Raw genomic sequence first — 144,179 nt, 5'->3', positions numbered from 1 at the left:
TTTTGCAAAGGGCTTCCTGTTCCCTAAATACCACCCCATCTGCTCACTAATATTCTTCCAACAGAAAGAACAACATTTACTTGGTGATTAATTTATGTTTGGTTCAAGGTTCCATGCATGTCCATTAGATGAAGCTTGTCAATTGCGTTCTGTTAATTGGTTGTCATAGATAACAATATCCATATTAATGTCTATAATTTTGGAACAGCCATTTTTGTTTGCTAGTCAGAGGAGTTTTAGAATTTATTTCCTCTCTCTTCATGCATAAAGATGAAATATGCTTATACTCTAGTAGAATCATTACCCTAAAACAACGTTATAAATTATTTTTGTCACGTTGGTGTGGAGTTACTTTTTTCTTTTATTCACTAAAACCTTTATTAAACTTATACTATAATGACGTTATTATTGTTAGTTGCTGTAAAGTCAGTTCTGACTCATGGCGACCCCATGTGTGCAGAGTAGAACTGCTCCATAGTGTTTTCACATTTTGTTGTGAAATTTCGTTTTCAGGGCTTGTGTTTTTGCTTCTCTGTTATTAGAAATTTCCTTTTCCCTGTGTGTCATTAGTATTGCCACTGCGTTTGTATCCACTAAGAAGATGATCAGTGTGTTTGTGCTCTGGAATTGTCGTTACTGCCCTTGGTGACCAAGCATGGGCTGTTTTGCAGAGCCCCAATGGATGGTATTTCTTCTTGAAACTTTAAAATCCCTCACCTCTATCTCGTTAATGTTTCCTTGTTTTCTGTGAGTCTGTTGGCCATGCATCATTGGCATTTTATGTCATGCCACTTCAATTAATGGAACAACTGACATTCTTCCTTTGCAACTTGGGACCAACTTTAAATCAAACAGCCCACCTGGGCAGTCTAGTGTGACATGTTCCCTGGGGATGAGGCTCTCTGGTGGCTGTTGTATAAACACTCAGCAAATAAATAATAATGGAGAATAATGAAATGGAGAGCTGCTGGGCTTCACTGGTGTTTAGAAGCTTTGAACAAGGGGCTGAGTGGGAGGCAACCTGATGAAGTGGAAAGAGACTAGAACAGTAGACTAGATTTTGAATTCCAGCTCCTTAATCCTTTCATGACCCAATTATTTTTTCCTTTTAATTTTTTGTTACTACTATGAGTTTTCAGTAATGGAGGGCATGCTGAATTATTGAGTGTGTCTGAATTTTTAGTAGGTAATATGTTTTTTGTTCTATGCCTTAATGCACAAATTGTACCCTTGGAGTCCAGAGGTACATATGTGTACCAAATAATATATTTTTTTTAATTCGTATTTTTCCTACTAAAAATTCAATGATTCAGTACCACCTCCTACAATACCCTATAAAAACAGTAATTTGCAGCACATGCCTGTTTTTTTATGTGTCAAATTGTTATATAGGGCCCTGCCTACTGGCAGCACATTCTGTCCATGGGACAGTAGCTTCCCAATGAACTCTAGAGGTACAAAAAGTAAATGGTAGCTCTAGACACCACCTGGAACCCATCTATTTTCTCTACCTTGGTTTCTTTTAGACACCACGTTGATTTCGCTTACCTTTTTGTTTTTCTTTAACTGCCCTCTCTCATATCTCCAAGTAGATTCCATTGTTCATGTGAGTGGATGTTCTGTGGCTTCTTGTTGTTGTTAGTTGCCGTCGTTGTCAGCTCGGATTCATGGTGGTTTATGTATAATAGAATGAAACATTGCCCGGTGCTGTGCCATCTTCATTATCATTAGTATGTCTGAATCCATCGTTTTCGCCATTGTGTCAGTCCATTTCATTAAGAGTTTCTCTCATTTTCATGAATCCTGTACTTTACCAAACGTGATGTCCTTCACTAGAAATTGGTCTTTCCTGATGACGTGTTTGAAGTAAGTGAGTCAAAGCCTCACCATCTTCGCTTTTCAGGAGCATTCTAGTTGTAACAGGAACTAGGACAGTGAAGCACAACCCAAAACAACAGGGAGAGACACTTTCTTCTGAGAAAAGGAAACAGAGGTGACATGGTTTAGAAGTGACCTTGGTTGAGCTCTACAAAGGAGGAAAGAGAAAAGTGTACACATGGGTTGGGGGCAGTGGTTAGCTGGAGAGCCGAATGTCTTCCCAACCTTGGTTCAGTGATGTCAGATCAGTAGCTTGAACAACCATGGTGGGAGTATTTACATCAATGAAATCAGTAAATGGTTCTCTCCAGAATAGGTTGTTACACTTTTATCAGCACACTACTGGGGTGAGGATGGGGGAGGCAGATTAGATTCAGTGTGATGGCTGAGAAGTAATGCAAAAAGAAAGAGGACAGGTGAGGCGCTGAAGAGTCCTACAAAGGTGCAGATGAAGTAGAAATTGGCAGGATCCTGGGATGAAATCACGTGCAGCTCTTCCCTGAGGCTGAGCCCATCCTCCCAGGCCCCCTCTGTCACATCCTGAAACGAGGGAGTGGCCTGGGGAAAGCCATGGACGCACAGCCACATCCAGCTCTGAGCATGCCACCTACATAGCAAATTACATTGAATTCTCCCCTCAAAGTTTTCCAGTTACTACTGGTAAGTCACAGGTTGAGTAGCATTTAGAAGATGGCTTTCTGGAGGAAATCAGGCCCCAAATAGAAAGTTTTATGGGAAAAAAAAAAAAATTCTTTGAAGCCAGAAGAAATGCTGACGTTCTGTTGAGAGTTTTATCTTGACCTTTTAGGAAGACTATCCATCAGAAACAGGAAGAGCTTTCTTTTGTAATGGTGAAAGCAATCTGATAAGCAGGACTTGAAGAAGAAAAAGATCAGCTGAGGACATATCACTTACAGAAAGAGCAAAAGAAAACAAAAAAGCAAGCAGTTAGAAGCTTTTTTTCTTTACAGGAATTTTGGAAGCTGGTTGCTCCAGGGGATGAACAGATATGCCTCATCTGCAACAACTCACTTGGAACATCCCTAAAATTGAATCTCCGTGAATGATCAACATATAAAATTGAATTGAAGAGCTGGACAGAGGAAGGCATTCTGTTCTCATGAAGTTGTAAGCTCTGTAAGGGTGTGGCCTATTTGCCTTGTTCATAGCTGTGTCTACAACCCTGAGTACAGTCATGACTTCAACAAAGTAGACCCTTTGTGTGAGTAAATACCTAAGGAGGTGTTCCAGGCTGGAGTTAGACACTAGTTTTCTGTGTCCCCCAACTGCAGGAGGCCTCTGCCAAATGCTTTGAGTGGTCTCTCTGAAGCTCTTTTCTCTGGACTTAGGTGAAAGATAGAGACTCTGCACACCGCTCCCCCTCAGGAGTGGGTCTCCCCACATCAACTGCTCTTGAATAACACTCTTCACAAATCCTCCCTCAATACCCACCGTTCCAACCTCTTTTTTCTCTTTGCTATGGAATGAGAGGTTTAAGGGTTGGCTTATCTTGATCATGTAATTAGAAATTTTAACATCATGGCCCCCTTTGAATCTAGTGTTTTCATGCCTCGGCTGAAAGTGAGATAGAAATAATCTCACTTAACACCCTAGTAACACCCTATTGCGTAGTAGCTTAGAATTTTTATATGCGTTTCTCTAGTTATGATAGATTAAACATTTTACGTTGATGGGCTGTGTGTGCCACATGTGCATGTGTGAAAATTACCTTTTCATATTCTCAGTCAAATTTTGTGTTTTGTGTTGTTCGATGTTCACTTATTGACTTGTAAAATCCTTTGTATATTCAAGAATGAGCTCTTTATCCTGTGTGACAGCTCCTTCCAAGAGTTGTTGTTGTTGGGTGCCATCGAGTTAGTTCCATCTCATAGCGACCTTATGTACAACAGACTGGAGCTCTGCCTGGTCCTTTGCCATCTTCACAATTGTTGCTATGTTTGAGCACATTATTGCAGCCACTGGTCAATCCATCTCATTGAAAGTCTTTTTCTTTTTCACTGTCCCTCTACATTATTAAGCATGATGTCCTTGTCCAGGGACTGGTCCCTCCTGATAACATGTCCAAAGTACTTGAGATGAAGTCTCACCATCCTCACTTCCAAGGAGCACACTGGCTGTACTTCTGCCAAGATAGACTTGTTTGTTCTTCTGTCAGTACATGGTATATTCAATATTCTTCACCAATACTATTACTTCAAAAGGCATCAATTCTTTGGTCTGCCTTACTCCTTGTCCAGCTTTTGAATGCATATGAAGCGATTGAAAATATCATGGCTTGGGTCAGGTGCATCTTAGTCCTCACAGTGTCATCTTTGCTTTTTGACACTTTTAAGAAGTCTTTTGCAGCAGATTTGCCCAATGCAATATGTTATTTGATTTCTTGACTGCTGCTTCCATGGGTATTGATTGTGGATCCAAGTAAAATGAAATCCTTGACAACTTCAATTTTTTCTCCGTTTATCATGATGTTGCTTATTGGTTCAGTGTGAGGATTTTTGTTTTCTTTATGTTGAAGCGTAATCCATACAGAAGGCTGTGGTCTTTGATCTTTATCAGTAAGTACTTCAAGTCTTCTTCACTTTCATCTGCATAACATGGGTTGTTAATGAGTCTTCCTCCAATCCTGAAGTCCCATTCTTCTTCACATAGTCCAGCTTCTCTGATTATTTACTCAGCATCCAGATTGAATAAGTACGGTGAAAGGATACAACCCTGACAGACATCTTTACTGATTTTAAACCATGCAGTATCCCCTTGTTCTGTTCAAATGACTGCCTCTTAGTCTATGCACAGGCTCCACATAAGCACAATCAAATGTTCTGGAATTCCCATTCTTCCCAATGTTATTCATAATTTGTTATGATCCATACAGTTGAGTAGCCTTTCCATAATCAATAAAACGCACCTAAACATCTTTCCGGTATTCTCTGCTTTCATCCGGGATCTATCTGACATCGTCAATGATATCCCTCATTCTACGTCCTCTTCTGAATCTGGTTTGAATTTCTGGCAGTTCCCTGTTGATGTATTACTACAATGTTCTTGAATTGTCTTCAGCAAAATTTTACTTGCATGTGATATTTTATTCATGCTCACATAATAGGTGACACATAAATATTTGTTAGATGAATGAGTGAATGCGTAGTGCAAATATTTTTCACAGGGAGATTTTCATGTATAATTCTTCAGTTGCATCAGGAAGCCAGAGCAGTAGGCCTACTGGCAATATGAAAATAAATGCAGAGATAACACTTGTGTGCACATTTAAATCAATAATCATTTCCAATAGTCATAAGACAAGTGTAGGCCCTCTGCTTACCTTTATTATCAATTTAAAAAGTTCAATTGACCTATGAGTATATAGATTTTTGATCACATGACCCACTTTTGAAAAAGCTTGGAGACTTCTTCCCTGAAGAAATGTAGACTTTTATTAGTAATAGCTAGCACTTACTGGGGTGTCCCTGGGTTAAGGTGCTCAGTAGCTAACTGAAAGGCTGGAAATTTGAGTCTACCCAGAGATGCCTCAGAAGAAAAGCCTGGTGATCTTCTGAAAAAAATCAGCTATTGATTTTGGAGCACATTTAGGGAGCACAGTTCTACCCTAACACACACGGGGTTGCCATGGGTTTGAATCAACTTGTTGGCTACCTGTGGTGGTGGTGGTGTAGCACTTACTGAATGTGTGTTGTGTGCCAGGCACAGTACTAAATGCTTTACTTATGTAACAAAGAAAATCTACTTCGTAGCTTCTCTTATCAATGAACTTCTTTCTTTTCCTGTTCTTCATTCGCCTTTATGGCCCCAGAGAAATGGGCAAGTTGAATGCCTCTTCCAGAAGGAGAATATGATATAGGGGCGGTCCCTTCCATACTAGAAAAGGAATAGAGTGTGTGTGAAGAGAATACTATTGGAAGAAGACAAATGTTTTGGTAGGTCTCTGCAGACCAAAGGTCCAAGGAAGGCCAGCATAAGGACAATGTTATATGGGGTGAGAGAGATTTGAAACAAAGACTTTGATCTCATTCTTTGTTTGAAACCCTGGGAGGAGATTGCTATATGCTGTGGCCCCATATGATCAATGGATAATGGATTAGGGTGGCGGTCAAACAGCCCAATCAACTCTCTTGAGCTGCACTTAGCTACAGTGTGGAATGAAGGCAACCCAGAAGTTCCTACAAACCTTTATTGGTAGTGAGTGATAAGGAAAGCAGCAAGGAATTTTCTGGGGCTGAGTCACGGCCCGGCCTGTGTCAGAAGAATGGGAGTCACAGCCAGGTGTCAGACACAAACTTGCTTATTGAACTGGGGCCCAAGAAGCAAGGAAGTCTTCACTGAGTCAAAGAAATAGATGACAAATGTGTCAGTTGCAGACTTGAACAGTGGGCAGCAGCAGAATCTCTCCCCAGCCTCCCACCTGTGGTTTCCAGGGTTCCGATCAACTGTAACTTCCAAAACCCCAGGCCTGGGCAAGACCAGACCAACCACTCTGCAGCAGAGACCAGTGAATTCCAGAGTAGAGCACCCAGGATTGAGCTGATCCCTGCTTTCCTGAGCCTCCCTAGAATTCCATCTTGCAGAGTAGTAGGTGGGAGGATTTGACACACTGAGTGTTTACATGAAATCTGCTGTGTTACCCAAAAGAGACTCTTAAACTGGAAGAAATTGAGATCTCTTAAATAGCTGTTTAGTTGTTTCTTTCCTCCAGTTACTCAAGGGGATCGGAGAGAAAGGGAAAAGAATGGCAGAGAGGGGAAGAGGAGGGGGTGGTGGCCGTGGAGGTTCCGAAGGAAGATGATTTCACTGGTTATAGAAATAAGAACAAACTGTTCTCAGCGCATTGAACAATAGAGCCTGTAAGCTTATTTCCAACCCTGGCACACATAGAGTACTTCATTTACCTTACAGAAAGTCCCTTAGGTGACCGTTTCACAAATAAGTGTATGAGACTTAGATTAAGTGATTTTCCTATGTCCACTTAGGTAAACCAAGTGACTAAATCTATACCCAAACTAAAATTGGAGTTTAGACTCTCAATCCCTATAGTATTTTGTTAACTATTATATTAAGTATTCCAACAGTTGTTCGTTGACTGGTGAGTCCGTTCTGACTCAATGGTGACCCGGCATGTGCAGAGCACAACTGTTGGTAGGGTTTGGGCTCTTTAACGGCCAGGATGGTGGGAGCTGAGGAAACCCAGAAATGATCTGTTCTCTTTAGAGGGAATGTTTTGAGTATGAGCTCCATGACTGATGCAGTACCATCCTGGGGGTTATGAATTGCTTCTGGAAGGGAGACGGAGCAGCAATGCTGGGGAATGCACAGCGTGTTGGCGGGGCTCCTAACCAGGGTGGAAGCGGTGCAGATGGTCCTACTGAGGATGAAGTGACTGGAGGAGAGGTGTTCAATAGGTTTACTGTGCACATTCTCAGATGAGTCGTGCCGTGACTGCTAACACCAATATGTTCACTGCTGCTGCCTCTGGGGCTTGGCGTGAGTCAGGTGATGGAATACAGATAAAGTTGGCCCTGTTTTCTGAAATCTTAGAAACTGAGTGATATACTTTTGAACTTGGTCTGTGATCAAAATCACTTTTGGGGAAAAAGAAAAGCCAGAGCGAAATCTTTAGGCCTAATATCCCAGCACTGTGGATAGGTAACAGAAAAGAACAGCTAGTTTTAACCTAACTGGCTATTAATCTTTATGAAGGTGAATGCAATCAGCTTAACCTATTTTTAAATCTGTTTTCCTTCCAGGCACATATTTTCTGTTTGCAGCCTCAGAATGCACCTTAGAAAGTCAACAAAATCCTTTAGTCTGTAGGTAATTTGCATAGGTCAGTGGCGGCAGGAAAGGTAGGCCATATCTCATGTTTGCCTACCATGAATTTTTTTGTAAAACATGTGATTCAAAGGGCATTTAAAAAGGCGTGCTCATAGAATCCTTATCTTTATCCCTATTCTCTTCACCCTGATCCCACAACTCCCGTAACCATTTTCCATGGAGTTGACTTTAAAACTGTAGGGAAATAGAACACACCAGTGGTTCCCAGAGTTGAGGAGTGGAGAGGTGGGCAGACAAAAAAAGGGGCCTGAGGAAAAGTCTTGGGCTAATGGAAATGTGCTAGATGTCTGTTATGGTTATATGGCTATGTGACCGCATGCATTTGTTAAAACTCAGAGCAATGGACGGTACAATGGGTGAATTTTAAAAAAAAAACAAATAGAATTTTACTATAGATAAAATATATCTCAATAAACCTAACTTTTGTTTTTGAAGTATGTTAGGACCCAATCCTAAGCTGATGGGAAAAGGAGAGTAAGATTTGATCAGCCATAGTGGAGATCTGAGTGACCGGTCTGAGACATCTGGGCAACAATCTAAAATGCAATAGCTAAGGAGGTGTAGCTAGATTTCCAAGAACTCTAGATCTGATGGGTTGTGGGTCCAGCAGTGGGACCTTCAGGGCAGTGATGGCACACAGGTGATCCAAAACCTAGGAGTTACTCTTAGACCTTGCATTCCTTCACCACTTCCCAGCATGCAAGCTCTGTTGCCTCTGCTTCTGATACATTCTCAGTGCACTTCCCACCCTCACTCGGGCTGCCTGACTAGTCACCAGGCCACTGTCATCTCCTATACAACAGTGTCCTACCTGCTCCCTGCTTCCATATCTCCTCCCCCACCCTGAGAGTCAATGCTACATAATGCAAACAGAGTGATTTTCTTAAAATACACGTCATATTACACCCTTGCTTAACACTCTCCAGTGTCATTGGAAATAAGCGTGCCTAAAGGCACTTCACAATCTAGGTTCTTCCTACCTATTCAACCTCCTTCTATTGCACACACCTTGCTCACACACTTTAGACTCTGGACATCTTTCTGTTCTAGCTGTATGTCAAGCTTGTCTCTACTTAGTCTCTTTGCACTGGTTTTTCCCTTTGTCTAGAATACACTTCCTTCTACTTAGATCATACATGAACCTGCAACTTCCCTAAAGAAAGTTATCTAAGTTAGCCCCACCTACTTTCCTTTCATGGAGCCCTGATGGCACAGTAGTTAAGAGCTCAGGAGCTAATCAAAAGGCTGGTGTTTTGAATGCACTGGCCACTCCATGGGAGAAAAACTATTGATCTGCTTCCGTAAAGATCACAGCTTAGGAAACGCTATAGGGCAGCTCTACTCTGTCCTATATAAAGGGTGGCTGTGAGTTGGGTGAGCAACGGGTATAGGACTCTCCTTTCACATTGTTGTTGTTGTGTGCCATGGAGTTGATTCAGACTCATAACGACCCTACATGACAGAGCAGAACTGACATTACTTAGCTTTATTCTTCACAGGTATGCCTGTACCTGATGTTGGTTGCTACTCAATAAGTAATTGGTTAAATTGTGAATGGAATAGCTCCAAAATTGGGTGGGGCTGAGTTAGCTTGTGGCAGGTTCTTAGGTCTAAAGTTGGCAGGGCTGGGTAGGAAAAGACTGACAAGATTCATTGCCTGTAATCCCAGCTGGTGCATAATTACAGATTGAGGTGAGCATCTGTGGACTGGCATCTTCAGTCTGGCTTCCAATGATGAAAACCAAGCATGTCGGCAGTGGTATCATTCGAGGGGATGCAGACTGCATGAGGTGACGCTATCAGAGGGGGTGACACCAAAATGACTATCTATAAATTTTTTGTGCAGTATTTCAGCAAAATTTTATTATTTTTTGTAACTGTATCCCTGTAGTTAGTTATAACAACAAAAACACTTTTTGTAAGCCCAGCTTACGTGTACCAACATACCTACAAAGCTAAAACTCTATGTTAATTTACTTTTTGAACCTTCTAATGAGATGGATTGACACAGTGGCTGCAATAATGGACTCAAGCACAATGATTGTGAAAATGGTGCAGGACCGGGCAGTGTTTCGTTCTGTTGTATGTAGGGTCTCTTTGAGTTGGAACTGACTCAATGGCACCTAACAAGAAAAGGGCTCCGGTCAGAGCTGTTATTATTACCCAATTACAATGATGCTTCGAATCACGTGGTTTCATCTACACGCACTACCAGCATGCACTGTTGTTTTTATTGCTAATGGTGTTTTTATGGTCACTCGTTTTGTCAAATTTTCTGGTGTTTTAGCTACAATGTTGTGGTTATTTTAGTATTATTTGTGAACCTACATCAATAACTTTTTTGAGAATGAAGTAGTAATTAAAGGAAGAGGAAGAGAAAAATTTTAAAAAGGCTTCTTCTGAGTTACTAATAATGTAACTAGTAGTGCTGTAATTCAATGTAGAAAGATTTTACAAAACAATTTTGTTGTTAGCATTCATATAATCTAAGAAATATTACATTTAAGCAATTTATAAGTATATTTAGCACATATTTTTCTATGATTAAAATTGATAATAGATGTTACCAGGATTCTGTGTGGTCTGGTATGGGAGGAACTCTGTGGAGGGAGAGAACAACACTCTGGTTTATCATATTGGATGACACCAACACTATGGCAAAAGGGTGGACTAGGGTTTGAGTCCATTGCTCTCCTGTCCGTGTGACTGGTGCTCCTTTCCCAAATGTTTCACACCTAAACGTTGTTTCTCTCAGGACTAGCGGTGCCTTGCAGAGGTGCTTCTGCCCTTTCAAATCCGTTTGCTAGTCTTCCTGCTGGTGTTCATCTCGGTTGCTAAGGCAGTTTCTATGGCAAAAGTCCATTGCTAAGTGATAACTGCAGATAGTAAATATTTCAAACAGATGAACTTGACACAGGAGCAGCTGCTGTTCAACAAGCAGAAGGCAAGAGGTACCAGGGATCAGATGAGTACCTTAGCAGTGTTTTAAAATTTTGTTATTGTGATACAATGGCTACATTTGAGTTTTTTGCCGTTGACATTTCTGGTGAAAAATATCTGAAGTCTGCCCTTAGTGTGTATGTATTTAAGAATATTCTAATACACTAGTATTCTTTTCTTTGGGCTGCCATAACAGGATACCACAAGCTGAGTGGCTTAGAAGAACGGGAAGTCCAAATCAACATGTTAGGCCATGCTCCCTCCAAAATTTCTGTCGGATTCTTCCTTGTCTCTCCCAGCTTCTGGAAGCCCCAGGCATTCGTAGGCTTCTAGATGCATCTTCACATGGCTGTCCTTCCTCTCTCTCTTTCTCTGTTTCTTGTCTTTTATAAATACACTACTTAGATTGGATTAGGAACCACCCTGCTCCAGTATCATCTCAGGTTTACTGGTAACATCTTCAAAGATCCTGTTTCCAAACAAGGTCATGTTCACAGGTACCAGGGGTTTGGACTTCAACATGTCTTTTAAGAGATTACAATTCAATCCATAACTGTACTGAAAATAACATAGAAACTATTTTATAAAATGCCAAGTTGGCAGATATTTAATGGTAAAGAAATGATTTCCAAATCAGCTACTGGAGCCCTGCTACTGATTACTTGAAAAGTGAGGTTTCCGTAAGACTTCAGAGGTGAAAAAGAACAACAAAAACATCATACACAAAAACCCAAAACCAGTGCTCAGGGAGAAAATGTGGAAAGGCCTGGCTTGGTGGTTTATTCCCCAGGCCAAAGGAACAGGAACTTTGAAGAGTTTTCAACCAACTTCATTGGTGATAATGGCCGTCATTCATTTTCCTGAGCCACAGAAGTGTCTACCACTTTTTCTCTTTAAGATGAAACTGTAATCGTCACCTGCCAAATTTATATACTCTAGGTGGTACAAGTAGTTTGTGCTCAACTAGTAACCTAAAGGTTGGTGGTTTGACCCACTCAGCAGTACCTCGGAAGAAAAGTCTTGATGATCTGCTTCTGTCAAGTCTACAGCCCAGAAAACTCTATGGAACTGGTCTACTCTGTAGCATATGAAGTCTCCATGAGTTAGAATTGACTCGACGGCAACTAACAATAACAAAATAGCCATTTATGCATTGGCCAGATAATCTTTTCTTGTACAGAAAATGAAGCTTAACTTAAATATTTGAAACCGTGGAACTGGGTAATGTTCAATACTCAGACCTTACAATAGCTTTAACTAGCTCATTCATACTAACGCTGTTGTTGTTAGGTGCCGTCAAGTCAGTTCTGACTTACAGTGACCCTATAGGACAGAGTAGAACTGCCCCATAGGGCTTCCAAGGAGTGGCTGGTGGATTTGAACTGCTGACCTTTTGGTTAGCAGCTGAGCTCTTAACCACTATGCCACCAGGGCTCCTCATACTAAGGCTGCTCTCATCTTCTCTCCAGTTTTTTTCTTTACAATATTGAGATAGGAATTGCTTCCGTTGTGTTTTACAGTCTCTTTGGGGATTTTTTTTTTTTAAAGTAACTGCTGGGCCCTCCTTTCACTCACTTATGCCCTCTTTCCAAAGAACTATAATCCCAGCTGTATGAGGATGTAAAAAGTAAATGCTTCCCCAGCCCATGGCGAAGATCATGTGTCCACCTCTCCTTTATTCCTTTCAACTCATGTATGTAGGGACATATATACAATACACCTTAATAAACCTAATTTATTTTCCAGTTGTCATCAAGTCAATTCCGACTCATGGTGACCCCACACGTGTCAGAGTAGAACTATGCTCCATAGGATTTTCAGAACTGGATTGTCAGGACTTACTTCCAAGGTGTCCCTGGGTGAACTTGAACCTCCAACCTTTCTTTTAGAAACCAAGCTTGTTGACTGTCTACACCACCCAGGAACTCTTTAACCTGATTTTTATTATGTGCAAAAAGACTGTCGTAGGTGGTGCAGTGAATAAGGACATCTGAGATGGCTTACAATGAACTTACACTCACAGGTACCACTGAGTTTTGGGAAAATTACTGCCAGAATCCAGTCATTTTTTTTTTTAAATTTTTATTGTGCTTTAAGTGAAAGTTTACAAGTCGAATCAGTCTCTCATACAAAAATTTATATACACCTTGCTATATACTCCCAATTGCTCTCCCCCTAAAGAGACAGCACACTCCTTCCCTCCACTTTCTATTTTCATGTCCATTCAGGCAGCTTCTGACCCCCTCTACCCTCTCATCTCCCTTCCAGACATGAGATGCCAACATAGTCTCTTGTGTCTACTTGATCCAAGAAGCTCACTCTTCACCAGTATCATTTTCTATCCCATAGACCAGTCCAATCCCTGTCTGAAGAGTTGGCTTTGGGAATGGTTCCTGTCTTGGGCTAACAGAAGGTCTGGGGACCATGACCTCCGGGGTCCTTCTAGTCTCAGTCAGACCATGAAGTCTGGTCTTTTTCTGAGAATTTGGGGCTGCGTCCCACTGCTCTCCTGCTCCATTAGGGGTTCTCTGTTGTGTTCCCTGTCAGGACAGCCATCGGTTGTAGCCAGGCACCATCTAGCTCTTCTTGTCTCAGGCTGCTGTAGTTTCTGGTTTATGTGGTCCTTTCTGTCTCTTGCGCTCATAATTACCTTGTGTCTTTGGTGTTCTTCATTCTCCTTTGCTCCAGGTGGGTTGAGACCAATTGATGCATCTTAGATGGCCACTTGCTAACTTTTAAGACCCCAGAAGCACTCTCCAAAGTGGGATGCAGAATGTTTTCTGAATAGATTTTATTATGCCAATTGACTTAGATGTTCCCTGAGACCATGGTCCCCAAAGCCCTGCCCCCCCTACACTGGCCTATGAAGCATTCAGTTTATTCAGGAAACTTCTTTGCTTTTAGTTTAGTCCAATTGTGCTGACCTCACCTGTACTGTGTTGTCATTCTCTTCACCTAAAATAATTATCTACTATTTAATTTAGTGAGAACCCCTCTCCCTTCCTCCCTCCCCCTTCTCGAAACCATCAAAGAATATTTTCTTCTATGTTTAAACTATTTCTCCAGTTATTATAATAGTGGTCTTGTACAATATTTGTCCTTTTGCAACTGACTAATTTCACTCAGCATAATGCTTTCCAGATTCCTCCATGTTATGAAATGTTTCACAGATTCATCACTGTTCTTTATCGATGTGTAGTATTCCATTGTGCGAATGTACCATAATTTATCCATTCATCCATTAATGGGTGTCTTGGCTGCTTCCAGCTTTTTGCTATTGTAAACAGTGTGGCAGTGAACATGGGTGTGCATATATCTGTTCGTGTAAAAAAAAAAAAAAAAAGAGGCTCTTAATTCTCTAGGATATATTCCAAGGAGTGGGATGGCTGGATCGTATGGTAGTTCTCTTTCTAATTTTTTAAGGAAGCGCCAAATCTATTTCCAAAGTGGTTGTACCATTTTACATTCCCACCAGCAGTGTAGAAGTGTTCCAGTCTCTCCACAGCCTCTCCAACATTTATCATTTTGTGCTTTTTGGATTAATGCCAGCCTTGTTGGAGTGAGATGGACTCTCACTGTAGTTTTGATTTGCGTTTCTCTAATGGCTAATGATCGTGAGCATTTCCTCATCTATCTGTTAGCTACCTGAATGTTCTCTTCAATGAAGTGTCTGTTCTTATCATTTGACCATTTTTTAAATGGGCTGTCTTTTTGTAGTTGAGTTTTTGCAGTATCATGTAGATTTTAGAGATCAGACACTGATTGGAAATGTCATAGCTAAAAACTTTTTCCCAGTCTGTAGGTAATCTTTTTACTCTTTTGGTGAAGTCTTTGGATGAGCATAGGTGTTTGATTTTTAGGAGCTCCCAGTCATCCGGTTTCTCTTCTGCATTGTTGCTAATGTTTTGTATATTGTTTGTGCCATGTATTAGGGCTCCCAGCATTGTCTCCAGTCACTTTTTAATCCTTCCAGCATTTTCACAACTTCCCAGTTTCATTGAAACTTTCCCTAGTATTACATTATGACCCGAAATGCATGGCTGTGTGTGCATGAAAGGTGTCAAACTGTATTTTGAGTAGTCTTCAGGGAAATTGGGAAGCATAGTTTTTCTCAGTCATGTTTCTGACTTTCCATTTAATCCTGGGGTTACATGAATTACAAGAGATTCATACAACAAAATACAACACAGTTATTTAGAACGAAGATGCAAACGTATTTAATGACATAAAAATATGTATGTGCTTTATTGTTGAGTGAAAAAAGTAAATTACAAAATGTATTTCAGTGTGATTCCATTTGTAAAAAGAATATATAAATAGACAGGTGCATGCACATGTTTATATGTACATATTTTAATTAATTTCACACTGTAGAAGTTGGTTCAGTTTCTTCATCTTTGGCCTTGGTGCTTGGTGCATAAATCTGAATAACAATCACGTTAACTGGTCTTCCTTGTAGGTGTATGAATATTTATCTTATCACTGACAGTGTTGTACTTCAGGATAGATCTTGAAATGTTCTTTTTGACTATGAATGCAATGCCATTCCTCTTCAAGTTGTCATTCCTGACATAGTAGACCATATGATTGTCTGACTGAAAATGGCTAATACCTGTCCATTTCAGCTCACTAATGCCGAGGATATTGACAGCATTACAAAAGATTAAAGCTTTCTTGATTTTGTTTTCTAAGACATTTCGACAGTGAACTTGTGTTCTGGTGTAATGGAGGTATAAACAGGAAAGCAGTCTGAAGGTGTGGGGAGATGCTGAGAGAGATCCAGGGTCACAGTGAATCTTCTCACATACATACATGAGCCTTCCTCTAGACCTTTCTCCTAGAGGAAATGGATAGACATTTCAAAACCTGATTTTCTTTCATAAAATGAAGATATATGCTGTTTCTTCAGTAATTACCCTTCCTTGTTTTTTTTTTTTCCTAAAGTTGACATTTTAAATTCAGAGGATACTCAGAGTTCTTTCATACTGAAACTTAGGTAGAAAAAAAATAGAGTGTGAAATGAATAAGACAAAGAAACACCTCTGGAGCACTTCCTGAAAATTTTTTTCAGAGAGAATGTCAGAAGCATTCTCAGCTGGGTCTGCGGTTGTAGAAAATACCAGAAATTATTCTAATGTTCTGCAGTAGTCCCAGATTGTAATAGAACTCTGTATGTCTGGGGAAAAACTTAATGGCTATAACATTGGTGTTAGCAGCAGTGAGGTTTATTTTTCCACAAGATGCTACTCCTGGGTTTGCATACATTTGCTTTTCCGGCAACCAATGTACTCTAAATGTCACCTTGCTTCCACTCAGCAAGGCCTGTGTTTTGACTGTTCAGGGACCTTTAGGAGCAGCCACAGATTGAACGGCTCTTGCTGTAAATGCCTTTCATGAGTAATCTCTGGTGCCCTGGATGCTCGGCTCCTTTGTATGCTGCACTGTAGAAATAAAATCGAAGCTAATGTGTGAACTAATTTTCTCATACTCTCTTCCCTCCCCGCCCCCTTTATTCCCACAATGGGACCTCAGCTCTAATTGTTTATTAAATTATCGAAGCTCGGCTTCAATGGCCCTAATTGGTCAAGAATGGAAAGTAAAAAATGTTGGCATGGTTAAAAAAATGAAAAAGGTATGTATGTGTATGGAGGCAGAGGGGGAGGTGTGCCAGGAAAGAACGTTCTTGAAAAATAGGTTCTGAAAAGAAGCTATGTATTTTTATCTTGTAAAGAGAGATTCCCTTCTTTCTTCTTTAGTTTAAAAATGGAAGAAAATTGCTCCTATTCTATAATCTTTACCCAAAAGACACTCTTAAGACTCTTGCAGAATTTTTAAAAATATAAATATATAGATTATAATCACTTTCTCTAGATCAACTACTAATTAAATTGAATTGGGCATACTCTTCCCTGGTTACATACACAAAAACCTCACAATCATACCAAAAACTGTAAACTGTATAAACTGTATCCTGCTTTGCACTAAAAAAAAATCTCTACGTCCAAAACGCTCACCTTAAAAAGGGCTCCAAGCTTCTCTGTTATTGTTTTTATTACTTCTTCACCTGCCTCCAGGAGTCTTCTGGTGGCACAGATGGTTAAGCACTCCATGACCAACTGGAAGCTTGGTGATTGGAACCCACCCAGATGTGCCTCAGAAGAAAGGCCTGGTCATCTGCTTCCAAAAGGTCACAGCCTTGAAAACCCTATGGAACAGTTCTACTCTGCACTCCTGGGGTTGCCATGAGTCAGAACTGACTGCATGGCAATTGGTTTTGCTTTGTTTGTTCACCTGCCTCCGTCCCTCCTCCAGGATAAGCGTTTGTCAAGAGTAGGGGAATTTTGCTGGGTCATAGCAGTTGGGGGTGGAGAGTTTACCACCAAAAGCAAAGGAGTTGAAACCAGGGCCTGCAAGGCTGTGCTTCAGCTGTCTCTTCATTTCTCTGTGATGCTGTCTTTCCCACAAGGCTTATGTCCTAAGAAGACCAGGATCTGGATAAACAAAGTGTGGTACATCCATACGATGGAATATTATTCAGAAATTAGAAAGAATGACCATGACTGACACATGTTACAATGGATGAACCAACATGCTATGTGAAAGAGTTAGACACAAAAGACTGCGTATTATATGATTCCATGTCTATGACATGTCCAGAAAAGACACATCTATAGAGATAAGAGGCAGACTGGTACTTGCCAGGCTGAAAGGATCTTTCAGGGTGATGAAAATGTTCTAAAATCGGATTATAATGACGGTTGCTGAAGTCTAGGAATTTACTAAAAATCATTGAGTTTTACACAGAGTGAATGAATTTTATGATATGTTAATTACTTCTCAATAAATAAATAAATTCCAAATGGAAAAAATAAGACCTGGAGCCATTCTTCTTTGCGGGGGGAGCTCCACAAGAGAAATCAGAGGATGGGCTGTCCTAACCAACTCTGCTCTGGGGTAGGGAGGGGAAACTCCAGGTTTCTGTGTTTCTTGACAGTTCTTGATGAATGACTTTTCTTTCTCTGATTGGCTTCACCCAACACTAGAAAACTAAGATAGGGCAATGCTCAAGATATAAAGATAAATTGATATGTTTGATATATTCTTGTCCTCGAGGAAGTCTGTCAGGTTGGAGAGTCAGATATGTGCAGATTCTGTGCAGAAGAATACCAAGCACTCGGGGATAGCTGCTTGGTTGGCGGGAATCCAGAAAGGCTTCTCAGAGGAGCTCGTACTTGAGCTAAGTGTGAATGAAGGACCAAGAAACTGCCAGGTGGGAGAGGCAGAAGGAGAACAGTATAGTGGATCAGTGTTTTTGTTTTTGTATACCACCTTCCCATTCCTTTCACTTCCTGGGCTTCCCCCAGCCCTCACCATTCCCCATCAAGGTTGGTTCATAATCCAAGGTCTATAATCAGAGAATCTCATGCCTCTTCCTCTGACCCAGAAGTTGACTCGGGGATAGGTATTGGGCCCATCAGAGTTCTTGCTGAATTTTATATAATGGATTCTGAGAAAAAAAGGGAAACTCTTTCTCCTTTAGTGTCAGAATACATAATTATGTTGTTTTGGGCGTGGAATCAGCCACATTTTACTCTGCATGAAGGGAGCCTGCCTCTGGAATACTGCTTATGGACAGAGAAGCAGAGGCTCGTGATAGCGTGACAGAGAGACAGAGAGAGACCTGGTGACATAATTCAAACCTGTGCACAGCCAGCCTTAAATGAAATCTTCCCTTGGACTTCTCAGTTGCATGAGGAGTAGGCATCTCCCCCATCACATACATTTTTTTTTTTTTTTTCACTTAGTTACTTGGGTTGAGTTTCTGTTTCTTGTAACCTGGAAGTCTTGACTGTTATGAATGTCTTCTCAGTTGGGAAGAACACCGGGTATGTGAGCCCTGGAGGTACAAGTGGCGTGGCCTATTTAGGGAGTGTTGAAGTATAGGGTATGAGAGGTAGCATGGCAGTCGCTTTGACTGAGGATATAGATGTGAGGGGCTTGATGTGCCTCAATCACTCTTATTCTGTTTATCCTCACTTTAGCCCCCCACTGCAAGCTCCCTTCCAGTCATGAGTCATCAGGGAGGGAGAGGATGTCATTGCTGTGGGAAGCAGTTAGGAAAAACACACAGTCCTTTCCTACCTTAAATGTGACTCTTAATACTGATAGTTCACTACCTGTCTGTCAATTTGTTGTGCTGTAGTGGCTTGCATATTGCAATGACACTGGAAGCTATGCCACTGGTATTTCAAACGCCAGCAGGATCATCCATGGTAAACAGGGTTCAGCGAAGCTTCCATACTAAGACAAAGAAGAAAGGCCTGAAGATCTACTTTGGAAAATTAGCCAGTGAAAACCCTATGGGTCACAATAGAAGATTGTCTGATATAGTGCTGGAAGATGAGCCTCCTAGATTGGAAGGCTTTCAAAATACACAGTGGCCTCTACAATGTAGTTAAGCATATGAATGATCTTGAAGATGGTGCAGGACAAGGTAACAATTTTATCTGTTGTACGTGGGGTCATCACAAGTTGAAGCTGACTTCACAACACCTAACTACAACGATAACAACAATGGATGCTGATGGTCGCAGCTTCTATACCAGAAATGGCACTATATTCTCTGAGTGATACTTAGATGCATATGTTGTTTTCACTCCATAAGTGAATCCAAAGTGGAGCTACCAGGTTTGCCTTCTTCCAAAACAAGTTGAAAGAAGTAAAATTTCCTTTTTTCTTACTGGCTTTGGAGAGGTTCATGGCAGAAGCTTATAGAAACTCAAAGGAACTTAAAGAAACATCTTTTTGCCCTTGAAATTAACCTGGAAGCTAGGAGGCATTGCATATTTCCAACAAGATTATATGGACGTCAGGAAATCCCAGAACAAGGTAGTGATAAGCTTTTCTTACATCTACATCTGTGGAAAGAGACGATGGAAAAGCTCAATATCATCAGTCAGAACAAGGCCAGGGGCCGACTGTGGAACAGACCATCAATTGCTCATATGCAAGTTCAAGCTGAAACTGAAGAAAATCAGAGCAAGTTCACGAGAGCCAAAATATGACCTTGAGTATATCCCACCTGAATTTAGAGACCATCTGAAGAATATATTTGATGCATTGAACACTAGTGACCGAAGACCAGACGAGTTGTGGAATGACATCAAGGACATCATCCATGAAGAAAGCAAGAGGTCACTGAAAAGAAAGGAAAGAAAAAAAGACCAAGATGGATGTCAGAGGAGACTCTGAAACTTGCTCTTGAGGGTCGAGCAGCTAAAGCAAAAGGAAGAATTGATGAAGTAAAAGAACTGAAGATTTCAAAGGGTGGCTCGAGAAGACAAAGTAAAGTATTATAATGACATGTGCCAAGAGCTGGAGATGGAAAACTAAAAGGGAAGAACATGCTTGACATTTCTTAAGCTGAAAGAACTGAAGAAAAAATTCAAGCCTCGAGTTAATATAGTGAAGGATTCCATGGGAAAATATTAAACGACACAGGAGGCATCAAAAGAAGATGGAAGGAATACACTGAGTCATTATACCAAAAAGAATTAGTCAATCTTCAACCATTTCAAGAGGTGGCATATGATTAGGAAGCGATGGTACTGAAGGAAGAAGTCCAAGCTGCTCTGAAGGCATTGGCGAAAAACAAGGCTCCAGGAATTGATGGAATATCAATTGAGATGTTTCAACAAACAGATGCTTTGCTGGAGGTGCTCACTCGTCTATGCCAAGAAATATGGAAGACAGCTTCCTGGCCAACTGACTGACAGAGATCCATATTTATGCCTATTCCCAAGAAAGGTGATCCAACTGAATAGAGAAATTATAGAACAATATCATTAATATCACATGCAAGCAAAATTCTGCTGAAGATCCTTCAAAAATGGCTGCAGCAGTATATCAACAGGGAACAGCTAGAAATTCAGGCTGGTTTCAGAAGAGGATGTGGAACCAGGGATATCATTGCTGATGTCAGATGGATCCTGGCTGAAAGCAGAGAATACCAGAAGGATGTTTCCCTGTGTTTTATTGACTATGTAAAGGCATTTGACTGTGTGGATCATAACAAACTATGGATAACACTGGGAAGAATGGGAATTCCAGAACACTTAATTGTGCTCATGAGGAACCTTTACATAGATCAAGAGGCAGTTGATCGGACAGAACAAGGGGATACTGATTGGTTTAAAGTCAGGAAAGGTGTGCGTCAGGGTTGTATTCTTTCACTATACCTATTTAATCTGTATGCTGAACAAATAATATGAGAAGAACTATATGAAGAACGGGGCATCAGGATTGGAGGAAGGCTCATTAACAACCTGTGTTATGCAGATAACACAACCTTGCTTGCTGAAAGTGAAGAGGACTTGAAGTACTTACTAATGAAGATCAAAGACCACAGTCTTCAGTATGGATTACACCTCAACATAAAGAAAACAAAAATCCTCACAACTGGTCCAATGAGCAACATTATGATAAATGGAGAAAAGATTGAAGTTGTCAAGGATTTCTTTTTCTTGGATCCACAATCAACAGCCATGGAAGCAGCAATCAAGAAATCAAAAGATGCATTGCATTAGGTAAATCTGCTGCAAATGACCTCTTCAAAGTGTTGAAGAGCAAAGATGTCACCCTGAAGACTAAGGTGTGCCTGACCCAAGTCATGGTATCTTCAATCACATCATATGCATATGAAAGCTGGACAATGAACAAGGAAGAGTTGACGCCTTTGAATTGTGGTGTTGGTGAAGAATATTGAATATACCACGGACTGCCAAAAGAACGAACAAATCTGTCTTGGAGGAAGTGCGGCCAGAATGCTCCTTAGAGGCAAAGATGGCAAGACTGCGTCTTACATACTTTGGACATGTTGTCAGGAGGGATCAGTCCCTGGAGAAGGACATCATGCCTGGCAGAGTACAGGGTCAGCGGAAAAAAGGAAGACCCTGAAGGAGGTGGATTGACACAGTGGCTGCAACAATGAGCTCAAGCATAACAACGATTTTAAGGATGGTGCAGGACCGGGCAATGTTTCGTTCTGTTGTGCATAGGGTTGCTATGAATCGGAACCGACTCAACGGCACCTAACAACAAACAGCTGAGGGCAGTCACCTCTTGTACAGTCAGAGGGGGTTCTTGTCTTATCTGGTTTCTGAATTTTCCTTTTTAGGGGTTCTGTGAAATGCTTTGGATTCTGGGTAGAGGTAGGCAGTTTTCAGCCAGCGTAGAATAGAGCACTATTAAACTCCACTAGGGTTCTCCAGTAGAACATCACCTTTCCTAAGGTAGACTGATGATGGCAGCTTTACTAAAGAAGAGTGAAAATTTAACCAAAAAATGGACTATCTTATTTGTCAGATCAGTTTCCAGAGATCACATTGGTGTTAACCATTGCTTTTCAAAATGTTAATGATGGACCATCTTTATTAGAATTACCAGGGTCCCCTTACTAAACCACAGATTCCTGGGCTTTACCCTAAAACTACTGGGAGTGTATCTCAGGAATACGTGCTGTACACAAGCTCTCCAGGTGATTCTCTCTTGTACATCAATACTTAAGAACCATCGGTTTGGATCCTAGTGTGGGATTATAATTCAGGATGGAGAATTCAAGAGATGTTGCTCTCTGAAAACTTCCCCTGTTCACTCACAAAGGGGGCTCTCTAGCTCTGCATTTTCTTTAGTTTAAAAGCACAGGAAGAGTAGGAAATTGAGAAGTGCCCCCCAGACTCCTGCAGAGGGATAGGCAGTGCTTATATTTTTCAGACAGAATGAAGGAATTTGACTATACAGCAAGCTCGCAGTCATTGCTAGGAGCCAGCTGCTACAGCTCTTAAAATGCACCTAGGAAGTTGGCAGCTGGAGAACCTTACAGGTAGCAAGGATATGACTATTCCCACTTCAAACCTTGGATTTGTGTACGGACAATATGTGAGCCAAAATTAGTTATCCTAAACACAAATAATTCACTTTAATTTTTTCTCCTTTTCACTCGGGACATACAAATGGAAGAAAAATCCAGGAACCAGAAAAAAAAAAAAAAAAGGCATTGTAATGTAATGTAACTCTCTATCCTCTTAAGATTAAGCAGATTCACATGATTCAAGCTCTGGAGGTGTTTTCTGTCCATCAGACAAATGAAGCCCTCTCCATCAAGGTAGCATCTAAACAACAATTTCTCTTAGCTTCTGAAACAAACACACACAAGGCCAGGAAACAAACAACTTCCCTCCTCATGAAACTGCAGCCAAGGACTGATAATAAAATTGGCAACTGAATGCCTGTCAACAGTGCTTCTTCCCCTGTGCTTTCCTGAGAATTCTTTTTTTTTTTTTTTCCATGAATGACTAATGGAAAGGCAGCTGCTGCAGCAAGTAGGATTCAAAACCCCATTAATATTGGTGACTCATCAGCCAGATTCTTTCCCTGAGACTGAAAATGTCAGGAAATTAAAAAGGCACTGTAGCATCTCTGGGAGATAAGTTCCATGTCAGCATTGTAACCATTTCTAAATATTCTTGGCCTCATTTGGAAATTGGCTTGTCACCTGGGACATGGCCTGGTTTGTATCCTGTCCGTGGGGACGGTGCAGACTATCAATCTCACTGAGCAAGCCACTCAGCCTGCCCTTGCCGGAATTGTGGGGCTCAAAGTGTTGCTGTTTGGAATTAAATGGAGTACCTCGGGCAACTAGACATGACCTGGGTACCTGGCTTAGGTTCCTTAAGAGAAGGAAGAAAGAGAGCAGCAGGCAAGGGCTGAAGATACATGGGTACCTGGTGGGGCTAAAATGACCAGCTGTAGAAGACTTAGGTAGATGAGTAGGAGACCAAGTCTTGTCTGCTTAATGGATGTTTAGAAACATCTGGATAATTGCATTTTGACTTTCAGTCCTTCACTAAAGATATCTAATCATAATATTTGTCTTCCCAGTCATTTTAAATGGACCCTACACTCTTATTTTAATTCAACTAACTCTCTCAGCCTACAGTATGGGGAGCCACATTTTGTACATAGAATAAGCAAAAAATGTATCTTCAGAAAATTAAGTTTCAAATCCTCATTGCAAAACTGAAATGATAAAAATTCTGGAAACTGCAGTGCTCCTCATATGGTTATCAGGTTTTTGGATAAAGTAAATTTTGGCTATAATTCATTTAATACGTTTACGTATTGAGTAGGCCCCTAAAGATAAGCATGTATAATCTGAATCACTAAGGGGAGTACCTGTTTAGAAGGGGAAAAGGGATATGTATGAGAACCTCTATACCAGAGCCTGGGCTGTGAAAATCAGGGAAGGTTTGTAAGCAGCATTTGAGTGATGCTTTGATGAGGAGGGGAAACCCTGGTGGCGTAGTGGTTAAGTTCCTCAGCTACTAACCAAAGGGTCGGCAGTTCAAATCAGCTAGCTGCTCCTTGGAAGCTCTATAGGGCAGTTCTACCCTGTCCTGTAGGGTCGCTATGAGTCGGAATCGACTTGACGGCACTGGGTTTTTTTTTTTTTTTTTTGATGAGGAGGTAGCTTGGGAGCAAGAGGTGATGGCGAGGAAAGTTGTTCCAGGTAGGGGGAAGGAGAAGCAGCTTAGATTTCAGAGAATGATCAGGCTGAGAAGTTTGGTATAACTGTAATGATCTCTAGGGAAAAGAATGCAGTGAGGAGAAGAAATCGGAATAGTGACATATGAAAAGGCTTGGAAGCTGAAGTGAGCAGTTTGGATGTCATTCTACAGTCAGTAAAGAGTCACTGAAAGTCTCTGATCAGGAATAAACCCCAAAACCAAACCAGTTGCCTTGGAGTTGATTCCGACTCATAGCGACCCTACAGGACAGAGTAGAATTGCTCCATAAGGTTTCCAAGGAGCAGCCAGTGGATTCAAACCACTGACCTTTTGATTAATAGCCAAGCTCTTAACCACTGTGCCACCAGGGCTCCCTCATCAGGAATGGGAGGATTTATTTGTTCATTCCAGATTGAGAGAAGATATCTTAAACATAAGAATTTCAAGGACTGGACTGATGATACTCCAAAGCCTACAGGCCATGGAAATGAGAAGCATCCATCCATGGAGTCTAAGAAGGGAAGGTAATGAGGTTCAGGAGGAATGAAGAAGAAAGCAGGGTCCTCACAACAATGCCACGGGGGAGGTTTGATTATTATCATAGTTCCCACTTTAAGTAGTGGGCCCAAGGCTACGGAGCTGGCAAATGGCAGGGCTTATGCTCCTGAGCATTATACTGCATTGCTTCTCTTGGGGTTGAAGGTTACCTTCAGGGAGTGGAGACACAAAAGCATTTTGTTTTGTACCAAGGTTTTGAGTTATATAGTCAACAGTTATGCCTGACTTAGTGGTCTACCCCAGCACTGTTAGAAAGGAAAAAGCTTAGTAATCATGGTGCTGCATCAAGGCAAGAAGAATTCAGTTTGAGGTCTGAGGATAAGATTTTAACAATAAAAGGCATTGCAGTAGCTTTATAGATAAATACGACTAAGTAGTCTACCCTTAATTGCTGTACAAATGAAAATGCAAACTATATTAGGAAACTAATATGTATTTTATCTCAGTTGGGAGAAAAAAGATGTTGAGCTTCCAGTTATATTGTTGAAGTAAGTAGAAATATTGTGTCCTGTTTTTATCCTATAGGACATGTGTTTCCAAGCCCTGCTTTTCCAGAAACCTGAGTTGTCCAGTTCTGGTCCTCCATGGCTAGACTCATTGAACGGCCTTTGACAAGTCAATAAAGGTCTCTGGGTTGCAGTTTACCCTTCTAAAAATAAGGGGTCAAGTAAGTGAGACCACTTTCAAGACCCTCTTTCCGTCTCTAGCATCCACACCTCTCTGTTTCTACCACATTTATCTCTTTACTGAATTCCTGAACTACAACGCACAATTTCTAAACTCTGTATATGCCAGGCTCTGGATTATCTTAAAATACAAATGCTGAAGATACCAGCTCTGCAGATGAAAATGGTAAATGCTCTTTGTTAGCTCTTAGGAACAAAACTCATGGGTGAAATACTTGAAAGACTCCAGAAACCTGATGAGTTTTTTCTAAAATTCTTTCTGGCTTTGATTTTTCAGGCATAGGAAAAATGTCAGCCCCTTCCTCTTCTAACCTCTCTTAGCAATTTATCTTTATTTCTTTTTGGACACTGAAGAAAAAAAAAAAAATCTCAAAATGCCACAAGTATTTGAGGCATGAAAGTGTGGCTGAATCAACAATCTCATGTCTTCCAAACCCAGGAAGCCAGAGTCTCCCATTCCCCACTTGATCCTGCTTCTGCCCGTCACGCTGTTGACTGCTCAGCCTCCATCTCTGCAAAGCTCCTTCTGTGTTTTGCTGGATCCATAGGTAAGGTGGAACTCATAGAGGACATTACAAATAGAAGAACTAAAAACCGATCTTTACAATTACATGAGTATTCACATCCTTCTGCCAAGATGTGCTTCACTGTAACTTCTAGTTTATGTGGAGTTTTGTGATTCCAACCTAAAAGCAGATGGTGTGTTTTTGATGAGGAAAATCCTGGTTTGCCTCAGGGCAACATTTTGTCCTCAGTGAGGTTTTGCTGCTTTGAAATAGCATTTCATTTGCTCTTTGGGGAATATATTACCATATCATTTGCCTGATGCTTGAAGGTGAGTGCATAAAAATGCATGGCTCTTTTTCTACCTGATGAAAGCCATGGTCCATTCAAAATGCTGTTTGGTTTCTGATAGCCGTGTCAAAAGAAGGCAGAATATGTTGCCTTAAAAACCATGTTTCCATGAAAAATCATTGTAGGTCTCCAATCTAAAATTCTCTTAACTATTTGAGTCTCACAGAGAATTTTAAGCCTGAGGAAACTTGAGAAAAGGGTTTCCATATTTTCAATGTATAGTGCTATTTGAATGGCATTTGGGATACAGAAAATGAATGTTGTTTATTCATGTTTCAGTATGGGTTCTAGAAGCTAGAAGATCGGAAATTAAACTTAGGGCCTCAAGCTCTTATGACCTTAAGTAATTAATTCAAACATTTTTGAGTTCTAATTCCTGAAATCAGAAATTAGTGTAATAATTTCTGCCATTCCCGCTTCTCAGGATGGTGGAAATAATAAAGTGACATAATTTGGGATTTTTTAAATGATTTTATGAGTTGGCTGGCAGCTGATCTTGTCTAGGGTTGCTTATGTGCCTGTGGTCAGCTGTCACAGATCTAGAATGACCTCAGCTGGGACAACTTAGCTCTGTTCCATGTGATATCACCTTCTCCAACAGCTTAGCCTTCTCAGGAAAAAGCAGAGAAGCAAGAGGAAGAGCAGAGTGTGCCAGGTCTTTTGAGGCCTTGGCTCAAAATGGTGCTCCATAACTTCCTCCGTATTCTATTAGTCAAAGCAAGTCATAAGTCAGCCGAGATTCAAGGAACAGGGAGATAGACTCCATCTCTTAATTTGAGGATCAGCAGAGTCACCTGGAAAAGGGCTCGGATACAAGGAAGGGTGAGAATTGGAGCCTATTGTGCAAGCTACCACAGAGCATAACTGAATAGTAAGACCCATTTTGCAAATGACTTATGACCCTTATCTTTCTTAGGATCCCTGTGAACATTGTAAAAATATTTCCCATGATTTGATTCCAGTTTCTTGTCTTTTTTAGATTTGGAAACTAAGCAAAAAAGCTTCTTACTCTGTGGAATTACAATGTAGTGCTTTCTGTCACTTCTAATTGAAAAGATGTAGCATTTAAAAAAAAAAACCGTGAAGTTTGAGATGACCAGGGGAATTTCTAAATTCCCATTAGGAGCCACATGGGACATAGTTCACAGTTGTAATATAAACACAGCCAAAAGGGTACACTTTACTCTTTTTCTTCTTGGGAAAACCATTATTATTTCCATTTTGTTGTTTTCAAAGTAATTGAAAATAGCCAATTTCACGTTTCCTAAAGTAAACATACTGAGTGGAAAATTTCAAATGTAGTAATTTCTTCTGCTTGATAACTTGATTTTTATTGTATGTCATTTACAGTAAATGAACTGCTTGGACTATTAAATTAGAGGATGAGAGAATATATGTATTTGTCACATGTGATTTAAATCCCAATTTTTTCAAAAAGAACAATTCATTTAAAACGAAAAGGACATAGAGTAAGTCCTTTGAAATAATTACAGAAGCATGAGAAGGAGGGAAAAGTAAAAATTAGAAAACAAAATTAAGCCAAAGGAATTACAGTAATTTAGAATTAAAACAAAACAAAACATTGCCGTGAGCCGATTCCCACTCATAGCGACCCTATAGGACATAGGGTTTCCAAGGAGCAGCTGGTGGATTCAAACTGCTCTTAACTACTGCACCACCAGGGGAAGCAAGGACATTGAGACTTTTTCTTAACTACTTTGGACATGTTATCAGGAGGGACCAGTCCCTGGAGAAGGACATCATGCTTGGTAAGGTAGAGGGTTGGCAAAAAGGAGGAAGACGCTCAACAAGATGGGCTGCAACGATGGGCTCAAACGTAGCAATGGTTGTGAGGATGGCACAGGACTGGGCAGTGTTGTGTTGTGCATGGGGTTGATATGAGTCAGTTGCAATTCGACTGCACTTAAGAACAATGGCAACAGAATTAAATTAGTCTTTAAGCTTCCATATTAGAAAGAAACAATTGACCTTTCAGGTTGGGAAAGTTCAATTTATTCTCTAAAGCAATGATCTTATCCAAGGGTTAATAGCACAATAGTGCCACAAATAATTTGCTGTTAATACTGTTAAAGTTGTTGAATTATTTCCTTTTTAAAAGTACAGATAAAATTGATTTACTTTCACCCACTTTCTTGCATGCATATACAACCAGGTTGCTGAAGTCATATGATACACATGTCAGGGCGGTAGAAAGATTGAAAGCTGCTACTCTACATGGTGGACATTCTCTTCCCATTATCATTTAATGCGTATTGGTGCTTTGGATTGATTCGAGATCTTGGGAGAATAGCATGTGCTTTCAGAATGCCATTGCTAATCGTGCAGGGATCACTTATGAGAAGACAGAGTAATTGGTCAGCAGCACCAAATAGACAATACTAAGGATATTACCACCACCTGAAATAAAACACTTTTCAAAGTAGTTTCATGCTCATTACTTCATCTGAGCCTCACAAATCTGTAAGTAGATGGTTGTTCCTGTTGCTGTGTGTCGTCAAGTCAATCCCGACTCATGGTGACTCTATAGGACAGAGTAGAACGGCCCTATGGGGTTTCCTAGGCAGAAATCTTTATGGGAGCAGATCGCTAGATCTTTTCTTTCATGGAGTAGCTGGCTGAGTTTGAACTGCCGACCTTTCTGTTAGCAGCCAAGTGCTCAATCATTGTTCCATAGGGAGGTTAAGAAGGTATTTTCTCCATTTCACAGATGAGGAATTGGGCCTAGAGAGATGGAATGCCTTACTATCCCTTCAGACCTCTTAGGAATTGAAGCCAGTCTGAATATTTTGGCTCAGGAAGTTTCTGGACTGATCTGAATGACCTGGGATTTACCCTGCTGGGAAGCGGAGCCATTCCTTGGAGGCTCTTATTGATGGTGTCAAACTAACCTTGGCCTGGGAGAGTCTTCTACATTCACTTTAAGCTCTGAGCCATAGCTTCTTCTGGTCTGCAACCATCATGGCAAAGTGGCCATGGCAAAGGCCTCATGACCCAACTGTCTCCCTGCCCAGGGCATCAAAGCATTCGCACGAATGCTACTGGAGATGTCCCAAGGAGGTAACTAAACTGGACTGGAAGAGTTAAGGTTTTTCCCCCACAAAGCATAAGGCATTATCAGAGTAACCAACTCTAGAAGCTGGCTGATAATTTAAGAAGGCATCTATCAGCTTGCTATGTATCTGGACTTCATTACTGAGATGCCATTAGCCTGGGCGAGAATAGAGGACAAAACGTTATGGTTTTCCCTTCTTGTTTTTCCTAATGATTCACTGGCCAGATAATTATTGAATTTAAAGTATTTTTAAAGCCTGAAATGAAAAACTTCATCTAAAGCAACAGAAAACAGATGGTGTTCATGTACAAGAGAACCAGCTAAGAGTTACACACAGCTGTATTTCCTTTTCTAGTGCCACAAGTGGAATTGAATTATGTCTGTGACTCATTTTTAAAAAATGACACATCCTGAACATCACGGTGTAACACCAAGCTTTTGGCGACAATGAAGCTGTTCTTTGTCCTGAAAATAATGCTGCCTTCTCCTACCTAGTCAGGATATTAATTCAATGACAGACTAGAATGCAATGTTCTTAATCGGCACCAAGATTTTCCTTAAGAACTGTGGGAAAACAATGAGAATAATGGGAGTGTTGGTAAAGCTAATCAACTATGCCTGAATGCAGTAACTGAGATTATATTAGTATCGGATCTGTTTTTGGGTAGACATATAGAGTACTGGTTTAAAGTGTAGCTTCTGGCATCAGACACATTTGAGTTTAATTTCTTAATTATTGTGTGAGATCAGAGTGTTATTTCACTTTTTCTCCTTTAAAATAGGATAATAATATTTATCTTACAGGACTGTTGTGAAGATTAGATGTGATTACATAAGTAAGCTCTTACCACAATACTAGACATGTTGTAGTCATGTAATACATGATAATAGTAATAATAATAATAAAAACAACAAGAAGCCAAATAAAGTGAAGGATATGGTGATCTTATTGGGCTTTGCTGATGATCATTTGCATAATATTTTGAAGAAGATGTTAATTGGTTAATTGAAATACAATATGCTCAGAAATAGTGTTGTACTTAAACTTAGACATTACATGATACTTGACACCAATACGTGTCTCATTTTTTGGTACCTTCTATGGTGCCTTCCCGAGCCACAGCAACTACAATTAATGATAATCAAACCAAACCAAATCCAGTGCCGTCGAGTCGATTCCGACTCATAGCGACCCTACAGGACAGAGTAGAACTGCCCCATAGAGTTTCCAAGGAGTGCCTGGCAGATTCAAACTGCTGACCCTTTGGTTAGCAGCCATAGCGCTTAACCACTACGCCACCAGGGTAATGATAGGAAATATAAATGTGACAATTACTTTTCTATCAATTATCTCTCTCTCTTTGACAAGTGACATCTAATCTACCATTGTTGCTTAAACAAAATGCACTATCTCCAAGCTTTCAGTACTCAAAAGCTAAATCTAAACAGAGGTGACTAAGCTGCTAAACAGAGGTGACTTAGAAATTTCTCAGATTTAGAATATTTTTCTAACACTTGGAAATTATTAACGCCCCAGTCTCAAGATTTTTATTTAAAGGCTGTTGTTGTTTAAGACAAGGCCATGGTAGTTCCATAGACACAAACAAACTCCCAGAGGGAACGAATCGCTGGGCTGAGGGCTTTGGCGACCATGGTCTCAGGAACATCTAGCTCAATTGGCATAACAGAGTTTATAAAGAAAATGTTCTATATTCTACTTTGGTGAGTAGCATCTGGGGTCTTAAAAGCCTGGGAGCGGCCATCTGGATTATTCCACTGGTCTCACCCCTTCGGGAGCAAAGAAGAATGAAGAAAACTAAAGACATAAGGGAAAGATTAGTCCAAAGGACTAATGGACCACATCTACCATGGCCTCCACCAGATTGAGTCCAGTACAATTAGATGGTGCCTAGCTACCACCATGGACTGCTCTGACAGGGATTACAATAGAGGGTCCTCTGGACAGAGCTGGAGAAAAATGTAGAACAAAATTCTAACTCAAAAAGGACAGACTTGCTGGCCTGACAGAGACTGGAGAAACCCTGAGGGTATGGCTCCTGATACCCTTTCAGCTCAGTAATGAGACCACTCGAGGTCCACCCTTCAGCGAAAGATTGAACAGGCCCATGGAACAAAACGAGACTAAAGGGGTGCACCAGCCCTGGGGCAGGGACTGGAAGGCAGGAGGGGACAGGAAAGCTGATAATAGGGAACCCAGTGTTGAGAAGGAAGAGCGTTGACATGTCTTGGGGTTGTTAACCAATGTCATGGAACAATGTGTGTACTAACTGTTGGATGAGAAACTAGTTTGTTCTGCAAACCTTTATCTAAAATTTAATAAATAAAATAGAATAAATAAAGATTGTTATTGTTTACGTGGAGATGGAAGGCTGGTATTTTCAATCTACTACTCCCTACCTACCAAAACTTTCTCTCCCAGTTCTTCTACCATTAGGGATTGTCTTTCTCCAGTGGTGGTAGAGGCATCTTGAGTGGCTACCAGGCAGTTAACAAAGGAAACACAGGGACTGGATGTCTTGGTCCAGCCTGTCTGATTCACTGCTCTGTAAGTGGTCAATGTCAGGTAAGGACAGTTGTTGAAATCTTACGGGAAAATCGAACACTGATATGGAAGACAAGGGCCCTGGTTTATATCTCAGGCCTTGCCTCTCATGATTTCTGAGACTCTGGCTTTGCAACTTCCCATCTTTTAACAGCAATAACTACAAGCTTCTCTCTGATGAACACTCCCCATTACAAATAATCCATGCAACATGAGCCTCACTTCTTCGTTAGTAAAATTGAGACTCTTGTCAGGAAAACCAGGGGAAGGGAACACCTGTACTGTAGGTGGAGAAAGCATGTCTTCAAACCGCTACCTTATGACAGATACAGCAAGTCAGTGGGTAGGAAACCTCATATCCCAAGACTTTGAGATTCAGCAGAATTGTCATTGGTGGGCAAGGCCAGATATGACCCTCTCAGGTCAGATGGATGGGCCAACTGAGTACACTGTCTCTACTACCTCCTTCCTTGATCCAAGGATGTTCTAGCACTTTAAACTGGGCTGTTGCTATCGACACCACCACCAATTACCACTGTTGGACTGTGTTGGCTGTTGGACTTCCTTAGCAAGTCCCTATCAACTAATAGGAAAAAACAAAGCTCCAGGAATTGACAGAATACCAACTGAGATGTTTCAACAAATGAATGCAATGCTGGAAGCACTCACCTGACTATACCAAGAAATTTGGAAGACAGGTACCTGGCCAACTGATTGGAAGAGCTCCACATTTGTGCCCATTCCAAAGACAGGTGATGAAACAGAATGCACACGAAAGCAAAATTTTGCTGAAGATCATTCAAAGTGGCTGCAGCAGTATATCCACACGGAACTACCAGAAATTCAGGCCAGATTCAGACGGGGATATGGAACCAGGGATATCGTTACTGATGTCAGATGGATCCTGGCTGAAAGCAGAGAATACCAGAAAGATGTTTACCTGTGTTTTATTGACTATGCAAAGGCATTCGACTGTATGGATCATAACCAATTATGAATAACATTGTGAAGAATGGAAATTCCAGAACACTTAATTGTGCTCATGAGGAACCTGTACATAGGCCAAGAGGCAATCATTCCAGCAGAACAAGGGGATGCTGCGAGGTTTAAAATCAAGAAAGGTATGCATCAAGGTTGTATTCTTTCACCATACTTAGTCAATCTGTACGCTCAGCAAATAATCCCAGAAGCTAGACTATAGGAAGAAGAACGTGGCATCAGGATTGGAGGAAGACTCATTAACAACCTGCGATATGCAGATGACACAACCTTGCTAGCTGAAAGTGAAGAGGACTTGAAACAGTTACTGATGAAGATCAAAGACTACAGCCTTCAGTGTGGATTACACCTCAATATAAAGAAAACAAAAATCCTCACAACTGAACCAATAAGCAACATCATGATAAATGGAGAAAATATTGAAGTTGTCAAGGATATCATTTTACTTGGATCCACAAGAAATGCCCATGGAAGCAGCAGTCAAGAAATCAAACGATGTATTGCATTGGGCAAATCTGCTGCAAAAGACCTCTTGAAAGTGTTGAAATCAAAGATGTCACTTTGAGGACTCAGGTGCACCTGACCCAAGCCAGGGTGTTTTTGCATGCATATGAGGCAATTGATCCTTAGAAGTGAGCCAAAATGCTCCTTAGAAGTGAGGGTGGCGAGACTTTGTCCTCATGTACTTTGGATATACTATCAGGAGGGACCAGTTTCTGGAGAGGGACATCATACTTGTTAAAGTAGAGGGTCAGCAAAAACAAGGAAAACCCTCAAGGAGATGGACTGACATAGTGGCTGCAACAATGGGCTCAAACATAGAAATGGTTGTGAGGATGGTGCTGCACTGGGCAGGGGTTTGTTCTGTTGTACACGGGGTCAGTATGAGTTGGAACTTACTCTATGGCACCTAACAACAACATTTGCTATCGGATTTTTAGGATAAACAAGGTGAGCTATTTATACTTCTTTAATTATCTATCCTGACAAGAAGTAAGCATGTAGTAAATGGAATCAGCTGTTATCTGGTGGCATGGAATTCATCATCATTTTATTTTAAAATTTCCCTATTTGTAACATATGTATGCCCTGGAAGATATTAATTAAATCTAACTTAATGTACTATTGTCGTTAGGTGCTGTCGAGCTGATTCCCATTCATAGTGGCCCCATGTCATAGAGTATAACTACCCCCAGAGAGTTTTTTTTGGCTTAAATGTTCCATGTATATTTTAAAAAAAAATTAGAACAATGAGAATCTCTTCCCTGATGCCTATATATTCATAAAACAAAAAACAGTGCTTCCGACAAATGTTGGAGTGGATCAACAGATCCCAAGTGTGTGAATCTACTTTCCCAAAATCTTAATTTTTTAAACACATAATGGTATCCCTATTATACACTAGCCTTATGAACTAAATGCAATGTATCACAGGTTTTTTATAGGTACTTGCTAGGCTTCAGCAGATTCAACTTTACCTGTAGCATTTCAGAATACTGGCCATACCTGATACAATTGTGTATTAGATTCTGGAATTGCTCTTTTATGTAAGTATACCCAGTGAACAATTCCAAAATCCAAAAGTTACATATAAAAGACTAGCTCCATTGACAATATCCTCTTGTGACTGGCTAGGTTGCAGTTGAGAGCAGATTCCTAATTACCTACAAGTTTTCAAGCATTGTGGCTTGAAATTTAACATTTTTGTAAACTTTCTCTTATTTTATTTTTAATGATGTTTCTTACTATTAATTAACAAGTTTCTGCTTCAATATTCAGATTTCCAGTGACCCCTACAGATAGGATACTTCAGAGTGATGAGTCGTGTTGTGTTATACAACACTGATGATATGTTAGATGTCTGGGGTAGTCTTTCTGTATTCAACTGAACATACAAATAGATGTCTTCAGCTGACATGGACTTGTGGTTCCTTCATCCCAGGAAACTCACCCTTGAGCAGATAAGCTCTTACATCTAATGTGAGAGCTCCTTCCTTTGATCAAGAGATTTGCGTTCTTTCTGTTATCCTTTCTTCCTGTACTAGAACTAAAGTGAGAAAAATCCAGCCAGGTACTGGCAAATGAATTTGAAGACCACCTCTCATTTCTGATTATAACACCCCCTGTTGGATCTGGGAAGAATATCTCTTCATGTCCATCATCTGGGTATCTATCTTACTCTGAGGCAATAAACTAGGTATACCTGACCAACATGGCTGAAGAAAATGAGACCAGTGCACAATCTAGGGGGGTCCTGGATGTTCCGAGAGAGCACAGAATCAGAATTTTAGCCCAGGGAGAAACTTAGACATAATCTGGTCTAACTTCCACAGACAGACCTGTGACTTGTCCAAGTATACAAGGTAAATTGGTGCAAGACTCAAGATCCACATCCCAGTTTCCTCAGCTACGAAACAGAGAAAATAATGACCCATCTTATCGAGGGGTTTGATGATGATATGTTCTATCTGACCCAGCACTTTCACACGAGTGGCATTTTTTTACAAATATTCCAACATAACTATTGAGTGTTCCGCATAAATTGTTGTGCCTATGTGCATAATTATGTGCATGCCTGGCTGTGAATAGCTGAACCTCAAGTTCTTTGTCTGTAAAGACAGCCAATTTTTAATAATGTCATGGGATTTGAGAGTATACAATGGCAAAATATGTATGAAAGCCATATAAATTATAAACTGATATTCAAATACTGGTGGTTATTATTATCTCTAAGTTCCTGTCTCAATGTAAATTCAAATGCCTTCAAGAAAACATGACTTGTCTGAATTTGTTTGGAATACAAAGAATTAGATTAGTCAGAGAAATAATGAACCTGAAAATACACCCCTACTGAACGGGGAAAGAGATATTGGACAGTGTATTTGGGACAAAACAATACCAGTGTGAAGCCATTCGTAGCTAACATTTTCCCCAAGCAACCCTACTAGAGTGTTTTGATATCTCTTATTCTTCATTGGCTGTCACAGCATAAACTCTGACAACTACGGGTCACCATGAAAATGTTCTTAGGAATAGTGCCAAATACCTCAATGTTAAAATAAGACGAGGAAGACAGAAATAAAGTTGAGATATAAATTATTCTAAAATTCTTTATTTTAAAATAAAATTATTCCCCATGTAAGTAGAACTAGAATGTTTGATTGCTAATTTACATACCATGAAATCCAAAATGTACTATGGTATGTTCTTTTTATACCTCTAAGTTAACAACACTGAGATAATATCTATTTAAGTTACTGTTTGGAGACTGTGCATTAAGAAAGTAGGACATGGTTTGCTTTTGCTGGTTTCTTGCTATTCCAAACCGTAGGGAGGCCTATGGGAAGTAGCCTGACAGTAGCATAGCTTCGGGAAATTGGCCAAGTCTGAAGCAACAGTCTTTGGGGTGGTGATTTCTTTCAAAAATATATTGGCTATGATAGACATTTTTAATCCCTGTTACCCAAACCGGTATTGATGGCTCCACTCATGTTCTCTGTATCAGGATGCTGATGATTAATTGTAACCACGGAGGCACCATGAATGCTTTCTGAAATGAGGATGGATATAAACAAACCAACACACCAAAGGGTATATAATATAGCTTTGTTGATGCTTACACTTGCTCTGATATTGGCTTTCCTTCCTCCAAGCCACTTTTGCTGTAATTACAGATGCGTTCCAGTGTGAAAGCATTCATTGAATTCCATGTCAGTTCAGAATGGCAAGCCAAATTATAAAGTAGCATTATGGAATCTATTGATAACCTTAAGCAGTGAATAAAATTTGTCCCCCAAAAGTAACTTCTTAGAAAGTTAAGCAGAGATTGAGCCAGCTGAAGTAAACAGCCATCTTCTGATTAATAAATGCTAAGGTAACAAAAGACTGACAGAATCAATGATCATGCTGTTTAGATTAGATTGGTGCTCAAATCCTTTACCCAGATGAACTCTATTGTCCATCCTATACCTTCCTAAAGGAATCACAGAATGAAACACAGAGGCGATGAGTCATAATCCTGAGTGGTGGTGAGCAAACTGGCTTTGAGTCACAATTCATGACGGCTTTAGCTCTGGGAATTGCAGCCTTTCTTCTTATTCAAAAATTAAATGGAAAGAAACTTTGATTCTTATTTGTAATCCTATGGAACAAAAAGTGCCTTCATATTATATTGGTTCTTTATATTCTAAATTATACTGAATGAATGATTAATTTGATATCCTATTCTCTTTCAGTCTAAGGGAAACAATTTTCTAGTAGCTCAGGCCCTGAGCTAGAAATTAGGAGTTCAGAAAGACTTGTTTATCTGATTTTTAAAATAACCGCCTTTGCTAAAAAGCCTAGGATATAAGCATTAAAGCAAAATTAGGGGTAAAAAAAAAAAAACTTAGGCCAAGAGATGACAGTAGTAATACAAAGGAGAAACCAGGGCAGTTGAAAAACAGCACTCAGATAATAATGGTGCCTCATTAGTACCCTGAGACAGTCAGGCTTTTAAATAATCGTCTAAAACAGATGCTAGGCCACTTGATTCACACTGGGGTGAGAGTTATGGAAACAAGGTCCTTTCATAAGAGGAACATTTTCAGGTCAAAAAAAAAAATACTCAGCAAAACATTTTGTAATTCTAGTTCCTTGTATTGCAAACAAACAAAAAAAGGGTGGAACATTACCACTGCTCATCTCAACTATGAGAAGATAAGCTAAACCAAATCTGTTGCCGTTGAGTTGATTCTGATCCATAGTGACCCTATAGGACCCTATAGTGCTCCATAAGGTTTTCAAGGCTGTGAATCTTTACAAAAGCAGACTGCCACATCTTTTTCCCACAGAGTTGGTGGTGAGTTCGAACTGCTGACTTTTTGGTTAGTAGCCAAGCTCTTAACCACTGTACCACCAGGACTCCTGTGGAGAAGATACATAGAGAAAAATATGATCCCTGAAGTTGCAGGATAAAAATTACCCAAAACCAAACCCGTAGCTATTGAGTCAATTCTGACTCATAAAGACCCCAAAGGACACAGTAAAACTGTCCCATAGGGTTCCCAAGGCTATATAATCTTTACAGGAGCAGACTGCTACATCTTTCTCCAGCTGAGTGGCTGGCGGGTTTGACATGTCAAACTTAGCAGCTGAGCGATTAACCATTGTGCCACCAGGACTCCTATATAAAAAATATATAAAATATAGTAGGCCTTAAATAAGTTTCACAAATGTGTAGAGAGAATGTTTGGTATCCTGTGACTGCCTGTTATCTAATTCCAAAACTACTCCAATTTCTTTCTTGGGAGTCACCTCTCCCTCACTCGTGTCTCTTGATGGGAGAATAATTGTTCCTACATCCCTCAATTTGTAGAACTAAAGGGCTTAGAAATTTCCTCTCCTTCTCCTGGTGTTTCATGGAGTAGGCTATGACCTTATGTTGACTGGTTGGGTACTTTCTCTCAGGACTTTGAATCTTCAGAGTGTGAAGCAAGGACAGAAGAAATAATCAGACTTCTTAGTGGTGGCTGCTACCAAGAAATAACCATATTGCTTTTGCTATGAGACTATTGTGTATTTCCAGATCCTAGTCCTTTGGTATTCCTTTACTGGGGCCCTAGTTCTTCTTTGCTGTTAGTTGCCGATGAGACTATCCCTACTCACGGCAACCCCACATGTGCAGAGTAGAACTGCCTCATAGGTTTTGTCAAAGTAGAAAATCTTATACTCTGTTAAGAGTGAAAGAAAAGGAATTTTATTGAGGAATAATACAGCTTGAGCTGGGCAGCACTAAGTAAAAATACAAAGCACTCCATCTTTCAAGTGGAAAAAAACCCCCAAAACCCATTGCTGTTGAGTCGATTTCAAGTCATAGCCACCCTATAGGGCAGGGTAGAATTGCCCCATAGGGTTTCCAAGGAGTGGCTGGTAGATTCAAAATGCCAACCTTTTGGTTAGCAGCTATGGCTCTTAACCACCGTACCATCAGAGCTCCTTCGATCAAGTGGAGACAGGGTTCTACATACACAGAGAACAAAGGAAAGGTAAGGGGTTAGTGACTGGTTGTAGATAAAATCAGCTTCAGCTTGAAGTCCTATTAAATGTACAGGTAGGCCAGTTGGCTAGGAAAGAGTGAGTTACCATCTAGGTGAGTGGTGTTAGCTGGTTCAGTTAAAATGTGTCATTGGTTATGTGTGATTGTAGTCATGAACACATTGTTTTCTATTTTTTTTTTTTTCCCTGGGAACCTGTTATTTACATCTGGACACATTCTTCCCAAATAGTTTTCATCCTGACCTTTGGTTTCCTGGGAACGCACGATGACCCAATTACTCTCACGCCTGATATGAGTGCATCTAATTTGAAACTTTTCCATTTACAGTTTTCAAGGTTGTGGTTCTCCTATATTCACAAATTCTGTGAGATTCTGAAATCTTTGCAATAAATTCCCTTTTGTTTACATTCAGCTCATTTGTGTGACTTGCACTGTGGAATCATAACTGTTCCACTGTGCAAATTAAATCACAGCAAAATTGCCAGGTTAAGCCTTGGTGCAATGAGCCCCAAATTTTCCATCTCTAGGGTAGAGATTTTTTTTTTAGGGTAGAGATTACTGCCTTTTGGAAGCTCATGGAGATAGGTTGTGAGTGAAAGAACTTCGAAAGGAGACGCATATGAGTATTCATGTACCTTTGATGCCTGATAGTGGTTCTTACCAGGGCCGAAATGCTCCCGGAAAATTTGACACCTCCCACAGTACTACATTGCCTAGTCACTACAGAGCTGAGACTAGAAACCTACCTTTGCACCCAGAGAAGTAAGCACACAACTGTATACAGGACAGCGTTGTGCCCTTGCTTTGATGATTAAACGGGAGCTCTTACTGATTGTTTTCCACACGTCTTTATTTAAGTATCTACATATAATAAGTAATCAGAGCAGAGCAGAATGAACTACTTTATTAGTGGCAAACAATCAAAATTACAAGGGTATATGGTCCATTCCATTTTCTGATGCTATTTTTTAAAAAAAGTTGCTGTCAAGTCAATTATGAGTCATGACAACCCCATGTGTTTCAGAACAGAACTGTGCTCCATAGATTTTTCAATAGCTGGATTTTTGGAAGCAGATCACCAGGTCTTTCTTCCAAGTTGCTTCTGAGTAGATTTGAACCACCAACCTTTCAGTTAGTAGATGAACACATGACCATTTGTGCTACTTAGGAACTCCCTAGATGCTGTAACCCCCTCAAAAGCTATGTTCTGTCATTTCTGGTATTGTCTGTTTTAAAAAGTTTCAAGGACCATTTAAAGCTTACCCTTGGTTTTCACATAAAATGTATAGCCAATATGGGATATTAATATCATTGCATTATTTTTTAAAAAAATACAAAAAAAAGAAAAAGTACAAATTGCATTTGTGTAATAATGGAACTGAAATTAAGGCAGATTCAGAAGAGGACATGAAACAAGGGATATCATTGCTGATGTCAGATGAATCTTGGCAGAAAGCAGAGAATACCAGAAAGATGTTTTCTTATGATAAGGAACAAGGAAGGCTGAAGAATTGATGCCTTTGAATTAGGGTGTTGGCGAAGAGTACTGAATATACCATGGACTGCCAGAAGAATCAGCAGATCTGTCTTGGAGGAAGTACAATCAGAATGCTCCTTAGAAGTGAGGATGGTGAGACTTTGTCTTGCTTACTTTGGACATGTTATCAGGAGGGACCAATCCCTGGAAAAAGACATCATGCTTGGTAAAGTAGAGGGTCAATGAACGAGAGCAAGACCCTCAAAGAGATGGATTGACACAGTGGCTACAACAGCAGGTTCACGCATACCTACTATTGTGAGATTGGAGCAGATTCAGACAATGTTTTCTTCTGTTATACACTGGGTCACTATGAGTCAGAGTCTTAACAACAACAGCGACAATAATGGAACATGCCCTCTGGAGCTATTGTTCACCCAGGTTATTCTGCACACTGGTATATACACCCTTTAGTGTCCATTTGTTATTTAATCAGAGTGGATATGATATTAAAACAAATGCATTGGTTTCATTTTCTACTACCGAGATTGTGTTGACTTTACAGATAAATTTTTGTAGTCTTGCTGTGTTGTACATAACTGTACATATAAATTGAAAGGGACCTGAAATAAGATATAAGAAACTTTTATAAATAAGACATATAAAACAATTTCTTAAAAAACTGGAAAAAAATTACATAGCTGCTTTAAAAAAAATCTTTAATTGTAATGTTGTTTTTAGGTGCTGTCTAGTCAGTTCTGACTATGCTGGGAATGACAAATTGATGAGGAACAGTGTCGCACTTGGAAACCCTTGTGGCGTAGTGGTTAAGAGCTGTGGCTGCTAACCAAAAAGTTGGCAGTTCAAATCCACCAGGTGCTCCTTGGAAACCTTGTGGGGCAGTTCTACTCTGTCCTATATGGTCGCTATGAGTCGGAACTGATTCAACGGCACCTAACAACAACAACGTAAGGAAGACTAGTTAATATGACTATTATTCAAATTTATGTACCAATCACTAATGCCAAAAATGAAGAAATTGAAGATTTTTACCAACTTCTGCAGTCTGAAATTAATCAAATATGCAATCAAGGTGCATTAGTAATTATTGGTGATTGGAGTTCAAAAGTTGGAAACAAAGAAGAAAACAATTCAACTGATGCCCATCTAAATAACCCACTAGTGAAGAGATTCAATTCTGAACCCATCTTTCTCTTCTACGATATTCAAGGCTTTTTTTCTTTTTTAATTTAAAAATAATTATGGGTGAATGAGAATAAAGTCTGTTTGTGTTTGGAGGAAAGAGATGAGAAGAATTAGAATGATTTCTTTTTGATCGTAAAATGAAGACAGTATAAAGAACAAAGCTGCTAGTCAACCTAGACTTTCTTCCCCAAACAATCAAGTTTTTTGTTTGTTTTCCTTCTCGTAGAATGACTGTTCATAGAATACAAAAAAAAAAAAAAAACCAACCCAGTGCCGTCGGGTCGATTCTGACTCATAGGGGACCAATGAAAGCTCCCGTTGACCAGAGTTATTTGTTGAGTAAAATTTTCTGTTAAAAAATTCAACAAAACAGTGTTACTTGCTTTATCCCCTTAGATGTGAAAATTGTTTTGCAGTATGGATGCTTCTTTGTATTTGACTGTACTAGCACTCCAAGATTCTATGTTTCAGTTTCTTGTTTGATGAAATTAATACAACTCTTTCTTCCTAAAGAAAATAGTAACAAGAGGTCAAATTACTTTAAGCTTCTCTATGGCTTCCAAGGTTTAAAAGGGATCTGATGATTTTAGAACTTAATTTTTGTGCATTACTGTTCTTTTCCCTGGGTTGGTTATCCTGCAGCATCGTGGACATTATTCATGGTTTTCTTTCAAAGCAAATGAAATAATTATTTAAGCTGTGGAAAGGAACACTGCGTTTGGTGTCAGAAGAACAGAATTTGAATCCTACCTCTGGCACTTTTCATTGTGTAAGCTTGCAAAATCCACTTAAATTCTCAGTGTTTTAATTTCCTCACCTGGAAAATGGAGAAAGACCATGCTGTTGTGTGCCATTGAGTTGACTCATAGCCACCCAATAGGACAGAGCAGAACTGCTCTATAGGGTTTTCTAGAAGGTAATCTTTAGAGAGACCATTGGTTCTGTATAATAGAACTCAAGATAATGAAAGTGTAAAGTCTGGGAACTATAAACAGAAAAGTTTCAAACTGGAGGCACTCGTATCAGATGTAAGAATGATGGAGCCAATATGCATCCCCAAGAAACAAAAGGTCAGGATATAAACCATTTTTGTTCATGGGAAGAATGTGTCAAGACGTAAACAATTTGTTCCCAGGAGAAATGTGCTCTTGGGTATAATCGTGGGTAAGTAAAGTGGCTGGTGCCACTCACCTAGATGGTAACTTACTCCCTCCTAGCCCAGTGGTCGACTTTTACATTTCAAAGGACTTCAAGCTGAAGCCAATCTTATCTGTAATCAATCATTAACCACCTATCTTTCCTTTGTTCTCCATGTCTATATACCCCTCTCTCAGCTTGAACAATAGAATGCTTTGTAGTTTTACTTAGCAATGCCCAGCTTGAACTGTATTATTCCTCAATAAAACTTTTCTTTCACTGCTAACACAGTAAGAGATTTTCTTCTTTGACAAAACTAAAATGTACAAACATTATGTGGCTTTGTCATTAAGAACAAGTTACCTTCCAAAGGTTCATTTTTCAGTTAGTTGTTTGGAACAACGAAAGACATTATTTCATAGAAAATACACTACACAGAAGAGATTCTCAAATGCATTCAGGCGGTACAGCACTTGGAAGGTATGTTGCCCTTTACAGAGCACCTTGAAATACCGATATATTTAATTCCATTGTAGGAACTAGTAACATTTTACTAATGGAAGATATGATTTAAGTATATGTATGTAATGTCAGATCACAACTAAGAGCACATGTGTCTTCAAAAACAGTTTTTCCATTTATATCATGGGTTCCTTTTATTCATCATTAATGCTTTGTCATGTGCTAGGGCTTCCTTGCTGATAAGGAGCAATAGTTGGCAAAGATTGAAGAAACATTAATGAGAAAAAAATTTAATTGAGAATATTTTCTGAGTTTATTCTACTCTCTTCCATCTCTCCGTACTCCTATGATTGAGAGAGGATTAATTTGTGAATCAACAGTGTTTTGTGGGAGCAGAGACTGGGGACCACCACCATCTTAAAAGGTAATTCTGTACCTAAGCCAAGTCACAGACACCTATCTAATCCATAATGTGGCTGGTCCATATACATACATACATAGGCACACACCCACATGCATATATGTATGTGTGTATATATATACATATGGTGTGTCATTCAGTTGATTCTGACTTATAGTGACCCTGTAGGACAGAGTAGTACTGCCCATAGGATTTCCTAGGCTGTAGTTTTTACAGGAGCAGATCACCAGGTCTTTTCTCCCATGGAATAGCTGCTGGTTTCCAACAGCTGACCTTTTAGTTAGCAGTTTAGTTAGCAGCTGAGTGCTTTAACCATGGTGCCACCAAGGCATATATATATATGTATATATATACATATATATGTGTATATACACACATACATACATACACACATACACATATACATATATATACAGGGCTTTGTGGAAAAAACTTTCAATTTCTCATTCAAATATCTGTTGAAACTGTATTTCCACAGCACCTACACCATGCATAGACAGAAAAAGCATCTTTTGTTGAATAAGTGAGTGAATGCGTGAAGGAATAAAATAGGATTAGGGCCCGGGATACTACTTTAGTGAAGAGAGGAAAAAGTAGAGATTGTGATTTAATTAGTAAAAATCAACTGATGTGAGTATAAAACCCTCCCCACCTTTGAATTTTACCTACATTTTCCTGCTTACCCTTTACGCAAGAGAAGTGGATTGGATTAACAAATAAAGGGTTCTTTGCTACCCAGAGTGTGCTTTGGAAATATGAAGGGCCATGTGGGAGAGGGGAGAATTGCATGGAGACTCCCTGGAAGGAGGTTCTCCTATACATCCACTTAGAAGAAGATGCACCAATGAGATTCTGAGGTTGTGCCAACCCTGGACTCCTACTCTTTCCAGAGCAGTTTGAAATCTTGAAAGCATGAGTTCAGGGCCTCTCCCTCCATACAAAGATAAACAAGTCCCCAGAGTCTTCTGTGCCCAAGAGCAACTCATCATCCACCTCAATTTTTTTCATCAACTAGAAACTGGAGCTTGGCAAGGTCGTGGATCTTAGAAATCCCCTTGCATTCTGAAGTATAGAAATGCCTTAGCTCCTTAAGGCCACACCAGTAGAAGCTTGGTTAATAAAAGTAGGCTGCAACAGCACAGGTCATTTGTAAACCCGGTGCTTTTAGGTTAGAAAATGCTGTGTTTTTGTTTTTGTTTTTTTTTTAATAGTGATGAAGGTAAATTTTAATCATCTTAATGGGTGCTTTTAGGATTAAAGTAAAGCAGTTTATAGACTCTTCCTTTACATAATAATGAAAACCACTGAGACTGAAAACCCTAAAACAGCTTCTATTGCTGTTCCAGTTAGAAAAAAGGTATTCCTTCTAGTTCGGAGAAGATTTGGTTAATGTAAAAATTACATTGTTTCTTGTCTTCCTCCTTCCCCTACTACCTTATCTAATGCTTAAAAATACATATTGTTACCTGAAATCTGTTGGCCATTTGTTCAAATGATGTGCTAAAACGGAGAAGATATGCTCAAAACCATGTCTTTATTAGAAAGTCAACTGTTTGATGTAGTTGTTGTTGGGTGCCAACGAGTCAATTCCAACTCACAGTACATCAGAAGGAAACAATGTCTGGTTCTGCACCATTCTTATGATTGTTGCAGCTACCGTGTCAATCCATCTCCTTCAGGGTCTTCCTCTTTTTCAATGATCCTCTACTTCACCAAGCACGTTGTCCTGCTCCAGGGGACTGGTCCCTCCTGATAACATGTCCAAAATATGTGAGATGGGTTTGATGTTTGATGTAATGGTCACGTGGAAAAGGCTTCTCGAGAAGTCAACCAGGAAGAGGACAGAAATTGTAGAGAAGAGATCTGAAAAGCCCAAGGGAAAGCTAAGAGTGAGATAATGCTTATGCAGAAGCAAAAGCCAGGAGAGAAATTGGAGCCCAAGGGTGGGCCTCCAAGAATGATGCTTCTAAGGAAAAAAATAAAGAAAATTGACAGAATATTTGATGGGTTTGAACATATTGAAAATTGATTTTCAGTCTGATAAAGAGTTGAAATACATTAGCAAAAAATTACTTAGAAAGCTTAGCAAAAAAGAAAAAAAAAAAGGGAATGACTACATCCAGGGAGCACAAGAGAGAAAATGATGATAGTATTCTATATGTTTTAACTGGGAATAAAACTTGAATAGTTATAATTATGCAATCACTGAGTGTTGATTTAACATAAAAGGGCGATATAACTATTTTGGAACAGTAGGAGAACTAGTAAGAGAACTTAGGTCTCATTTTTCTAAGAGGCAATTTAATGTTGTTGTTGTTATTAGGTGCCATCGAGTCGGTTCTGACTCCTAAGAACCCTATGTACAACAGAATGAAACACTGCCCCATCCTGTGCTAGCCTCACAATCGTTGTTATGCTTGAACCCATTGTTGCAATCTCTGTGTCAGTCCATCTCATTGAGGGTCTTGCTCTTTTCTGCTGACCCCGTACTTTACCAAGCAAGAGGTAATTTAATAGATAGCATATAAGGATGGAAAACAAAACAAAAACCCAAATAGCTGTGTAATTCTTTTATTTGTAACTAAAAAAAAAAAAAAAATTATTATTATTTTTTTTATGGAAGTAGAGAATAGAAGAAAGCTGAAAGAGGTGATACAGAGTGCTGATGAAGAGGAGAGGGGAGGAAGAGATGAAGAAGTGCTTTTTTTTTAGTTATCAACCTAGTAGTATTCTGACTTTAGAAATCATGTACATGTATCATTTATGTTTCAAAAATGTACACTTTTACAAGCAGAGACAAAACCAATTGTTTGGCTGCTGGTAGACACAACTGTCTTTTACTGGAATATTCTGGTTGAGTACAAATTGGTCATTGAAACCCTCTGACAACTATTAAATTGTCTCAATTATTAAATTCTTCAGGGCAGAAAACAGCTTCTATTTCAGGAGGGGAAGTAGGATACTTAGTGAACTGGAATTCTCCTGAAAATCAGTCAAAATACCTGCTAGAGAACATAAAAACTCCTGTGCTCATACCTCCCCCTGGCCAGTCCCAGTCTCCCCTGCCCTTTCTCTTCTTGCCCACAGACCAGGGAAATTAGTCCAGCTGCTCCCTCACTGCCACCACCCACTTCTCCGCATCGACCCCCTGACCACTGTGACACCTGTAAAGTTTTCTTGCTTCTTGTCTCCCCTTCTGTCTCTGAAACAAGCAAGCAGTCCCTTTTGGCGTTTTGGGTTTTTTATACCGCCATTTACCTTATTTTTATGCAAAAACGGGTGCCTTCTATATTTGTTTGCCGACAGTGATGTCCCCCCACAGGTGTTTTCTTAGGTGCGCTATGCTAAATTTTCTCTTTTTTTACACCAATAGTAATAACGAACAGCTCAGTTTCTCCAGTACGATTTTGCCAGAGCTTTATCTCAAGAGAGACCGATAGAGCTCTGTCCTCCCAGAACCATAGTATTGTCTCATAACCCTTCAGAGACTCCTGCCTTTAAGCACTGTAGCATTTAAACCGTTTTTAAAGAGAAGTTCATCCTGAGATACATTCCAGCCACCTTTTGAGAAATAAAGTCCCTTTCTTTCCAAACTGCCCTTCAGCAACCCAGCCTCACATATCTAACACCCTCCCTGTTTGGTAAGATGCTGGTAGAGCCAAGTTCACATTTTGTTTAAGGGGTTATTTTATTCAGAGGCATTTGAACTCAACTTTGTGACTTTGGAGACATGAAACACAAAGAAGACAGCTTGATGCAATACCTGATTAGCGCTGAGTAATTCAGAATTAATCAAAGAGTATTTTAAGCTGAATGCCTAAGCGAACGCATTCAGAGTTTGAGCCATATGATTACTCAGACGAATGGGAAGAGGATTTTTTAAGTCCAAACACATTTAGAATCAGCATTTTAATTGTAGCAACACTTCAGTCTTCACATTTGTTTGTCTTGCACAGATGTATTTCCCCCAAATCCTTTTTTTCTTTCTATTTTTCTCTATTGTAGTACTTATTTTAAGCTGTACTAACATACAGTTCACCACCTGTCTGTCAATTTCTCATACTGTGACCACTTGCATGTTGCTGGGATGCTAGAAGCTATGCCACTGAAATTTCAAATATCAGCAGGGTCACCCATGGTGGACAGATTTCAGCAAAACTTCCAGACTCACAGACTAGGAACAATGGCCTGGAGATCTACTTCTAAAATTTAGCCAGTGAAAACCTTGTGGATCCCAACAGAACAGTGTCCAACTTGCTTGCTTTGAATGCGTCATCAGGAAGGATCCATTGCTGGAGGAATGTATGTTTGGTGGAGTGTCAGTGGTGGTGTAGGAGACCCTTGGTAAGATGGGTTGGCACAATAGTTGCAATGGGTTACAACATGCTGGTGACTGTGAGGATGATGCAGAGCCAGGCAATGTTTCATTCTGTTGTACGTAAAGTTGCTAATAACCGCATCATGGGGTTGCTTTTTATTTCTGTATATCAACAGGGAGGCATATGACACGACAGTCCTACAGAGTTAAGGTTGGGGCCGGGGCAGAATGAGTGGCCACTACTGGGAACATGAGGTTGTGTAGGGGAGTGCAGCTCTGGAAATGTGAATGTAAGACTGAGGAAAACAACCAACTGATGTAACCCAATAAAAGCCAGGGCCCCATGAGGCCCAATCTCTGCAAGGTATTACACATAAAGAAGTACCATGAAGCAAGCAGCAGTAATAAAAATAATTATATTCTTTGTTTACCTTTTTTGGAAAATAGTGACAAAGAGGACTAATTTGTAACCCATAACCGTATTCCATAATGTCCTCTTTCCCACAATTCTCATTCATGAATATTTTCAAACCCTTCAGTTGTACCCACACTTCTCTTTCTCCCTCTGTTAACTCTCAACTCTTCGCTCTCCCAATACTCAAAATTTTTGTCAAATAACCAAATCAATAGTTATTTAATTTACTCTGACTCATGGTGACCCCATGTGCTTCAGAGGAGAAACGGCTGACTTTTCTGGAAGGAGATCACCTGGCTTTTCTTCAGTGGCACCTCTGGGTGAACTCAAACCTCCAACCTTTCAATTAGTAGCTAAGTCACCATCCAGAAGCTTGTCACTTGCCCTTTTTTTCCCTCCTCTTCCTTCTCACTTTTCAAATCGCTCTGTCTCTTCCCCTCTCTCCCATTTCCCCAGATTTGTACCACAGATCAAAGCCACCTGTCTGCTTCAGAGAATAACTGTTCTTCTAGGGGACATAGGAATGAAGTTCTCATGCCAAGGGAGCTGCCAAGGCATGAGACGTCTGATGTCATGATAAGTCTACTTTTCACAGTGGCATTTCCTTCTACAGGCCAAGTGTGTCCAACAAAACTTCATCTGATGCCCACTTATGCTGTAAACAAAGAAAAAGTTCAAGCCCCCTAGGTTTATGTGATTATCTGATTCCATGGCCTTGTTTCTCCAATTTGAAGCAGTGTAGAATCTTGAATCGGAAGAGAGATGTAGCTGAATAAAAAAAATTTTTGTAGAAACTTAAGCCTTTCCAACATTTCCTAGTAACCCAAGTTAGCCGAATCTCACCAGCAAAAACTTGATCATGAGGTAAATTGAGATTTAAACCAGAAGCTCAAAAAAGTCTTTTACCCTAGTTATGAGCTCATAGTCTTCCAGTCTGTTAAAATATTCAGAAATCCATTTAACAACATTCTCATGTGTTGAAATAAGGTCATAAAAGCTGGATGAGCATGACTGGGAACTTGCGATGCCATTATGATCAGGCCCCAAGGCAAGTGCTGCAAAATCGGTTGTTAGGGAGCAGGTTAGTCATCCTTCAGCTGAACAAACTTGGGCAAGTAACTTCTCTGATGCTCAGCTTTTCAACTTTTAAAATGAGAGATTATATAACCTGATCTCTACTAATCTTTCAGCTATCGTATTTTATGATTTAAAGTTACCGGGGTTGTTTTCATGTCTCATTTTCATGTTATCTGTGATAAACTACTAAAACTTTCCTACTTCCTCCTGTATAGATTTGATCTGAAGAAACAGAATAGAAGCTACATGTATTATGTCAGAAGACCCAGAGGTAATTATAAGATTAATATTATCATCTCTAATTACTTTAACAAATATTATTAAATTCTCCTGCTATTTTTCTGGACAATCTCTATCTTCTTATATTTCCAGGACAATTTCATTTTAAAGCATTTGTCATTTTCTAAGCCTTAGAAAGTTAGGTTTTCTATCTTTGTGTATCTCGAAGAATTGTTTCAAATTTCCTGTGATAGTCATGCTGCTTAGTTGAAGGCATTAGCAACTGCCTTAACATTATATGTTCATGAGGCCTTTTACAAAGGTCTGGACTGTTTAGTTGGTAGACTGATAGGTGTGTTGGCTAAAATGCAGACATCCTAAAAATACATCTTAGTAAGATCAACTATACAATTATATAACTAACCCAGAGAGTAAGAGTTCCAAAGATATCCATTGCAGAGGTATAACTTCAGTTAATTACACTATATTTATGTATTAATATACTAAATTACTGAAGGTGCTCTCTGTTATGTTAATCTTTTGTGAGATGGGGAAGTAGTTGATGAAACATTGTTACATATGATAAAACTGAAGCAATAGCAATGATATGCAAATTACTATCAATTTTTTTATTGAAGAAATGCAAATTTTCATTTAATGGTAGCACAGTCAAAGATCCCTCAGACTCTCTGGTTACATGGGTTTGAGTTAAAGAGAAAGTTAAAGGGTACACATGCTTGTTTTACTCTGAGGAGTAATTCCACTTATCAAATTGGACACCAAAATACAACCTGATGCCAGAAACACAAAAAGGGTATTTTAAGGCTGTGGGGGTCCCAGCCAATTTGCAAAATGGTCTTTGATGCTTTCCTTTCTTGGAAAACTGTCCTCTTTTCATAGTCAACGTTCTTTTCCTTAATGTAAAGAATGACATTGGCGGCCTATGGTAGACTGCAAAAATGACCCCAAATTCTTTCATTACCTCTACCCTTCCAGTTCCTCTCATCTAGCAATAGAAACTATGTCTCCAACTCTTGAATTTGGGCTGTTCTTATGACTTGTTCTAACCAGAGAAATGTTGTAGAAATGTTATTCCAGTTCCTCACCTAAAATTGAAATGATTTTGCATGCTTCCACTCACTCCTAGAACCCTGTGAGCATCACGTGAACAAACTCAGACCAGTCTATTGGAGACTGGGATTCCCATAGAGAGAAATCAGCTCAGTTGTTCAAGCCAAGGCCCAGAAATGTGACCTAAATCAGCCAAGAACGCTCAAATCTATCCCAGACCAGATGAATCAGCAACTGAACTCAGCCTACTATGTGGTCCACAGAAGCATCAGATAAATTAATTGTTGTTGCTTCATGCCTACAAGTTTGGGAGAAGTTTGTTAAGCAGCAATAGAAACTGACAAACTGCCCAAGGGGCCACAATGAAATGTTCCTCCAATAGTTTATTTTCACTAAAGTAAGTTTCTGTGAGATGTGAATGATTCTCCCAGAGACAAGTTGCATTTAAAAATGGAACTCACCTTCTGTGCCAACTTGGCTGGGCCATGATTCTCATTGGTTTGGCAGTCATATGATGTTATGATCACTTCCTTGATGAGATTCAATATAATGTGATTACCTCCATGATGGGATCTGCTGTGAGTAGCCAATCAGTTGAAAGGGAGTTTCATTGGGCATGTGGCCTGCATCTAGAATAAGTGGACATTCTGGCAAGGCTCGTGGACTCTTGCTTGCTCTGGATCCTGCAGCTGGCTCCTGTTCATCTGACCTCCAGTTCTTGGGACTTGAGCTAGCAGCTTACTATGCTCTTGCCTGCTGATCTTGGGATCTATCTTCCCAGACTGTGAGCAGGATCCTTGCTCTCTGATCTGCCAGTCTTGTGTTCACCAGCCCCTGTGACTACATGAACAGGAGAAGCCTCTATTCTGACCCTCAGACTTGGGATATTTCAGCCTCTAAAACCGCATGAGCCATTTTCTTGATATAAATCTCTCTCTCTATATACTTATATGCTTTACTTGTTTTACTTCTCTAGAGAACCCAGCCTAAGACATCACCCAAATTACTCTTAATTGCTAGCATATAGGAATATCTACATTGTTCCTCTCTCCTGAAGACACTGGTCAGACAGTGACAAATGGGGATTGGGAAGATATTGGCCTTTCTACCGTTGTGGTTTTCATTTCCCTTAATATATAGTCTCTAGTAGGGAAGGCGAAACCCTGGTGGCGCAGTGGTTAAGAGCTATGGCTGACAACAAAAAAGTCCGCAGTTCGAATCCACCAGGCACTCCTTGGGGACCCTATGAGGAAGTTTTACTCTATCCTATAAGATCACTATGAGTCGGAATCGACTTGACGCCAACAGGCAACGGGGAGTAGGGAAGGTAGAAAATATTTATCTTTAAAATCCTATTACTTGTTTCATTCTTTTTGAAGCTCAAGTATCCTCTATGATGAGTGAATTAGTTTTTGATAAAATAAGTTTTAATCTTTTCATTATAAAACAGTAATGCCTATTCCTCCAAGAAAAGCTAGCTTACATTTATCCATCTTGCAAGCATTCATCAAGCATTTATTTTAAGTTAGGCTCTGTTCTTAAGTCTTTAGTACATTGACTAGGTTCATTCTTACAGCAACATTATGAAGGGAACCATCCCCTGTTTTGCATATGAGGAAACTGAGGCACAGAGAAGTTAGGTGACTTGCCCATGGCTACATCAGCTCCAGAGCCCAAGCTTCAACCCCAGTGGTCTTCTGTGGACTCAGGATATACCCAGTATCCTATCAAGCAAACCCTGCTGCTCTTAACAGTGAACATTTTGCTTACTTTATGTGCGTTCAATTTTTTATACAGTAATCCCAGTTTTAGGTAAGCATAATAATTATATTGAAATACTTGGTACATAACCTTATTTTATGAAAAAAAATGCTTATAAAACCTTGATCCTTAATACTTCTTCCCTAATTTTTATGTATCTTTTAATAAATAGTTTTGTGTGACCTAGATTTTTCCTGTAGCCATTTTCTACCTAATTTAGAGCCTGAGTATGTCTTTGATTGAGAATAGAGTAATGTCTCTTTGCTGTGTAAATCCTGGAGAACTGATGGGGAGATTTTGTACAGAGTGCTTTTCAAGAGCTGAGAAATATGTCCTTATATTTCAACACATCTTATTCTTTGTACTATTTTTATCACTGAGAAGCAGGCATATAATGAACGCACCCTTAAAATGATAAAACTCAATCACGTATTTTAGACAATGAATCCGTCATTCTGTAATGTTCAATGGACAATTTAAATACAGAGTTTGCTGCAGCAGGAAACCTTCTCTGTCTTTATGAAAGCAAAAACATTTACCAGTAAAATAAATCTTTGATCCAGAAGCTCTAAGGCAAACAGATTCACTACCGTTGCAGCATCATATCACACCTCAAGAGAAAAATTAAATTCAGCTAATTGGTCACATTTACAGCCCACGCAACATCTGCACTGAAATTATTAAGCATCACTAATGTTCTAGAATATCCCCAGAAAGCCAGGAACCAGGCTACTTTGCAGACTCTCAATGATGACTCATCTCAAACCTAATGACAGACACAGAAGGCATGAATCTGGTCTCCCTGTATCTGCCCCAGGTCCTGCTGTTGGAGTGATCTGTCTGTTAGCAATGTTTGGGTTAAAAGCTTCACAGCACAAAGATTCACAGCAACGGAAGGCCTTGGAAAATGTCATCTATGTATCCTGGCCAGCAAGAGTTTTGGGCGTTTGGAACATGTTCTAAGATCAAAAGAAGACTCAAAGTAATAGCAGTGTTTAGAACTGGCTGCATTAAATAGTTGTTGCATAAATACCACCAACTTTATAAGCCACCATACCACCCCAAATAGCACAACTTGCACTAGTTTGCAATGGTCTAGTTCTGCCTGAGAGATTTAAACTCTCACTGATCTGTTGATTAGAATGGACCAATGCAATTACAGTCACTTTTCATTTGACTTCTCAAGGCCATGTGTTCCAGTCCCTGGGATTGTGAGTATTTCATTTGACCTTGACAAGCTTCAGATACCTCAGTGACCAGTGGTGATTAAAAGAGTGGGTTCTGGAGTCAGATTTCCCTAGTTGAATCCCAGCATTGCCACTTACTAGGTGTGTGACCTTGGGGAAGAAAAGTAAGCACAGTTCTCTTTTCCTTACCTTTAATGGGGATAATATTAGTACATACCTCATAGGGTGTTTGTACACTGCTTGGAACAGTACTCAGCATGTAGAATGTACCTGATTTTTTTTTATTATTATTGTAGTTATTATTATGGACAAAGTAGAAGTGATAATCCCTGCACTGCAAGGTTGCTTGGAGGATTAAATGAGATAATGTATGTCCAATATCTAGCACAATGCCTGTTGTAATCTAGGCACCCAACAAGAGTGACTAGTAATAGCTGTGATTTTTGTGAGCTTACTCAGCCAGGCCCTGTGAAGGTACTTTATACACATTCTCACAACAACCCTTTGAGATAAATACTGGTGATACTCCTATTTTACTAAGGAAATAAAGAGGCATACAGAAGTTAAGTAATTTGACCAAAGTCAGAGAAAAACTAGCCACATTAATATAATATGAGTTGGTCTAAAGAATAAACCCATAGATCTTATTGACTTAACACACTAGAGTATTATTTCTCATGGAAAATCAAAATGGGTGGCCCTGATTGATGGGAAGCCCTCCTCTAAGCAGTGAACCAGGCCTTTTCTGTCTAGTGGTTCCAGAATCTTTGACATGTGGCCTCCAAGGTAGCCATGCTTATCTGCCTTAAGAAGGGAAAAGGGGAGAGAACAGGAAGAATTATACAAGTGAGAGCTTTATGGGCCAGGTCAGGGCACATAGCACTTGTGTTCATATTTCACCAGCTAGGATTTAGTTATGGTCACATTTAAGTGCAAGGAAGGCCAAGAAATGTAGCCTAGATGTGTGCCAAGGAAGCATAGAGTTTGGTAAAAAGCCAACAGTCTGTGCCACAGTGGCAGAGATGGAAGACACAGCCAGGGATGTCTGACCATAAGCAATTAACCAATATATCCACTGTCTTTATGTCCCCTCTTTCTCCAAAAAGCAGTTGGAAAGCTATAAAATACCATAAAAATGCAAGTTGTTATCCCTATCCTTAGCCTCTGTAGAGCTGAAACCTCTGACCCCACTGTAATATAATATGAATTAAAAATACTTTCCTGGAGCTGGACTCATAAAAGAACAACTTTAATGGCCTGATTCATGAACACTATATTTACTTGGCTTCCAGCACTCTTCAGTATTAGATCTACATGTGCCATTCACTGAAGTGCACTCTTTGGATCTGCCATGCACTGGAGGTTTCTGTATTTTTTTAGTTTTGTCTACTAAATACTAAACTAAGTCAACTTCACTCAAAATTTCACTTTTCAAGGCCTTTAACTGAAAAACTGCAAACAACCAATTGTGACTAAACTTTTGATTGTGTATTTTTAGAGTCTTTTAATCCCAGCCTATGACATTTAGGTTTGCCCAGAATTAGATTGTTCTTCCACTGAAATTGCTTCTTGGAAATTGTTTTGGCCCCAGGCTGCATTAGCTTCTTTGAGAACATAAAAATGTTTAAAATATCATGGGCAAACTATGTCAGAAATCAAATAAGAATACTGTACCCAGCTGTGTCTAGTGCCAAATCTCCCTAAACAAGTTATACTTGACAAGACTTTACAAGATTATTTGGGATCTTGCAGATGACTTTTCAGTCCTCTGATTCCTCTAGCTCTATGTCAGCTTGTGATGAGAATCAGAACTATCAGATTGATATTTTGTTCCTGGTAAGAGGTCCCTTAGTCACCATTTAGCACAAAAAGAGAGCTTGAGAATATTGAAATTTTCTCCTTCTCTTTTATGTGACATTTTGGAAAAGGTTACTCCGTATGTCACAATGCAGCATAACATTCTTCTAAAGAAGGGAAGTGCTCAAAAAAAAAAAAAAAAAGCTCCACCTAAATGAGAAATAAAAGTGGAAACCAGGAAGAATGGTAATTCAAGGTTAACCTGAGTAACTGTGGCTGCTGGAATTATAAAAAAAAGAAATACGGCTTTGGAAGCACTCCGTCCTATTAAGTGACAGAATAGCATGAGGTCAGGAAGGCCATCTCCCACTACGGTGTAGGTAACTCTTCACCCTCAGTATTTGGCTACAGCTGCTATAAGATGTGTACCCCCTCTTCTGGGATAGAATGGTGTTATGGATTGAATTGTATTCCCCCAAAATATGTGTTGGACTCCTAACCCCTGTAATTGTAGAAAGGATCCTGGTGGCGCAAACGGTTGAATGCTCAGCTGCCAAAGGAAAGGCTGATGGTCTGAACCCGCCCAGCCACCCTCCAGAGCAAAGACCTGGCAATCTACTTCTGTAAAGATTTGTTGTTATTGTAAGGTGCTGTCATGTGAGTTCTGACTCATAACGACTTTTTGTACAGCAGAACAAAATACTGCAGGGTCCTGCCCCACCCTCATAATCGTTGCTATGCTTGAGCCCATTGTTGCAGTCACTGTGTCAATCCGTCTTGATGAGGGTCTTCCTCTTTTTTGCTAACCTTATACTTTACCAAGCATGATGTTCATCTCCAGGGACTGGTCTTGCCTGATAACATGCCCAAACTATGTGAGGCAAAATCTCACCATCCTCACTTCTAAAGAGCATTCTGGCTGTACTTCTTCCAAGACAGATGTGTTTGTTCTTCTGGCAGTTCATGCTATATTCAATATTTTTCTCCAACACCATAATTCAAAGGTGGCAATTCTTCTTCAGTCTTCCTTACTCATTGCCCAGCTTTTGCATGTAAATGAGGCAATTGAAAAATACCATGGCTTGGGTCAGGAGCACTTTAGTCCTCAAGGTGACATCTTTGCTTTTCAACACGAGTCTTTTGTAGCAGATTTGCCCAATTCAGTACATTTGATTTCTTGACCGCTGCTTCCATGGTTGTCCACTGTGGATCCAAGTAAAATAAAAACCTTGACAACTTCAATCTTTTCTCCATTTATCATGGTGTTGCTTATTGGTCCAGTTGTGAGGATTTTTGTTTTCTTTATGTTGAGGTGTAATCTATACTGAAGGCTGGAGTCTTTGATCTTCATCAATAAGTGCTTCTGGTCCTCTTCACTTTCAACAAGCAAGGTTGTATCATTTGCTTATTGAAGTAAAGGTTAAAAAAAAAAACAAAACCATTGCTGTGAAGTCGATTTCGACTCGTAATGACCCTATGGGACAGAGTAGAACTGCCCCATAGGGTTTCTGGGGATCGTCTGGTGGATTCCAACTGCTGACCTTTTTGGTTAGCAGCCAACCTCTTAACCATGGTGCCACCAGGGCTCCGAAGTAAAAATTACAGCCTAGTAAACCCTATGGGCAATTCTACTCTGTCACATGGGGTCGCTATGTGTCATAATTGACTAGAGGGCACTCAACAAAAACAACATAGCTGTGGATGTAATCCCATTTCAGCATAAGACTTTTTTTGTTACATTATGAGGTCACACCAGTATAAGGTGTGTCCTAAACCTAATTACTTCTGAGTTATAAAAAGAGCAGATTAGACACAGAATGAAGCACAAATGGAGGAAGAGGGGGTGGATAGACATCACATGAAGATGACCAAGGAACTGAGGAACACTGGGGGTACAGAAGCTGAGAAAAAGATCTTCTTCCAGAGCTGAGAGAGAGAGAAACTTTCCCTATAGCTTGAGTCCTGAATTCAGGCTTCCAGCCCCCTAAACTGTGAGGAAATAAATTTCTGTTCTTTAAATTCACCCACCTGTGGTATTTCTGTTACATCAACACTAAGACACTAAGACAGAGGAGAACAAACCATATCAGCCACTCTGGGGCTGAGGGGTTTCCTCCTTTCAGCAGGAGATGAGACCAACAGAAATCTGCCCATACATGGAACATTTGCTCTTAAGAAGGCTAATAAAAAGATGAGTGTGAGAGAGGCTCCAACGATAATTTTCTGATATGTGGTCTTTTCCATCTTTGGTTGTTACTATTTTTTAGAAATACTCAAAGCTGAGGTTGCTGGAGATTTCCTGCAGTGAGGGGGATAACAGATCCATCACCCCAGCCTGGAGATTTTAATCTGCCCTTCTAAATACGGCTTACCTTGCCTGACCTCATTCACTGCCATTCCTACTCTCTCCAACCAGGCCACTGTTATTAACTATATTTTATCCCTCAGGAAACTGAAGATGAATTAACAGCCATTTTTTTTTTTTTTTATAGTTGGCTCTCACTCTTATTGCTAAATCATAATTTTTCATTATTTCTCACTTAAATAACAAAATGCTTCAATAGCTCATGTTGAGAAGCAGTACAGTGTCTCTTCTCTAGCAGAGGTCCCTGAGTGGTGCGAGCACTTTGCAAGTAGCTGCTAACCTGAGGGTTGACAATTTGAACCCACCCCAGTGATGTCACAGAAGAAAGTCTTGGTGATCTGCTTCCATAAAGAATATAGCTAAGAAAACACCATGGAACAGTTCTACTCTGTAACTCATGGGGTCGCTATGAGTCGGAATTGACTCGATGGCATCCAGCAACAACACCCAGAGCTAGACATTAGCAAAATCAAAACCCTTTTCTGTCGAGCTGATTCTAACTCATAGCAATCCTGAGTCTGCCAAAATCAGGTAGAAAGAAAATATGTGTTCATTGCCCTTTGTTTATCCTTACCAGTTTCTTGCCAGTTTGACAGACAGATGACCTGTCTGCTTTTAATAGTGGTGCTTGAAGGGAATGTCAGCGCTTGTTCAAAGCAAAAGCCAAAAAATAATATGATTTTTATTTATTTATTTAAGACATTTATTTTCATAAATATATGAGCCTAGAACTATGGTCTTGACACGTTTTAATTCACCACTGTCGCTTTGATTCATGGCAACCCCATGTGTGTCAGGGTAAAAACTGTGCTCCATAGGGTTTTCAAAGCTGATTTTTCAGAAGCAGATCTCCAGAACTTTTTTCTGAGACACCCCTTGATGGACTTGAACCACAACCTTTCAGTTAGTCGTCGAGCACAATAACCATTTGTACCACCCAAGGACTTCTTATATATTAATAGTAATTAATACATTTTTAACATACCCCATACCTGTCGCCATTGGAACATAGGTGAGAAAATATCTAGTGATATTTGTTTGGCAATTAAGTAAAATCCATTTTGAGCAACTCAGGTTTGCCAGTTTATGCACCTGAATAAGATTAATGAATTAACTAAATTGTGGTGGCTGTATTCTTCAGACTACATGGAACAATTATTTAAGTAGTTAATACCAGATTGTCGCCATATGCCTTTCTCATTCAAGGGGAAAATCCCCAAATCTGCTCTGTTTTAAAGGACATAAAAATCACAATTTCCCACCCTGACTCAGATCTCCAGTTGCTAGACACTTATTGAGTTCTTCATAAAAAAATACATATTAACTAAAATCAATGAAGTAATTCTAAAACTCTTGCACAATACCCTTCGGAATAAAACAATTAACTTACGGGCTCTAGTATTTCAGTGGGTTAAGCAGACCAATTTTCTCATCCAACACTCAAAAATTCCTAGTGTTAGGAGTTAGACATTCATTTTTAAACACCAGTGTTGAATTTGGGGTATTTTTATTTACAAGTTACTGGTTATAAGGCAGTAAAATGAATTTATAGAGTACAAATTTTCTATTCCCTCCAGTCCATGAGGAATGTAAAACTGCCTTGGGTTATTTTGTGATAAATTTAAGATGAGCAGGAGTTTAAAAATAATGGGAAAGTGAAGAAACTCAAGGATAAGAATTATAATCATTTTCTCAAAGTGACTTCCATGATTCTGCAAGCACCAAGATTAAATGCCTCTGCTGCCAACCCCTCAAGGCTCTCTGTCTTGATTTCCATGCAAATAGAAAGAGAGGAAAGAGAGGAATGAATTGGTTTCAGTAATCAAAACGAATAAAAATTTTGATGAGAATAAAGGTAGAAAACATAGACAGCATCACTGGTCCCAGAAATATAAATAGCTGAGATCATAAAATCAAAATACTGCTGTACTGTATAAATCTAGGCCCATTAGTAAAAATCTATAGCAGTCACCTGCAATTTAGTAAGATAAGCAAGCATGATAAGCCTTAATGCTTCAAACTCTTTCAAAGAGAGGTGTAAGGTAAATTCAAGATTGTATTATGTATGCTCATATGTTCATGTTTGGTAGAGAAGAAGGTCAATGAGCCAAGCACAATGATTAAGTGCTTGGCTGTTAACCAAAAGGTCAGTCATTTGAAACCACACATTGGCTCCCCGGGACAAAAACCTTGCAATTTGCTTCTGTAAAGACTACAGTCAAGAAAACCCTACGGGGCAGTTATATTCTGTCACATGAGGTTGCTGAATGGAAACAATTCTCTGGCACCAACAGTAAACAACAAAGTAGAGCGTCAGTGAAAATGAAGTAAATTTTCAATGAAATGGATTGACACAATAGCCGCAATAACAGACTCAAACATGCCAGTGACCATAAAGATGGCACAGGACCAGAAGACCTTTCATTCTGTTACACAAAATGTTGTCATGAGTCAGAGCTGACTTGGTGGTACCCTACAACAACAACAACGTATTCCCTCACATGGCAGGATTTTAAAAAAGGCTAAAAACAGGAAGGTAATATGTTTATAGAATGTAAGTTGACTTGCTCTTGGGGTTAGACAAGTAGGTAAAACTCATACGGGATCCAATAGAAACCAGTATAGTGTTCTGTGAAGTGAAATAGGGTATTAAGAGGTTGAGTTACTCCTTAAAGCTTTGGCAATTAAGAAATAACTGATGTCAGGAATAGGAGGAGGAAATGGATGCTTGGTTAATTGACTCCATGAACTCCTGTCATGAGACCAGAAGGACTGGATGTTACTCAGCTATCATTACTGAATGTTTTAATCAAAGATTCTATAGCAGGATCTTGATCAAAAAGGGAAATATGAACGAGAACTTCAAATTCTAGAGCCATGGAGGCTGGATGAACCCCTGAAACTATTGTCCAGTGATAATCTTTAAACCTTAAACTAAAAATATCCCCTGAAGTCTTCCTTAAACCAAATAATAAAAAATAATAGTTCAGCTTAATTACTAAAGAGTGTCCACTTTGAGTATTGCGCTCTTTTTTTTTCATTGTGCTTTAGATGAAGGTTTACACAGCAAATTAGTTTCTTATTAAACAATTAATACACATATTGTTTTGTGACATTGGCTGACAACCCCACAATGTGTCAACACTCTACCCTTCTTGACCTTGGGTTCCTCGTTTCCATTTATCCAGTTTTCCTGTCCTCTCCTGTTTCTCATCTTGCACCTGGGCTGGTGTGCCCAGTTAGTCTTGTATACATGGTTGAGCTACATGTATTACTGTTTGTTCCGTGGACCTGTCTAATCTTTTGATGAAGGCTGAACCTCAGGAATGGCCTCAGTAATGAGTTAAAAGAGTGTCTGGGGGCCATACTCTAGGGGTTTTTCCAGTCTCTGTCAGACCAGTAAGTCTGGTCCTTTTTTGTGAGTTTAAATTTTGTTCTACATTTTTCTCTAGCTCTGTCTGGGACTCTCTATTGTAATTCCTTCAGTGCAGTCCATGGTGGTAGCCAGGCACCATCTAGTTGTGCTGGACTCAGTCTGGTGGAGGCTGTGGCCATTAGTCCATTCATCCTTTGGACTAATTCTTCCCTTGTGTCTTTAGTTTTCTTCATTCTCCCTTGCTCCAGACAGGGTGAGACCAGTGGAGGATCTGAGATGGCCACTCACAAGCTTTTAAGACCCCAGATACCACTCACCAAAGTAGGATGTAGAACATTTTCTTCATAAACTTATAAACTATGCTATGCCAATTGAGCTAGATATGCTCCAAGATCATGGTCCCTAGCCCTCACCCCAGTAATTCGGTCCCTCAGGGAGTTTGAATGTATCTATGAAGTTCTACAACTTTGGCTGGGTCAGGCTGTGCTGACTTCCCCAGTATTGTGTACTGTCTCACCCTTTACCAAAGTTAACACCTACCTATTGTCTGTTTAGTGTTTTTCCCTTCCCATCCCTGCCCTCCCTTGTAACCATCAAAGATTGTTTCTTTCTTTTCATGAGTTTTTATAGTAGTGGTCTCATACAATATTTGTCCTTTTGTGATTGACCTATTTCACTCGGCACAATGCCCTCCAGATTCATCCATGTCGTGAGATGTTTCATAGATTCATCATTGTTCTTTATCATTGTGTAGTGCTGTGTTGTACATATGTACCATAGTTTTTTTATGCATTCATCTGTTGATGGGCATTTAGGTTGTTTCCATTCATTTTGCTATTGTGAATAAGAGCATTGTGCTCTTTTAAAGAATTATGTATATAAGATCAAGTTGACAACAGCAACTCAAACGAGTAGATGCGAAACTTAGGGATAGTGGGTTTATGTTAACAGGGAAGGAACAATTCAGAAAAGGAGGATGAGAATGGTTGTACAACTTGAAGAATGTAACCAATATCACTAAATTGTGCATGTAGAAATAGTTGAATGAATGTATGTTCTGCTGTGTATATACTCAACAACAGTAAAGTTATTAAAAATAAGAAATAATGCTGGCTCATGTGAAGAATTTATGATAATCCTCAAATATGTGGGAAAAACATAATTTCTTCATTTAATCAACATCCTAAAACCTGACCAAATCATTCATAAAGTACTATTTCAGAACACATGAACAAAATTGCTTTCAGTGGAGATGAATGGATAATCATGGCTAGATCACCAGCACCTGCCTGCCAGATTTGGTTGCAGTTCACCACCACTCATTCTGAATTGATGAGCCTTTGCACTACAGGTGATTCTTTAATATTATTACTACATTTTTTTTAAAGTCCCATGTGTTCTTAAGTGCTTTAAGTAGGGTAGAACCAAAAACACAGAGGGATATTTTAGGGAAATCCTCTCTTCTCTCAACAAAAGTAGTTACAGTAAGTATTCACCATTCCCCTTGGAGTAGAGGGAAAAATTACATAGAGAAAAAAAATTCTGGTGTATCAAACTATCTTTAGAGAGAAAAGATTTAGATGACTATAAAAATAGTTTAGTTTTCAGTTATCTTAAATGCAACATTCACCTGGGATTGACCTTTCTGGAAACTCAATAAGTATGCTTCTCCAAAGGATCAAAAGATTTACTCTGATTGCTAGTCAAGATTTAGCTTTGTGATTTCTCTCTCAAAATTTCCCTGAACTCTGCTTTGTAAACACACACACACACACACACACACACACACACACACACACAGCTGTTGTTGAGGATGTGGAATGTGTTCTAGGAAACCAGAACAAAGACTGGGGAGGAGAGACTTAAATGTGGGTGATTTCTCTGAAGCCTTCAGTTGTCAATTGAAAGCATTCTACCTCCAGGCCTAGAAATTAGGAGTTTAGCAAAATTTGCCCCTTGGTCTTCATCTCAGATACCTAGAATAGAGTGTAGCAGCCATCAGGAATGGAACAATTTGGAAAGATTAATTCTAAGGCATTAAAAAAAAAAAGGCATTAGTGACTTGGAATTTGATAGACTAAGACTGTGGTAGGCAGAATAATGGCCCCCAAAGATGCCCATATCCTAATCCCTGAATCCTGTGAATGGTAAATTATATGGCAAAAGGAAATTAAGGTTGCACGTTGAATGAAGGTTGCTAATAAACTGCCCTTAGACAGCCAGATTATCCTAGATTATACGGGTGAGCCCTGTGTAATCACAAGGGTCCATAAAGGTAGAAGAGGGAGGCAGAAGAGTCAGAGATGTGATGGCAGAAGTAAGATTGAGTAATAAGATGTGAGAAGGACTCAACCCACATTGCTTGATTTGAAGATAGAGGAAGGGGAACATGAATCGAGCACTACCAGCAGCCTCCAGAAGCTAGAAAATGCATGAGAACAGATTCTCCCCTATACGAAAGCCTCCAGAAAAGAATGCAGCCCTGCCAACATCTTGATTTTTGTGCAGTGAGACCTGTGTCGGGCTTCTGACCCACATAACTGTAAGATAATAAATTTTTATTGTTTAAGTCACTAAATTTGTGATAGTCTGTTGCAGCAGGAACAGGAAACTAACTCGGATTGTGGTAGTGAATGTGAAGTGTTGCTTTAATAAATATTTTAAAAATGTGGAAGTGGCTTTGGAAATGGGCAGTGGGCAGAGTTTGGAGGAATTATAAGGAGCATGATAGAAAAAGCCTAGATTGTCTTGAACAGACTGTAAGTGGAAATATGGATATTACTGATTCTCTTTGGGAGGACTCAGAAGGAAATGAGGAACATGTTACTGGAAACTGGAGAAAGAGGGATCCTTGTATTAGTGGCAAAAAAAGTAAGCAGAACTGTGTCCTATCATTGTGTGGAAAACAGAACTTGTAAATGATGAAATTGAACAGTTAGCTAAGAATATTTCCAAATAATGTGTTGAAGGAATGTTCTGGTGTTTTCTCACTGCTTTAGTAAAATGCTAGAGGAAAGAGATAAATTGGGAAAAGAAGTACTAAATAAAAAGTAACCAGAACTTGATGATTTGGGAAATTCTCAACCTATCCAGGTTGTGAAAGGTCAGAGTATTCAATTACACAAAAGGCTATTTGAAGTAATTAAGTGTATGACTCATAGATCCCCTTAGCCATCTCATCAGAAGCCAGAAATTGAGATGAGACTATCGAGGAAAGATCTATGGAGGAGCCTCCTGTCTAATGGAATAAATCCCCATGACATACACAAAACACTGACAAGATTCTTGAAAATTTTATATCAGCAGAAACACTGCCAGCTGGACCAAAAGAGACAGAGAAACTGAGAAAGTTAAGTGGATTGTAGAGAAAGCATGAAAAGACAATTGAGTTGCTTGAACAATAAATAAACTAGAAACATTGGTGTCTTGATCATCTAGTGCTACTACAACAGAACTAGCACAAGTGGATGACTTTACCAAACAGAAGTTTATTCTCTCACACTTTAGGAGGCTAGAAGTCCAAATTCAGGGCACTAGCTCCAGAGAAAGGCTTTTTGTCTCTGTTGGCTCTGGAGGAAGGTCTTTGTTATCAATCTTCCCCTGGTCTAGGAGCTTCTCACCACAGGCACACTGGGTCCAAAGGCACTGTTCCTGGCACTACTTTCTCGGTGGTATGAGGTCCCCTGCCTCTCTGCTCACTTTTTTATATCTCAATAGAGATTGACTCAAAACACAACCTAATCTTATAGGTTGAGTCCTGCCTCATTAACATAACAGCCTCTAATTCTGCCTCATTGACATCATAGAGGTAGTATTTACAACACAGAGGAAAATCATATCAGATGACAAAATGGTGGACAATCATACAGTACTGGGAATCGCGGCCTAGCCAAGTTGACACACATTTTTTGGGGGACACAATTCAATCTGTAACAATTGGTATAGATGCTAGTTTAAAAGTAGAATTGACCTGGGAAAGTTAAAGTTTATTTCTTCCTGAAAGAATTGAAAGTCAGAATCGAAGACTCTCAGAAGCAGAAGGAACTAGGAAGTGATAAGAGTTCAGTTCCCCTCATAAGAATATGAGACAGTTGTGAAGACAAAAATGGAAAAGTAAGTGTGTTTATAAATGTTTGGAAGATTTTATATTGATGCTGTTTGAAAAAATAATAGCAATTATGTAACTCTTCCTGCGATGGGATGTGTGTGAAAACTTCAAAATCAAAAACCAAACCCGTTACCATCGAGTTGATTTCTACTCCTAGTGACTGTACAGGACAGAGTAGAACTGTCCCATAGGGTTTCCAAGGCATGCGTAGAATATTTGAACTCCCAACCTGTTGGTTAGCAGCTGTAGCTCTTGAACACTACGCCACCAGGGTTTCCATGAAAACTTCATTTCACAAATATTTAGAACTTTTCGTGTTAGAACAGATGATCCCAGGATGGGACTCTTCTATAGCAATCCTGGTAATGCAAGAATCCAAAGTGACACACTATGTGTAGATAAAAATGTGATGACTTTATATTACTGAATCCTTCAGTCTATAGAGAGACAGTCTTGGTGTAAAAGAACAATAGACAATAAGTTTTTCAAATAATTCTACTTGTTTGAACTTCTACCCACTACCCCTTGGATTCCTAATATAAACACTGCTTATGCCTATGGAGGACTTATTGTATTCCAGGTCCTGTGCTTTATACAACTTGAATAAATTATTTTATATATTTTTACAAAGACACTATAAGGTAGGTACCATTATTATCTCTATTATTCAGATGAGGAAATTGAGGCACAAGAAAGTCAACTAATTTGACCATTTGGTGAGTAGTAAAGTAGGAATTTAAACTCAAATCTGCATGATCCTGGAAACCTAGCCATTAACCATCGTATTGTCCTTCTTTTTAAAGTATCTGAAAATTAACTGCCTATATTCAAAGCTCTCTGATATACCTGGAGAGTCGCATACCACTTGTAAAGCACAAAGAGTTTCTTAGTATAATAAATAGGTATAGTATCTTCCCTACAAACTTCCTGGCTGAGTTTAGGAAGGCAAAAACTGAATAGAACAGAAAATGCTCTCTCTAAGTTGAGATCAATTGCTTATGCACCTCCAGAAACGAGTGGTAGTAATAGCTAATATTGATTGAATACATATTATAGCCCAAATACTAGGCCAAGTGCTTTCCATACATTATCTTATATAACCCTCACTCATGAGGGCACCTATTTTACAAGAGGATGTGAACCAAGGCTCCAGACCCATACTGAGACCACTATGATTTCCTGAGTTATGTAAATAGATAGATGTGTATATATTTTTGCATAGAGAAAAATCTGGCACTAAGATAACCAAGCCATTTTGAGTTCTATTTACCTGTTGGAGTGGGAGTCTGGAGGACAAATATGTGGTTGTACAGCCTTAGGAGGGCATGAATGTTTAGTGCCTGAAATATCCTTTGGCAGCTTAAAAAAAAGTTCCAGATGGTTCCTGATTAGGCTATTCCCTCAAAATTTTTCAATATTGAATGAACCTTCCTCACCCCATTTGTCTGAACCACCTTAAAATCCGGGGACAGTTTTCCCCTCATCCATTTTCAACAAGTTGCTATCACTGTTTCTCCAATCTGCTCTCATTCTGCAGCTGGCGCCTCAGTTCTCTGTGGGCCCCTGAGTCACGGAGAGTGGGTACTTAGCAACCAGATCAGATAAGCACAGGATGTTCCATCTTTAATGACATGATTTACCGTTCAATGTGGCCTTCCATATCATTTGTTAACATTTTAGACTGTAAACTGACCTAAAACCAGTTTAGATCGGGGAATAGACAGAGGAATCATTTCTAATCATAGTTTAACTGACAAATATTGTTGTCTGAAATTTACCCTAACATTTTAGTGTGTGTGTGTGTTTTCTCTCTAGCACTAGAAGTGACTTTAGTTGCATGATAATAGATTTCAAAGGTTAACTGAACATTTCCCTGTTCTTGTTTTCTTCTTCATATTGAGGAAAATAAGAAAGGAGTTGTTGCTAGGAAAACACTAATAGCCGCCAACTGGTTTCCTGACATTTGAGTAAGCTTAGAGGTCTATCAGTAGTACATTGTGAATCAAAGCCAGTACAGATCATTTCATCGCTCCATCAATCATTGACTATTCTGACAAACTACAAAGAGAAATAAGACTGATACCATTCTATAGTATACCACCCAATCTCCCACCTGGAGAATCAGAATTTCCTTTAGCTTGCCACATAGAATGCCACATAAATTTCCACATAGAATGCCATTAATGTGTACTCATGGAAGAGGAAATCTAAGGAAATGTCAATGTACATCAAAAACAAGCCTTTTGAAAATAGGTTATGTCTCATAACCAATAGGTAGATTGGGAAACTTCATAAGTAGTATACTATAAATGTATAAATGACAACATCAGAGTGGTTCTTGTCCTAATTTCTTATACACAGTTTTGATTGCAAAGGGTGCAATGCCCACGTTTCTTTCTCTTTTTTGAGTAAAGATATAGACTGTGTTTGTTAAAATGGAAATGTATGATTGGGGTAATGCCTGAGGTGATGTAACCACAAAGACCTGGGGAGAACAAGTGAAAGGAAGGGGATCTACGACTTTAAGATAATGCAGTAAGAGAACCAGAAGAGGTATCACATAGAAAGGAGCCCTGTGTGATGTAAATGGTTAACATGCTTAGCTGCTAATCAAAAGGTTGGAGGTTCAAATCTACACAGAGCTACCTTAGAAGAAAGGCCTGGTAATTTACTTCCAAAATATCGCCACTGTAAACCCTACAGAGCACAATTCTACTATGACACATATGGGGTTACCACGAGCTGGAATCGGCACCGCAACAACTGGTTGATCACACAGAAACCTGGATATGGAGGAGCAGCCAGAGATTGGCCTGAGATCATTGGGCAACCCAAGAGCAAAGTAAGGAACTGGATGGGGGTGGGAAGTGAAGAGAGAAGAGGCAACAGAGAGAGAGAGAGATAGGCTGAGGATGGGAGTTTTGGAGGAGACATTAGATAAAAAGCAACTTCAAAATTTTGCCAAGAGTTGACTGTGGATATGTACAAACATGGTTGTCAAGTTGGCAACACTTATCAAGAGGCTTAATACTGTTTATGCCTATGATTTAATAATGCTATTTTGAGGATTTGTTTCTAAGAAAATAATTCTAAATAAAGAAAATGCACATCATTATTTATAATATCAAAAACTTGGCAACTCCCGAAATGTCCAGCCATAGGTTAATCATTGAGTAAACCATGTCTACCTATTCAATTAAAGCCTACAAATACTTTGAAATGATGTTTCAAAGACTACATAACAAAAAGGTTTATGATCTAAGATTGGCTTAAGTAAACAGAATACAAAATCAAATACACAGAGTGGTGTATAAAAACACAGTGCCATATTGACTGGGGCATAGCAGACTATTCTAAGTCACTATGTTTTGGGGGTGGAAGTTTTAGGCAATTATCTCTCTTCCATTATTTCTTTTGACAATTTGTATTTTCCAAATCCTGTTTAATGTGCCAGTATTATTTTTGCAATGGAAATTATTTGTTGACTATTAAGATCACTATGATCACAAAGCTGTATCTTAAAGCTAGCTAGGTAGGTATCCTTTTCTTTCTAAAGTCTTGAGTTTAATCAAAGACAATGATCCCAGAGAGGGGAAGTCACCATTAGGTTAACGATATATGATTAGTGTCTTTTTAATAGTTACTCCAAGTTTGCCTGAAAGTTAGCCGGAAAGATAGACCCCATTCTGAGGGTAATGTGGGGCCATTTGAATCATCTGTCGTCTTGTAAGTCCAATGCCAGCTAATCTTGATAGTAAGCAGATGAGCTGTTATTGCTACCATAATTGGATTTTGTTAGGATAGGAGACAGAAATAGAGATGGATTTATTTTCTTCCCTTAGAGATTTGACATTTAAAAAGATATCCCTGCCAGTATAGAATCTGGTGAAGGCTGCTCTTTTATAGTGGAAATCTTAAAGAAAACCATGTTGGGTGGTGATTCCTATGAGGGTGCCAGCCTATTTAAATGAAGAAAGGGTATTATTTTAATGTTGAAAGGAACCTAGAAATGTATCAGCTACTTCAGGAGGAAAAGTATTCACATTTGTAAATTAAATTGCTCTTTGCAATATTCATGGATGAGTTGGGCCATCACTGAAACTGGAGGCAGTCTGCAGAATGTGGTGGAAAGGGGCTGGAGTTGGAGGTTAGAAGGGAGTTTGAATCCTTTATCCACTGCCTTGAGAAACATACTTGATCTCTTTCAGGTTCAATTTGTTTATCTATAAAATGTAAATAATAGCAATAACTACTACCATGGATTAAGCACAACGGTCAGGCACTGTGCCAAACACTTTATATGCACTAACTCAGATCATTCTTACATCGACTCCACGAGGAAAGTACAATTAGGAATAAATAAAGCCATGTATATAAAGCAGCTGGCATAGTGCATAGCACATATAGAGGTGCTCAGTGCATATGTTTCCTTTCCCTAACAATAAGATCCACCACTCTGGTCCACAACCTAATAAAAATAGAATAGTAGGTAGTTTGTTAGAGCCCATAGCTTTTGCTCTTTTCTATCCATTTAGACAAATGGTATCTTGTCATAATTTTGTTTTCCTAAAGGCAGATCCTGAGACAAGGATTTAGGTGCAATTAGTATATTTAGGAGTGAAGAAGTGAGATGAGGAAAGGAGAAAAGTCAATAAAGGCGACACACACAGACACATGTACACACTAATGTTCATTGCAGCACGATTCACAATAGCCAAAAGGTAGAAACAACCTAAATGCCCATCAAAGGAGGAATGGATGAACAAAATGTGGTGTATACATACAACAGAGTATTACTCAGCCATAAAGAGAAATTCCTGATACATGCTACAACATGGATGAACCTTGAAAACATTATGTTAGCCGAAGTAAGTCCATCACAAAAGGACAAATATTATATGATCTCACTTATATGAAATATCTAGACTAGGCAAATGTATAGAGACTAAAGTATATTAGTTATTACCAGGGGCAGGAAGAAGGGGCAAAAAGAGAAGTCTTGTTTAGGAAGCATTGAATTTCTGTTTATAGTGATGGAAAATTTGGTAAGGGATATCGGTGATGGTTGCACTACATGATTAATGTAATTAGCACCACTCAATTGTACACGTGGAAAATCTTGGAATGGTAAATGTTGTGCTACATGTATCTTTACATCAATTTGCAAAAAGTCCATAAAGTGTGAATTAACAAATAGATTACTGCTTTGAACAACTGGGCCTCAATCCTGCTAGGGTCCCCCTGAGGCTCTGTAGAAAACAGCTCAGAAATTTCTTTCTAGGAGCTGAGGAAGCTGGGAAATTTATTGTTCCTGGTTGAGGGTCGTTTCTGGAACATAATTCTCCACCACTCTGGCTGTCCCCATGCTCACTCTGGCTGGGCAAGATTCCATACCCAGAAAGGCTGTCAGGCACAGGGACCAGGCTAGTGACCTCTGGGGTGAGCTGAGGGGACATGACAGCTTCTTGATGCAATAGTAAAATGCCAGGTTTACTCTGCAAAGAAAGGGTCACTGATTGGCAATACATTTCCTTAATTTGAGTAGCTCAGATATATGAAAGTGCAGTGCGTGACTTGCACAGACTCAGCAGAAATCACATCACATCTTTGAATTTACAGAAGACATAGACACATAGAGGGGCCATTTAACAAATTATTCTAGCTGTTCAGAGCAAGCAATTACACAAATAAAGCCTTGCTGCTTGCCTTCCCCTCCCCCACTGTGAGCTCCAGCCAAGGACATGTCTGGAAAGTAGAAGTCCAGGGCATGATTTAGAGAAACTTCTGCAGAGAGATGGTAGACGAGAAGGAGAAAGAAGCTTAACAACTTAAGACTCCAAAGGCAGGTGGAATTCAAGAACCTAGAAGAACCCAGAACAGAACCTCTTGGATTAGCATAACCACCAAGCAGCAAGTTCACTTTCCAAGTAATGCAACGGTCTACATATTTGGAATCAAGCAGGTGAACATGCTGAAAAGCATGGTTCTGGACGTTTGACAAACTCTGTGCTGTGTCACAGGGTAAATGTTGAATGTAATTTCTCAGCAGGCAGTTCAAATGGAATGCCCACTATACTAGCCTTCTAGCAAACTGGATGGTAAAGGGAAGACCAGTGTGGGGGATTGAGAAATAGGTAACAGGACATGAGAAGAGGTGAGTCACATTTGAGGGAAGAGGTGCAGGTCCCAGGGAGTGAGGACGGGAATGTGAGGGGAACTCACCAGTCCAATTCATTCATTGACTGCACAAAAACGAAGAAGACATTGCCCTGCTTTTAAGGAGCTCATATTTTAGTAGAGAAGACAGGTGTGCAGGTAGCCAATGTTAACCCTCTCTAACAAGTGCCACAATGAAGCTGAAAAGAGGGTGCTTTGGGATAACAGAGGAAGGACAGTTAACTAGGGCCATGGGAGGGTGGGGAAAATACCCTGTGTATAGCAAATGGCTTATTGGAGTTGAGAAGAAGATTCAGCATGAATATTTAGTCTGAGGAAGCAGGGTGGATGGATCATTTTGGAAAAACAGAGGGTATCAAATGTAAGCTGCTATACCAAATATTTCATCCACATCGGGAAAGAGAGAAAAAGAAGAACATATAATCCTCTTGGTATTGGGGCACCAGCACAGTGGTAAGCAAAGCTAAATAAACCAACATACCATGGACTCAAAATGAGTCCATTGTTCTAATAATCCTAACAAACCAACCAGTTGCTGCTGAGTGGTTTTCCACTCGTGAAAATACCATGTGTGTTAGAATAGACCTGCACTCTATAGAGTTTTCAATGGCTGATTTTTCAGAAGCAGATTGCCAGGGTTTTTTCTTCCAAGGCACCACTGGGGAACTTCAACTCCCACCCCTTTGGTTAGCAGCCCAGGGCAGTAACCATTTGCACCATCCAGGAACTCCATTTTCATAATAGAATTCCTTTATTCTAGCCTTTAGTAGTATATTTCAAAATTTTAATTGAACATTTTCCTGGGAAAGAAGGAGTTGGCTTCACTCATTATTGATTTTTTTTTTTCATATTTATTTTATCTGTACAAGCATTGAAGCTTTGGAAACACTGGCATTGCACCCTTCTGTGACCCAAGGACATGGATTCAGGATGAGAAGAGCCTGCTTGAGAGTAACAGCCCTCTCTATCTTGAATAAGCTTAGCATGTGTGTGTGTGTGTGTGAGAGAGAGAGAGACCAAAACCAAAACCAAACCCAGTGCCGTCAAGTTGATTCCAACTCATAGCGACTCTATAGGACAGAGTAGAACTGCCCCATGGAGTTTCCAAGGAGCTTCTGGTGGATTAGAAGTGCCGACCCTTTGGTTAGTAGCCTTACCACTTAACCACTACGCCTCCAGCGTTTCCATAGAGAGAAAGAGGCAGAGAGAGAGAGATGTTCTATCAATCTCTCTTCCACTGAAAAACTTTTCTTCTCTACAAAGGAGAGTTCAAGAATGAAAACCTTATCCTTGCTTAGTTAAACACACTTTGCCTAATCAGAAAGATATGGGGGAAGCTCTTTTGGTTGTACATAGAAGAAGAGTCAAATTGGCACCCATTTTTACAAATTGCATCATCCAATGGATGTTGGGGGTGTATTCCAGAGCTGGCTGAAGTATCGGGACTCACTCCCTTGATCAGCAGAGAACATGCAGCCCAGAAGGGGCCCGAAAAACAGCTTGGCTTTAGCTTGGGCACATTCTGGCTCACAGACATAGTGCAGGCACAATTATAACTAAATTCTCCTGGGATTCTGGGGTGGGGGTGTGACATGCCCTCCCACCATCTCTCACTGGCCTTGAGAGTCAGAACAGTTGAGGAACAATGCTGAACATCAGGAAGAACTGAGATGAGGTTAGAACAGGGAGAGGGCTAACAATGCTAACTTAAGAATAAGAATAAAACTAATTTGTTGTTTCTTCTCTATTAATGATGTTTTTTTCCACAACTCAACTTAAACCTATATTTTGGCTATAATTTATTATTACATACTTTGGTCAGGGATGTCCAAAATATGAATTTGGATAAAACAATGCTTGTAAATATTCCACTGTTTAACATTTGTTAAGACAGATCAAATATGAAAAGAAAATCAATAAGTGAACCAACTCCCTCCTTTCCTGGGAAATGTTCAAAAAAAAAAATTGGAATGTACCGTTAGAGGCTAGAATAAAGGATTCTATTATTTAAACAATGGAATATATAAAAAGGGACACTAAGTAAGCTTACCCCCATGTGTCTGTCAGTTTGTCGTACTGGGGGGACTTGTGTGTTGCTGTGATGCTGGAAGCTATGCCACCAGTATTCAGATACCAGCAGGGTCACCCATGGAGGACAGGTTTCAGCTGAGCTTCTAGACTAAGACAGACTAGGAAGAAGGACATGGCAGTCTACTTCTGAAAAGCATTAGCCAGTGAAAACCTTATGAATAGCAGCAGAATATTGTCTGATATAGTGCTGGAAGATGAGCCCCCTGGGTTGGAAGGCACTCAAAAGATGACTGGGGGAGAGCTGCCTCCTCAAAGTAGAGTCAATCTTAATGACGTGGATGGAGTAAAGCTTCTGGGACCTTCATTTGCTGATGTGACATGACTTAAAAGGAGAAAAAAACAGCTGCAAACATCCATTAATAATCGGAACCTGGAATATACAAAGTATGAATCTAGGAAAATTGGAAATCATCAAAAATGAAATGGAACACATAAACATCAATATCCTAGGCACTAGTGAGCTGAAATGGACTGGTATTGGCCATTTTAAATCGGACAATCATATAGTCTACTATGCTGGGAATGACAACTCGAAGAGTAATGGTGTTGCAATCGTTGTCAAAAAGAACATTTCAAGATGTATCCTGAGGTAAAACGCTGTCAGTGATAGGATAATATCCATACACCTACAAGGAAGACGAGTTAACACGACTATTATTCAAATTTATACACTAACCACTAAGGTCAAAGATGAAGAAATAGAAGATTTTTTACCAGCTGCTACAGTCTGAAATTGATCAAACATGCAATCAAGATGCATTGATAATTACTGGTTATTGGAATGCAAAAGCTAGAAACAAAGAAGGAGGAACAGTAGTTGGAAAACATTGCTTTGCGGATAGAAACAATGCTGGAGATCAAATGATAGAATTTTGGAAGACCAACAGCTTCTTCATTGCAAATACCTTCTTTCACAAACATAAATGGTGACTATTATGCACATGGACCTTGCCAGATGGAACACACAGAAATCAAACTGACTGCAGCTGTAAAGAGACGATGGAAAAGCTCAATATCATCAGTCAGAACAAGGCCAGGGGCCGACTGTGGAACAGACCATCAATTGCTCATATGCAAGTTCAAGCTGAAACTGAAGAAAATCACAGCAAGTCCACAACAGCCAAAATATGACCTTGAGTATATCCCACCTGAATTTAGAGACCATCTGAAGAATAGATTTGACCCATTGAACACTAGTGACCGAAGACCAGACGAGTTGTGGAATGACATCAAAGACATCATTCATGAAGAAAGCAAGAGGTCATTGAAAAGAAAGGAAAGAAAGAAAAGCCCAAGATGGATGTCAGGGGAGGCTCTGAAACTTGCTCTTGAATGCTGAGCAGCTAAAGCAAAAGGAAGAATTGATGAAGTAAAAGAACTGAACAGAAGATTTCAAAGGGGCTCTCAAGGAGACAAAGTGTTATAATGACATGTACAAAGAGCTGGAGATGGAAAACCAAAAAGGAAGAACATGCTCAGCGTTTCTCAAGCTGAAAGAACTGAAGAAAAAATTCAAGCCTTGAGTTGCAATAGTGAAGGATTCCATGAGGAAAATGTTAAACGATGCAGGAAGCATCAAAAGAAGATGGAAGGAATACACAGACTCATTATACCGAAAAGACTTAGTCGATGTTCAACCATTTCAAGACGTGACATATGATCAGGAACTGATGGTACTGAAGGAAGAAGTCCAAGCTGCTCTGAAGGCATTGGCAAAAAACAAGGCTCCAGGAATTGAAGGAATATCAATTGAGATGTTTCAACAAACAGATGCATTGCTGGAGGTGCTCACTTGTCTATGCCAAGAAATATGGAAGACAGCTTCCTGGCCAACTGACTGGGAGAGATCCATATTTATGCCTATTCCCAAGAAAGGTGATCCAACCGAATGTGGAAATTATAGAACAATATTATTAATACCACACACAAGCAAAATTTTGCTGAAGATCATTCAAAAATGGCTGCAACAGTATAACGACAGGGAGCTGCCAGAAATTCAGGCCGGTTCCAGAAGAGGACGTGGAACCAGGGATATCATTGCTGATGTCAGATGGATCCTGGCTGAAAGCAGAGAATACCAGAAGGATGTTTCCCTGTGTTTTATTGACTATGTAAAGGCATTTGACTATGTGGATCATAACAAACTATGGATAACATTGTGAAGAATGGGGATTCCAGAACACTTAATTGTGCTCATGAGGAACCTTTACATAGATCAAGAGGTGGTTGTTCAGACAGAACAAGGGGATACCGATTGGTTTAAAGTCAGGAAAGGTGTGCGTCAGGGTTGTATTCTTTCACCATACCTATTCAAGCTGTATGCTGAGCAAATAGTCTGAGAATCTGGACTATATGAAGAAAAACGGGGCATCAGGATTGGGGGAAGACTGATTAACAGCCTGCATTATGCAGATGACACAACCTTGCTTGCCGAAAGTGAAGAGGACTTGAAGCACTTACTAATGAAGATCAAAGACCACAGCCTTCAGTATGAATTGCACCTCAACATAAAGAAAACAAAAATTCTCACAGCTGGACCAATGAGCAACATCACGATAAATGGAGAAATGACTGAAGTTGTCAAGGATTTCATTTACTTAGATCCACAATCAACAGCCATGGAAGTAGCAGTCAAGAAATCAAAAGATGCATTGTATTGGGTAAATCTGCTGCAAATGACCTCTTCAAAGTGTTGAAGAGCAAAGATGTCACCCTGAAGCCTAAGGTGCACCTGACTCAACCCACGGTGTTTTAGATCACATCATATGCATGTGAAAGCTGGACAATGAATAAGGAAGATCAAACAAGAATTGATGCCTTTGAATTGTGGTGTTGGTGAAGAATATTGAATATACCATGGACTGCCAAAAGAACAAACAAATCTGTCTTAGAAAAAGTACAACCAGAATGCTCCTCAGAAGCAAGGATGGCGAGACTGGGTCTTACATACGTTGGACATGTTGTCAGGAGGGATCAGTCCCTGGAGAAGGACATCACGCTTGGCAGAGTACAGGGTCAGTAGAAAAGAGGAAGTCCCTCAACGAGGTGGATTGACACAGTGGCTGCAACAATGAGCTCAAGCATAATGATTGTGAGGATGGCTCAGGACTGGGCAGTGTTTCGTTCTGTTGTGCACAGGGTCGCTATGAGTCGGAACCGACTCGACGGCACCTAACAACTACAACAACAAGTAAGCTTAGAGAAAAATCCAAACTCAGCTGAACTCACTTGGAAAGCCCAAGTGGATGGAGAAACCAAACCACCAAACACGTTGCCATCAAATTGATTCCAACTCATAATGACCCCACAGAACAGAGTAGAACTGCCCCATAGGGCTTCCAAGGCTGTAAATCTTTATGGAAGCAGACTGCCCACCTTTCTCCCATGGAGTGGCTGGTGGGTTCAAACCAAGCACTTTAAGCACTGAGCTACCAGTGCTCCTTAGTGAATGGAGGAGGCCAAAAAATCTCAATTTTATTAGAGGAGCAACAATTTAAAGATGTGTTTCTCAAACTTTTAGTATGCATGTGAACCACATGAGGATCTTATTCAATACAGGTTGTGGTTCCGTAGATCTTGAGTGGGGCACAAGAGAATATTTTAACAAGTTCCAGGTAAGGCTGATGCTACTAATTGGGGGCTACAGGTTAAGTAGCAAATGTTGAAGGTGAGAGCTGGTTTATGCCTCTCCACCGTGTGCCTCCAGCTGCTGTGCCACTTTGAGAATATGACCTTGTGCAGATTGGTCTGTGAAAGATAAAGAACCTTGACTGACATCATTGGGCTATTAGGAATCTCTGAAAAAAAAATCAATAGCAGAAAGTGCAAGGGTCTTGGCATCATAAGTCTGGAGTGGGCTCCAAGTTCTAGGGTCATTAACTATGCTAATTCTATGCTAATAAACTCTGTGACCCTGAATGAGTCCTTTAACCTTGCTGAGACTCAGTTTTAAAATTTGTAGAATAATCTCTATCTTCCTACATCTGGGGATAGTTTTTAAGATCAAATGATAGTAATATTAATTGTGTAATTAGTGTGTGTCGGGAACTATAATAAGCCCTTTACATGTATTAACTCATTTAATCCTCACAACAATCCAATGAAGTAGATACTACTATTATCAGGGCCTCTCTAAGGGTGTGCAGGGCTCCAGACTAATTTTTTTGTGGTACCCCTGTCTTTTTACAAAATTAATGGGCCCACATGAGGTACACAGATGAAGATTTAGAATAGGTTTAGGGAATAGGAACTTTCGTATTTGTTCATTACCCAATCAGAGCAAGTGAAGATTTTTTGCAGTGTCCAGACAGTGTCACTTCCTGTTCAGGTCCAGGAATTACCCCTTTATGTCCTTTATTGTCAAATATGTCATTCCAAGCTAAGTTAATATCTCTTACCATGTACCACAGGAAAAAGTAGCAGTATTGCTATTACTCAAAATGCCATGTGTGTTAATTTTCTATATTGCACAACAAATTGTCACAAACTTAGCAGCTTAAAATATCCATTTACTAGTTCACAGTCCTCAGGTGAGAAGTCTAGAAATGCCATAACTGGGCTCTCTGCTCAGGTCTCAGGAAGTGCAATCGGGCTATTGACCATGCCATATTTCCTTTTGCAGGTCCTGGGGAGGAATCAATTTCTAAGCTCATTCAGGCTTTTGGCTGAATTTAGTTCCTTGCAGCTGTTGGGCTCAGGCCCCCATTTCCATGCTTGTTGCTAGCCAAGGTTTGCTCTTAGCTTCTACAGGGAACCCAGATTCCTGCCACATGGCCCCTACCATAAGCCCTCTCACACTTCAAATATTTCATACTGGATAGAGCCTGGTCATTTTGAAGAACTCACCTGATTAGGTCAGGCCCACTAATTATGAACTCTCTTTCTTAAAATCGACTACGTCATAGAGTGTAACGTAATCCCAGGAGTCAAATCCATCACATTTTTAGTTCTGAGGATTGTGCAGAGCATGCACGCAAGGTAGCAGGAACCTTGGGAGCCATCTCAGGATTCTGACTCCATATCATGGCACCTTGGAACCTGTTTGTATTAAAATATAGATATTTTTGCCTCTGCAGCTTCCTAATAACACTTACTTAGTGCTGATTATATCATTAGCCCTGGTACAATGGATAAGTGTTCTGCTGCTAACTGAAAGGTTGATGGTTTGATCCCACTAGTGGCTCCACAGGAGAAAAAACCTGGCAAACTGCTCTTGTAAAGATTACAACCTAGGAAACCCTGTGGGACAGTTCTACTCTGTCTTATAGGGTTATTAGGATTCAGAATCAATGGCACGTAACAACAACACATATCATTATCCATGACCTTGCATCATCCGTTGTGTCACCCTGACATAGTGGCTTTTGGTTGTTCTCTCAAAGGTTCTTATTGTGCTTTGTTGCTGATGACCACAAATACGAAACTTCCTCAGAATATGCAGGAAAATATGAATGATAATTGCCTTAGTTATCTAGTGCTACTATAACAGAAATGCCACCAGTGGATGGCTTTAACGAACAGAAGTTTATTCTCTCACAGTCTAATAGGCTAGAAGTCTGAATTCAGGGCACTAGCTCCAGGAGAAGTTTTTCTTTCTCCGTCGGCTCTAGAGGAAGGTCCTTGTCATCAGTCTTCCCCTGGTCTAGGAGCTTCTCAGTGCAGGGACCCTGGGCCCAGATGACATGCTCTGCTCCTGGCACTACTTTCTTGGTGGTATAAGGTCCCCCATCTTTCTGTTCACTTCTCTCTTTTATATCTCAAAAGTGATTGACTCAAGATACAACCTAATTTTGTAGATTGAGTCCCACCTCATTAACATAAATGCCTCTAATTCTGCCTCAGTAACATCATAGAGGTAGTATTTAGAACACATAAGAAAATCATACCAGATGACAAAATGGTGGACAATCACACAACACTGGGAACTATGGCCTAGTCAAGTTAACACACATTTGGGCGGGGGGGGGGGGGGGGACACAGCTCAATCCATAACAATAATTAATTTTCTGTTTATATTCTACTTACCATTCAGAATTTTGTAGGGCAGAAAACACATCTCCAACTAAGTCTTCTCTTGAACTCTTCAGTTTGTAATCACTGCATTCCTAAAATGTGATCTCTTTAAATGTTGACTAAATCCTTGTCTTCTACACACTATGGGTAGGATAGGAGAAGGACCCATGGTCACAGTGACAAAGTCAATCCCATTTATACAAGGAATATTCAATACTTATCTGGAATGACCTAAGAACATATTATCACCTCATTGATCAGAGGCAAGAGAGGACATTGATAGCAAGGATCAGCTGGCATTGGGGGCCAATGGTCTTGAAAGCCCTCAGATGAGATAGTCATAGTCATGCCAAGAGGACTGCATGAAACCTGGTACAAGGCCTGCAGACAGGATTGGGGAACAGCCCTGACTGTGTGTCATCCATCAGTGGGGACACACAGAAAAGAAGTGCCTACACCAATTCTGCCACCCCTCAGATTGTGTAGACCAAAGGCAGCAACATAACTGGAACACAATGGGCGAGAGCTAATGCATGAGCCCACACACATAACTTAAAACCAAGGATTGATGGTGGACCATCCATAGTCCAAAATGTTGAACCCATCCTTTGTTGGATAAGAGTGAGAGTCACCCAAAGTAAGCATGTCGACACCATTCTGGTGGCCTAAATTTGGTCTATCCCATAAAGGAAATACTGCTCAGGCTAGCAGAAGCAGTCTAAGCACTAGGTTGCTCCTCTGGTCCTGGAGGCTCAGGATGGCTCCTTAGATAAAAATCGTGGAGCTCCTCAGGGTATGCACAAAAGAAATTGAAACAGTATTGGCTGAAAATTTTCCCAATTTTGTAATATACATAAACTAAAATCTTTAAGAACCTCAGGCAATCCCAAGCAGGGTAAATATAATGAAAACCACCCTTAGCAAATCATAGTCAAACTGCTGAAAACCAGAGATAAAGAGAAAATCTTAAAAACATCCAGAGAAAAAGATATAGCACAAGAATGATGGCTAAGAACTCATCAGCACCAATGATGGCCATAAGATGATGGAATGATAGGTTTAAAAAGAAAAAAAAAAAAAGACAACCTAGAATTTAATATTCAGAGAAGATATACTCTGAAAATAAACGTATAATAAACAAATCCTCAGATACACAGAAGCTGGGAAAATTCATTGCCAACACACAGATTTGCACTACAACAAAGGCTAAAGAAAGTTCTTTAGTTTGACTAAAAATGACATCAGATAGAAAGAGTTATGTAGAAAGGAATGAAGAACACAAAACATCATAAATATGTGTCAAAAAACCAAAGACTATTTTTCTTTTAAAAACTTTTCCAGAAGAAAACTGACTGTTTATTGCAAAAGCCATACATTATGTTGTGAAGTTTATAAAATGTAGATGTGAAATATATGACAACAATAGCTTAGATCATGGTGGGAGAAATGGAATTAATTATACTGCTGTAAAGTTTTTACATTTTATGTAAGATGGTATGGTATTAAGTAAAAGTACATGTGATAAATTAAGGGTACATATTTTAATACCTGGAGCAACTGTTAACTAAATAACACGAAATTATTGTTAAAGAGCCATTAGAAGAATTAAAATGGAATACTAAAAAATATTTTATTAACTCAGAAGATGGTAAGAAAAGAGTACTAGAAGGAAAAAAAAAATCAGCCTAATAGAATACAAAAAGCTGGATGTTAGATTAAATCCAACAATATCAATAATGTCATTAAGCAGATATGATCTAAAAATTTCACATAAAAGGCAGAGATTAAAAGACTAAAAGAGCAAGACCTACTATATGCTATCTTTGAAAAATGCCCTTTCAATATAAAAACACAGATAGGCTAAAATTAAGAGTGAAAATTGATATTCTGAGCAAACACTAATAAAAAAGTTCAAATGGCTACATTAATATCAGCCAAAGTGGACTTTAGAGCAAAGAATATTACCCAAGATAAAGAACATCTCATAATGACAAAAGGCTTAATTTATCAAGAAGGCGTTAAAAAAACAAAATAAAAAACAACCCATTGCAGTCAAGTTGATTCGTAGCAACCATACAGGACAGAGCAGAACTGTCCCATAGGGTTTCTAAGGCTGTAAATCTTTACAGGAGAAAATCATCAGGTCTTTTCTCCCTCAGAAAGTCTGGTGGGTTCAAACTGCTGGCCTTTTGCTTAGCGGTTGAGCGCTTAATCACTGTGCCACCAGGGCTTCTTCAAGAAAGCATAACAATCCTAAATGTGTATGCCCTACTAAAAGAGCTTCAAAATACAAAAGGAAAAATATGACAGAAGTAAAATGAGAAACGAGAAATGCACAATAGTTAGAGACCTTTAATATTCCTCTTTCTAGAAATGACAAAGTAGAAAAATATAAGAATATGGAAAGAGAACTTTTGCTCTGGGTTTAACTGGAGCTGAACTTGCAATCTGCCTTATACAACTCAAAAACTGTACGAAATCTATCAAGCATTTTCAGACATTGACAACAGCCAGCCCAGAATTGTGAAACCTGAGAAAGGAGTGAAAGGAGGTGATCCTTATGATAACGTAGCATTCTGCCTGGCAGCATTTTTCAAACTGTGGTGGAAAGTGGGGTAACCCAAGCAGATTAAAAAACAAACCATTGCCTTCGAGTTGATTCCGACTCTTTGTACTACAGATTACAGATTACAAGGGTTGAAACCCTGGTGGCGTAGTGGTTAAGAGCTACGGCTGCTAACCAGAAGGTTGGCACTTCAAATCTAGCAGGCACTTCTTGGAAACTCTATGGGGCAGTTCTACTCTGTCCTTTAGGGTCGCTAAGAGTTGGAATTAACTTGACGGCAAAGGGTTTGGTTTTCGGTTTTCACTAAGTAGAGGAGACTTAGAGTCCAAGGAGCCCGTTGTTCTTAGGTGCCGAGTGGATTCAGACTCATAAGGACCCCAGGTCTGCCCCATAGGGTTTTCTTTCCTGTACTCTTTATGGAAGCAGGTTGCCAGGTCTTCTCTCTTGGAGTGGCTGGGTGAGTTGGAACCTCCAACCTTTCAGTTAGCAGCCCAGAGTTTAACCAGTGGTTGCAATTTGTGGAACAAGAGCCTTGAAGAGAAGGAAGCCACACAGAGAAAGGGCTTCAGAAACCTGCATAGGGTTTCCCTTGAGTCTGTTGCTGAATAATACACATGCATAGGGTGAAATACCCTGAGGACAGGCAAAAAACAACTAGGGAGCTATAAATGGAACAATTCCTAGAGCTCACTCTAATCTGGGAGATGTTGGAGTCATGACTAGCCAGAGTGAGGAGTACTCGTTGATCATGCAGGGCACTCAGGAGAGACAACACCAGGAGGGCCATGCCTTAGTGCTAGAGCTAAACTAAGGGCTGATCTAGAACCCACTCCAACAAAGCCTAAAAACAAGGCTTGAAACAATCAGGCTAATCTGCAAGAAATTTAATCGCCACCCAGGACAAAGTTCAAAACTCTTTGAAGGACAAGAGCATAATTCAGACACTCAACAATGTAAAAATCACAATGTCAAGTATCCTATAAAAAATCTAGCAATGCCAAGAAGCAGGTCATTCTGACCTATGTTGTTGTTGTTGTCAGGTGCCGTTGGGTCAAATTTGACTCAGAGTGACCCCATGTGACAGAGTAGAACTGCTCCGTAGGGGTTTTGAGGCTGTAGCCTTTATGATGGCAGATTGGCAGACTGCCAGATCTTTCTCTCAGGAAGGCACTGGGTGGGTTAGAACTGTCATTACGACCTATAACCAGGAGAAAATCTGTCAATATTTACAGACCCAGTAAGAGCATAAATAATGGAATTAGAAGACAAAGATATTAAAACCTATGTTAAGTATGCTAAAAGATTTAAGGAAAAATGTGAAGATTGTGAGAAGAGAATTGCAGGATAAAAAAATAAGCAAATGGAAATTGTAGAGATGAAAAATACAGTATCTGAAATGAAAAACTCACTGCAAAGGAAAAATACAATACCAGAAATAAAATCTACCATATTAAAAGTATTTGACAAAATTCAACACCTATTCATGATCAGGGGCCCTGGTGGCACAGTGATTAAGAGCTCAGCTGCTAACCAAAAGGCTTGCAGTTCAAATTCACCAGCCACTCCTTGGAAACCCTATGGGGCAGTTCTACTCTGCCCTATAGGGTTCCTATGAGTTGGAATCAAGTCGAAGGCAAAGGGTTTGGTTGTTTTGGTTCGGTATTCATGATACAATCTTCTCAGAAAACTGGGAATAAGAGGTTACTGTATAGGGTTGCTATGAGTCAGAATCGACTCGACGGCAGTGGGTTTGGTTTGGTTTTGGTTCCTCAACCTGTTATTTAAAAAAGCGAAAACAAAACAAACAAAAAAACAAAAAACCCCAGTGCTGCCCAGTCAATTTCACAATTGCGACACTATAGGACAAAGTAGAACTGCCCCGTATGGTTTCCAGGGAACACCTGGTGGATTGGAACTGCTTTTTACTTAGCAGCTATAGTTCTTAACCACTGTGCCACCAGGTCTCCCAAAATGTTATAGGTCACTATAAAAGAAAAAAATTATAGCTAATATCATGCTTTGAAGTTGAAAGACAATGTTTTCCCCAAAAGATCAGAAAAAATGCAAGGCTGCTCATGGTCACCATTTCCATTCAATATTGCATTTAACATTCTAGCATGTAAAATAAAGCAAGAAAAAAGAGGTGAAGGACATACATACTTAAAAGGAAGAAGTAAAACTGTCTTTATTCACAGAGGAATAATTGTGTATGTAGAAAGACATAAGGAATCTACAAAAAATCTACTAGAACTAAAGATGAATTTAGGAGGGTCTTAAGATACAATTTTTTTAAGATACAAAGTCAATATAAAAATGAATTATACTTATATACTAGTGGTAGACAATTAAGAATGAAGTTTAAGAAACAACTAAGTTAGCAGTGGCACTGAGTAAAGAAAAGACAAATATTATTTTTAAAAAGGTATGCAAGACCTTTACACTGATAATTATTTAAAAATTGTGGAGATAAACTAATAATGACCTAAACAAATGGAGAAATATTGCAAGTTTCTGGATCAGAAGACTCAGTATTGTTGTCATGTTTCCCTAAACTGATTTATAGAGTCAACAATTCCAATCAGAATAACAGGAGACTTATTTTTAGATATTAACAAGTTGATTCTAAAGTTTCTATGGGACTGTAAAAAACCTAGAGTAGCCAGAACAAATTTGACAAAGAACACAGTTGGGAGGCTTACACTATTTGATTTCAAGGCTCGCTTAAAGCTACAGTAGTTAACACAATGTAATATTGGCATAAAAATAGACAAATAGGAATGGATCAGGGAAGAGAGTCAGGAATACAAAGAGAAGGAGAGTCCTTATTCAGCTTCTGCATACAAATTAGAATTTTTTGAGTCTTCAGCAATACAATTGTCTTAGAAGACGTGCTTCAAAAAAAGAGAAAATAATTTTTTAAATTCCTTTAGTGATCACGAACATATCATGAGCTAGGGCTGGGTGATGAGATTCAGAGTCTCTTCCTTCATGTAGAGACAAGATTGATCTGTCATTAAGGCTGCACTAAGAGGCAGTGCCTAGGAAGATGAGTACTGATCAGCGATATGCTTAAATACAGTCCATCCCAGAGAGGAAGATGAAAACCTGCCCTTTCTGTACAACCAAAGTGTGGGAGAAAAATGGAGACATCTAGAGAAAAAGGTAGAGAAGTGGCCAGATGGGAGGGCTGAATCAGTCCATCAGCTTTTGCTTCATAACAAACCATTTACTGTCTTTAAGGAGTCCCTTAAAGTAAAAAAAAAATAATAATAATTTTAAAGTAGAGGTACTGAAGGAAGATGTCCAAGCTGCACTGAAGGCATTAGTGAAAAACCAGGCTCCAGGAATTGACAAAATACCAATCGAGATGCTTCAACAAACAGATGCAAAGCTGGAAGGGCTCACTTGTTTATGTCAAAAAATTTGGAAGACAGCTGCCTGGCCAACTGACTGAAAGAAATCCATATTCATGCTCATTCCAAAGAAAAGTGATTCAACGAAATGCAGAAATTATCAAAGGATATGATTAATATTACATGCAAGTAAAATTTTGCTTCAGCAGCCCATTGACAGAGAACTGCCAAAAACAAGCCGAATTCAGAGAAGGACTTGGAATAAGCAAGATAATTGCTAATGTCAGAAGGATCTTGACTGAAAGCAGAGAATACCAGGAAGATGTTTACCTGTGTTTTACTGACTAGACAAAGGCATTCGACTGTGTGGATCATAGCAAATAATGGATAACGCTGCAAAGAATGGGAATTCCGTAATACTCAAAGGTGCGCCTGACCTAAGCCATGGTATTTTCAACTGCGTCATATGCATGTGAAAGCTGGACCATGAATAAAGAAGACCAAAGAAGAATTGACGCCTTTGAATTGTGGTGTTGGCAAAGAATATTGAGTTTACCATGGACTTCCAAAAGAACGAACAAATCTGTCTTGGAAGAAGTACAACTAGAATGCTCCTTAGAAGCAAGGATGGCAAGACTGCGTCTTACATACTTTGGACATGTTGTCAGGAGGGATCAGTCCCTGGAGAAGGACATGCTTGGCAGAGTACAGGGTCAGTGGAAAAGAGGAAGACGCTCAGTGAGGTGAATTGACACAGTGGCTGTAACAATGAGCTCAAGCGTAACAACGATTGTAAGGATGGCGCAGGACTGGGGAGTGTTTCGTTCTGCTGAGCATAGGGTCACTATGAGCCAGAACCAACTCAGCAGCACCTACAACAACAACAACAATTGTGCTCATGTGGAACCTGTACACAGACCAAGATGCAGTCGTTTGAGCAGAACAAGGGGATGCTAGATAGTTTAAAATCAGAAAAGGTGTGCATCAGAGTTGTAGCCTTTCGCCATACTCATTCAGTCTGTATGCTGAACAAATAATTCAAGAAGCTGGACTATCTGAAGAAGACCAGGGCATCAGGATTGGAGGAAGACTCATTAACAACCTGCATTTTGCAGATGACACGACCTTGCTTGCTAAAAGTGAAGAGGACTTGTAGCACATACTGATGAAAATCAAAGACCACAGTCTTCAGTATGGATTATACCTCAACATAAAGCAAACAAAAATCCTCACAACTGGGCCAATAAGCAAAATTGTGATAAATGGAGAAGAGATCGAAGTTGTCGAGGATTTCATTTTGCTTGGATCCACAATCAACACCCATGGAAACAGAAGTCAAGAATTAAAGTGACATATCGTGTTGGGCAAATCTCCTGCTAAAGACCTTTTTAAAGTGTTAAAAAGTAAAAATATCGCTTTGAGGACTAAGGTGTTCCTGACCCAAGCCACGGTATTTCCAATTGCCTCATATGCATGTGAAAGCTGGACAATAAATAAGAAAGACCAAAGCAGAATTGATGTTTTGGAGTTATGGTGTTGGTAAAGAATATTGAATATACTGTGAAGTTCCAGAAGAATGAAATAAATCTGTCTTGCAAGAAAAAAAAAGACCCAAAATCTGTCTTGGAAGAAAAAAAAAAGCTTTTTTTTTTTTTTGTCTTGGATGAAGCACAGCCAAAATGCTCCTTGGAAGTGAGGGTAGTGAGACTTCATCTCAAGTACTTTGGACATAGTATCAGAAGAGACCAGCCCCTTGAAAAGGACATTGCCATGGACTGAATTGTGTCCCCTCAAAATATGTGTCAACTTGGCTAAGCCATGATTCCCAGTGTTGTGTGGTTGTCCACCGTTTTGACATCTGATGCAATTTTCCTACGTGTTGTAAATCCTACCTCTATGTTGTTAATGAAGCAGGATTAGAAGCAGCTATGCTAATGTGGCAGGACTCAATCTACAAGATTATGTTTTGTCTTAAGCCAATCTCTTTTGAGATATAAAAGAGAGAAGCGAGCAGAGAGACAGGGGGACCTCATACCACCAAGAATCAAGAGCAAGGAGAGTAGCACGTCCTTTGGACCTGGGATCCATGCGCTGGGAAGATTGATAACAAGGACTTTCCCCCACAGGTGACAGAGAAAGAAAGCCTTCCCCTGGAGCTGGCACCCTGAATTCAGACTTCTTGCCTCCTAAACTGTGAGAGAATAAATGTCTGTTTGTTAAAGCCATCCGCTTGCGGTATTTCTGTTACAGCAGCACTAGATAACTAAGATAGACATCAGGCTTGGTAAAGTAGAGGGTCAGTGAAAAAGAGGAAAATCCTCAAGGTGGTGGATTGACACAGTGGCTGCAACAATTAGCTCAAACGTAACAGTGATTGTTAGGATGGCACAAGACCGGACAATGTTTTGTTCTGTTGCACCTAGGGTCGCTATGAGTTGGAACTGACAAGATGGCACCTAACAACAACACCTAAAAGAGTCCTTGAGTAGTGCAAATGGCTAATGCTCTTCACTGCTAATGGAAAGTTGGCAATTTGAGTCCACCCAGAGGAAACTCAGAAGAAATGTCTGTCACTCTACTTCCACAATATCAGCCCCTAAAAACCCTATGGAGCGCAGTTCGACTCTGACACACGAGGGGTCCCTCATCATCTGACTTTAAGATAAATTGATTAGTCTGTATTATTCAGGCAAGCCCAATGTAATAAAACTAGTCCTGAGGAAAGAGGGAGGCAGAAGAGTTAGTGTCAGAGTGAAGTGATGCAAGAGAGACTTCACTGGCCATTGTGTTCTTTGATAATGGATGAAGGCGACCATGAGACAAGGAAAGTGAGTAGCCTCCAGAAGCTAGAAAAGGCAAGAAAACAGATTTTCCCTTAGAGCCTCTAGAAAGGAAGGCAGCCCTGAAGACACCTTATTTTGGCTCAGTGAGACCCATGTCAAACTTCTGACCTCCAGAATAATAAATTGGTATTGGTTTAAGCCACTAAATTTGTGGTAATTTGTCACAGCAGCAATAGGAAACTAACACACACTCTCTCGTAACTTGGAGGGAGGATGGAGACCATCTTCTGCCCAAAGCTGAGCACTTCCCTCTAGGTGAGGTCAAGACTCAGGGCACTAACAATGTTTTTTTTTTTTTTCTCTCTCTCTCTCCCCATTTCAAGTTCTCCTTTTATCTTCTGGAGAGGATAGAGGTGGAGAGGATAAATATTGAGACAGTGGCTGGGGGCAGCAGTCCCTGCTTTGCTACATCTTGGTAAATTCTGGAAAGGGTGGGTGCCTGGCTCTCTAACCTGCAGCTCTTTCTAGAGCACAGAGGTACTTACAGCTTTTCAAGCCTTGCTCTGGGCCCCTGTTTCCAATTCCAAGGCAAGAGGAAAATATCAACGATATTCTTTCACATTGGCATAACTGAGTGCTGGTCTACATTAAAAATTTTAAATGTATACCATGTACATATTCTACATGGCATGAAGCACAGATTCAAAGGAGCTCTTTCCTGCCATTACTAATTTTTATTTTTTAGTGATGAATATGTGTGCATAGTATCAAAGTCTAGTACTAATATTAGGCTGATAGTTGAAAACATCAGTGCCTTGCCTCTTTCCTAAGAGATATTCCATTTGCAGCCTGGTTCTGGTACTGGAAGAAGCCCTGGTAGCACAGTGGTTAAGTACTCAGCTGCTAACCATAAGATTGGTAGTTCAAACCCACAGCTGCTCTGTGGGAGAAAGATATGGCAGTCTGTTTCCATAAAAATCACAGCCTTGGAAACTCTATGGGGCAGCACTGTAGGGTCACTGTGAGTTGGATTCAATGGAATGACAATGGGTTTGGTTTCTGGGTTTTGGTACCGGGCAGAGCCAGGGACTGGGTGACTGGACCTTCATTATTCAGTACCTTGTTTTCAGCACAGTGACTCATCACTTCCTCAGGCTTGCCTCTTCAGGGAGATTACCTGGCAGAGTGTGGTGTGGGTGTGAACCTGGGGGTGTGAAGGCTCAGTCAATCTGTTTTCAAAACCACTCCATATCTGGACTTCGTTTGGAGGGTCCTAGTCCCTCTCATCCCTGTGTCTTTGAGGTTCCATGGTATGAATCAGCTTGCCTATTATTATCATCACCTCCACCCCCAACAGACGAGCTCGGTCTCAGCATCTCTGCTCTGCTAAATCAGTTATGACTCACCCATCTATTTTCCAACCTTCAAAACTCTGTTGACAATCTGGTCTGCTCTCATCTCCTCTCCTGTTCTCTAATCTGTGTATAAAGGCATAAGATTGTATACCCGATATCTTTTTACCATTATTGAAGGGGATTCTGGGATGGGCGGAGGTAACCATATGTGATCAGTGGGCCTTGTTCGTCCACAAATCCTCTTCCCTTTGTTTCTTAAAATTGTTTAATCATGCATGAATATTACCTGCAGGCAACAGTGCAAACATCACAATTCTACTTCTCTGAGTAAAAAACAAGCCACTTCTCCCATTTTGAACCCCTTAAAAGTGCCCATAATCTAATGCAATTTAGTAAATCTATAAAGCTTGTGTGCTCCCAGAAGCAATTTAGATAAAGTAGCAAGCATGGTCTCCACTTGAGGTCAGTTTATAGCTGGTTTCCATGGTCACAGGAACTATAAAAATGGAGTAAATAAATAATGAAATGTAGTGTCTTTCTTCTCAGCACTACACATTTATAGTATTCAAATATTTACATGTACAGCAAATGTACTGAGTTTTCAAAAATATGAAAATGGGTTACATGTTTCCTAAAGGGCACACTTTAGCTACTGGCAGTTCAAGGGACTTAAATCACAGTCTTGCTTTCGACAAGCAGATACTTAAAAACTAAAAACTAAACTGAATCTTTCAGTATTTTAGTTTACTTCCAGTAAACTCATCTTATTGAAATACAATCTTTCAGTATTTAAGTGTACTTTCAGAGATCATTCACTTTCCCACAAAAAGACTGACTTCATTTCTTCTGATTTGTTAGGGATTAAGTCATTTGGAAGGAGCCCTGGTGGCACAATGGTTAAGAGCTTGGCTGCTAACTGAAAGGCTGGTGGTTCAAACTACCAGCCACTCCTTGGGAGAAAAGACCTGGTGAGCTGCTCCTGTAAAGATTCTAGCCTAGGAAACCTGTGTAGAATACGTACATGGTATACAGTTAAAATTTAATGTGGACCAGCACTCAGTTATGCCAATGTGAAAGAATATCATTGATTTTTTCCACTTGCCTTGGAATTGGAAACAAATAATCTGAAAAGCTGGACTATATGAAGAAGGACACAGCATCAGGATTGGAGGAAGACCCATTAACAACTTGTGTTAGCAGATGATACAACCTTGCTTGCTGAAAGTGAAGAAGACTTGAAACACTAACTGATAAAGATCAAAGAATACAGCCTTTAGTATGGATTACACCTCAACATAAAGAAAACAAAAATTCTCCCAACTAGACAAATGAGCAACATCATGATAAATGGAGAAAAGATTGAAGTTGTCTAGGATTTCATTTACTTGGATCCACAATCAACACCCATGGAAGCAGCAGTCAAGAAATCAAACAATGTATTGCTTTGGGCAAATCTCCTGCAAAAACCTCTTTAAAGTGTTGAAAAGTAGAGACATCACTTTGAGGACTAAGATGCGCCTGATCCAAGCCATAGTATTTTTAATCGCCTTATACGCGTGTGAAAACTGGACAATGAATAAAGAAGACCAAAGAAGAATTGATGCCTTTGAATTATGGTGTTAGCAAAGAATACTGAATATACTGTGGACTCCCAGAAGAACGAACAAATCTGTCTTAGAAGAAGTACAGCCAGAATGTTCCTTAGAAACGAGGATAGCAAGACTTCTCACATACTTTGGACATGTTATCAGGAGGGACCAGTTCCTGGAGAAGGGTATCATACTTGGTAAGGTAAAGGGTCAGAGAAAAAGAGGAAGACTCTCAATGAGATGGATTGACATTGTGGCTGCAACAATGGGCTCAAACATAGCAACGATTGTGAAGATGGCACAGGGCCAGGCAGTGTTCCCTTCTGTTGTATATAGGTTTGCTTTGAGTCAGAACCTTCTTGAAGGTGCCTAACCACAATGACATAAAATCATTCTTTCCAAATTGTTTCATTCCTGATGACTGCTACACTCTATCCTAGGTGCCTGAGATGAGGACCAAGAGGCAAATTTTGCTAAGCTCACAATTTCTAGGCTCACCTGGAGGTACAGTAGAGTGTTTTCAATTGATAGCTGAAGGCTCCAGAGAAATCACCCACGTTTAAGTCTCTCCCCTCTAGTCTTTGTTCTCGTTTTCTAGAACGCATTCCACATCCTCAACAAACAGCTGTATGTGTGTGTGTAAGTGCGCGCATGTGTGTGTGCGTATGTAAAAAATGCAGAGTTTAGGGAAATCCTGAGAGAGAAATCAGAAAGCCAAATCTTGACTAGCAATCAGGCTAAATCTGATCCTTTGGAGAAGCATACTTACTGAGTTTTGTGAAGGGTCAATCCCAAGTGAATGTTGCATTTAAGACAACTGAAAACTAGTCCATTTTTGTAGTCATCCAAATCCTTTCTCTTTGAAGACTGTTCAATATACTCAGAATTTTCTTTTTCTGTATAACTTTTCACTCTCCTCCAAGGGGAATGGTGAATACTTATAATTTTGATACGATCCCTCTGTATTTTTGGTTCTACCCTACTTAAAGCACTTAAAAGCACATAGGACTTTCGAAAAATGCAGTAATAACATTAAAGTAGTACACCTGCAGTGCAAAAGCTCATCAGTTCAGAATGAGTGAAAGTTAACTGGAACCAAAGTTGGCAGACGGGTGCTGGTGATCCAGACAAGACTACCCATTCATCTCCACCAAAAGCAATTCGGTTCCTGTGTTCTGAAATAGTATGTTATGAATGATTTTGTTGGGTTTGAAGATGTTGATTAAATGAAGGAGTTATAATGTTTATCCCATATTTGAGTATTATCATAAATTCCTCATGTGAGCCAGCAGCTATTTCTTTTTTTTAATAATTAAAAAAATTTTGTTGTTGAGAATATACACAGCAGAGCATACACTCATCTGACAATAAACCACATACCACAACTGTTTCTTCCCTCACATGGGAAACTTAGATGATTAGATATTTATTGAGTACCTGTATTTTCCAATACTCATAAAACTGATTAAAAAAACAAACCCAGATTATACCAATATAATTGCACCTCAGGTTTACGGTATCTGCCAGTAAAGAATATTATGGAATACTAGAACCTTGACATCTAATGATAAACTGAAAGTGATTATCTGTTTTATGAAAGCCTTCTTTTTTTTTTTTTTCCAGGAAAATTCATAGTATGACTCCTCTCAATAGCAATCTCCCCAGGAGAACTTAAAATATGATTCAATTTACACACACACTCTTAGAAATATATCTCCAAAGCCAACCACGGCTGTAGTAATGCTTTTTTTTCTGTATAGGTTCTCTCAATGCAAGACAATCCAGTCATAGACTTTCAGGAGCCATCTTGGTTCTTCAATGCATCTCATCTCATTTCTAAGCTCCCTCTAGTGTCTCAAAAGTATACGGTCCATTGATATTGGTAGGGAATCCTACAACAGTCAATTTGAAATCAGCGAATGAAACATTTGGAGTATGATTTTGAGAAGATCAGAAAGAATCTTTCAATTACAAATTATGTGTTAAAAATATTTCTAAGTTTTTTTTCCCCAAACACAAAAGTGTATTTAAAAGAAAATAAAAATGGCCCATTAGCTTACTACAGAGATAACCTCCTTTGATACTAAGAGGAAAAAATATATATATACAATGTATGCCCGTGGTTATAAATTCAAGCAGTATATGGAAAGGCACAAAACAGAGAGAGAAAGCCTCCTTTCTCTCCGCCTCCAGTTTCAGTCCCATAAAGTAACTCTTACTGTAGTCTCTAACGATTAATTTCAGAAAAGCAGACAAACCAAATGATGGGTCTTCTAGCACGTATATATCTATATATAATGTTGCCTTTAAAACATTTACACAAGAAGGATCGAACTATTCAGAGTGTTTTGTACCTTTCTCTTTTCACTTGGTCTTGAAAATATTTCCATATCACAACCTACAAATATGCCTTGGTTTTGACCATTACATAATATTCCTCCCTTTGGTTGCATTCTAATTTGTTAGTCCCATACTGATGGACTTTTTACCATTGGAAAAAATGCTACACTGAACATTCTTGTGCATACATTTCTTGGCCATTTTTGGAGGGTTATCCGAGGATAAATAGGAATTCCTGGGTCAGAGTACAAGAAATTGTACTAAAATATTATCAAATTGCCTTCCAAAGTAGCTCTACCAATTTATTTTTGTGGTACTGACTTTTTTTTTTTTTTTTAACTGATTTTGGTATCTTGGCATAAAATTAATGACAATGGAGAAGTAAAGAAATACCTAGCTAATCTAGATTCATAAATTCCAAATTTTCTGTTTATAACAGGTTTCACCTGAAGTTTTAATAAGAGCAGTTTCACTTTAGAGAATTTATTCAGAATTTAGGTACGATAGCTGATTAAGTGACCCCTTGGGTTAGGTATGTTAAGGTATATAATTATCTTTATTATTCAAAGGTACAGACTTTTTAAATATGAAAAGGACTTGTTTTTAATTTTTCAGTAAAGACTGTTGACATTAATGTCACTAAAGCTATATTAAAGTAGTGATAAGAAACACAATTTCTAAACACAATAATTTTTTCTCTTCTGCAATTCGCATTAGACATCAAAATATTCCTATTCAAACTGAAAAAGTATTCACTGCGGATTTTTAACTACATCATGTTATATGTACTTTGGCAAATCTTGGTTTAATATAAAATATAATTTACTTAATCACCTCCAAATAAATTTTCATTGCACATACCTATTTAAATATATATACATTTGACACATCTCTGAAAAAACAAAACACATATTTACTGTCTGTATTTTGTTTAAAAAAATTTTTTTTATTTTGTTTATTTTCATAAAAGTCAAACACTGAAATTAACTGCTTAGTTGCTGCATTAACAGATGAAACAATCAAGACTCAGAAGTGAAACGGAAAGAAGTTTTATTTCAGGCAGTTATATATAATTTTTATTCACCAATGGTTTTTTTTAATGTCATTGATAAGGACCCCTGGTAGTGCAGTGGTTAAGCACTTGGCTGCTAGTCTGAAGGTTGATTGTTGGAACCCACCAGCTGTTCCACAGGAGAAAGATACGGCAGTCTGCTTCCCTAAAGATTTCAGCCTTGGAAACCCTATGCAGCAGTTCTACTCTATCCTACAGGGTCGCTGTGAATTGGAGCCGACTAGAAAGCAATGAGTTTGTTTGTTTGTTTTAATGTCATTGATAGCTCACCTAATATAATTGTTTACTGCACATATTGGAAGCCAGTCTCTGAAAGCAGAATAATGACTGTTGTTAGAGCTTTGTATATACAATACACACATGTTCATAGTCCTATACACTGTTGTTATTGTTGTTAGGTGCCATGAAGTTGGCTCCAACTCATAGAGACCCTATGTATAACAGAACAAAACACTGCCTGGTGCTGTGCCATCCTCACAATTATTTTTATGCTTAAGCCCATTTTTGAAACCACTGTGTCAATCCATCTTGTTGAGAGTCTTCCTCTTTTTTCAGCTCTTCCCAGTCGTCTTTTGAGTGCCTTCCAACCTAAGGGGCTCATCTTCCGGCACTATACAAGACAGTGCTCCACTGCTATTCATAAGGTTTTCACTGACCGATTTTTTTCAGAAGTAGACGTCAAGTCCTTCTTCCTAGTCTGTTTTAGTCTGCAAGCTCCACTGAAACCTATCCACCGAGGGTAACCCTACTTTATTTAACATACTGGTGGCAAAGCTTCCAGGATCACAGAAACACGCAAGCCCCCACAGTATGACAAACTGACAGATGTGGTGGTCCTATACACTGAAAAAAAAAAAAAAATACACTAGTCAGTCAAAATTGTCAGACAATAGAACCAATCTTATTTACCTGCGGGCTGAGAATCTCACTTTTAAAGCCTCTATCTCTGAAATAGGAAGAAAAATTACTTTATAAGTATACCTATTCACAAACAGGTTTACCAGTCTACCTCAAAATAATCTACAGTATTACTAAAAATCTGAAGAAAGAAATTTGCCTACTCCAGAGATGTTCCTGAGCAAGAATGAGCTAAATAGTGTGTGGATAGGGTAGGATAGAGTAGTATAGGACAGGACAAGATAGAATAGGATAAGATGAGAATCGTTTATACTTGTTCTATAGTGTATTAAAAAAAAAAATTGTCGCCGAGTCAGTTCCAACTCATAGTGACCCTAACGGATAGAGTAGAACCGCCCCATAGCATTTCCAAGGAGTGGCTGGTAGATTTGAACTGCCAACCTTTTGGATGGCAGCTGAACTCTTAACCACTTCACCACCAGAGCTCCCTATAGTGTATTATAACATGGTACAGTATAGTACAGGAAAGTGGTCGAAAACCCAGGCTCTGGACCAAGACTTTATGGGTGCCAGTCTCAGTTTCATCATTTATTAGCCGTGACTTTTGGCAAAAACAGCAAATCACTGTCTGCCTCAGTTTCCTCACCTTTAAAATGGGAGTAAAAATAGTGCCTCCTTCACAGGGATTAAGAGGGATTAAATTGGGTTAAACGAGCCCAAACACGTACAGTGTTTAAAATAGCGTGGCATATTGTACAGACCACACATCTTTGCTGCTCTTGTTGCTGTTGTTAAGAAGAAGTTATTTTATATTGGATACTTGGAAATTTTCTAGAGAAGAAAGAGTGAATTAAGCTGAACATGATGAGCAGGGACACAAAGTATAAGACAATTTTGTGCTTTTGTTAAGAATGTGGTGATATTTCAGGAGTGAAAGAGGAAAATCTTGAAACCAGAGAAGCCTGATGTGCGGCAGGATGTTTTGACTAGGTCATTTTGACATGACCATTCTGGCAGCAATGACATTTTGATGTGATCATTTCGTCCTAACTGCACAAAACAGCTGCTTCAAAATGTAAAAGTCCTGTCTTATTATCAAATACTGCCAGTTTAGCCTCCACCCTCTCCTCCTCACCATATCCCCCCCCCACCCCACCCTTTCTGACCTATCCTTGATGTGCATTCCAATGCAGGGTGTATTTCATTCTTCTTAATTTAATGCATAAGAAGTGCTTTTTGTCATGATGTCTTAGTCACGTAGTGCTGCTCTAACAGAAATAACACGAATAGATGGCTTTAACAAAGAGAAGTTTCTTTCCTCATAGTAAAGTAGGCTAAAAGTCCAAATTCTGGGTGGCAGCTCCAGGGGAATGCCTTCTCTCTCTGTTGGCCATCTCATCAAACTTCTCCCAGACTCAGAGCTTCTCTGCACAGGAACCCTGGGTCCAAAGAACATGCTCTGCTCCTGGCACTGCTTTCTTTGTGTTATGAGGTCCCCCTGTCTCTCTGCTCTTCTCTCTCTTGTATCATCTCAAGAGATTGCCTCAAGACACAATCCAGTCTTGTAGGTTGAGTCCTGCCTCATTAACACAACTGCCACCCATCCTTCCTCATTAACATCATAGGTAGGATTTACAGCATACAGGACAATCATGGCCCAGCCAAATTGATAACACACATTTTTGGGGGGACATAACTCAATCCATGACACATGGTAATAGAAATACAAGGAAGCGTTGCTGATTCTTGGTCCACTTTTCACTACATTTCCTCACAGTATACTTGGGTTGTTGTTGAGTAGGGTTGTTGTTGTTAGGTGCCTTCAAGTCGATTTCAGCTCATAGTGACCCCATGTAACAGAGTAGAACTGCCCCATAGGCTTTTCTAGGCTGTAATATTTACTGGCACAGAAAGCCAGGCTTTCTCCCGCAGAGCCACTGGGTGAGTTTGAACTGCAAACCTTTAGCTAAGCGCTTAACTGTTGTACCACCAGGGCTTCTTTAGATGAGTAGGGTGGTTCCCACCAATCTCCTGCAAAGTCTTCCAAACAAGATATTTCCAGGAAGCTGCAGTAAAGTGAGCTGCAGCTCAGTTCAAATGCAGCAAAGCTCTGAACCAAAGATTAATTCTGGATCCAGTCATAAATCAAAACCAAAGGCAGGTAGGTACTTTTCATAGCAAATTGCCAATTACAAATTGGCACTAGTAAAATCATTAAACCACTGTTCTGCCTTCAAAGATAGTATGAAAAAACACAAATTCCAAAAATGATCTTAATTAGCAACTGGACAGAAGATTGATGAACAGAATTTATTGAGGGATTGATTGGTAGGAGAATTATATCACGCCTAAGAGTTTTTAAGAAAAAGCACAGAATACAATGTATATTGTATACACATAGAATGGCATTTTCTGGAATTGTAGCACTGCAGTAGTCCTAATGCAAGATTTCTGCCAAATGGGCTTATCACTGGATACTTTGGCCTGTGTATATAGACCCTCTTGTCTCTATTCCTGTTCTATCTTCCTTCTCATTATGGGTTTTGAGGCAGACAGAGCTGAGAAGCAATGTATACTGGAAAACTGCAAGTCTCTGGTATGAGGTGCTGGTAGCCCTTCCCATGTCAATATTGTGTTCTTATTTTTGGTGTTTAAATAGGAAATTTTAGAGATGAAATTAACAAAGGCACGCTAAGTCAACGCCACTTAATAGCCCATTTTTAAAATCTGTTGATTCTGGAGCAACTTTTACGGCAAAGTTCATCCACAAAGTCTTTCAAAATTGAAATACACCTCAGAACATTTGCTTATTATGGAAAGCTGAGAAAACACAAGCAGGAACACAATAACACAGCCTTGCTCATGACACTTCATGGGACTTGAGCGAATGGTGCAGTTCACAACCTGCACGGCCACATTCAGAGCCCTTGTTGGTTGCCAAAAGAAAGAGGACCTCATCCTGTTACTGCACGATCAGGTCCCACCCTGATTTGATTCTTGAATTGTTATGGCCTAAGCCTTTCTTGGGAGCCCTGGTAGCACAGTGGTTAAGAGCTTGGCTGTTAACCAAAAGGTCAGCAATTCAAATTTATCAGCAGCTCCCTGGAAATGCTATGGCACAGTTCCTCTACTCTGTTCTGTAGAGTCGTTATGAGTCAAAATGGACGCGACGGAGACAGATTTGATTTGGTTTGGTTTGGGTTTTAAACCCTTCTTGACTTAACTGTCTAGATGTTGTTGTTGATAGTTGTCGTCTAGTTGGCTCCGACTCCTGGTGACCTCATGTACAACAGAAAAAAATGCTGCCCTTCCTGTGCCACCTTCATGATTATTGGTGTGTTGGAGTCCACTGTTGTGGTCACTGCATATTCTGAGTGTCTTCCAAACTAGAGGACTCGTCTTCTATCACTATATCGGACAATATTCTGTTGTGATCTGTATGGTTTTCAATGACTGATTTTCAGAAGTAGACCTTTCTTCCTAGTACGTCTTAGTCTGAAAGCTCTACTGAAACCTGTCCATCATGGATGATCTTGCTGGTGTGCGAAATACCCCTGGCATAACTTCCAGTATTATAGTAACATATAAGCCACAACAGTATGCCAACTAGCCCAGAAAAGTAGTCCCTTTCAAATGTGGCTCCTAGTTTCTTTGGTGAGGTGACCTGCCAAAGGCTGTCCCAGGACTCAGGGATGATTGTTTCATCTTCCTCAGCTCCAGTCTTCTTATCATGCCACCTACTACACAGCTGCTCCAACAGCATATGACTCTCCTGCAAGCCCTGCCTGGGACAACTGCCTCTGGAGATAATTGTATTGATGCCACCACTCCTGCTTCCAAAGCATGGGCTGGACTGCCTGATATTCACATCACAACTAAAACCAGGCATAACTGTTAATAAGACTTCTCGAAGGCTTGGGAAAGAAAAAGCGGAAGGGTGGGGAGAGAAAGACAAGGAGAAAGAGAGAGAGAGGGAGATATGCATGTGTTACCCCCTCCCATAAAAACACACAACATGTGTTAAAAAAAAAAAAAATCAATATATTGGGCCATAAAAAAAATTCTTTAAAGCAACTAAAGAAACAATAACACATGGACTCCATTCTCTGACCACAATAAAATATAGCAATCAGAAATAAGAAGAAACTGGAAAAAAAAAATAAAGTCCCCATACATTTCTATACTAAGAAAAACCCACGAGCTTAAATAATTTATGAGTTAAAAAGGAAATTGCTATGAAATACATACCATTAAATGAATCAAAACAAAATCAGCATGTATCAAAACACAGCTGATGTAGCCAAAGTAGTTACTATAATTAGCCCAATAAAATCCAGCAAATTGGAACATTTCAGGTAGTGGTAAAAACTGCTCACCAGGAATTTTAGCCTCAAGTATTTAGGAATTTTTCCAAACTTCCAGAACTATTTAATCCTTATTTTATACCAATTGTTTCTGAGCTCTGCACCAAACCAAACCCAAACTCGTTGCTGTCGAGTTGATTCCGACTCACAGCAACCCTATAGGACAGAGTAGAACTGCCCTGTAGGGTTTCCAAGGAGCAGCTGGTAGATTCAAATTGCCAGCCATTTGCTTAGCAGCCGAGTTCTTAACCAATGTGCCACCAGGCTCCCGAGCGTTGCTTAATCTTCTGATATCATTTCTTCCTTATTCCAGAGAAGTCATATTTTATTTAATTTCTCTTGTTTCTTGGAGAATTGTTTGTTGAAAAATTTTAATTGCTTCGGATCACATTAGTACATATCCTAAGTTTGTCTTTGTTTCTCATGTTCCTTTCAGCCTTTTTTCTTGAAGCTAGTTCCTTTTTTTTTTGGTTTATTTTCATGTTTAAATGAGGGTGCTCTTCCTGGATTAGCTGTTTCTAGGAGGGTAGAGTTGGGGAGGGACTGGGGATTGGTCTAGAGTTGCCAGCAGCTTAGACTTTGGTCTTGGTCTGTTGCCTCTGAACATTTTTCCATCAACATTCTACACTAGGGAGTTTAATTCTACTCAGGGCATGCAGTCTTCCTAGCTCAGACTGGAGTCCTAAGTGACCAACCTAGAGCAGCTGTTGGAGTGCTAGTCAGTACCCACAGTTTCTCCACTTTCTTGCTTCTTGCAAAGATGCCATGTCTTCTTAACTCTTCTTAAAGCTTCACCTTTCCTGCATCCCTAAGATGTCAAGCAGGGTTCAGGGAGTTTCTCCCCACCTGCCCATGGCCCCTGAGGAAGTCAGAGCCTCTGTTTAAATCTGCAGTGGCAGATGGTTCAGTTTTTGGTGCACTTAGCTGCCTGTTACAGAATGAAATGCGTCTCACAAAAAGAGACTTAATCCTTTCTGAATGGCGTCTTATAAAAATCACAGAAGACACAGACAGGCGCCGGGAAAGACAGACACCATGTGAAGATACATCTATAAGTTGTCAAGGAATGCCAAGGAATACCTGAAGCTACAAAGTGGAAAGAGACAAAGGTCTTCCCCTAGAGCGCAGAGAGGGAGAGGCTACCCCTACAGACGCTCTGAATTTGACTTCTAGCCTCCGGAACTGTGAGAAAATAATCTTCTGTTGGTGAAAGTCACCCACTTGTGGTATTTTTGTTACGGCAGCACTGGGAAGCTAAGACCCTGCCCATCTTCATTTGTGTTGTTTGAGGTTATAGGTGTTTTATATTTTCAATGAATAAAAATTTTCTTCATTTTCTATTCTCTTAGCTGAGTTTGGTTGGATTCAGAAAGAAGAGGTGGAAAGAGATGTCTTTATACCACCACTGAAGACCGAGACACCTCACCATTGATTTAGTAACCTACGACTGTAAGGCATTTTCTAGACCTCACAGCTATACTTTAGTAACTTGGCATGTGTAGATGGTACAGAAAATTACATCTTTGGAGTAACTAAGAAAATAGAATAGAATATGAGTTAGGGGAGGGTGTACATCACTATCAATAAAAAAAGAAAAAAAAAGTTTTAAAGCCAGATCTAATGTCCTCACGGCTGAGTCAAAGCAGTCTCATTACAATGTCCTTGACATTAAAGCTGTTGTATCAAAACACAGAACATCAAAATGTCATGTGTCTGCTGGTAAAATGCTGAGTAGAGACCATGGAGAAAATGAACTTTATTCGTTAGTGGGCATGAGCATTTAATGCCAAAGAATTAGACTTGTAATCTTGACGCTAGTGTCAAAAAGGTTACCCATCACTCACGTAAACTTGTCAAAACTCCCATTGGCTTTGCACAAGAGCTTGAAAAAAATGTCACATACAACTCTGGTTGGAATCCAGATTCTCACTGACAGGATGAGATAGTTTTACACATGAGTAATATAGGTAGTTTACTTTCAATGTGTATAATTGGTCCCTGGAATCAAAATGTCTTCTTTATGGCCTTTCTCCTATTCCTGGAATTCTCATACTCATTATTCCTTAAACAACAACCATCTGCAGTGTCTTTTAAATCAAATAAAAGGCAGAATGCATAGTGAAAAAGACAGTAGCCTAGACTTTGGAGTTGGTCAGCCCCAAGTTTGAATCTTGACTCGTTACTCATTAATTGTGTAACCTTTAGAAAGAAACTTAATCTCTGTGCTTCAATTTTTTCATCTGTACTAATAACAGCTACCTTGTATGAATGTCAAGTGGAATAAGTAAAATAACATAATTAAAACAAAAAGTAGGTCCCCAAGAAATGATAGTTTTAGACCAGTAAATGGGAAAACACACTAAGCTATGAAAAAAAAAAAAAATTACCGTATTAGTTTACTAGTTTCCTGGGGAAACTGGGATTGAAGACATGTTTTGAAGAAAGGAATGGAAAACTACTATAAGGCATTTTCAGCTAGTAGGAGCTTCTAGTCCTCTAAAGAAACCCAGGGTTGTCCTAGGACTTGATAGCCAGGCAAAAGGCAGAGAGGGATGCGGGATGAAGCAGTAACTTAGGAATGAATTAGAATGCATTTGGGAATGTGTTGAAAGCAAATCACTCTGACTGTAAAGTAAAGACAAGAAGGGAGAGAATTTTAGCATCAAAGGTTATACAAACTCAAGTCTTGTGCTATGGGCAACACAGAATCAAATGAATTAGGCACTTGGCTCCTTGTCCCGGATGACTGTGAAAGGGACAAGCTGTTGACTGTGAAATACTGCCTCTAGGACTTGTTGTCCCTGGTCTATAACAATCAGAAAATGTGACATTTCTCAGTGTTTCTCTCTTCCAAGTTTCCTTCAGGGGAACACGTGGGCTATACAGCGAAGTCATTCTGAATTAGGATCAACTCATAGGAATAGCTCATGAGTGAATAAGGCATGCTCAGGAAGGAAGTATTTATCTCATTTCAGGTAAACTACCACTTCCAAGGCACTAAATAGTACACTGGCAGCCTGGAAGCTGCACCCTACCTTCTATTTCTATATTAGCACATTTCCTAACACTGCTTGAAAATAAGTACATTTTACAACACGCACCATTATACACATGATATAGGTTTACATACTAATTCTGTCCATAAAATCCACTTTTTGGAAATGTGACTCTTCTAAGTTCATAATATTTTTGCAATGCACGTTTGCCTCTCCGCCCCGAGATTTAGAATGTCCGCTAAGTCTTAGGCTTGAAAATAACTTTAGTCAAATAATTTTCTTTTATGATTGTCCATTTCTTTAAGTTGAGGTGTTTAGCTTTATGATTCCCTACTTTTAACTCTTGCAATCTGCAAGACTGGGTTCTGTAGGTGGTTATGTATGTTCATTGCTGATGGCCATGAAATGAATAACAAAATTACACACATACGCAGTTCGGAGCAGAAGGCTTGATGTTGCTATGGTGATATCGAGGGCACAACTATAGCAAGGCTCAAAAATACAATTATGTTAGCAAAACACTTCAGCATGCTTAGACTTTACTTTGAGCACATCCAGTTGATGTCTGAAGGTTCTATGAGCAAAACTACTAAATAAAAAGATGTCTCATTTCTATCAAAAGAGCACAGACTCAGTTGTTACTCAGGAAACACAGGAAATGATTCAAAATATCAAATTTTCATCTTATTGTGGCAAAGATAAAATAGACTATGTATGTCTTTTTGTCTCTGCCCAGAGGATTTTTTTTTTTTTAAGTAGAGGAAACAAAAGTGTGACGTTACGAAGCTTGAAATGAGGTTTGCAGAGAAATCACCTTTTCTCATAATCAGTTTGCTCAGACACAAGTTTCTCCTGCCAGATAAATTTTCTCCTTTCAAACATTTACGTAAACATTAGTTGGAACATGAAGTTCAAGGTGTATTTAATGCATGTAGGACAATAACTGACACTTCTAAGGTATTTAGAACAGTTAAGCCCTCGATTACTAACGGAAAGGCTGGTGGCTCGAACCTACCCAGGGGCACCTCAGAAAACAGGCCTAGGGATCTACTTCCTAAAGCTCACATCCTTGAAAACCCTGTGGAGCAGTTCTACCCCACACACACGGGATGGCCACGCATCAGAATCAACTGATGAGACAACTAACAACAACAACAACAACAACACAGTTGGCCTTTTTCAAAATGCAACTTTTGAATTTCATTAAAAAAGAAAGTTGAGACATGCGGTGTTCTGGATATATAATTTAACTGGTGGCCTAAGAATTAGTGTTTACCCATGAAGATTTTTCTAAAAGATCTACGTTAATGTCTTAGTAGTACGGACTTAATTAAGTGGAGAATGAAATTGAATTTTGTATAATTGTGGATCTCCAAGGGCCCAGGCCGGCATTCTAAACCAATTCTGTGGTAAACCTAAATCTGTACTATCTATTCAGGTGGCAGCTATGAAAGATAGGGATAAATGTGCACCCATGTCAGAAAATAATCTAAAAGTAATGGAATTAAAAAAAAAAAATTGTTGACATCCCGTGGTTTTTCTTGTAATGAAGTAAAAATAAATTTAATGGACTGAAAGTTCTGATTGATTGTTTTTTAGTTAATTGATGTTTTACTATATCTGAATAGCAAAATATCTATTTCATTGGTAGGCATGGCAACAAGAGAAGGAGCTGCATATAAGTCGAAAATAACCATGGTTTTCAGTCATCAAAAAATACATGTTAAGCGCTGACTGTGGTTTCTGAAAAAGAAAGCAACTTTGGTACAAAAAGAATTTTTTTTTTTTCCCATTTAAATCTTTTGCTATTGACTTTTATACTATGGTAGAGCTTGCATCCAAATACAAAAGGAAAATTGACTTAGGACTGTCCAAATAGTCCCAATAGTATTTATAAATATTCTTGGGACGTGAGGTCAATGACAAAGTAGATTTGAGGAACATGCACACGACACATATGCACACACACTTATTTAAGAAACTAAAGTATGAAAAAGTATAGATAACTCAAATAGCCAGTTAGGTTTTTAAGAATTTTTTTTGTTTTTAGATTCTAAATATTAGCTTTTTTTTTTTTTTTCCAGCCTGAAGGATTTATACGAACTTAAAAAACATTTCTAGCTATGGCTAAATGAGTATATGGCTAAATTATACAGAAACACAGTAGTTCATTGTGGTAAACGAGCTTTCAACCCTCTTTGTGTAAGAAATCTAGGAAAGGAATAATTTATAAACTGTAAATGGAAGTTTCAATTGAAAGTATCTTATTAAAACCACTTTCTATCTCTATGCAGAGGAGGTAGGAATGGTCTTATCAATCAAGATTTATTTAATCTATTGGGCACAGCTAAGATCAGGGAGGATCTGAAAGTGGGTACAATAACATCTCTCCATGCATCACTTATCTAACAATGTCAGTTATTTAGACATAGCCATGAATTAAAAAACGCATTTAAAAAATCCTTAGGACATGAAATTAAAATTTTAAAAAGTCACAAAAGTCTCTCAATAAAATTTATTCATTTTATTTTAAGGAAAGTCCCTCAGAGCTTATTTATTTATCCTTGATTTGTGAGAAATTCTATTAAGTTTCAAATTATGCACCAGAGCTGTTTCAGTGATTAAATGCAATCAGTTAATTTAGAGAGGGTTTTTTTTTTTAGTAACAGGAGCCCTCATGACGCAGTGGTTAAGCATTCAGCTGCAAGCCAAAAGGTCAGTGGTTCGAATCCACCAGCTGCTCCTTGGAAGTCCCTATGGGGCATTTCTACCTTGCCCTATGGGGTTGCTATGAATCTGAATCACCTTGGTGGTGATTTTTTTTTGTAGTAACAATAACAACAAAATGATGATGACTACACTTTTCCTTCTTTAATCTGCTCAAAGTTGATAAACTGAGCTTTAGGGAGCTTGGTGACTTGACCAGGGTTATATGTATGGCAGCCACACACTTAACCACTGTGCCACCAGGGCTCCTAAGAAAGTAATAGGCAAGGAAAACATGTGGTATACTAAAAGGTAGGAAGTAATATGGATAAAGAAAAAGAAGAGTGAGATAAGTGGGGTCAGGTGTGTCAAGGTAGATCGTAATGTTCAGTGTAATATTTCTGACGAGCCAGAAACAAAACTGACATTTGTGCATCCTTGAAAGTGCTGCAGGAGTTTGTCATATGAAGTTATGGAAGATAAGAATTCTAGGCTGAGGGAATAGCCACAGCAAAGGCCCCAAGACTGGAATGTGTCAAAACAAGGCTTTGGCTGACATTGATTATGAGCAGTGTGGAGGAATGGTAGGGATCATGTCAAAAGAGTAACAGGCTGTACAGTAAGGAATTTAGTCTCCAAAGAAGAGGTCTGGTCTTTGTCCCAGCTCCTGCGAGGTAACTTATAAACCCTTGGAGATTTCTTTGTTATTCATGGTGAGCCTTTCAGACCACACCTGATAATTTACGCTAATGAGATGTCTTAGGGTAGGGGTTGACCATGCCAGAAAAACCAACCATATGATTAGGGGGTTGAGGCTTTGATCCACATGATATCTGCCTGACCTCTGGGGAGGGGACAGGACTAGAGATTGAGTTTAACCAGGCAGATAATAACTCAACCAGTTGCTTCTATGAAATGAAGCTTCAGTAAAAACTCTGGACATTGAGGCTCAGGTGATCTTCCCTGGTTGGCAATACTGTATGTATTGTCATATGTCAATACCAGGAGGGTGATATGTCCTTAGGCACACTTATCAGCCTCACCACATGGCCATGACAGATTACATCATGCCTAGTGAGGTTTAGTTAGTATTAGCCCACAAGTGGTCCCTCTTGATCTGGTTGCCCCCACTCATTAGCCTCAGGTGCTGGTGAGGCTCTAAAGAACCTAGAACAAAAGCCAAATGGCTTTCTGCAAGAAGATTCCACACCTTGCAGCCATGTTGAATTGAGATGTTTCCAGGGCACATAAGTGAAGACAAAGTTTGGAAAATGTATATTAGTCTAAAATTGGGCATAGAGGTCTGGGCTACAGATAGGAATTTGGGAGTCATTGGAATATTGATGTCTTATCAGTGATTTTTTTAGTAAATAGAGTTGCTATGAGTTGGAATCAACTCCACAGCAATAGGTTTGGGGTTTTTTTTATAATTAGAATTTAAACTGTGTTTGATTGCTTTTAGTCTCTTGTAATTCAGAATCATTTTTCCCAATTAATAAACAATTCAAAGGGGCTTATTAACTTGATGACCATTAATTACCACCTTTCCAACCCCACTGATACCTTCAGATGAGGAAAATGAAAACCTGTTAAAAGAAAGCTGTGAGACAGGGAGCAAAGGCCCTGAGATCGGAGGATGCCTGTTTGAGAAATAGCAAAGACACTGCTGTGGTTAGAGAAACAAGTAAAAGAGAAATAGACTATATTATAAGAGAGGTAATAGGGGGTTGAGTGTGGAACCTAGAGACTCAGTAAAACAAGGAACAGAGGGGCCCCCAAATCTGCAAAGTAACAAGAAATGGGCCAGGGTGCTGAAACAAAGCCATTCCCCAGAACAATCGGGCAATAGCCCACAAACTTCTTTAAAGTTGCGTTTCAGAAGCAGCTGGAGAAAACCAGGCCCAGGGACATGTGCAGAACGTCCACCTGTGACCGCTGTGTGACCTTCCACCGGGGCAGTGAGGGGCTGCAGCCCCAGCCAGGGAATCGAACCCAGGGAGCAGGAGACTGCATAGGCGTGACACCCCATAATAAGTCCTGCTACGAATCCCAGAGGCCTCGAGGACAGGAACCATCTTGGAAAGCTGCTGCGCATGCAGCTTAGTTAACATATCCCTGCCTGTGCCTGTGAATAAACATGAATCTTTTCCCTCCCAAGAACTTTTAAAAACTTTTAAAAAACTCAGGCCTATCTTTTGTTCTGTGAGATGAGGGTAAGCATTGCTCTAGGCCCTCCTCGACTCTGCTTGCAAGCCTCTTCAATAAAGCTTTGCTCATATGGAAAACTGCGTGCCTCACCTGCTCATTCTTGACCAGTGAGAGGCAAGAACCTTATTCCGTTAACAGCTGTACAACAGCAGGAATTAGATTCATGCTCAAACTTTACTGGTAAGCGATTAGGAGCACTGTCACTATGAACTTGGAGTTTGCTTAAGTTGGCTATTTCAGAATAATAAAGAGTTTAGGGAAGTCAGCCTTCTTCCTAGAATTCATATTCTGATTTATAGTTTTTAATCTTGGAGCAGAGCAAAAAAAAAAAAAAAAAAAAGACCCACACAAAAGCCTGCTATTCATCAGGCATAGGGAGTGATGTCACCACTGCTGTATTTAAAATCAGGTACTGATGAATTTGTGAAATTACCAAAGGAGTAATCTCAAAAGAAGTGTGAAGTGGTGTTTAGAATCTACATTCCTGGTGAAGGCATCTTTAGTCATAGAGTCCTGCTATCCGGACTGGTTGTGGGGATATCTTCCCATTTTCCCCTTATATCTTAGAGGGCATACTCAAGATTTCTTTTTATAACAAGACAAGTTGGAAGAAAAAATTACCCAGTGTTATTGATAGCTTCTTTTCTCACCCCAAATTTCCAGGAAAGAGAGGCCAATAAATGTTGTAAGGGTTTCATGAAGGGCTATGCCTACAGGATCATGGCAAAGTGAGAGAGAATATAGCAAAGCGTTTGGATTCAGGAGTGGCTTAATCTAAGTGATGTTTAGAAAGTATATTAGTTTCTTAGGGCTGCACTAACAAATTACAACAGAATGGATGGCTAAAAATGACCAAAACTTATTGTCTCAGGCCTGGATGCTACAACTCTGAACGCAGGGTGTTGCTAGGCCCTATTCTTTCTGAGTGCTCTAGGGTAAGATCCTCCCTTCTAGTAAAACCCCAACCCACTACCACAGAGTTGATTCCGACTCATAGCGACCCTGTAAGACAGAGTAGAACTGCCCCATAGAGTTTCCAAGGAGCGCCTGAAGGTTCTGAACTGCCGACCTCTTGGTTAGCAGCTGTAGCTTTTAAGCACTATGCCACCAGGGTTTCTTCTGGTAGCCCCAGCCATTCCTTGGTTTAAAGCTAGCTGTAGTATAACTCCAATCTCTGCTTTCATTGTCACGTGGCTTCCTTCCCTCTGTATGTCCATCTATGTCTCTTCTCCTATTTTATGCAGGCACCACTCGATTGGATGGACACACCCTACTCCAGTATGACCTCTTGTTAACTAATAACATCTTCAAAAACCCTATTTCCAAATATCACATTCACAAGTACCTATGGTTAGGACTACAACATATCTTTTTGGGGGATACAATTCAATCCATAACCCTTTCATGACTGTTGGGATGGGTTGCCCACCACTTTTTTCCACCTCTCAGTTTCATTGGGAAGCTGATTTCCCATTAACAATGCATATTGCTGCAAGGCAGGGGCCTTTATGACTCTTTGAAACTGAAAAACATGCATGTGCTCCAAATTATTGTTCAACAGTGTGTTGTACGTGGTGTGTGCATTTTTCACAGGAAACAGAAATCTTGAAAATTTTTCTTTGGGACACCGTATGTCTCTCTGAACTCTAGGAGTGTCCAGACGTAGAATAAGTTGGATAATATATGTCCCTCTAAACTTGGAGGGTAGAGTTATTGGTGGGGGGACAAAAAAAAAAATGCGTGCTACCTACCAAAAATTCAACAACACTCAAAGATTCTGCATGCTCTCATTAATGAAAACACCTGGTATCAACAAAAACTTCAAAGCAGAAAATAATTGGGTCTTGAAAGGGATAACAGAACGTTTCTCCAAGAATGAGATTTCTTCTCATTTTGTCTTCGTCATTATAGAACCCCCCAGAGAGGTGACTATACCTCCAAAGGATAGCCTGGGGCTGATGGGGTCATGCACACTAATAAAAAAAAAAAGCCAGAAGAAAACATACCTGAGCCTGAAGCTGGCACAGAAGCAGCATAGCCACCACTTTCAAGTAGACTTGGACATGAGCTCAGAGCCCATTAGGCTGAGCAAAGCTAGAAGCTCAGAGAGCCCATTTCCACATACTCTAACTTGCATTGGGCTTTTTAGTTTGTATCTACCCTAGCTATACACAGAAGCTTATAAAAAATGCCTGAGATTCAATTTCTCATGAGCAGTTAGGGGTGGCAGCACAGAACAGATTTTACTTTTTACAGAAACAAAAGAATGTGGCATGTTTGCACTCTGATGTTATGTACTAAAATGTATTCATCTTTCATGTAACGTGATATTCAAGGCCTTTCAAAAATTTGTTTAAATCTATTTCTCTAGGTCTATTTCTCAGCATTTCCTTTCCCCATTTCTCTCCTTTCCACCCAACTTTATACTTCAAATGTTACCTCTTCAGTAAAGCCTTTTCAATTCCCTCAAAATAATTGTCTTCAAGCATTTTTATTTGTGCTTCTACTTTATCACTCTTATAGATGGCATCTAACATTAAGTTCTGTACATGTTTATGACCCCTACAAATATTGTTAGTTACCTCAGAGCAGCAACCAAGTATTCTTCATCTTTGTAACCTCATTACTTAAGCTAGTGTCTTGTTCATTACGAGGCTCAATAAGCATGTTTGTTGTTCATTTAATTAAAAGTTTATGAAGGCAGGAGAGGAAATAAAATGCACACAGTTTGGAAAGGAAGAAATAAAACTATCCCTATTTGCAGAGGACACGATTGTCTTCATACAAAATCTCAAAGAATCTACCAAAAAAAAAAAAAAACTCCTAGAACTAATAAATGAGTTTAGTGAGTTCTCAGGATACAAGGTCAATAGAAAAAAAAAAAAAAAACCTACTTCTATATGCAAGAAATGAACAATTAGAAATGGAATTAAAAATACGATGCCATTTATAATCACTTTACAACATAAAATATTCAGGTATAAATCTGTCAAAACAAGTACTGGATCTGTATGCTGCAAATCACAAAATGCTAATGAAAGAAATCAAAGAAGACCAAATAAATGGAGAGACATATTGGGTTCGTGGATTGGAAGAGACAACATGGTAAAGTTGTTAATTCTCTTCAACCCGATGTATAGGTTTAATGCAATTCTTATCAAAATTTCAGCAGGATTCTTCTTAGATATAGATAAGGTGATGCTAAAATTTGTACAGAAAAGCAAAGGAAAAGCAATATCCAAAACAGTTTTGAGAAAAGAAGAATAAAGGGATCATACTGCTTGATTTTAAAACTTACTGTATAGCTACACAATAAGACACTGTGATAGTAGTGGAGATATAAATACGTAAATCAATAGAACAGGATAAAGGATACAGAATAGACCCACTCTAGTATACAAATAGTCACCTGATATTTGACAAAGATGCAAAAACAATTCAATGGAAGAAGGATAGTCTTTTCAACAAAGGTTGTTGGAACCATTGGACATTCAGAAGCAAAATAATGAACCTTGACCTAAACTCACACCTTATAGAAAAATTAACGCAAATTGGATTATAGATCTAAATGTAAAACATAAAACTATGAAACTTTTAAGAAAATCTTTATGACTGAAAGTTAGGCAAAAAATTCTTAGCTGTGACACCAAAGACACAAGCAATAAAAGAAAATTTGGTAAGTTAGATTTCATCAAAATTAAAAACTCCTGCTTTGTAAGAGACCCTATTAAGAGAATGAGAAGACAAGCCACACAGTAGAAGCAAAAACGTACAGATCACGTGTTCAACAAAGTAGTCATATTCTTAATATCTAAACTCTCTAAGCTCAACAGTAAGAAAACAAAAAATCTCATTAGAAATTGGGCAAAAAACTTGAACAGCCTTAACAGACATTTCACCCAGGAAGAAATAAGGATATCAAAATAAGTGCATGAAATTATAGTCAACATTCTTAGTCATCAGGGAAATGCAAATTAAAACCATGATTAGATACCACTACACAAAACCAGAAACAAGACAAATGTCCTTCAACTGATGAATGGATGAACAAAGTTGTGGTACATCCACGCAGTAAAATCCTGCTCTGTAATAAAAAACAGATGAACTATTGATAAACAGCACAAATTGGATAAATCTCCAGGTCATTATACTGAGTGCAAACAGCCAATCTCAAAAGGTTACATCCTATGTTATCTGCTCATAAAACATTCTGAAATGGACAAAATTATAGTGATGGAGAAGAGATCAGTGGTTGCCAGGGTTTAGGGTTGTGGGACACAGTGTAATTATTAAGGAATAGTATAATGGAGTGTCTTTCTGATGATGAAACGGTTCTGTATCTTGATTGTGCTGATGGTTACTTGAGTCTATGCATGCAGTAAAATTTCATAAAGCTTATACAGTAACATAAAAAATGAAAAGAGCACAAGCAAAAAACTTGTGAAATTCAAATAACGGCTGCACCTGAATTAATAAAATTTAGTATTATACTAACATCAGTTAACTGGTTTTCATAGTATACTATTGTTAGGTCAAATATTATTATTAGGAGAAGCTGAGTGCAAGGTACATAAGAATCCTCTGTATCATTTTTGAAACTCCTTGTGTATTTTTAAATATTTTAAAACAAAAGTTGTTTTTTCAAAGTTCATTAATGAACATCCCCAATGGTAAATGTTGATAGCAACATATTTGTCTTATGTAATACTTCAAGAAAAGCCTGAAGTTATGCATGGCTACGTCTCTCAGAAATAACAGATCATCTTTTAATAAAACTCAGCCACGATGCATGATCATAAAGTTCTTGTCAACACGGCAAGTTTCTTATCTTAGAATGGCGTTTTCCAGAATATCCGTGTCTTAGGCTGGGTTCTCTAGAGAAGCAAGAGCGATTTATATCAAAGTATATCATATTATATCAAATCTCATCACGGAGGTGATCACATCATTATACAAATGCCAAACTACATTATAACTGCCAAACAACTGAAAATCATAGCCTACCCAGGCTGACACACAATATTTACGATCACAATCTGCAAACCAGTTCAGACTATCAGCCTCTGCTTGGGTTACAGATTCAATGGTGCTGTGTATGGCTTTCCGAACTCTACTAAACCTTGAGCAAGTATGCCTTTCAAATTCATTCAAATGAAAGCCAAAGTTTTGCGTAGCCATTCATTAGACTAGCATTAACAGATCTTGGTTATTTGTGTGGTTGTAAAATCCAAATTTGTATCAGTTTCAAGAGTGAGAGGCCTCAAAATTCTTCAGGATTTAGTCACCCTTGATAAATTGCCACAAGTACGTGACAGAAGTCATATCTCTAATGAGTAAAGATACCTTCTAAAATATTTTCTCAAGATAACCATTGCTGAAGTTGTTGAGATCTCCATGCAGCTGTCTAGATTATCCTGATCACATGGCTACTGGTGGTAGAAGCTATTTTGTGAATGCTAAGTTTGACTTTTTCATAGAAATTTTCCACTAGTTAGCATAAGAGAGTAAAAAAAAAAAAAGACTGTTGGCAAAGTTCTACCTGTCTCAAGACATATTCATACCATTTTAGGAGGCTATCCATTCATTTCCCAAGGAACCTGTCAAAGCGACACAGATCTAAGTAGGAGAACCACCTGGATACAGTCAATAAATCTATTTACTTGAAAAGCTACAGCCATAACTTTGCCCGGAGAAGAAAATATTCGGGAAATATTTAAGCACATTTATCGAGTAAAGTGTCCTTGGATTCTTAAACAGACCCAAGTTGCTATAAAAATCATGCTAGAGCTGAAGTTGATTTTTAAAGAGAAACTTTGTGGGGACCATTACAAATGACATTCATATCAAGTATCCACAGTTAATCAATACAGGAAGAAGGTCTTAAAAAGACTTAACCTTGCCTAAGCTCACCGCAGCTTGGTTTTGAGGTTAGTGCTCTATACAGCCAGGCAAAAGTCACCCAAGGGACCATAAAAGGAAAGGATGTTTAGCTCTCAAGTTTCCAGCACATTACATTGGCTCTGAATTCAAAGATCCAGGTGTGATAATAGCTATCAGACTTGAGAAAGAACTTAAAAAATGTTTCACATCATTTGTATTAGATTTCTGGAAGGAAAAAAAGATATATGTTAAATCAAAACCTCTCGTGCCAAATTCTCTGAGATTCTGCAGTGGTGCTAAAGCAAAGTCCTTCCACAAATGACCTGAGTATCAGACCTTCTAGGGCTATTCAACGTGTCTTGTGATTTTGTTCTCTCCCCTGCCCTCCCTGCCCCCACATCTTCTTCTTCTGGAAAATGTGGCTTTATAACCCTGTAGTCACCAGCATGTTGATATTTTTTCGGAATATCTACATTATCGACTTCCTTCTCAGAATGTAAAGGAGTTATTGATTTAATATGTGCCATTATGTTACAATAGACATATTTCTGACTCTCCATACTTCTTTACCTTAGCATGTTGTTGCTAGTTGCCATTGTGTCAATTCCAACTCATAGTGGCCCCATGTGTGTGCAGAGTAAACTATGCCACAGGGTTTTCGAGGATGTGACTTTTCAGAGGCAAACCAGCAGGCCTGTCTTCTAAGATACCTCTGGGTGCACGTGAACCACAAAACTTTCAGCTAATGGTAGAACACTTAACCATTTAAACCACCCAAGGATTCCTGACAAAGACATTATAAGACAAGAAATCTACAGACCAATATCCCTTATGAACACAGATGAAAAACATTCTCAAAAAAATATCAGTAGGTTGAATCTGGAAATACTTACAAAGATTTATATGATGAACAAGTGTGATTTGTTCAGGAATCCAAGATTGATTCAACATTATAGGATAATTGCCCACAATAGATGCAGAAAATCATTTGACAAACGTTAACACCCATTCAAGTATACAGCTGGCACATAGCGTTAATAGATATTTATTAACTGAAAGAATGTCTTAGCCTTTGATAGGTGCAAGTGAGATACAAAGATTGAAAACCACATTCCCTGCTCTGTCTCTCTTGTCTGTTCAATTCTAAAACTCTTGGGTACAAGGCATAGTCACACACACAACATTGTGTTACTCTCACAATGTACAGAGTGATATAGACCAAGGAGAAGAGAGGGGAGTCAGGAGAGTTGCCAGAACAACTTGACCCCTGAGAAATACTACTGAATGCATTGATAATGTCTTGCTCACCTCTGTATCCCTAACACAGATCAGAGAATACAGCACATAATGGAGCTCAATCAATTCTGGTGAATTAATGAATAAGTGCATGAGTGAATGACAATCCACAGAGCTAGTATCAATGTTGAGCCTAGTAAAGCAAAGCCGTAGTAGTTCGGCTCATTGCCAAAATCCTGCTGAAGCATGTGTCCGGGCTTTAATCAATTTGGCTAAATTCTTCACTGTTCACTTATCTATGGCAACATATAAGCAAGGGCAATGAAACCTACTTTTCCTGTGGTGGATTGTCACAGCCCATTTAATCTGGTCTCAGAGTATTCATATATCACATGTGTCCTTGTGTCCAGCTTGCTCTGAATAATAACCTCTCAGAGTTAGAACAGGCCTCAGAGATTAATTCAATTCTCTCATTTTCAGATTAAAAAACTTTGGCCCCCAAAAGTGAGTTGTTTGGTATCACACAGAATGTTGATAGAAAATTCAATTTTGTTAATGCCTCGTGTCTTAGTTTTCTAGTGCTGCTATAACAGAAATACTGTAAGTGGTTGACTTTAACAAACAGAAATTTATTTTTTCATAGTTTAGGAGGCTAGAAATCTGAAATCAGGGTGGCAGTTCTAGGGCAAGTGTTTCTCTCTGTGTTGGCTCTGGAGGAAGATCCTTGTTTCTTCTGCTCCTGGGCAAACTTCATGTGACTTGGAATCTCTCTTCCTCCATCTCTGCTTGCTAACTTGCATTTAGTCTCTTTTATATCTCAAAAGAGATTGACTCAAGATACAAACTACTCTAATCCTGCCTCATTAACATAACAAAGTCAACCCATTCCCAAATGGGATTATAACCACTGGCATGTTGTTGTTAGGTGCTGATGAGTTGGTTCCAACTCATAGATATCCTATGTACAACAGAACGAAACACTGCTGGGTCCTGCACCACCCTCACAGTCATTGCTATGTTTGAGCCCATTGTTGCAGCCATTGTGTCAATCCATCTCGTTGAGGGTCTTCTTCTTTTTTATTGACTGTCTACTTTACCATGCATGATGTCCTTCTCCAAGGACTGGTCCCTTCTGATAACATGGCCAAAGTATGAGAGACACATATTGTTTTATGACATCGGTTAACAACCCCACGACATGTCAACACTCTCCATTCTCCAACTTGGGTTCTGTATTACCAGCTTTCCTGTCCCATCCTGCCTTCTAGTCCTTGCCCCTGGGCTGGTATGCCTCTTTAGTCTCGTTTTATTTCATGGGCCTGTCTAATCTTTGGCTGAAGGGTGACTTCATTACTGAGCTAAAAGTGTGCCCAGGACATACTCTCTGAGTTTTTCCAGTCTCTGTCAGGCCAGTAAGTCTGGCCCTTTTTTGTGAGTTAAAATTTTGTTCTACGTTTTCCTCCAGCTCTGTCCGGGACCCTCTATTATGATCCCTGTCAGAGCAGTCAGTGGTGGTAGCCAGGTACCATCTAGCTGTATTGGACTCAGACTGGTGGAGGCTGTAGTAGTTGTGGTCCAGTAGTCCTTTGGACTAATCTTTCCCTTGTGTCTTTAGTTTTCTTCATTCGTCCTTGCTCCTGAAGGGGTGAGACCAGTGGAATATCTTAGATGGCCTCTCACAGGCATTAAGATCCCAGGTGCTGCTCACCAAAGTAGATTGTAGAACATTTTCTTTATAAACTCTGTTACGCCAGTTGAGCTAGATGTTCCCTGAGACCATGGTCCCCACCACCCTCAGCCCAGCAATTTGGTCCCTCGGGGACTAAGGTATCAATTCTTCTTTGATCTTCCTTATTCATTGCCCAGCTTTCACATGAGGCGATTGAAAATACCGTGGCTTGGGTCAGGCACAACTTAGTCCTCAAGGTGGTAACTTTACTTTTTAACACTTTAAAGAGGTCTTTTGCCACAGATTTGCCTAAAGCAATACATCATTTGATTTCTTGACTGCTGCTTTTATGGGCATTGATTGCAGATCCAAGTAAAATGCAATCATTGACAACTTCAATATTTTCTCCATTTATCATGATGTTGCTTTTTGGTCCAGTTGTGAGGATTTTTGTTTTCTTTTTTATGTTGAGGTATAAGTGATACTAAAGTCTGTAGTCTTTGATCTTCATCAGTAAGTGCTTTAAGCCCTGGCGATCTACTTCTGAAAAAATTGGACAGTGAAAATCTTATGGATAGCAGTGGAACAACAGGCATAGAGATTAGAATTTACAACATATATTTTTGGGGAACACAATTCAATTCATAAAACCTTTTTTAGTTTGGTTTTTTTTACTGGCCTTAAATTCCCACTAATTAAGAAAAAGAAAAAAAAAATCCTTTACCATCATTTAGAAAGAGGGAAAGGAAAAAAAGGAACAAAGGGAGAGAAATAGGAGAGAGAGAGGAGGAAGGGAGGAAAAGAAAGAGAGAGAAGAAGGAAGGAAGGAAGAAAGAAACCCCATCTTTGGCTTGCCAAAAGCTTATCACAAAGACAGAATCAAAGGCCCAGGGAATGCAGTGGCCACAACAGAGTCTAATTTTCAAATATTTTACTTGCATCCAGCCTCCTTTCTTTCAGACTAGTCCAAATCCCTTTCAGGCCTGTGTGCCTGTGCTAATTAATTGTTAACTTTAGCCTTCTATTAAAAGTCTGCAAGGCTGGAAGCCAAAAGAGAAACGTTAAAATATTTAAAACCCCTTAAGCCTGGGGCACAAGCTGATCAGCAGCAGGAGTCAGAAAGACAATTTCCCCCTGGTACTGAGTGGCTAAATTAAGGAAACTGAGTTTGCTGCACTCCTTTTGAAACCCTCTTTCTGATCTGTTTTCATTTTCAAAGGCTGGACATGAAAGTATCAGAGACCACTGGTCAGCACCATTTTGGATCATCCAACTCCTTCTCATACATACTTACCGTGCCTTGAGAATAATATAACCATATCTCATAACATAAATGAGGCCAAGCTTCATTAGATTTAAGTGAAAATCTTGGTTGAAAGAGACTTAATGCCACTCTTTGCATATAGCTAAATGACAACTGAATCCAGAAAAGATCAACTAAATAGGCTCAAATGTGGTCACCCTGTAACCAATGGAGGATATTAATAAATGGCAATGGGTTGAGTTTAATTAAATCACTAGGAATATCATTTGTCTTCTTGCTGGCTGGTATGTTACAGATCAGAGGAATCTGGGCAGAAAGACAGAGCAGAGCAAATGATTTAGCAAAGACAGTTTGATGCCCTTTGTTCTCGTGGACTCACATGTTTTGAAAAATTGTGTCAAGGATTAACGGGGATATTTTAATAATATTAAAATGTTGACTGGGGAGAATCATTGTTTTCTGCTTGTCATTAAAAGCCAGTGGGTGGGAATGAATATACAATGCACGTGTTGCCAGAGACAAAAGACTTAGAAGAGAGAACTTTCTTAGTATGTTCTACTTATCCTAAGAAGAAAAGGAAAGAATGTGTTTCAGGTATCATTTAGCAAGTATGTGCTATGTTCTCATAAAGGGTTTCCATGGGAGTTGGTGGTGCAGTGGTTAAGAGCTCAGCTGTTAACTAAAAGGTTGGCAATTCAAATCTACCAGCTGCTCCTTGGAAACCCTATGGGGCAGTTCTACTCTGTCCTATAGAGTCACTATGAGTCGGAATCCACTCGACGGCAATGGGTTTGGGTTTTTTTTTTGTTTTTGTTTATGAGAATTTTAATCTCATTTTTGACAATACCTCTCTAACCATATCCCAAGTGCATTTATAAATACCCAGTGAAAGAAAGCTAGTTTATTTTTCAGAGATGTATTCAGTTTGATTTGGGCCACTGGAAAAGAGGAACATTCTTCTAGAACAAATTCATCTGGTAACTGCAAGTCACAAGAACTGCTAGGACACATTTCAGAGAAAAAGTATCATCTGTAAAAGATCGTAAGAGTCAGGCTCTGGGCACTAGGTAGCTAGTTCTTTTTGAGCCAATCATGTAATTCATACTTTGCCATAGGAAACTATAAGACGGTATACCAGACACTGTTTTAAGTACTTAACACATAGGAATTCATTTCATTTTGATAACAGCCCAATGAGGTGAGGACCATTACTTCCACTTTGCAGAGTAAACTGAGCCTTGTTGTGGGTAGTGAACTTGCTTAAGGTTGCATAGCAACTGAGAATTGGAATTAGGATTCAGACTCAGCCCGGCTGGCACCAGAGTCCATGTGTTTAAGCCTAAACCTCCCCAATGTCATGCTGACAGTTTGTGAAATTCAGGCTGGGAAGAAAACTGCTCTGAAGAGTTTTGAGTCCTGAAAGCCAAAGATACCTAATTATCTTTAGAATCACTCATACATATCTGGATAACTAAACGCTTGGGTACATGTTTACCCATTGGTAGAATAGGATAATAACACCTATGTTGTGATGTTTCTGGGAAGGTTAAACCTTAGTTTGTAGAGCAAGTGCCTGGAGTTTAGTTAACCAAACATTTGTGTACAACAAGTATCCCCTGCTAGATGCTGGGGATACAAAGGCAAGTAAGACACGCCCCCTAGGGCCTTGGTTCCCAAGTGTGGTCTTCAAAGCTGCAGCCCTAGCATTACTTGGAAGCTTATTAAAAATAAATGCACAAGCTTGGGCATCATCCCAGGCCTACAGAATCAGAATCTGCATTTTAACACCATCCTCAGTGATTCCTGCACACATTAAAATTTAAGAAGCACTGCACAGTCCACACCCAATTCACTGCCTGCCAGTTCCACTCCCCCTTTCCTGTAACCTGTACGTACTATGACTATCCAAGGGGGAGTCTCTGGGACAGTCCTAATTTCAAATTTTTCTTCCTTTCATCAGACTATCAGTGTGTCAGGCCATGTGTTCTGGTCCACGGTTTGGAAAAAATGATTTGTGTATATGTTATTTGTCTCAACATTTTCCTATGCTACAAAAATGCCTTTAACCTTAACCAATAATTCCATTATCTGCTCCATCTGTCTTGGTTCTGGCTGTGCACATTCCTGAGGGGTTGCTCTGGGGGCCAGCAGCGGGGTGCAGTCCAGATCCCACAATGCTGTACAATGCTGCCTGTTTGGAATGGTCCTCTCCTCCCCCCACCACCCCCCCCCCCCCCGGAGCACCCCCAGAGGCACAAGAAAGCCAAAAGTAGATAGACACAGAGTTTCAAAAGTTAAAATCTAGCCAAAGGACTGAAATACCTGTCCATGTCATTACACAAGCAAACAAACCAACAAACAAAAATTGGATACAAAGATTAAGAGGCAAAATATCAGCCTCCGAGATAGCCACGCAAAGTGAGAAGGGATCTTGACGTCATCAGAGAGAGGCCTCCAGGAGGCACAGTTCCTTAGGAAAAGGAAATAAATGCTGTTTCCTGGTGGATGGTATGAACCTGAACAAAATGAAAACCACAAAACATTTCTTGGAGGTGAAATTGCCCCAAGGATAAGATTGCATTTGGGTGAACCTAATACAAAAGAACACCTGAAAGTTACTCATAGCAATAAATTGCTGTGGATGACAGGTCCAGAGACAAATGAACAAAGCCCTACAGTCTATCTCCCTCTTTTTGTGTCAGTCCGTTCCACATTTCTCCTCTTATATCCTTAAAATACAACTAAAATGGCCAGTCTGATGTGCAAAGAGCCTTGGTCTGGGACTCAGGAAACTCCAGGTTGCTCATGGCTCTTCACTTGACATTAAACTTCTCTGGGTCTCAATTCCCATCTCTCAAAGGTGAGGGTTTGACAAGTCAATCTCCAAGATCCCACCAATTCTCAGGTTCTAAGATTTCAGGATTTTGCAGTTACCATTGCTGTAGGATGCCCCAGGTCTTGGAGCCAGGAGTGTTTCTTGTTGACGGGCTAAATCTGTTATCCACGTCTGCTTGTTTTCTCCTCAGAGTATTCGGTAAACAGCGCATCACTAGCACAACTCTTTGTGTTTTTATCCTGTTAAAAAGCTTTATCTCTGATGGCAGAGAAAAAGCCAGGGAATCGATCTTTGGGGAAAGAGGTGAGCATTAGTAGAGGAGAATGATAGGAGATGAAAGAGGGATAGAAAGAGAAGGAAAGAGTAGTCAAAGCATCCTAGAGATGTTTTCCTTGCTCAGGAATGCATAATTGCCATTAAAAAAGGCAGGCAGGCAGGCAGGGAGGCAGACAGGCAGGCAGGCAGGCATGCAGGGAGGCAGGGAGGCAGGCAGGCAGGGAGGCAGCAAGCAGGCAGGCAGGCAGGCAGGCAGGGAGGCAGGCAGGCAGGCAGGGAGGCAGGCAGGCAGGCAGGCAGGCAGGGAGGGAGGCAGGCAGGCAGGCAGGGAGGCAGCAGGCAGGCAGGCAGGGAGGCAGGGAGGCAGGCAGGCAGGGAGGCAGGGAGGCAGGCAGGCAGGGAGGCAGCAGGCAGGCAGGCAGGGAGGCAGGGAGGCAGCAGGCAGGCAGGCAGGCAGGGAGGCAGGGAGGCAGCAGGCAGGCAGGCAGGGAGGCAGGGAGGCAGCAGGCAGGCAGGCAGGCAGGGAGGCAGGCAGGCAGGCAGGCAGGAAGGCAGGGATGCAGGCAGGCAGGCAGGCAGGCAGGCAGGCAGGCACTAAAATGGAAAGGCAGGGGGAGGAGGATGGAGAGCTAGAAGGATATTCAGGTAGATGGGGAGTAAAGAGTGCAGCCATTTATGTTCTTCCATCCTCGCTCCTACTTCTGCATTAGAAACATACCTCCAAACCCGTAGAGACAAGGGCTGTTAGAAGACAGTGACCCATGCAATGATGTTGCTCAATGCAGACCTAATTGCCTTCTCACGTCTGATGTTCTGCTCAGTGAAATGGCCCAATTTTGCTTTTGAAGAGAATACCAACTTCCTCCTCCTTCCCAAGAGAATTTGCTATTTTCATTTGGTATCTTGAATAGTTCTCCCTGTAACAAAATGTAGAGTTCACCTTTATTTAAGAAAGGGGCTTATTTCATGTAGTTTGACACAGGACTGCTGTTTTAACTGGGAGCCCAGAGCCTCAACTGAATTCAAGGAAACCTGGTGCTATTTGACAGAGTGCTTCCTACTGTGCTTTCTAGAAGCAAGGAATTCAGCTGAAAACAAGATGTATCACCATCTGCCAAAGGAGCAAGTGGCAAAGAAAGTGAACTATTGTGGGGAAGCCAAGATCTGGGTTCCAGCCGGTGCTTTGAGGTAAAGTTATTGTTTGATCTTGAGAAAGTCAAACTCTATGAGCATGTGTTTTCCTACAAAGAAGTGGAAAAATACCAGTCCTTATTCCCTAAGGATGTTTAAAGTTTCTATCAATTTCTTAGAAATATATATTGCTTCAGTACCTATGACTTTCCCCTTTCTGATGTTCTCCTTCAAATAAGAAGAAATATTTTCCTTTCATTTTGGAAATGGCTTGTTATAGATTTAATTGCATCCTGCCAAAATATGTGTTGTAAATTCTAATCCCTATACCTGTGGCTATAATCCCATTTGGGAATTGAGTTTTCTTTGTTATGTCAATGAGACAGTATTTGTATATATGTGTCTTAAAAAAATCTCTTTTGAGGTATAAAAGCAGATTTAAAAAGCAAGCAAGCAGAGATGGAGGAAGATAGAAGCCACACCACATGAAGATCACGAAGGAGCCAAGGAACAGGAGCAGAAAAGAGACAAGAACCTTCCTCCAGAGCTGACAGAAAAAGCCTTCCCCTAGAGCCAGTGCCCTGAATTTGAACTTCCAGCCTCCTAAACTGTGAGAAGACAAATTTGTTTGTTAAAACCATCCACTCATGGTATTTCTGTTATAGCAGCACTAGATAACGAAGACAGGGCTTAAACTTGTTTTACTTTGATATGTATAAGAACTGGGAAAAAAAAATACATTGAAACTTTACTTGGACTTCAAGAAAGCTACTAACCAGAACTGACACATAGTCTACATTACAGAATCTCAGAGAGAAAATTGGTTTATTTATTTTATATTTCACTCTAACTAGGCTTTGAATAGAATATTCAATTAACATAACCATTTTGTACATATGCTAGTACTTTTAAAATATTTAAACTCACTTTATTTTCTTTAAATTCTTGTTTACATGAGAGCTTTACTTAGTAAATTCCTTTCTTTTTTTTTTTTCCATCATTGAAGCAGCAGAAAAATTATCAGGCAGTAGCTTGGGTAAATTTTCACGAACTATGTACATGGCATGCTAATTCTTGAGGTTTCTCTCCAAATCCTGTAGTTAGAGCTGGAAGAGATCTTAGAGACCATTTACCCTCAAAATCCTCATTTCATAAATAAAGAAACTTAAAACCATAACCCCAACTGCCTTCAACTTTTTAACAATTAGTGGTAGGGTCACTACCACAGAATTTGAGCCTACTTTTCATTAGATGGCACCCTGGTGGCATAGTGATTAAGAGTTTGGCTGCTAACCAAAGGGTCGGCAGTTCGAATCCACCAGCTTCTCCTTGTAAACACTATGGGCAGTTCTACGCTGTCCTATGAGTCAGAATTGACTGGACAGCAACAGATTTTGGTTTGGTTTTTTTAGATAGTTCCTGAGTGGCACGAATGGTAGAGCACTCAGCTGCTAACTAAAAGGTTGGCTGTTTGAATCTACCCAGAGGTTCTTTGGAAGAAAGTCCTGGCTATTTACTTCTGAAAGATTGTAGCCATGGAAAACCCTACAGGGAGCAGTTCTGTTCTGTAGCACCTAGTTTTCCATGGAGTCAACTCGTTGACAACTGGTGTGCTTTAGTTTTTGGTTTGCATTAGACTACCCTGTTTTTCTCTTTGGAAGATATTAATTAATTCTAGTAAGCAAAACTGGTGTAATTCAAAGAGGGGTTGGGGATTACAATGGCCACAATCGATTAATGACATCAATCAGCAGTAAGTTGCAGGTCACATTGTATTGGTCAAGGATAAAACTGAACAAAAATTTCCTAAAATGAAAAAGGAATTTTCGGGGGGAAGGCATCATTGGCCCCTTTTCTCATTGCTTTCTGCTCTTTCTTTTTCCACCTTCACTAGCAGGGTGGGCACTTGAGCCAGGAGACCTCTGATTACTGTTCCCTTAATGCAGGCAATGCTCCCCTCTCATTCCACACTCCTCTGTTGGGGTCACATCCTTTCAGGCCCTCTTCTTAGGAGAGGCCCATTTTAGGATGTCCCCAGGCCAGCCCTATTCTGGGACTTTACATCTGGTGGGGGAAAAAATCACACATCTTTGGCCCACATTTGATGCAGGATAGCTTTCAATTATGACTATAACAATAATAATTTTATAGGCTCATGTAAAAATCCAGCTAAACTTAATTCAAATATAGACTCAATATTTGCCCTCAAGTCTCACTTTATCTCTCTACCGACTCTTTCTTCATTCTCATTTCTTCTCTAGAATACAACAGTTTTCCTATCTTAAAAACACTGGTGATTGAAGTCTATGGATATACACAAATAGCCTGCCATTTACTAATCCCTGCAGAAGTCTCTGGTTTCAGGAGTTTTTTTTTTTTTTTTAAACCAAGCCAACAGAATTAGCATACTTATTTGGCATGGTCATGCTCAGCCTGGGACTAATCATTTTTCCCTTCTTTACATAACACTGATATGCTTTGAGAACAGAAAAGAAATGTTCATATGATTTCAGTTGTTACAGATGGTGTTTTCTCACTCTTTCAAAACAATTCTGAGTTTGGAGTGAAAAAAAAAAAATTACCCACCATGGCATGATAAGGAGGCATCTGGTAAGATTCATGGGTTTTCTCACATGATGTGATAAGAGTCAAGCAAATTGAGGCGGAAAGTCAGTCATTATGTAACGTATTGGCATTTTGTTTTTAAGAAAAATATAACTATATAAGATAAATGTGCTTTATTTTCACAGATCAATCAGTGTTTGTCTATATAAAACCACCCCCCCCAAAAAAACTCGTTGCCATCAAGTTGATTCCAACTCATAGCAACCCTAAAGGACAGAGTAGAAGTGCCCCACAGAGTTTCCGAGGGGCCTTTAAAGCATAGGTTGGGTGCCTTTAGACTCCATCTTAGCCACTGAACCCCAGCACAATAGTATGCATCAAGCATCTCCTACTTATTTCCATTTTTTAGGTAATATCTTATTGTGTTTTTGGTGAAGCTTTACACAACAGATTAGCTTTCCTTTCAACAATTTCTACACAAATTATTCAGTGACGTTGGTGACATTCTTCACAATGCGTGAACATTCTGATTATTTCCATTCTGGATGTTCTGTTTCCAGTAGTCTAGTTTCCCTATCCCCTTACCTTCTCAAACTTTTTTTTTAAAGTAATTATTGACCTTTAGTCTCATATCACTCATAGGTGAGTCGGAATCGACTTGAGGGCACTGGGTCTGGATAGTCTCATATAGATGATTTTTTAGAGGAGTACAGTACTCATAGGTTATAGTCTTTATTTTGTGAGCTGATCTGTTATATAGCTGAAAGGTGACCTCAAGGGACAGTTTCCACACAAGATTTAAAGCATCTCAGTACAATAGTCTCTGGGTGTCCTCTAGTCTCAACTGGTCCCGTAATTCTGGATTTTTTAAGAATTTGAGGTTCTGTTCCACATTTTGCTCCCATTCTATCAGGATCTATCTATTGTGGCCCTGATCAGAACAGTCAGTAATTATAGATGGGCACCATCTAGTTCTTCTGGTCTCAGGGGAGGTGAGGCCATGTTTGTGTAGGCAGTTAGTCCTATAGACTATTTTATTCTTTGTGGCTTGGGCTTCTTTCTATCTCTTAATTCTGGATGCGTGGAGAACAGTAGTTGTAGCTCCTATTTACTGACAAAGGTTAAGAAGTGATTTGATAGAGAAAAAGTAGCTTTTTCAACAAATAATGCTAGAACAGCAACTGGACATTCCTAGGTATATACCCCAAAGAACTGTACTCATACAAACATATGTACACATATATTCATAGCAGCCATATTAACAATAGCCAAAAGGTGGAAACAGCCCAAACGTCCACCAATGGATGGATGGATAAACCAATTATGCAATGGAACACCATTCAACCATAAAAAAGGAATGAAGCACAGATATATATTATACTTGGGTGAATCTCAAAAACATTACATGAAGTGAAAGAACCCAGACAGAAAAGGTCACGTATGACTATATGTGTGGCTATAAAAAGACAGCAAGAAAGGTCTTTGTAATCATGTTCTGTGTCTTGACCGTATCAACGTTCATGCTCTTGTTGTGACGTATTACAGTCCTGCAAGATGTTATCATTGGAGGAAACTGGGTAAAGAGTAAATGAGATCTTCGGATTATTTCTTACAACTGCTTGAGAATTTAAAATTATCTCAAAATGAAATGGAAAGCTTAGTTAACACACACAAAAAAAGTATGAAATAATTTATAAAAATAAAATGATGGCATCGCAAATAATAGGAAACTATTAAAAATGGCCAGGAAGCCCCTGGGTTGTGCAAAACAGTTTACCAGTCGACTCCTGGCTGAAAGTTTGGCACTCCTATTTATTTTTCATTGACATTTAGAGATGTGGAATTGACGTGATTATCATTGCCTGGTAGGTGGCAAGTTTCATTCTTTAATTCAGCCTTAGATAGTGGTTAAAAGAACAGGATCTGGAACCAAACTTCCTGACTCGAATTCTAGCTTCCCCTGTACTAGTTGTGTTGTTGTTGTTAGGTGTTGCCAAATCAATTCCTACTCATGATGACCCCATGTGACAAAGTAGAACTGCTCGATAGGGTTTTCTTGGGTGTAATCTTTACAGGAGCAGATCTCCAGGTGTTTCTCTCACAAAGCTGCTAGGTGGGTTTGAACCTTTCAGTTAGCAGTGGCGTGCTTAAACCATTTTGCTACTGGGGCTCCTTAAAAAAAAATACAGCCCTTGATGAGCTTAGCAAGGTAACTTTAGTGGCTTATGTTGTACCAATTTTATTCCATAATGAAATCTTAGGGGTCAGAAATATTGTCAATGAACCAATGTAAGAAGGAGAGCTGGAAAAAAAAAAAAAAAAGGGCAGCTGTAAGTATTGATGAACAACACTGTGAAGAGAATAAATTGTCTCCCTGATTTTAAAAAATGGAGGATTTAAAAGGACAAGTAAACTAGTAAGTTGGAGCTCAAGTACATATTTATTTCACATGTCTCTGTGTCCTTTCAGAGTCTGATTTTCTTCTCAAGCATATAGAAATTGGGTTTTATATTTAGCTACTTTATGTAAAACCTGAAAAGTGCAAATCACATTGTCAAGCTGATGTCTGATGTGAACATATATTTTGAAAGCTAAAATTATTGTCTGCATTCTCTACCTGACTATATCTATGGTTTAAATTAGGGGGAATTATCCGTCCATTTATCCCAGCTGCCAAGTGCTGCCATTCTCGGTGGAAGAAAAGATATATCATCAGGAATAATCCATTTTGCTTTGCTCCTGTTTTTGCATATGTAAAAACTACCAAGGACAAGACACAATAAGAAGGAAGATTTGCCATATGCTATAAAAAAAAAAAAAATTTTTTTTTTTTTTTTTTTTTTAATCATTATGGATTGGATCGTGTCCTCCTTACCCCCCAAGACATGTGCTGGAATCCAAACCCCTATACCTGTGGACATATTATCAGGAGAGACCAGTCCCTGGAGAAGGACATCACACTTGGTAGACAGCAAAAGAGGAGGACCTTCAATGAAATGGATTGACACAGTGGCTATAGCAATGGGTGCAAATATAGCAATGATTGTGAGAATGACACAGGACTGGGCAGTGTTTCGTTCTGTTGTACCTGGGTTTGCTATGAGTCAGAACCAACTCCATGGTACCTAACAACAACATGCCTGTGGATGTTATTATGTTTGGAAACAGGGTTTTTTTTTTATGTTAATAGGCCATACCAATACAGGGCATGTCCTAAATCTAATCACTTCTGAATTATAAAAAGAGCAGATTAGACACAGACAGCACACAAAACTGGAGGAGGCAGATACTAGGTGAAGATCATCTACAGGCCAAGGAACCAAGGAACACCCAGAGCTACTGACAAGGAAGGAATTCACAAGGCTGAGATTCAGATTTGAGCTTTCAGCCTCCAGAACTCTGAGCAAATAAATTTCTGTTCTTTAAAGCCACACACTTGTAGTATTTGTGTTACAGAAATACTAGCTAACTTATTTCCTTCTATAATTCAATGGAAGTCGACAGCTCACTCTACATAGGAGGCTGCCCATGTGTTCACTCCATGAAGATGAAGTTTTTAAAAATGAAAATGGAAAATTCTATTATGGGGTTGAAAATGTCCCATGTTCCATTGGCCTAGAGTTTCGTAAGAGAGGAAGATGATAAAGGAATAATATTTTTTGAACTCCTTCTATATTTCAGGCACAGCAACTCCTAGACAAATAAGAAAGTTGAGTCTCAGGTTAGTTATGTGACTTGTTCAAGGTCATATGACTCCTCAGCAGAAGCCCTGAAAATTGAACACAGGTCTAGAGGACTCCAAAGCATTTTGTAAAAGCCAGCCTACCAGAGTTCACAACTTTCATTGGAAGAGGTACAGAAGTAAATATTATATGGGTGAAAGTGAAGAAGGTTACATGTGGGAAGAATGAATCTAGTCCAAGGCCTGAGGATCAGAGATGGCTGAGCAGAGGTCAGGGCTCTGGACAGCTCTGGACTGATTTGAAGTTTCTTTCTGACACCTTGTTCTCTCTGGCTCATTCTATTCTGTTACTTTTATAGCAACAGCTCTCTATATTGCTTGTATTCTTCTCATATTATATGTGTTGCTCTTATTGTTGTTATGCTTGAGCCCGTCGTTGCAGTCACCGTGTCAATCCATCTCCTTGAGTGTCTTCCTCTTTTTCGCTGATCCTCTTCTTTACCAAGCATAATGTCCTTCTCTAGGGACTGATTCCTCCTGACAACATGTCCAAAGTATCTAAGTATGTATCTATTGCATGTATGTATTTGGACAATATGTCCAAAGTATGTATTATTTGTGTAGATATAGATAGGTAGATAGATGATGATAGATAGATACATATAGGTATATATATAGGTATACATGGGGGAGATCACTGATGTAATGGAAAGATCATGGATATGGAGTTACACTTGGATTTGAGCCTGACAGTGGGCTATTAGGCAAATCACATAACCTCCTTTTGTCTCTGTCTCCTCTCCCCTCAGAAATAAAGAGCATATATTAATTAATGAAATGATAGTACCTAAACTAAAAAAAAAAAAAAAAAAATTTTTTTTTTAGTTTTATGTCCAGCACATGCAAGAGGTACCAGAGCAATATTACTTCTTTTTTCTTCTTTTATGTCCCTTTTTGGGGGAAAGTGTATGCAATAGTTAGGACTCATTTGGTTAAAAAAAAAAGAACAGATAACTCAAACTAGATCAAGCAAAATGAAAACTTCATTGGTTCATGTAACTGAAAAATCAGAAGAGAATACTTTCCTTTGAGCATAGCCCAGTCGAGGGGTTCAAGGCTCTTCTGCTGTCCATCTCTCAAATATGCTCATTCCACATGAGGATTCTTTTATGATTGCTCCAGCAGAAAAGCCAAGATTGTAATTGGGGCCCCTTCAATATCTGCATTTCCAGACCTTGGAGAAGATGCTGATCAGTAGCCACCCCTTTGCACTTCATCCACCCGTGGTAAATGATTTTTCTCAACAAATAAGTTTCTAATGGTAGTAGTAAAAAATGGTAGTGGTGTCCTCACCAAAATCACATAGAATGGATGCCACAAAGAAAAAGAAAGGGGGAGGGGGAACGATTCAGGTATCAGAAGAATGGGAAAAGGATACTGGCCAAGTAGGAATAGTCAATGATCACTTCAAGGGATTCCATATATATCTGATCTTTTGGAATTGGGGTTAGTTTCAGGGAAAAGGAATATGTATTATTATATCTTTTTTTTTATTATTATTTACCCATGATATAAATCCAAAGCCAAACCCATCGAGTTGATTCTGACCCATGACAGAGTAAAACTGCCCCACAGGGTTTCCAAGGCTCTAACCTTTACGGAAGCAGACTGCCACATCTTTCTCCCCAGAAAGAGCTGGTGGGTTTGAACTGCTGACCCTTCAGTTATCAGCCAAGTGATTAACCCTGCATCACCAGGGCTGTACCCATGAGATAGTCAATAAATATTTGAATAAGTAAATTATTTCACTGTGAAGTTTCCAGAGCCCAAAAGCACACTGCAGTTTCCGTAAAGCCAGACTCCAGTAGAAGAAGGATGTTTTGAACTTGGTAGGAAGAGCATGGAGCCCTGGTGGCATACTGGTTAAGAAGTATGGCTGCTAACCAAAAGATGCGGTTCAACTAAGTACACAAGATAATTACAAGCCCAAGAGACAGAAAGGGCCACATAAACCAGAGACTACATCAGCCTGAGACCAGAAGAATTAAATGGTGCCTGGCTATAATCGATGACTGCCCCGACAGGGAACACAACAGAGAACCCCTGGGGGAGCAGGAGAGCAGTGGGATGCAGTCCCCAGATTCTCCTAAAAAGACCAGACTTAGTGGTCTGACTGAGACTAGAAGGGCCCCGGTGGTAATGGCCCCCAGACCTTCTGTTGGCCCAGGACTGGAACCATTCCCAAAGCCAACTCTTCAGACATGGATTGGACTGGACGATGGGTTGGAGAGGGATGTTGGTGAGGAGGGAGCTTCTTGGATCAGGTGGACACTTGAGACTGTTGGCATCTCCTGCCTGGAGGGGAGATGAGAGGGTAGAGGGGGTTAGAAGCTGGCGAAATGGACACAAAAAGAGAGTGGAGGGAGGGAGTGGGGTGTCTCATTAGGGGGCAATTGGGAGTATGTAGCAAGGTGTATATAAGTTTTTGTGTGAGAGACTGGCTTGATTTGTAAACTTTCACTTAAAGCACAATAAAAATTAAAAAAAAAAAAAAAAGATCAGCAGTTCAAATCCACCAGCTGCTCCTTGGAAACTCTGGGGGGCAGCTCTACTCTTTCCCACAGGGTCACTATGAGTCAGAATCAACTCCATGGCAATGGGTTTGGTGTGGTTTTGGAGGGAGAGCATGGCCTTCCTCCTTTTCCTGATGCAGTGCTTTTATTCCTGAAGTCCCATCTCTCATTTGAGGTATGAACCAGGTCCTGAGCAGAGTCCAGCCCTGATGAACATTAATGAGTCAGGCTACAGCAAGTTCCTTTAACAACTTTCTTCTCTAATGCAAGCACCTTCCATAATGAACATAACATAATGATGTCACTCTGGCCATCTTCCACAGCAGGAGAAAACTAGGGCTAAAGAAGTCTGAGATGAGCTGTGATAATTTATAAAAAGCTAAGTAAGGACTCAATAAGTCTTAGTTCCTTCTTCCACGAAGCTAGAGTTTTCATAATATGCTCTCAGTGAGGGATTAGCCTTTATGACATCACGGGCAGAGCTGGCTATAAATTGTGGCTTTGCTACCACCACCTGTGCCCGTGGGGTCTCTTTCTGACAGGGATGGTCTCAGGAACATAGATAGTGCTCACTACTAATTCTTATATTGAGGCTGCACTGTGCACCCTCCCCCAGTGGTAAATCATCAGAACTAATAACACTTTCTTTTTACATTTTTAATCTTCTTTCTTTTGGTAGTTGTCTTAGTCATCTGGTGCTGCTATAACAGAAATACCACAAGTGGAGGACTTTAACAAAGAGAAATTTATTTCTCCACAGTAAATATGCTAAACGTCCAAATTCAGGGTGTCAGCTCCCAGGGAAGGCTTTCTCACTCTTTCGGCCTTCTAATCAATCTTCCCCCAGACTAGGAGCCTCTCTGTACAGGTACCCCAGGTCTAAACGATGCACTCTGCTCCCGGTGCTTCTTTCTTGGTGGTATGAAGTCCCCCTCTCTGCTCGCTTCCCTTTCTTTTTTATCTGTTGAGAGATAAAAGGTGGTACAGCCCACATGCCAGGGAAATTCCCTTTGCATTGGATCAGGGATGTGACCTGGGTTAGGGTGGTGTAACAATCCCACTGTAATCCCCTTTAACATAAAATTACAATCACAACATGGAGGACAACCACACAATACTGGGAAGCATGGCGTAACCAAGTTGACACATATTTTGGGGGGACACAATTCAATCCATGACAGTAGTGTCTTCCAAGACTTAGTTACATAGGATTATACCTAGACCCCCAACCTGGGCAGCTACTCTTCCTATCTAACATCATTTTGGATTTATTTTCAGAATCTAATTTACTTATATATTCCGAGTTCCACATTGGACTTAACCTTTGTTGAGTCCCCTCAAATATCTACTTGTTCGCAGATATTCCACTTGTGAACCTTTTCCAAATTTTCTTTCTGCCTGTTAGCCCAGGTTCCTGATTCATCCTTGATTTCATTGTTCTCTATATCCAAGAAATAGAAAGTTCTGTCCAGTCCCCTCAACCAGTCAACTTGTCAATGGTATCCCTCTGCCCATTGTAAACAAGTTAATACGCCACACACATATAGTACAACATTAGGTGTAGGAAGTTGGGGGGAACCCATATATTCTGCATCCCCATTTAGTCATCCAAGCTTGTGGCTGGCGTGGAGATATGCTCCTCAGTCTCAGATCCTCCTCCAAGAATGGATTCACTGCCCAGCTAAGAGGCTTGCAGCTAGTAGACAGTTTCTAGCAATCAGCTCCTTTGGGCTCTGCCTCAACTTCTGTGAGCCTCTTTGCATAAGACCAGGTTCCCTCCCAGAGCAATCTGCACATGGCCCAATGCAGGACACTCTGATGGTCAATATTCACTCCAGAGTTCCCTGTAGGTTGGCTCTGACTTTGTCAGGCCTGCACCACTCTTCAGCTTCATTGTCTGCCCAATCCTACTTCTTCTTCCCTTTCTCAAGTTTTGATCCCTAATTAGTATTTTTAACTCCAAACTCCATCTCAGCATCTGCTTCCATTAAACCCAACTGCAACATGCATGAATTCTCTAAACCACCTGGCCAACGCAGCACACACAGATAACACTTGTAATTTCTAATACCAGGTACGTTAAATGAAATTCCACGAAAAAGAGGCAGTTTAGTATGCCCCATAGCACTTTCTGTACGTCAGCCTACACATGTTTGATGGTATGGTATCTGTCTAGTAAGTCAATTCTAATTTTTCTGTGTAAGAACCCTGGAAAAGGTAAAGCATATGGGATAGTACAACTGACACTCGTTATTACTGTACAGTGTGATGTGAAACAAACTATTATTCACACCATGGCTGTATCTTTTTAATGATGATTAGAAACACAGATCTGTCACGATCATCAACATATGATGTTTCAGTCAAACATCTAAAATGCCAGAACTTCAAAGGAAAATATGAACGTTTTTTAGTTACAATGCACATATTTTTGTAAAGACCTCTTTCCAAATAGCACTCCAAAGCAATGTATTATTTCTGCTAGGAGTCTCATGTGTCTTTTCTGGTTCACCGTGATGAATATGGAAGTGATTATGTTAAAGCTAAACAGTCTGGCCTATCATCAAATAATACAAGCCAAGAATCATCACAATAGACATAAGAACATCTAAAAAAAAAAAATCTCTAACCAGGAAAAAATGGTCTTCAAGCCATGACCTGTCCATTTCGTTAACAAATTTATCATGAAAACAAAGGATCTTTAAGATCAGAGCCTTTGCCCATTTAAAAATTCTACAATCTTTTCAACTTTTGAATTTGTTTCACCAGCTCAAATAGACTCTGCAGTTCTCTACTGTAATTCTGATGGTACTACTAAATACTCATTTAATTATAAGGACCACTGTTAATAATAATAATGGAGCAACACTAAACTTTTATATGGGATCTGGTAATTTATATTTTCACAAATGTTACCTCTTTTGACATTTTTGACCTTGAAAGTCATCAAGCTCTTTGCTTACTTTAATGCAAGACTTACATGCAAGGAAGTGATAAAAGTGTTCTTCACCCTCACACAGCTTTTCTAGAGCATGCAGCCCTATGTCCTCCCCAGAACTACTACAGCACTTATCGAAGGAACGAATTATTCTTTCCTTTGATCATCTACTGCCTAGCATTGTAACTTAAAGGATTCACTGAGTTTCTTCACCTACGTAAGCCAGACAGTGCCAGGAACTCTGTCACTGGAGACAAGGACTACATGTTATTTTTCTTCTCTGTTCGCTGACTGCTGAGTGCATTGCAGAAGATCGAACCGCATTTTCACTGTCTTCCTTAATCCACCTCCCTACTACTTTTTCAGGATTCTCCACTAAGGACTTTTTACATAAATATCCCTCAATAAAAAAAAAAATATATATATCCCTCAATAGTATGCTTCAAAATGTGTCTGTTACTGATCCAATCCTTCCATAGACTGCTTATCATTTAATGTGCTGGATATTAATTGTCCACATCGTTGGCAGAACAAAGAGAAAACAACATTGTCAAAAACGTCTTGCTCTTGTAATTCTCTTCCTGAGGGATGTATGTTCTAAAGAAACTGGCAAGTTTATTATTTGTAATTTAGCATTTTATTGAAGAGAAATGTAGCAATTAATTTAATAGACACATATTTAAGAAAAAAATCTGTACGAGTTTCCTCTCCTTATGGGTTGAATACACACAGTGACTAATTTTTTGAAAACATAAATCTTGTGAACAATTACCTACCTTCAGTACATCTTACCTGGATTTTCCAAGAAAAACTTTCTTTCTATGTCATTAGAAGATAGCTGCATAATCATCATATTGATGGGAATTGGACACCCATTTCTAATTCAGTCTGACTTTGGGAAACTTTCAGTTCAAAACTGGCAACATGTGCACCCAGACAAGTGGATGCATACAGTTGTTAGAGTCCATGACGAAACCTTAATTACATTTTCAGCCTTGTCAGCTGGTATTTCTTATCATAGGGGTAATTTTTCCTCTGGTCAGTGTGTATAAAGATTAAAAGAGCTCAATAAAGAATATTCAAGTGTCTCAACTGACAGAGTCTACTCTCTGGCCACAATGATTCATTATCTCTCCCACATGCAAAATACTCTCACTCCCCTCCCAAGGCCCTCCAATCTCATTACAGTATCAGACCGATGCTTGAAGCTCAGAATCTTATTTAAATCAGTTCAGCTGTAGATGAGACTCTTCAGATGTAGTTCTTCGAGCACAGCTCTTCAGTACAGTTCCTTTCCACCGATCTGCAGATCTGAGAAGTAAAGAGATGTTAGTTGCTCTCCATACCTTCAACACATAAGTGCTGAAACACACTGAAACTTCAGTGGACACTTCTATTCCGAAGAGAAGAGGAAGACCAAAGGCACATAGCTCGATGGCTCATAAACCAAAAAATAAAAAAGCAAGCCTGTTGCCACTGAGTCGATTGTGACTCACGGTGAGCCCGTGTGTTACAGAGTAGAACTGAGTTCCATAGGGTTTTCTAGGTTGTAATCTTCATGGAAGAAGATCTCTAAGCCTTTCTTCCTTGGAGCCATGGGGTGGGTTCGAACCACCAACCTTTCTTTTAGCAGTTGAGTACAAACTGTTTGTGCTACCCTGGGACCTTCCACTGGCCCAAAGTAATTCTAAAATCTAGCTAGGTCCGTATGCCATGCCTTTGATTAAGGCTCAGTTCTTCTATCTGGGAGGTATTCTTTGTATCTCTTGGCTTTGGTCTCTGGTCTCTTGGCTCTAGCTTTTTGAGTTGTCCTCCCATTTTGATAAGAAAAGTCTATTTTCAGTTGAATAGTTTTCTCAGCCTTCTTCCTGCCCACAAAAAGTTTGAGGACCTGAAGACATTTTTCATTTTCACCTCTGTTTGTCCTTGTCAGTCCAAGTGGGTGGTGCCAAAAGAAAAAAAAAAGAGAGAGAGAGAGAAAGAAAAGTAGTTTAAAATTTTTACATTTTAAATAAAATGTGTTAAGTCATCACAGGGGAAAACTTTATTAGATTTTCAAGCTTTTTTTTTTAAGCGTAGCATTATTTATAATTTATATTCATACAGAGTAAAAGAAAGCATAATTTCAACCTTCTATAAATTATGAATTATTTTAGATAATGTTATGGACTGAATTGTGTCCCTCAAAAATGTATGTCAACTTGGCTAGGCCATGATTCCCAGTGTTGTGTGATTGTCCACCATTTTGTCATCTGATGTGATTTTCCTATGTATCGTAAATTCTAACCTCTATGATGTTAATGAGGCAGGATTAGAGAGACAGGAGACCTCATATCACCAAGAAAGTAGTTTTGGGAACAGAGTACGTCCTTTGGACCCAGAATCCCTGTGTGGAGAAGCTCCTAGACCAGGGGAAGATTGATGACAAAGACTTCCCCCCAGAGCGCACAGAGATAGAAAACCTTCCCCTGGAGCTGGGACCCTGAATTCAGACTTGTAGCCTACTAGACTGTGAGAGAATAAGTTTCTCTTTGTGAAAGTCATTCGCTTGTGGTATTTCTGTTATAGCAGCACTAGATAACTAAGACAGATAAGCAAAAAATATGAAGAGTATTATCAGCTCATTTAACACTCAAGGAGCCCTGGTGGCACAGTGGGTAAGCACTCGGCTGCTAACTAAAGCTTTGTTGTTGGAATCTACCAGCAGCTTCAAGGGAGAATAATGTGGCAGTCAGCTTCCCTAAAGATTACAGCCTTAGAAACCCGATAGGGCAGTTCTACCTGTCCTATGGGATGCTGTGAGTCAGAACCAACTTGATGGCAGTGAATTTTATTATGAAGAAATAAAACATTACAAGTGTAGATAAAGCTGCCCTCTATTTTTTCTATTTTACCTCTTCCCAATCTAATTTTCTGCTTCCCTTCTCCCACCTTAGGCACCATATACCTTGGTAGTTAAGGATGTAGAATTGTTAAGGTCTGTCTTAGTTATCTAGTGCTGCTATAACAGAAATACCATGAGTGGATGGCTTTAACAAACAGAAGTTTATCCTTTCACAGTCTAGTAGGCTAGACGTCCAGATTCAGGGCATCGGTGCCAGAGGAAGGCTTGCTTTCTCTTTGTCTGCTCTAGAGGAAGGTCCTTTTCATCAACCTTTCCCTGGACTAGGAGCTTCTCAGTACAGGGACCAAAGGTGGTGCTCTTCTCTTGGCACTACTTTCTCCGTGGTATGAGGTCCCCCATCTCTCTGCTCCCTTCTCTCTTTTATATCTCAAAAGAGATTGACTTATGACACAACCTAGTCTTGTAGATTGAGTCCTGCCTTATTAACATAACTGCTGATAATCCCACCTCATCAACATCATAGGGGTAGGATTTATAACACATGGGAAAATCACATCAGATGACAAAATGGTGAACAATCACAGTCACATTCCAGATTTACTTTTTTACAAGCTGTGTGTCCTTGGATAAGTTACTTTACTTCTTTATTCCTCAGTTTTCTCTTTCTTGCTTGCCCTACTCTCCTATCCATTATTCCTGGGAGAGTTTTCTTAATAAATCACTCACACACACACACAAAATACTCATCTTGGGGTCTTCTTCAGAGAAATCTGACCTAAAACACTATCTGCGTGACCTTGGGCAAGCAACTTAACTACTCTGTTAAACCCAGTTTCCTCACTTGTAAAGTAGAGGTGATGATGGGATTGCTATGAGGAATAATATGAGATAAAATATGTAAGGCATATAGTGCGCTATCTGGCACAAAGCTAGCACTCACAAAATGTTAACTACTTATTTTATCACAAAGCACTTAAAAGTTATTGAGCTTAAATATGAGCCATGAATTTCTTTTGCTAGACATGATTAGTATTTCAAATTTGCTGACCTTTCCTATGATAACAAATGGCTTCCAGCAGTATGTTACCTTGTAGATAGTTCTGAAAAATATAAATGTATTTAATCTGCCCCTTCAAGGTAAAGATGATATTTTAACAAAAAAGGAAAAATTCATGTGACAAAAACATCATTTTGAAAAAGGATACTTGAAATACCTTTATCATTATGTTGAAAGTAATACAAAGTGTCACTCAATGAAAAATTCACATCTGAATTCTTACCAGTTTGGAATAGAATTTTCTATTTAACAATTTTTCAAGGAGATTCAGGGGCTTCTTAATTCAATTTCTAAAATACAAGAATGTAATTACTTCTGATTAGCTTTCAACAAGAATTGCTTGCAATCACGGAAGAAGAAAATTTATTCCGGAATTAAAAACAAACACACTTTACATAATTGAATGTGAGAATTGAAATGAGTATCATTATTCAGTTTTCAATCACCTCAAAAGCATAGGAAACCTGGACAATGAATAAGATAGACCAAAAAATTGACACCTTTGAATTATGCTGTTGGCGAAGAATACTGAATATACCATGGACTGCCAGGGGAACAAAAAAAATTTATTTTGGAAGAAGATCAGCCAGGATGCTCCTTAGGGACAAGGATGGTGAGACTGCTTGTGTCTCACATACTTTGGACATGGTATCAGGAGGGACCAGTCCCTGGAGAAGGACATCATGTTGGGAGAGGGTCAGAGAAAGAGCAAGGGCCTTGATGAGATGGATTGACACAGTGGCTGCAACAATGGGGTCAAGCATAACGATGATCATGAGGATGACACAGTGTTTCCTTCTGTGGTACACAGGGCCACTGTGAGTTGGAACTGACTCGATGGCACCTAACAACAGCATAATTATTCAGGAAGCACAGCCAGTAATGTCATTTTTTCCATCTGTATTTAAATTTCTTCATGAAATCACTTTTCACCTATACCACTCATTAAAATAATTATCAGATAAACTGCCAGAATTTCAGATTGTTGTATCACAAAATGTAAATCCAAGATTTAAAAAAAGACACATTCGATCTTGTTGCTTTCACTTAAATATACTTAATAATGTTATTTTAGTTAGAGTAAAACTATTTTATGATATAATTTAATATAAATATCTTTCATTTAAACTTTATGTACTCTTTACTAAATATATTTTTGTATATGATGTATAATGAATATAACATGCATTTTGATATTGTCATATAAATATGATTTATAAATTATATATATATGAAGTCCCTGGGTGGTGCAAACAGTTAATGTGTTTGGCTGCCAATAAAAGGTTGATGGTCAGGGTCTACCCAGAGGTGACCTGGCAATATACTTCTGAAAATCAGCCATTGAAAACTCTGTGGAGCACAATTCTACTTTGACACAGATGGGGTCACCATGAATTGGAGCTGATTCAATGGCAACTGGTGAGGGATATAGTGTGTGTGTGTGTGTGTGTGTGTGTGTGTGTGTGTGTGTGTGTGTACATATATATACACACACACATATACACAGAGAGAGAGATAGGCAGATAGATAAAGAGAGAAAGGCTTCAAAAGATTACATGCTCAAAAATTCAATGAACTAGGTTGTTTTGGACCAAACAAGCTAGATATTTGGGAATATACATGGAAAATGAGAGAGAGTGAAAGCTACCAATACGTGAAGAATTTTTAGACCCATAGGAGAGAAAATCCAAAGAGGTGGGCCTGGCAATTGATATTACTCTTCTCCATGAGAAGCTGAAGTTGGGAGAGTGAGAAGCTAAACTGAGTTTTCTGACATCTAAAAAGGAGCAAGGGGCAGGAACTGAAAACTGATGTAAACCAAAGAGATGGGGCCTGGATAAACATCCCAGACTATTCTCTGGGAACACAAAGGGCTACACCACAGAAGGACTAAAAAAACCAACCAAACCTGTTGCTGTCGAGTCAATGCCGACTCGTAGCAGCCCTACAGGACAGAGTAGAACTGCCCCATACGGTTTCCAAGGACTGCCTGGTGGACTCGAACTGCCGACCTTTTGGTTAGCAGCCGTAGCTCTTAACCACTATACCACCAGGTTTTCCAAGAAGAAAACAGATGAGCAGAAAATAGCAGTCACATACACTGAAGTCCAGCTTTGAATCACCTCAATCCTTGATTAATTTAAGATGATCTGCGCCTAGACTAGCTGAAGTAAGATGAAAAATTCAAGTGTCTGGAGAACAAAAATTTTTTTAAAAATCTGTATCTTTAGTTAACAATGATACATATTAGCTTTATAGTTTTTCTTTCACATTTAGATTTATAATCTCTCTGTAGTCCACATTTGTAAACAGAATAAATTGGGGATCCAATTTAATTTTTTTTCATGTATTAAGCCAATTTTTCCTACTTTAATTTCTAATAATACATACTTTCCAAACAGATTTTGGTGTCAATTTTGCTTGTATATGATTCTTAACTATCTAGTCTGATCTAATGGTCTAATTGTCTGTTCTGACATTAAGTACCATAATGTTTGTTTGCTTGCTGGCTTTATTTTTTAGCTTTGTAACATGTCCTAATAGCTGGTATCAAAATTGCTAATTCCAAACTAGATAGTAGACAAATTAACTTTGCTGATGGAAAAGACAACACACAATATAGGGGAAGGCAGCAAAACTTGACCAAGGCAAAGTCATAGAAGCTTCTGATTATTGTTGTTGTTAGGTGCCATCGAATCAGTTCCAACTCAGAGTAACCCTATATACAACAGAAATAAACACTGCCTGGTCCTGCACCATCTTCACAATTGTTATTATGCTTGAGCCCATTGTTGCAGCCACTGTGTCAATCCATCTTGTTGAGGGTCTTCCTCTTTTTCACTCACCCTCTACTTTACCAAGCATGACATCCTTCTCCAGGGACTGATCCCTCCTGATAACATGTACAAAGTATGTGAGACCAAGTCTTGCCATTCCTGCTTCTAAGGAGCATTCTGGCTGTACGTCTTCCAAAACAGATTTGTTTGTTCTTCTGGCAGTACACAGTATATTCAATAAGCAGCATCATGATAAATGGAGAAAAGATTGAAGTTGTAAAGGGTTTCATTTTACTTGAATCCACAATCAACACCCATGGAAGCAGCAGTCCAAGAAATCAAAAGACGCATTGCATTGGGCAAATGTGCTGCAAAATACCCCTTCAAAATGTTGAAAAGCAAAGATGTCATTTTAAGGACTACGGTTATCCTAACCCAAGTCATGATATTTTCAATCATCTCATATGCATGCAAAAGCTGGACAACGAATCAGGAAGACAAAAGAAGAATTGATGCCTTTGAATTATGGTATTGGCAAAGAATATTGAGTATACCATGGACTGCCAAGAGAAGAACAAATACGTCTTGGAAGAAGTACAACCAGAATGCTCCTTAGAAGTAAGGATGGAGAGACTATGTCTCACATACTTTGGACATGTTATCAGGAGGGATTGGTCCCTGGAGAAGGACATCATGCTTAGTAAGTAGAGGGTCAGCAAAAAGAGGAAGACCCTCAACAAGGTGGAATGATACAATGGCTGCAACAATGGGCTCAAGCATGACAACAATTGAGTGGGTGGCACAGGACTGGGCAGTGTTTCATTCTGTTGTGCATAAGGTTGCTATGAGTCGGAAGTGACTCGACAGCACCTAACAACAACAGTCTATGACTGTACATCTTGTCTTTTGATGTAAAGTTAAACGTTTGTGATATTTAGCCCTTTTTATTTATTTTATAAAAGTATTTACTTGATTATATTGTTGGTTACTTCTGTCATAAGCGTATGAATTACATTTGGTGATTTCCCCTGCTATTTGTTTAGCCTGTGAGAGCATTTATTCTGCTTCCCTTAATCCAAGTGCTTTTTTTACTCTGTGAGTTCTGGTTACTACTGCAACAATTACAATTTTAAATGTGCTCTATACCCAAATACATTTGGGAACTCTGCTCTAATTGAATTTTGGGTGCATTTCCAAATTACTGGCCATCTACCTTAAAGGAGGTAGATGGTAGAGGGTCTGCAGTTCAAATCCACCAAGGTGCTCCTTGGAAACTCTATGGGGCAGTTCTACTCTGTCCTATAGGGTCGCTATGAGTCGTAATCGACTCGATGGCACTGGGTTTTACCTTAAAGGAAGCACACAGCTCGACTGGCAGTCGCTGCATGAAGGTGAAGTGTAACACAGTGAGAACATCACTAACCCAAGAAGCATGGGCCCAGGTTCCAGAGTTGATGACTCTCATGCCAACTGCCTGGCCATGCTTTCCAGCTTCTCTGGCCCATCTTCTCAATTGTAAACTCAAGGAGTTTGACCAAATGGATTCTGAGACTCTCTTTCAGTTCTAAAATACTTTGATCCTATGATTGAAATATGACAGTCGACAAGAGATTAGCCAAGCCTTCATCCTAACATCACAGGGTCCAAAGCTGAAAGCTAAAGAAACTACACTATGTGTGCCTAATAGATGAAGGCTCTCCGCTGTCTCTCCCATTGCTGTCGAGTCAATTCTGGCTTGTAGCAACCTTAGAATATAATTCGAGAAATGAGACTGGAAAGAAAATTAGTCAAGCTGAGATTTAAAAGATTGCCAATAAGTGATAGAAAACAATGTGCCAGTAGTGGGGAAACATTTTGCCTTTAAGTACTGTTAGCATTTCTATATGACTCATTCCCTTATTTTGTTTTTATTATTTAAACTATTTTCATTCTCTTTTTCTTTCTAATGCTATTGCTTTAACCATGAGATGACTTATCTTTGTGACTTTATCTTTTACTTTATCATCTCCTTTAAAATTTTAGTCTCCTTTTTTTATTTTCTACCTTCTACACTTTAATTTTTTTAAAAATTTCATGCCTCCTGAGGAATCCAGAGTCAAACTAGTAAAATATACATATTATGAAATATGTTCTGATTTTCCTCTGCAAGCTCTTCTTTTGCCCTGTCTTTGTATATGAATGCTCCCAAGGATTCCGTTTCTTCCCTGTGGCCTGAATGCCCACATTCACTACCGTGGCGTACATTGGTTATCCGTGAATCCACATTTCAAAACTAGTTCACATAGTGACCCTAGGCTGAGGTTATTCTCAGCTCTTCACTGTTTCTACTTTCCATATACCCCTTAGGAATGAAAAGTCCTGTAAGTTGTATCTCTTTAATTGATCTTATGTGGCATTCATCTCCATTCCCACTGTCACCTACTTGACTCAAGCTCTTGTACTTCCTCTAATCTACTCTTTATATTGTTCGTAAAGTCACTGTTCTAAAACAAAACACATGTTGAATTTCTGCACAGTCCTCATTATCGTGAATGTAAAATCCAAAACCAAGGTCATCCATGATCTGGCTGTAGCCTCTTTCTCCAATTTCATCCCTCCACGTTCCCTATGCTCCTCAGCCTTCATTTCGACTGTATAGAACTACTCCAAAGGTACCATTCTCTTCTAAGTCTTCAAATATGCTATTCCTTGTATCTGGAAAGTCCATGCCCCCTTCTTTGTTTAGAAAACTTTCAATCATAGTAAAAGACCTTCATTGCCTTCCATTTCTGGGCACCTTTATGGCATCTTGAACTTCCTTTATTATAACTTAACCCAGATGCTTATAATTACTGTTTATGTCATTTTCTATCTTCTCTCCTTATTGTCAGCACCTGAGCACAATGCCTGGCAAATTGTACTTGCCCAGTAAATGCTTGTGAAATGAATTAATAAATGGGAGTAGCCACATGCAGAAGAAACTCAAATGATTGTCATTAAATTTGAGACCAAAGAATTTTGAGAAAATTCACAACTCCAATTAAATTGACTCAGATATAGTATCACGAACTCAATATTGAAAAAGGTTTTTTTTTTCTGTTCTGCAAATACGATCATTTTTTATTTCAACTAAACCATGCTGTCTTCAAATTACATAGTTTCCCATAAATGAAATAAGCAGCAGTGCTGATTTTTTTTTAAAGTGTGAGTTAGCAGGAAAGGTTGTATAAAGTACTGTATCTGATTTATCAGTAAAGACCTTGTGCAGAACACTAGGGAGAGTTACACAGCAAGTAGGAGAGGTAATTCCACTTTCAAACGAAAAAAGGAATTCTGAAAGTAAAAATTATGTGAAGTCAACCTGTAGAAACATACCGAACGCACTGTTAATGATCATTGACTGACTGAAGACTGGAGAAACTCTATGGGAAGCAAATATGCAGCTAAAACATGTACATTTAGATCATAGGGAAGGATCCCTATATTTGCAACACTTTTTTCTTTCCACAATTCACATTACAGGAAGAAGAATAAACTTAATAGATGTTACAAACAGTTTAGGACATTTCTTCCAAGCCAAGTCTT

Source organism: Elephas maximus, chromosome 6 (assembly GCF_024166365.1).
Source record: "Elephas maximus indicus isolate mEleMax1 chromosome 6, mEleMax1 primary haplotype, whole genome shotgun sequence".
Classification (NCBI taxonomy): domain Eukaryota; kingdom Metazoa; phylum Chordata; class Mammalia; order Proboscidea; family Elephantidae; genus Elephas; species Elephas maximus.
The sequence above is the reverse complement of the archived record's forward strand: the minus strand, read 5'-3'. Positions refer to the sequence as shown.